General features: G+C 36.2%; 1 long non-coding RNA gene across 1 annotated transcript; it reads left to right on the top strand.

The window, feature by feature from the left end:
* Positions 1-67,892: 67,892 nt before the first annotated feature.
* LOC128930391 (uncharacterized) lies at positions 67,893-134,582 on the top strand. Its single transcript, XR_013530567.1, has 6 exons — positions 67,893-69,716; positions 71,138-71,261; positions 76,675-76,790; positions 79,513-79,581; positions 129,324-129,484; positions 130,028-134,582. It is a non-coding gene; the product is annotated as an uncharacterized LOC128930391 (long non-coding RNA).
* Positions 134,583-144,179: the final 9,597 nt, after the last annotated feature.

The raw sequence follows: 144,179 nt of genomic DNA, 5'->3' as shown, positions 1-144,179 counted from the left end.
CAAAATGAAATAATGCTCCAAAAAATTGTTAATAAATGGGGTTTTCCAATAGACTATATGCTATTTTTTAGGTTGATATACCAACATTGCTATATAATATTCCATTGTGTGGAATATTTAGTGTACCTAAAGCTTGATATTAGGCATTCAAGTTTCCAACTTTTTATTATTATAAGCAATTTCTCATTGTACGTCATCATCTTTGGGTACATATTTGATTATTTCCTTAAGATAAATCTCAGAACTGGGGTTGCTAGTTTCAGATATATAATATTAAATTGGCTTTCAGAAAAACAGTGCTATTTTATTATCCTCTATTAATTTTGTGAGTGACTTTCTCCCCACACCCTTGTACGAAAAATGCATTTTATGTATATTCACAGTTCTCTATATTTTCTAATTGGGTATACAACAATTGATACCCTTTGCTTTAACTTTTATTTTTATAATAATAAATCAAAATCCTGCTAACTATATTGTTTATCCTTTAGAAAATGACCCGATGTGTTTAGCTTTTTAGTAATCCATTTTGTTTCCTTTCAAGTACAAGCAAGAATAGATTGTAACTTTTTTTTTTTTTTAATTTTTTATTGGATTATAGGTTTTGGGGTACATGAGCAGAGCATGCAAGACAGTTGCGTAGGTACACACATGGCAGTGTGCTTTGCTTTTCTTCTCCCCTTCACCCACATTTGGCATTTCTCCCCAGGCTATCCCTCCCCACCTCCCTCTCCCACTGGCCCTCCCCTTTTCCCCCCAATAGACCCCAGTGTTTGTAACTTTTAAACTTATCATTTGCTTTGTAGTTGTTTAAAAGTCAATTTGTACAAAGAAGCTTAAAGATTTTATTAAATGAAAATCCACACAACTGCTACATCATGCTCAGAACCTCTTTCATATATAAATATTCAATGATAATTTATTCCTTTACCTTTTTACCTTTATTACTTTATTTTGATATATAAATATTTAGCCCATGTAAGCTATTGTAATCATATGTAACAGAGGGATGTGATTTTACTTTTATTTTTGAAATAGTTAATTTTTATAGCAATATATTTTTCATATTAATATATTGCACAAAATTTTATTATTCTATCTTTTCTAACAACTTGTTAGTTATGCATTCCATTTCTATTCTTTATTGGTTACTCCAGAGATTACAACGTGAGTCTGCTTAGGTTTATTAATTTATTTGTTTTTTGAGATGGAATCTCACTGTGTCACTCAGGTTGGAGTGCACTGGTGTGAACTTGGCTCACTGAAACCTTCATTTCCCAGGTTCAACTAATTCTCCTGCCTCAGCCTCCCAAGTAGCTGGGACTACAGGTGAGTGCCACTACACCTGGCTTATTTTTTATTTTTAGTAGTGATGGGGTTTCACCATGTTGGCCAGGCTGGTCTCGAACTCCTGACCTCTGGTGATCCACCTGCTTCAGCCTCCCCAAGTGCTGGGATTACAGGCGTGAGCCACCACTTAGGGGGTTTTATTGTGGTTTTTTTTTTTGGTTGTTGTTTTTGTTGCTTTTCATTTGGTCTCCGCAAATGTCTTGAGGTCTGCCATGTTCCTACCATGTCCTCTGTTGCTCTCTTGGTTTTCTGCAGCAGTCCTTTAGGGTCTGAAATCTAGATTCTCAGCCTCCTGCTCACACCCTATGGTTGCTGTAGGTTCATATTTGAATTTAAAAATTCTTATTCATAATTTCTGCTAAGATTACCTAACTTTTTCTAAAACATACCTTATGTGCATACCACCTATTAGGTTTTTCTTTTTTCCACATCATATACTTAGATATAGAGTGCACACATTTTCAATGAAATTCCAAATGAAGAATTCCAGAAAGGAGAAATACAATGCATTCATTTTATTTTGTTTTCTAGCATGAAATCTTGTATCAATTGTTAAATCTCATCTATTTTTTTAGAGGTGATAATCATCATAATTTATCTGAATTATACATATTCTCTTCACTAAGAATTTTATATATATTCTCTATACTAAGCCTGTGAGATTTCATCTGTTTTGAGGAGATATTTATTTCAAATTTTAATTAATAAAAGCTTATTACACATATTAAGCTTTCTAATACACATATTAAACTTTTTTGTGTGTGCCTGTCTTTGTACTACTTTAAAAATGTCTTATTTCATATAAAATCATTTTGGAAATGTAACACTTTTCTGTTTAATTGATTAGCTTGAGACTTTTTAAAAATGTGTAACTCTTTTAAGAAGCCCAAGACATCTTAAAAATGTGTAACTCTTTTGGGCTGCATAATCTGTCTCATTAATACCTACAAATATATCTGACATGGATGTGAAGCTTGAAGGAATCAATAAAGACACAGCAGGGAAAAAGCTTTTGCCAGAAAAGCTTTGATGGCTATTTTTTTTCAAGGTAGTACTTCTTTCTTGTCTGATGCTTCATTTTAAACAGGAAGATAGAAGTTTTCTCCTAGGCAATACTGTTTTTTAAATTTTAACCTCATTACTAATCAGGAAGTTGCTCTATAATTTTATTTTGAATCTTTTTGAAGAGAAATATGTTAGCCTCTGACTAGGTAAAGCAAAGCAAATACAGTAGTAAGATAAAGCAGGAAAAATGTAACAGGGAGTAAAGTATACTTTGCTTTTTTAATCACCCAAACATGAATTTAATTAAGAACAAAGCACAAATAAGGCAGAGTCCTATATTCATTTTACAAAATAATTTTAAAACTTATAAAAGATATTTATGAATATTTAAAATGTAGCTGAGGATAGAATAGAAATACTAATTTAAAAATTTAATAATTTAAACTTGAGTAAACTCTGATATGAGGGTGGTATTATGGTCCTTCCAACAGACTATATCAGATTATAATTCTCTCTCTCCACTATGGGTATAAGGTTAAAGAGACAGGAAGTAGGAACGAAATAAAGAATAAACTCTTCAATCTAAATTATACTTTTTGTCCTTTGGTGAAGCAAATCTAAATGGTAGTTATGAATGGGGAAAAAAAGATACTTAAGAAGTGGAGCAAGACGGCTGAGTAGAGGCCTCTACTGATCGTTTCTCTCACCTCGGAACACCAAATTTTAACAACTATATGCACACATAGAAAAAAACCTTGTCATGAGAACAAAAAATCCGGTGAGCAGTCACAGTACCTGATTTTAACTTCATGTTGCTAAAAGAGGCACTGAAGAGGGTCAGAAAAATAGTCTTGAATTATTGATTCTACTCCTTCCCTATTCCTGGGCAATGGCTCATGGAATGAAAAGAGAGTCTGTGCACTCGGAGTTGAGAGAGCACAGTGACTGGAGGTCTTAGCATTGGACTCACTGCTGCCCTGTCACAGTAAAGAGCAAAGCTATGCTTAGCTCAGCAACCACCCACCCATGGAGGAAACACCTGGACTGGTCCTTACTGAGAATTGCCCATCCCAGTGCTGGAACTTGAGGTTCTCGTCAGGACTCACTTCTGCAGGTTAAAGTGTTTTAGGGTCCTAGATAAACCTGAAAGGTAGTCAAGGACACAAGGACTGGAATTCCTAGGCAGGTCCTAGCTCTAGGAGGGCTTAAAGCCAGTGGACTAAGGTGGCATGTCACCTAGGGAGACACCGACTAGATGAGATAAGGAATAACAGGCAGCACTGTTCACAGCAGTGACAGTTACTTCTTCCTTCTGCTTTAGGAGAGGAGAGCAAAAAGTAAAGAGCACTTTGTCTTGCATCTTGGATACCAGCTCAGCCACAGTAGTATAGGGCACTGGACAGAGTTGCGAGGCCCCCATTCCAGGCCCCAGCTCCTGGATGACATTTCGAGATACACTCTGTGTCAGATGAGAACCTGCTGTCTTGAAGGGAAGGGCTCAGTCCTTCCAGGATTCATCACTTACTGACTAAAGAGTTCTTAGGTCCTGAAAAATCAACAGCAATACCCAGGTAGTAACCATGGGACTTGGGTAGGTCTGAGATAAGCTTGCTTCAGGTGATACCTAGAACATTCCTAGCTGTGGTGGCTACAGTGAAAGACTCTCTTCTGCTTGAGAAAAGCAGAGAGAGAGTGAAAGGGGCTTTATCTTGCACATTAGGTACCAGCTAGTTGGGGTAGGACACCAAGGAGGACTGAGGGTTCCTGAGTCAAGGTCTAGGTTCTTGCATAGGATTTCTGGACCTTTAATGGGCCAGAGGGGAGACAACTGCCCCGAAGGGTGAGTCCCAGGCCAGGCAGCATTCACCCCAAGCTAGCAGAAGAGCCCCTGGGCCTTAGTGAGCATTGGCAGTTGTCTGGCATAACTCCCTGTGTGCCACTATTGGTGGTATCCACTGAGAAAAGCTCCTCTGCCTATGGAAAGGAGAAAGAAGAGAGGAAAGAACTTGGATTTATGGGTTGAAGACCAGCTTAGCTTCAGTAGGTCTTCATCAGCAGCATGAAAATGAACTAATACAGTAAATTGGTACTGAGAGTGGGGTGTTGCTGAAAGGATACCTGAAAATGTGGAAGGTGACTTTCGTAGTAGGTAACAGGCAGAGATTGGAACAGTTTAGAGGACTTAGAAGAAAACAGGAAAATGTGAGAAAGTTGGAGCTTCTTAGAGATTTATTGAACAGCTTTGATCAAAGTGCTGATAGTGATATGAACAATAAGGTTCAGGCTGAGGTAATTTCAGATGGAGATGAAGAACTTTTTGGTAACTGGAGTAAAGATCAATCTTGTTATGTTTGGACAAAGATACTGGCAGCATTTTGCCCTGGCTCTAGAGATCTGTGCAACTTCGAGCTTGAGAGAGATGAGTTAGGGTATCTGGCAGAAGAAATTTCTAAGCAGCAAAGCATTCAAAATGTGACTTGGGTGCTGTTAAAAGCATTCAGGTTTAAAAGGGAAACAGAGCATAAAAATGTGCAGCCTGATGATGCAGTAGAAAAGAAAAACCTGTTTTTTGAGGAGAAATTTAGGTTGGCTGCAGAAATTTGCATAAGTAGCAAGGAACCTAATCCCCAAGACCATGGGTAAAATGTCTCTAGGCCATGTCATAGACCTTCACAGCAGTCCCTCCCATTACAGATCTGGAGGCCCAGGAGAAAAAGTGATTTTGTGGGCCAGGCCCTGGGTCCCCTTGCTGTGTGCAGCCTACGGACTTGCTGTCCTGTGTCCCAGATGCTATAGCTGTGGCTGAAAGGAGCCAATGTACAGATTGGGCTGTGGCTTCAGATGGCTGAAGCCCTAAGCCTTGCCAGCTTCCATGTGGTGTTGATCCTGCAGGTGCACAGAAGTCAAGAATTGAGGTTTGGGAACCTCCACCTAGATTTAAGAAGATATATGGGAATGCCTGGATGCCCAGCCAAAGTGTGCTGCAGGGGTGGGGCCCTCATGTAAAATCTCTGCTAGGGCAGTGCAGGAGGGAAATGTAAGGTCAAAGCCCCCACACAGAGACCCTACTGGGGCACTGCCTAGTGAAGCTGTGGGAAGAGGGCTACTATTCTTCAGACCACAGAATGGTAGATTCACTGACAACTTGCACTGTGTGCCTAGAAAAGCTTTTTGTTCGTTTGTTTATTTGTTTATGCAATAAGTGTTAAATTGTCACCAGTTTAAAATAATTGATTACAAGATAGAATTTGGAAGCCTCATGCTAATCTCAAATCAGAAAACATACAAAAAAATATAAAAATAACAAACAAAAAATTAAAGCATGCCACCACAGAAAATCACCTTCACTAAAAGGAAGATGGGAAGGAAGAAAAAAAGGAAGAGAAGACCACAAAACAACCAGGAAGTAAATAACAAAATGGCAACAGTTTTTACTTATCAATAGTAATATTAAATATAAATGAACAAATTTCTTTCTAATCAAAATGAACAAATTTCTCTCTAAGGAAAGGATAGAATGGCCAAATGAATGAAAAAAATAAGACCCAACAATCTTTTGTGCCTACAAGAAACACACTTCACCAATAAAGACAAGCATAGACTGAAAATATAGAGGTAGATAGAAAAAGATATTCCATGCAAATGGAAAACAAAACAGAGAAGGAACAGCTATACTTACACAAAATAGGTTTTAAGACAAAATAGAATTAAGACAAAGAAGTTCTTTACAATATTATAAAGTGGTAAATTCAGGAAGAGAAATAGTTCTAAATATATATGCATTCAACACTGGAGCACTGAGCTATATAAAGCAAATGTTATTACAGCTCAAAAGATAAATACACCCCAATACAATAATATCTAAATACTTTAATACCTCACTTAGTTTTAGACAGATCAGACAGAAAATCAACAAAGAAGCTTTAAACATTATCTGTACTACAGACCAAATGATATTAACAGAATGTTTTATCCAATGACCACAAAATACACGTTCTTCTTCTCAACACATGGATCATTCTCTAGGACAGATCATATGTTAGGAAACAAAACAAGTTTTAAAAATTTGAGAAAAATGGAAATTATATCCCGTGTCTTCCTTGACCACAATAGTATCAAACTGGACATCAGTAACACGAGGAATTCTGGAAACTATACAAACACATGGAAATTAAACAATATGCTCCTGAATGACCAGTGGATTGATAAATTTTTTTTAAAATTAAGAAATTTCATGAAACAAATGATAATGAAAAGATAACATATTAGTACCCATGACATACTGTGAAAGCAGTACTAAGAGGAAAGTTTACAGCTATATGTGCCTACATCAAAAAGGTACAAAAACCGGAAACAAAGGACCTAATAATTAACTTAAACCCTCCCAAAAAACAAGAGCAAACCAATCTCAAAATTAGTAGAAGAAAATGAATAATAAAGATCAGAGTAGAAATAAATGAATTTGAAATAAAACAATACAAAAGAATAATAAAACAAAAAATGAGTTTTCTGAAATGATAAACAGAATTGATTAATCTTTATCCAGACTAAGAAATAAAAAAGAAGACCCAAGTAAATAAAATCAGGGTTTAAAAAGGACCCATTACAATGGATGCCATAGAAATTCAAAGGATCAATAGTGGCTACTATAAGCTATATGACAATAACTTGGAAAATTTAAAGGAAATGGATAAATTCCTTGACATAAATGATTTAACAAGATTGTACTATGGAGATATGCAAAACATGATAGACCAATAACAAGTAAGGAGATTGAAGCCAAAATAAAATATTTCCCATTAGATAAAAACCTGTGACCCAATGGCTTCACTGCTGAAGTCTACCAAACATTTAAAGAATATTTAATGGGAATCCTACTCAAACTATACCAAAAAATAGAGGAGGAAGAAATACCTCTAAATTCATTCAACTAGGCCAGTATTACTCTGGTATCAAAACCAGAAGATACCGCAGTAAAAGAAAATTACAGGCCAATATCTCTAATAAACATACATACAAAAATCCTCAAGAAGTACAGGCAAATCAAATTCAACAATACATGAAAAAGATCATTCATCATGACTAAGTGGGATTTAGCCCAGGGAAGTACTGATGGTTTAACAGACACAAATGAATCAATGTGATACATCATATCAGTAGAATAAAGGACAAAACACATATGATTATTTCAATTGATGCTGAAAAATCATTTAATAAAATTGAACATCCCTTCATGATAATAACTTAATTTTTTTTCCATGAGGCTAATAAAGACATACTTGAAACTGGGTAACTTATAAAGACAAAGAGGATTAATGGACTCACAGTTCCATGTGGCTAGGGAGATCTCACAATCATGGCAAATGGTGAAAGGCAAATCTTACATTGCAGCAGGTAAGAGAGAATGAGAACCAAGAAAAAAAGGGGTTTCCCTTATAAAACCATCAGATCTTATGAGACTTATTCACACCACGAGAACAGTATGGGGAAAACTACCCATGATTCAATTATCTTTCACCAGATCCCTCCCACAACAAGTCAGAATTGTAGGAGGTACAATTCAATATAAGATTTGGGTGGGGACACAGCCAAACTATATCATTCCAGACTAGGCCTGTCCCAAATCTCATGTTCACATTTTAAAACAAATCATGCCTTCCCAGCAGTCCCCCAACTTGTCTTGAGACAAGACAAGTCCATTCCATCTATGAACCTGTAAAATCAAAAGCAAGTTAGTTATTTCCTAGATGCAATGGGGCTATAGGCTTTGGATAAATATGCCCATTCCAAAAATAGGCCAAAACAAAGGGGCTATAGGCCCCACACAAATCCGAAATCCAGCAGGGCAGTCAAATCTTAAAGCTCAAAAATGATGTCCTTTGAATCCATGTCTCCTATCCAGGTCACGGTGATGCAAGAGGTGGGCTCCCATGGCCTTGGGCAGCTCCACCTTTGTGTCATTCCAGGGTACAGCTCCCTTCTTGACTGCTTTTGTGGGCTGGCATTGACTGTGGCTTTTTCAGGGGCATAGTGCAAGCTGTCAGTGGATCTACCATTCTGAGATCTGGAGGATGGTGGCCATCTTATCACAGCTCCACTGGGCAGTACCCCAGTGGGGACTCTGTGTGGAAGCTTCAACCCCACATTTCCATTCCACACTTCCCTTGCAGAGGTTCTCCACGAAAGCCCTGCCTCTGCAGCAAACTTCTTCCTGGACATTCAGGCATTTCTACGCAGACCCTGAAACCCAGGTAGAATTTTTCCAACCCTCAATTCTTGACTTTCATGTACCTTCTGGCTCAACACCATCTGGAAAATGCCTAGGCTTCAGGCTTGCACCCTCTGAAGCTACAGCCCAATCTGTAACTTGGCCCCTTTTATTCCTGGCTAGTGAGCTGGGACACAGGGCACCAAGTTCCTAGGCTGCACACAGTAGGAGTCCCTGGGCCTGGCCCATGAAATCATTTTTTCCTCCTAGGCCTTTGGGCCTGTGTTGGGAGGGACCCATTACAGTGAAGGTCTCTGACATGCCCTGGAGACATTTTTTTCCAATGGCTTGGCAGTGAACATTTAGGTCCTCATTAGTTATGCAAATTTTTGCAGCCAACTTGAATGTCTTCTCAGAAAATGGAATTTTCTTTTCTATCACATTGTCAGGCTGTAAATTTTCTGAACTTTTATGCTGTGTTTCCCTTTTAAAACTGAATGCTTTTAACAGCACTCAAGTCACTTCTTGATTGCTTTGCTGCTTAGAAATTTCCTCTGCCAGATACCCTAAATAATCTCCCTAATTGCAAAAGTTCTGCAAATCTCTGGGGCAGGGACAAAATGCTGCCAGTCTTTTTGTTGAAACATAGCAAGAGTCTCCTTTATTCCAGTTGCCAAGAAGTGTCTCATCTCCATCTCAGATCAACTCATGCTGGATTTCATTGTCCATATCATTAGCAGCATTTTGATAAACGCCATTCAAAAAGTCTCGTGGAAGTTCCAAACTTTCCTACATTTTCTGTCTTCTTTTGAGCCCTCCAAACTCTTCTAACCTCTGCCTGTTACCCAGCTCCAAAGTCACTTCCACATTTTCATGTATCTTTACAGCAGTGCCTCACTGCTTTGGCAGCAATTTACTGTATTAGTTTGTTTTCATGCTGCTGTTAAAGACATACCCAAGACCGGGTAGTTTATAAAGAAAAGGAAGTTTAATGGACTCACAGTTCCATGTGGCTGAGGAGGTCTCATAATCATGGCAGAAGGCTAAAGGCAAAAGGCACGTCTTGCATCACAGCAGGGAAGAGAGAGAATGAGAACCAAGCAAAAGGGGAAGTCTCTTATAAAACCATCAGATCTCATAAGATTTATTCACCGCCATGAGAACAGTATGAGTGAAACTGCCTCCATGAGTTAATTATCTCCCAGATAATTAAGATACATGGGAATTGTGGGAGCTACAAATCAAGATGAGATTTGGGTGGGGACACAGCTAAAGAATATTAATAATGCTAAAAAAAACTTGATATAGAGGGAACATACCTCAACATAATAAAAACCATATATGACAGACCCACATCTAGTATCACAATGAATGGGGAAAAACTTAAATTCTTTCCTCTTATATCTGGAACTCTGCGAATGCCCACTTTCACCACTCTTATGCAAGATAGTACTGGCAGTCCTAGCTAGAGCAATCAGATGAAAGGATGAAATATAGGGCATCTGAATTGGAAAGAAAGATGTCAAATTATCCCATTTTGCAGATTATATGATCTTATACAAAAGATTTTTGGTTTTATAAAAAACCTAAACACACCATCAAGAAACTGTTAGAATTGATAAACAAATCTGGTAAAATTGTAAAATACAAAGTCAACATACAAAAATCAGTAGTATTTCTATATGCCAACAGCGAACAATCTGAAAAAGAAATCTAAAAGGTAATCCCATTTACAATAGCTGCAAATAAAATTAAATACCTAGGAATAAACTTAAAGAAATGAAAGATCTCTACAATAAAACTATAAAACATTGATGGATGAAATTGAAGGAGACACAAAAAATGGAACAACATTTTATGCTGATGAATTGGAAAAAAAATTGTTAAAATGTCCATACCACCCAAAGCAATCTACAGATTCAATGCAATCTCTATCAAGAAACAACATTCTTCACAGAAATAGAAAAAAAAATCCTAAAATTTATATATAACCACCAGAGATCCCAAATAGATAAAGCTATTCTGAGCAAAAAGAACAAAACTGGAGGAAACACATTACCTGACTTCAAATTATACTACAGAACTGTAGTAATCAAAACAGCATGGTACTGGCATAAAAGCAGGCAACTAGACCAATGAAATAGAGAACCCAGAAATATATCCTTATACCTGCAGTGAACTCATTTTTGACAAAGGTATTGAGAACATACACTGGGAAAAGACAGTCTTTTCAATAAACGGTTCTGGGAAAACTGGATACCCATATGCAGAAAAATGAGACTAGACCCTTATCTCTTGCCATATACAAAAGTCAAATGAAGATGGATTAAGTGTAAGACCTCTAACTATGAAACTACCATAAGAAGGCATTGGAGCAGATCTCCAGGACATCAGTTTAGCCAAAAAAATTTTGAGTAATACTCCACAAGCATGGATAACCAAAGCAAAACAGACAAATGGGATTTCAGTTATGAAGCTTCTGCACAGCAAAAGATACAATCAACAAGGTGAAGAGACAACCCACAGAACAAAAGAAAATGTTTGCAAACTACCCATCTGACAAGGATCAATAACCAAAACATATAAGGAACTCACAGAAATCTATGGGAAGATAATCTAATAATCTGATTTAAAAATTGTCAAAAGATATGAATAGACATTTCTTAAAAGAAGACATACAAATAACAAACAGGCATATGAAAAGGTGCCCAACAAGAATGATCACCAGAAAAATACAAATCAAAATGATAATGATATATTATATTGCTCCATTTTAAATAGCTTTTAGCCAAGGTGACAAGGATGTGAAGAAAAAGGAATCCTTATACACGGTTGGTGGGAATGAAAATCAGTACAACCACTATGGAGAACAGTTTGGAGTTTAAGTCTTTTTAGTCAAAAAAAACTAAAAATAGAGCTACCTTCTAGTATACCAATCCTACTGCTGGGTATATGCACAAAAGAAAGGAAATCAGTATATTGAAGAGAGATTTGCACTTCTGTGTTTGTTGCAGCACTGCTCACAATAGCCAAGATTTTGAAGACACCTACATGTCCATCAACAGATGAAAGGAAAAAGAAAACGTGATATTATATACTCAATAGAGTACTCTTCAGCTATGAAAAGAATCAGATTCTGTTATTTGCAACAACATGGATAGAACTGGAGGTCATTATATTAAGTGAAATAAGCCAAACAGAAAAGGACAAACTTTGCCTATTATCACGTATTTGTGGGAGCTAAAAAATAAAACATTGAACTCATGGAGATGGAGAGTAGAAGAATGGTTACCAGAGGCTGAGAAGGGCAGCAGGATGTGGGAGGAGGGGCGGGGGTAGAGGTTAATGGGTACAGAAAGTAGTTAGAATGAGTAAGTCCTAGTATTTGATAGCACAAGGTGACAGATGTCAATAATAATTCAATTACACATTTAAATACAACAAAGTATAATTGGATTGTAACACAAAAGATAAATGCTGGATACTCCATTATACATGATGTAATTATTGCACATTGCATGCCTGTATCAAAGTATTTTATGTATCCCATATATATGTACACCTACTATGTAACCACAAAAATAAAATAATTTAGGCTGGGTGTGGTGGCTCATGCCTATAATCCTAGCACTCTGGGAGGCTGAGGCTGGTGCTTTGCTATTCCTCAAGAAGATATAAAAGACATATAACTATATGTGTAACTACATCAAACTACTGTAGCTAGACATTAGAACTTTAGTAAAAAAAAAAGAGGAAATATAGAAAAAAGTAAATTTCTTCTAATATTTCCTGAAATGTAAATTTGTTCTTATATAGGCAAGAAAAAAGCAGTATACTCTAAGATGTTTATGGCCCCTTAAAGTAACATTTGGCCGCAGCATCACATTCATCCCAACCCGCCAGATGAGCTGGGACTATATGTGGCCCACGCAGGCTGTTCATGACCACATGCCAGTCCTAGAAGGACCTTTACTATTGTGGCCTTTGTGGAGGCTGTTAGGAGCCACGAAGGCATCACACGTACTGTTTCAGAATGCAGGAAGTCAACAGAGACTTACTATTGTGAAATTAGTGAAAGTACAACCTTTGAATTCCTCTTGACATTTGTATCAAGTTCCTTACAGTGCTGAGACTGTCTATATCTATAAATTTGTATGGGCAGCTGTAACTTGCCATTCAAATATTTAAAATATATGAACCATGCATCTCTATTGCTTTCATTTATTTATCTTTCCTCAGACTATAACTGCAGGGAATACAGGCAAAGGCTAACACAATACAGTAGGTGGTAATGAACCACTTAAAATAGTAAATTTGGAGGACACTATGCAAAGACTCCTGCAACTGAATATTTAGCAATATGTTCAACCATAAAATTCTAGGCAAATAGGCTGAATGTCCTAGGGAAATTAATAACTTCGTTATAGCATTTTTGTTGCCTGTAGTATGTATAGAAAGGCAGTTTTAAAGCGTTCTCCTAAAGCCAAAGTTTATTATATTATTGGTGTAAACTTCTATAATTATATTTGCCTGGGATTCTTACTCTGTTTTTGGTCATTTAAAATGAACATTATGGTGCTATAAAAACTTGTAACAGCTTAGACAATTGCAGTAACTTCAAAGAAAATCACACACAGTGGTAAATTTTACCCAATAGAAAAATTGTCTTCCAATACTTAATTGTACACAAAGCACAAATCAGGTAGAAAAAAGTATGAATTACTTCAGCTATTTGTTTTAACAGGACAAAAAAAAAATAACTTCACTGTAAGTCTTCTGTCTGTCAGAATGGCAAAAAGCCACTGCCTGGCTTCTGTAAAAGATCATTGCTCTCTCCATAAATGTCACAATTTTCATTCAAAACCCCTTTTAGCTATTAGTTTTTAAGCCAGAAAATAATAAGTTATCTCATACTATAGTCAAAACAAATTCTCTACTTAGGTGACACTGATTGGAGAAATCCACCAAGAAACAGCTGTGGTGGATTGCTTTATTCCCAGTGCTTGTATCATTGTGGCACAAAACACCTGGAGAGTGTTACAGACTGAAGAATTAGTAACATTTGCTTTATAGCCATTTTTAAGATAAAGTGATAACAAGACTGCTGCAGCAACAACAAAAGCTACGATTGCAGTTGATGCTACCACTGTGACATAGTGCACACCTTCTATCATAAGCTCAACATGGTAACTGGAAATATGACCCGTCCTAAACTTAATCCCGATGTTGGCCTATCAGTACATGCGTGTTCAAAGTCACCTCATTTTATTAGCATTAGTTTCCTTAAACAGAAAGACACAGTAATACCTGCCTTTATCACTATGTAAAATTATTTTGGGGATAAAACAAAGAAAAAGGAATACTGGGCTAGTCAATGCAGAATTAAAGACAAGTAGAGGAAATTCAATGTGAGTTCAAAGAATAAAAGAGGAGAGATGGCTCCCAACATCAGCAATCCAAGCTCTTCATTCCAGGTCTTCAACATTATCCTCAAACTTGGCTGTGTACCTTTCCTTTCTAATTTTAAAAAGAAAGACATCATGTAATATGCTTTACAGACACCCATGATTCATCATGATCAATTTTAATGATTGATGATGTTTGCTTTAGAATAATTCTATGAAAAATAAAACATTATAGGTAACATTTCAACTTTTCTGTATTCCTCCTCCAGTCAAATTTTCCTCTCTCCTTTACCAGAAGCAAAACTTTTTGGAAGTTGATTTTCATCATCATATTCTAGCTCCTTGTAGTCAAAGAAATTTTCAGGTATAAATGTGTATGTATATATTATACATATATATCCATGAACGATAGCACTACTTTTTCATTTCATAAATGCCCTTAAGCAAAAAATAAATGTTTTGCTCAATATTGTAATATGGATATCCACCTATGTTGATGCATATGGATTTGTTTTTCACATTTAAACTTTACATTTTTTCACCAGATAAATAAACTGCATTTTATTTATCCATTTCTGTGTTGCTGGATATTTAGATTATTTTTTAACAATATTATGATACAATTATGCACAAACTCTTGACAGTTTTCTAGGCTTCATACCTAGAAGTGAAATTGCTGAATAAGCTTTGGGCATTTTTCAAGTTTCATAGATGTAAAATTGCTCTAGAAAGGAGTTATACCAATATGCCTATCTACCCATAGCAAGTGCATTATATCTTAAATTCCATATTGTCTGGGGTATTCTGACACCATTTTTCTTTTGGGTGATCTTTAAGGGATCTAGCTTCAGAGGGATGTGGAAGAAAGAACCAGGTAAGATTTCCAATATTTTAGTTTTTCAGATTCTGTTCTTGGTGGAGAATTAATGTGGGATTCAGGTAGACAAGGGCAAGCCAGAGAGCTGGGCTCATATAGGGAAGTCGGGACCGATTTTTCTGTAGTTCTGTTCTTAGAGGATTACTCAGGAGACAGTAGACAGGACACAGGTAGTGGGTACAGGTGAAGAATAGTTCCCACTCACGAATAGGGAGAAACAGCCTTTGCTTGCCCACCTGGATCATCTGGTTCTGGTTGAGGTAATTTGTGTCTGAAGTGAGTTCTGTTTTTATAACCGTGTGTTGCCCAAGAATATGACACACAAGGTCACATGTAGCCAAATGGGAGATTCTGTTTTCACAGTTATACTCTTGTTCTTTGATTTCTGGGGAATTCCTGGTTTGTGAGAGACAAATATTAACCTTCACACCAATACATTTGGAATAATTCGTTATGAACTCATTGAAGAATAAACAGCAACAATGATGTTTTAAACACCCTGCTTACTATCTTTTCTAAAATTAATGAAACCTCTAGTTCAGTTAATTTAGGACATGCTGTGATTTACAAAATATTCATACCATTGCAGATACTTTTCTGTTTGCCTGGGATGAACATACTTTCCTGTTCCATTGTGTTGTATGAAAATCCTTTTTAATGTACTCCACTTCATGTCCACACTGTGTGCAACACAACCACAAATAATCCTTTTTATACTTTAACACTTGAAGTACTATGTGGGAATTTTGCATTTATGTGTGTATCTTCTTCATAACATTGCAAAAGAGGCAGGATGGAGGAGTAGGTAAGTGTGGAGACTGTGCTGGTCTGCTTGGAAATTCTGGCTCTACCACTTAGCATCTATCTGTGTAATCTGGGCAAGATCCTTTAACTTTGTGTAACTTGCTTTTTTCATCTATAAAATGTGTACAGTAATTCACCTATTACATAGCTTTATTGTGAGGATTAATTATTAAGTTACCTATGAAAGCATTTGGAAGAGTTCCTAAAAGGCTGACAGAGTCCAATACTGTTAGCTAGTCCTATGTTTATGTTCTTAAGGGCAAGGACAGTCTTCACTATGGATCCAGAAAACCTTGTACCAGATCTAGGAAGTAAATGGTTGCACAGAAATATGTGTTCAGTACAGTAAACACAGATGTACCTATTTTCTGAACAAGCATCTATATAGCATACATTTCATTCTAGTTGGCTTGTGTTCCATTTTCACATCAGCCTTAGCCATGCCTGTTAGCTACTCTTTGTTTTGACAGATTTTTAGCTTAAGTTGTCACCTTCATGCCGAGTCTGTCAGATAAGTTATAAAAAGAGGTGGAAAGCATAACTTTTAGCAGCACGGAGCATTCCATTGGCAGGGCATTTTGAAATGTTATGCTATGTTAGTTACAAGGATGAGAAACACATTTATTTATGGATTCCACTAGAAGGTATTGTCCTCCCTCAACATAATGTATAGATATGTTTGAAGAAGACGATTGTTTAAATAGCTCCACATAAATCGTGACAACCACAGGATATGAACAAAACAATTTTGCATTTTAAAAGTGTTTACTTCCAAATCAGACATCTTTTGATTACAAATAATTTATGTTAGAACATAATTCCAAAAGAAGCTTTTTTGTGTATACACAAAAGAAATATTTTACATTGAAAAACTTTATCTTTGCTTGTTCCCCAATTAATAGAGCACATGTTAATTGTTGGTTGTTAGTAAATGGAATTGCAAAGGTTCTTAGAAATAAGAACATTCTAGCCCTTTTCTCAGGCATTTGCTTTTCAATTAAAATGGGAATTTGTGTGAATAAATAAACTAAGCATCTGTGACCCTTCATCCGTCTGTTATAATGAAGTGGGAAAGTCATGTGCTTGTTGAATGTTGTAGCTTGTGTCCTACAGTCATGTTCTAAAGATAGCCTACTAAAACTTTGGTAGATTTTGATGTACTTAAGAAAGATAATCCAAAAACAACATTTAAAGTCAAAATTTACCAGTTGATTTTATGCTATGCACCAATTCCTGGATTCTGGAACTTACAGAAAACATGTTAACTAAAATGAGAGAAGACAAGGAAGAAGCTCATACAGATGAAGCATGTGAAAGCGATGGAAATTAGATTCACTGAAAACCAGGTGAAATACTTAGAATGGTGTATATTTAAATTTAGATATATACAATTTGTGCTCTCTTAAAGGTCTTATTCTAAGCTCATTAGAGATGAGTAATTCAGTATACAATACATTTAACCATAATTATAGCTCATGTCTTCCATCTACATACAAAAAACACTATAACATGACATGAAATTGAATCCGTATTTCTCCTTTTAAAAGACTTGAGAATTTGAAGACTGCTAAATGTTTGCAAAGTGGCTTCTGAACTATTTTTATTCATAGGCGACTTTCTTCTTCCTCTAATCGGGATCTCTTAGTACAGGTGGTGTTAGAACCCAGTTTAAGGAGAGTATTTTTAAATTGTTAGAAGATTCTGGTTTTAAATTAACTATATAATACTATAAGATGGTATTTAAGTTGTATCACTGCAGAAAACTTCACTAGAGATTTAGTTCATTGTATAAATTCATGTCAGCTCGAAAAGAATTTTTAAATTTAGCTTTATTGTTCTGGACAATCATCAGGGTAGTAATGAGTTGGGTATTATATTTAAGAAGATTCAGAGAAAACATACTTGAAATATAGATGAGATATTTTTCCATTAGACCCTATTATCACTAAAAGAAATTTGATGACAACATATTTAAAAGATTAAAAACAGAGTTGATATGTATCTGAAAGTGACTTTATTAATCATTTTAATTTTAAATATAATAAAACAAAATCTATTATTAATAAATTCACTTCAAACTAACTTAACTAAAGATATCCCATAAGTAGACACACTATGCAAGGGGTTCCATTATAAGTTTATTTTAAAATCATTGAAGATTTCTTTTCTAAAAACAAAGTTAATTTTTGAAGATTTCTGCTTTTATCTACTTTTGTGCTAATTGTTATTGCAATTTTATTTTTGTGCTACTCTCAGACTGACATCGAAAGATAATTGGATTCAGTTGAGTGTTAAAAAAATTTAACTTTCATGGAAAAGCATAATCTATTTTTAGAGATTATGTAGAAAGTTATGAATATTAGCTATATAAACATAAAAAGATTTTGGAAATCGTTAGCTGTTACATACAGATATAGCCACCAGTTTCTAATTTTTAATATGGGTATTAGCTTCTCCTGGAAGCCCGCTAAATAAAAGTTACCCTTTATTTGCAATATTGAGGAGAATTTGAAGGAAGTATTGTCCTTGGTAATACATATGTCTCTATATTGTCAAAACATTTGGACAAAAGAGTGAAAAATCTCAGTCCATTTTCTAGCGATTTTCTCTGTTGTGACAATCCTGATGACTCTATTTGGCTTATTGAGAGAAAGTTCCATATTCCTGTTCAACATTTTAATTCCCCAAAGAGCTCCAAGAAAAGATGCTGTGATTCTAACAGAGCCCTGGTGATATGGTTTGGCCCTGTGTCCTCGCCTAGATCCCACGTCAAATTGTAATCCTCAATGTTGGAGGAGGGACCTGGTGCGAGGTGATTGGATCACAGGGGGCTGATTTTCCTCCTGCTGCTCTGGTGATAATGACTGAGTTCTCATGAAAGCTGGTTATTTAAAAGTGTGTAGCACCTCCCTCTTCACTCTCTCTCCTGCTCCCAACATGTAAGTGCCTGTTTCTTTTTGGTTTTCTGCTAAGATTGTAAGTTCCCTGAGGCCTCCCCAACCATGCTTACTGTATAGCCTGTGGAACGGTAAGTCAAGTAAACCTCTTTTCTTCATAAATTTCCCAGTCTCAAGTAGTTCTTTTTCCACTATGAGAATGGACTAATAAATCTTGTTAGAAGTGGCTGGTCCTCTGGGGCAAGGCACGGTGGCTAACACCTGTAATCCCAGTACTTTGGGAGGCTGAGGTGGGCAGATCACCTGAGGTGGGTAGATCACCTGAGGTCAGGAGTTCCAGACCAGTCTGGCCAAATGGTAAAAACCCTGTCTCTACATTAGCTGGATGTGGGGGTGGGTGCCTATAATCCCTGCTACTCAGGGGACTGAGGCAGGAGAATCACTTGAACTTGCGGGGGTGGAGGTTGCAGTGAGCTGAGATTGTGCCATTGCACTCCAGCCTGAACAAAAGAGCGAAACTCCATCTCAAAAAAAAAAAAAAAGTGGATGGGGTTTAAGGAGGGCACAAACAATGCTGTTCAATGGAACACTGTGTTCTGCCTCTCCCACCCTGCCCACTCACTCATCCATGCAGACATTGCTCCTGGATTTGGGGAGAGCTTGGATGCTTTATCATCAAACACTTCCCCTGGTTATTTCACCCCTGCTAGAAGTATCATTTTTGAGTGAAGAGGGCCAGATATCAATGAAGCCAAACTCTGACTTTAAATTGTTTTCTCTCACGTGCACATTATTTTTGCTTGTGCCCAAGCCATTTGCCCCGGAGTAAATTGGAGTGCTCTGTGTGTCCTCTCTGCTCAACCCCATAGCGGTCTTTCTTCTCTGATATGTGGCACCAGGGGCAGTCCCAGAGAGAAATAGAAATAAGGGTCCTCCTCATTGGCTTCCCTCCCTAGAAACTTCCCTCCAAAGATGAGTTATTTTCTGACCTCTTGCTGAGGGAGTGGGCCAGTTTTCCTGATACCCGGGAACTGCTGCAGACAAAGACATGGGTCACCTGCACTCTCCAGCCAGGCAGCTGGCCATGGTGGCTCCAGTTGAGTTCCCCACCAGTAGCCACATCTGCTGGAAACCTCACAGCTCTGCTGCCTTTCAAGCTCCTTATGCTGCCTCAGGTGCAACTAGTAGAGCCCAAACAATGCGCTGGTCACTCTGGCTTCCTGTGGATGGAAGCTGCTCCCATGATGCCCGGCAGTATCTGAGAGTCTCAGAAACTCTTTTCTAGGCTTCTCATGCCATCCTCAGCATCATGCATCTGGTGTTGTGATCAAAAAGGCATTACTGTTATTCTTTTTCCCATTACACCAAAGTCTCCCTTTCATTATTAGCCTGACTTGGAGTAAATTTCTCACCAAAACATACATCTTTAAGCTGGTTCAGGGAGGAACTATTAGATTTATGGCATCTCAACATCTAAATCCTTTCACTGTATAACTGCATCTGCGCATATTGACCTTGTAATAAAGACATCCCCTCCTTCCTTTAAATGAAGACACATGCCCCCAAGGTCTTATGGTATGTATGCAAATGAGCCTTGAGTTAAAATTGTGGCCTTCAATGCTCCTTCCCTCAGAAAGCACCTTCTCCTTTCCTCTTCTCTCTTTTTCCCTCCACTCCCACTACCTTTCCTCTTGCTCCTCTCCTTTTTCCCCTTTCCAGTCCTTTTTCCCCCTTTCTGCTCTTCTACCGTCACCTTTCTTTCACAACCGCTGCTCCTTTTTTTATTATTAAAAAAGCAAAGTGTATAGGGACATTGATGAAGCATGAAGGCAATTTTATTTCTAGTAACTCTTTCAGAATGAATATCAAGAAATATCTTTCATATTTATTAATCATAAAAATACTTCAAAATATTAGTGATATGTAATATGTTTTAGCAGCACTGTTTTTATAGAAATAGGAGAAAGAATTTCTTTGAAGGAGTTCAGGTTCTAATGCAGGTGACGTGAACAAAGCAAAGGTCTTGAGTTACTAATTGAATGGTTCATTAGGTGGCTAAACCAGGTGGATTGTGTGTTTCACATTTCCTCCCCAGTGTCAGAAATTCAGCTTTCTGAAAACGGAAGCCAGATGTTCTAAGAACAACACATTTCTTTTTTTAACTCCATGAAATTGATTTAGGGGACATATTTGCTTTTCTGCAATTAAGCAGAGTGACTCAGATAAATTAAAAATGAAAATGAAAAATACCAACTCTCTTCACTGATGCTTCGCCTTCTTTCATGGTGGGTACACTTCTCCTATAAGCAGGTTCTTATACTAATAACACCTTAAGAATGTGGTCTAATAATATCCACTTGAATACAATCTATAATGGATAATGATGTAATAAATAAGCAATAACACATAATAGTAATAGGCTTTTAAAAGTAAAAGTTGAAAAAAGAAAACAAATACTTTCAATTACCAAGGCTTCCCAAACAAAAACTTACCACTTTGGAACATCGTCAATATTGTGTGACGCAGTGATTCATATGTAATTCTAAAGATTCTGTTGACTGTACTTATTTACTAGGCTTTTATAAGGAAAAGAAGAAAATAACTATTTATGTCAGCCAAATCTAGTCCTTTCAGTTTATTTATTTTTATATTTTATGCCTTACTAGACTTTATTATCCAAAGATTACATGCCCACTGCTCACAGCAGCTACAATCCATTAGCCTAATGGATTGGAATTATACGTTGTCTTAGGAATTGTCTATTGTGTGACAAAATCAAATGTAAGCCCTACTGTGAAAAGTCTTGACACTATTAAATGTGAAAAATACAATGTGTTCAAGAAGACGTTAACAAAAGAGATGCAAGGCATTGAGTTAACCAGCTAGGAAGTAACATGAAGTTTATGCCAAAATAGAAACTACTTGTGTTTTCTTGTTGCTGTTATTTAGTTTAGCAATTGTACACTGTCATTCACCACCCAACAGAGCTGGATGAATAGTGGGTACTAATTAGCTTTTCCCTTTTCCTACAAAATACTGACCACAGAATATTTACATATATACATCTATTCATACTCAAATTTCTGCCTCATGTAATACTTTTATTGATTCAACAAAAGCATTCTAGAGTCTACTCTGTAAAGCCAGCAGATGACTAAATAGAAAAACTCTTACCCTTTGTCACAGTTGCATAAGCTCTCAGCTCTTTTCCATTATAGGGTACTTTCACTACTTGAACAACATGTAGTTCTGGAAGTTTCCTGGTTGAGGATGGGTCTGCAAGGAGAATCTGGGCTTTGAAATTATCAAGTTCAGTTTTGACATAGATAGAAAAGCCAGGAAAGAGTGGTCCAGCTCTCCTTCCAGAGACACCCAGTGTTGATGGAAGAGCAAGTACCTAGTGAGATAAGCTACCAGTGGTACAGCTGGGCATGTGTTGGGGGATGCTTTTGTGCTGTCAAATCTGGGGAGAATGAGTTATCATTGTCACTACTGAAGAGGACAGTTGAAGCACTTTGACTCACCTCTTAAAACCCACAGAGGTGACACAGCTCAAAAATCTTTCGTGACATGTCCTGTCTCTTTGTCCTTTCTTTGTGCATTTCACTGATTTGTCAGAAGCACTTTCTCCTACAGAAATGTCTAAGTCGTTTACCCAGAAAATAAAGCAAATATTTGAATACAATATTCAGTTATATATAAGTTTAATTTTCAGACAATAAAAAAGATTAAAACTCAAAGTTTATGGGAAATGTTATTCTGAAATATACATCTTGAAAAACAGACAACAAAATAGAAAAAAAAATAGACACAAAGCCAACAAATGTCCAAAAGTTAAATATAAAACTTTACTTTTTAAGTGAAATAGTAACTCTTTCATCTAAGTATCCTATAAAAGAAAAGAGTTAACTCATACTAGCATTTTATCTTCTAAAAGAAAGCTTGTCATTTTTAATGTTGTATTAAATTCTCCAAGGATGAACAAGTAGTTCTTCTTGTCTTTATCTGTCTTTGTCTTTCTCTCTCACACACACAGACACATTCACTCATCTATACAAACAGAATTCATATATTTATTTATTCTGATTATAATTGTGTTTTCTATATACTTAGTATCATGTTAGATGCACGGAAGAATACACAGAAAATATAATTTTTTCTTGACCTCCAGCCTATACATTTATAAGACAGAAAATGCACTCATTTATTCATTGAACAAGCAATTTTTTTTATTTCTATAGCTTTTTGGGAACAGGTGGTGGTTGGTTACATGAGTAAGTTTTTTAGTGGTGACTTGTGCGATTTTGGTGCACCCATCACTCAAACAGTATATGCTGTACCTAATTTGTAGTCTTTTATCCCTCATTCCCCTGTCACCCTTTCCCCCAAGTGCCCAGTTCCATTGTATCATTCTTATGACTTTGCATACTGATAGCTTAGCTCCCACTTATGAGTGAGAACATACAATGTTTGGTTTTTCATCCCTGAGTTACTTCACTTAAAATAATTATCTCCAATTCCATCCAGGTCGCTATGAATGCCATTATTTAATTCCATTTTATAGCTGAGTAGTATTCCATGGTGTGTCTGTGTGTGTATATATATATGTTTTATATATATATGTTATATATATTATAATATGTTTTATATATATATAATAGATATATAATACAATATCTTTATTCAGTCATTGATTGATGGGCATTTGGCCTGGTTCCATGTTTTTGCAATTGCAAATTGTGTTGCTGTAAACATACATGTGCAAGTATCTTTTTTTGTTTAATGACTTATTTTCTTCTGGGGAGATACACAGAAGTGGGATTGCTGGATCAAATGGTAGTTCTACTTTTCGTTTCTTAAGGAATCTCCACACTGTTCTCCATAGTGGTTGTACCAGTTTGCATCCCCACCAGCAGTGTAAAAGTGTTCCCTTATTACATCTCTGCCAACATCTATTATTTTTTATTTTTTTTATTATGGCCATTCTTGCACAAGTAATGTGGCATTGCATTGTGGTTTTGATTTACATTTCCCATATCATTAGTGATGTTTATCATTTTTCATTCAACAAGAAATTTTTCATTCAACAAGTATTTTTTTTTCATTCAGCAAGCAATTATTGAGTGCTTATTTTATGCCAGTTATGCATGCATGCATTAGCTACATAGCAAATAAGTGACCTGCTAAAATATGATTGCCTGGGGCTGGGGAAATGGAGAAATATTAACTGGGGGAGAAGCTAAATGATCAAGAAGGAAGAGTAGGATTGTAAAGGACTAATAAATTGAAGAAGGTAGAGTGTAGGTACATGCCAGGTAAAAAATCAAATGATTTCAAATGGATGAAGTGTATTGTGGCACCCAAGTCCTGGTGTGAGGCAGGGAAAATAGCCAGACTTGGTGAAGGCGTGGAATATAATTAAAAGGTAGAGAAGAAAGAAGTGACTTTTGCAGCCAGTGCGTAGATAAAGGTTGAATTTGCATATATTGAGGGAGAAGGAAAAGCCAATTCTGGTGAGGTGAGTTTACAATTTGTGCACAGTCCTGGAAATGAGAAAGAAAATCGCATATTCTAAAGGCATTCACTTAAGGAGAGAGGGATAGATATGAATAAACTGAAGCATTTGAAATAGAACCTGAGATTAACATATTAAGAAATATTAAACATTACTCTTAAGGAAAGGTTTACAAACTATTGCTTCTGGGTATGGTTATTCAACTTTGCTTTCATTATGTAAATATTAAATTATGCTTCAAATAAATGTTTTGATGAAGGTCTTGTGCATTATTGTAACCTATACTAGAAAGAATGTTATATTCTATGTTTGCTAAAAGAACTACATATAGATATTTGGGCATGTAAATTTTGATAGGGTCTACATGGAAGCGTCCTTACTGGGAAGTGACATTTAGAGAGACTTTTCAAACAGTAGCAAATGCAAATCTCTAATTTATTCATATGTCTGTTTCTGCTCCAGTTTTGTTTCATAGCTCCATTTAAAAAATCTCTGTACCAAATTACTTGTGCTTGAAATATATAATCTATAATTTATGTTTAGAATAATAAATTACAGTTTAATATTTGTAATCAATTAGAGTAAATACCTTATACATTAATAGTTCCTCTATAGAAATATCTTAGCTATTCTTGAAATTTCATCTTCCATATCAGTTTTAATATTCAGATTGTTGATTTACTTGAAAAAACATAATTTGAGATTTTACCAAAATTTCTATTAAAATATATACAATTGTGGAGATAATCACATTTTTAAGAAAATATTTTTTCATGAAGAGAGTATATTTCTCTATGAATTTCATTTTTCTTCAATGTCTATCAAACTTTTATCATAATTAAAATATATATATTCTGTATTTTCATACTGTTATAATGGCATAATTTTAGCACTATCATACATATTTATTTCTCATGTATGAAAATAAAATTAATTTTATTTTCATAAAGAATAAAAAGATGCTAAATGATGAAGTCATCTTTCTAAGCCTTGTATTAATTCTAATAATTTGGCTATAAATCTGTAGAACTTTTGGATTTTCTTGTAACCAATCATCAGTATAACTATTTTTTCTTTTCAATCACATATGCTTGTTATTTTCTCTTTCACTCAACACTAGCAAATTTCCTATTCAGGATTGAATAGAGACAGTGATAATTAGGATCTGTATCATGCTCCTGAATTTAGCAAGGCATGCACCTAGCCTATTATCATTACTCATGAGATTTCTGTAGGATTTTGGTAGATTATCTAATATTAAGGGGTTTCCTTCTATTCTCTGTGTAAATTTCATGTGATTTTTCCAAATCTATTTCCTATTTGTCATTTTTTATGTTCAATTGGGACTGTTGTTTTATCAACTTATTGTGATCTGTTTTTATTTGTGAACTGTTTTTATTTCTGAAAGTTCTCCTATTTGTGAATTTGTTTGTTTTAATCTATCTGGTCTATTGACAGTATTTCTTCCTTGAGAATTTTTAAGTTTCATCTTTTAGCCTACTGGATATTTTACACATAGTCACAGCCTGTTGATGATATATTTCAAATATAATAGGTCTGAGGGCGTAGGTTTGTGATTTTATTTTTCCCTTCTCATTTTCTCATTATTGTGTTTTATTTCCTTCTATGTATATCTAAAATCATCTATATAAAAGACATATATATATATATATATGTGTGTGTGTGTGTGTGTGTGTGTGTATGTATTTAATTGAACTTAATCTAGAGCACTTTTGAGGGTCAAAATTGCTTCTTTCTTCCAAGGAGCATTTGAATTTGTGTTTGCCAAAGCTAGAGGCCTGCTGTTCTCTTGAGATCTGTCTAGTTCCTTTCAGTGTTCTTGGTTTAAGGCAGGTATCTTAGGCATAGCCTCCAAACATTTTCTGTATCTATGGTTTAGTTCCTTAGTCATAACTACCTACCTGGGGACCCTAGTCCCTTCTCTGTTTTTTTTGGGGGGGAGGGTCAAGTTTCTTGTTCTATTATCAGCCAAGTATTTTTTTTGTTATTGTTGTTGTTTTTAATGCCTTTGAAGATTTGTTATTTTCATTAAGTCCAAAAATATATTAAAAGCCATATTTGCTTTAATTATTCCAAAAGTACTAAGTTGCATTTAATTGGTACACAAGTGGCCAATTAGATCTCATAAATGTTTTGTAGAATACTTAGACTTATTGCATTTTATTCTAATACATGTAAAATGCATTAATTAGGAAATTCAATGCCAACTACCACCTTCCACTGAACAGAAATGACAAAATGCAAATATCTTTCCTAAAAGTAGCACAGTTAATTATTATTTCTATATCTGAAACTACATCATATTATAAAACAATTTGTTTTTGGGAATAGAATATGGCTTACTATATTTCTTTTCATTCTGCTCAAGTTTATTTTTTGTGCCACAAACTAACCCATTGAGTTTTATTTGGAAAATTTCTAATCTGTGCACTATTATTTATTCTGCATTTTATATCACAAGGCAAACTTTTAAATGGCCCATGAATCAAGGAAACCTAATCGATTAAAACTTCACTCATATTTATGAGTATGATTAGGCAATGAACATTCTATATACAAATCATTTTGCACTGCTTGGGTTCATTTAAGGCATCTCAGTGAGATTGATAAATACATATTGATATTTGATTATTGTAGCACTTTGCTAATACATTATCAGATAAGATATAAAAGTAAAAGATCATACAAAGAGAAGGGAATTTAATTTCACCAAGGAAACCTCCTAGTCTTAATTCACTGGGCATACCATGCAGCAGCTAAATTTTGAGCAATATTTCACAATGAGCAATGCTAAGAAAGTGGAGAAAGCATGCGGGGAAACAGAAAAATTATTTATAGATTTATACATGTTTCCTAATTTCTCTACCCAAAAGTATTCAAAGTGGCTAAATCTGAGCACAGAATAAACATAAATAACAAGAGACAGTGATATCAGCACCATGGATGTAATCAACAGGGAAGAACAAGATAGAAGAGACTCTGAACAAAGTATCTGCTTTCTCCTTTAGGCACTGTTCCTCATATCCAATTTGTAACTGCTCTGTCTTCCTGATAGGTTACTCTCTGTCACTGTACAAGCCTCTAAGGATTCATTCCACCAAATGATCTGTTTCCTTATAGTCCCCACTTGTCTTCTTACTGCTCTCAGCTCTGCCTCTAACTCTATCTTTTACCTGGTGACTGCCTATGGCTCTAAGACTATATTCACTTGACAAGACGCTGCTACTAGGACATTGCTTCAAAACCCCTTTTCATATCCTCATCAGTGAATTGTCCAGAATGCCAGTGACACAGGGATTATGACTACATAGTACACTTGACTGAAGGCTTAGTGATGACAGAGGACCTTTCAATATGGAAAGATGAAATTTGAAACTGAATGAAAACATAAAAACATGCAGCTTTGATAGTACAAGGGAAAGTACATACACACACATAATGCTTACTTGATTGATTCAATATGAATCCTCTCATTTTTCCAACTGTCTAGGGAAAATTTCCAAACTCCTTTTGAAAAACCCTCTTCATTACTGACAGGCAGTGATTTCACCTTCTTCCTTCCTGACATCATGACAATTCAAAAATAAAAATAACATTTGAGAAAGAAGAATGATTCAGTTGACAATGAAACTGTGGGGAACCTATAAATCTATTTAAACTAAATTTTGATCAGTCCTGAGCTACTTTGCCCGGGTAGGTATGCTTTGTCTTTCTACTGAAAATTTTCTAGTAAATAAATTTTAGAACACACACACACACACACACACACACACACACACACACACAGACACCCCTCTTAAGAAGCAATAATGTTAATAAGAGCCAATATGTTTAATTACAGATCAATAAAATATTTAGTTTTTGGTCAAATTTGACTTCAGATATTCCTAGTCTGAAGTTAATAGCATGTTCTCTTTTCTCTCTCTCTTTTTTTAAATCTCTAAGGGCACTCCATTCCAAATAAACTGGTCACCAGTTATATAATATTTCACCAAAACCAAAGAACTCTCTACTTGATCATCTTCGGCAGGAGTTTTATCTTAGTTCCCTGCATCAATGTATAGAAGTATAAAGCAGACACAATGTAAATTCTCCAATATGAACATAATCTACAGTTTGTAGAAAATATAGATTTTTAAAAATATAGATAAAATCCCTGGAATCTCTCATCCTCTGGGTGAACATATTGTGATTCCAGTTATATATGAATTACTGATAATACTTAAAAGTGCCTGTAATCTTGTGGAATTGAAACCAATATAAGTCATAATTTCCAATGAATTACTGTTGGGTTAGTGGGATGTGACAGGAAGTAGTTTGTTAACAACTCGTGATTCTTATTTCTTCATAGTTTTATCAAGTTCCAAGATAGCTTGAGTAATCACAATAGAAGGTGTTTGTGTAAGGCCTTGGATTTAATATTCTCCAGCCATTAACCACATTTTTATACCCTGCTTATTGCCAGGAGGTTTAATTCAGAATTAATACAAATCTTTAGTTCCTATAGGAAAAGTAAATTGAAATATACTTTCAATGGTTGGGATAGGTGAGGTATATCTGCTTGGGTATAAAGAACCACACATTCAAAAAGGTTATGACAACTAATGCCCCATTAGAAAGAAAATATATATTATATTTCATAGTGTCAGCTGTTTATATCCTTTCCCCGTGTGCTCTTCAAATCAAATTGTATCAGACATCCACAGATGAGTTAAACGTTTATGTGGTTTATTCCATAAGGCTGAACTAGATAGATTTTGTTTTTAAATGAAAATGTTCTGGAACATTCTGAATGACATTTGGGCCACTGGTGTGATCATGAGCATGGTTTTCTAATTAATTTTTCTGCCAGTAGACATAAACCAACCGAGAGTAATTTAGCCTTGGTCAACACAAATCAAAGAGAGAAAATTGGAAATTATCCAAACTATCTGAATTACTTTGCAGAACTAGAATTTAACCTTCAAAGATTTCTCTATTGTTTTGTCTACAGAGAACGTGAACTTGATGATTCAACACTAACAATTGAACTTGCTAGTGGTTAAAAAACAGCTGATAAACTCTTCAGTTATGTGATCAAGTAAATCAATATTTTAAATATTTAAAACCCATATTAGATATTTTTATCTTGATTTAACCAATGTTTTAAAATCCATGTAGATTCAATTTCCAGGCTCATTGCTGCTCCTCTTAGTATTATACTTGTTTGTAGTAGAGCCAGTGAAGATTTCTTTCTATAGCATCTTGCTCTGTTGCCCAGCTGGCGGGATAACAGCTTCCCGCAGCCTCAAGCTCCTGTGCTCAAAGTCGTCCTCCCACCTTACCTTCCTGAGTAGCCACGACTACAGGAGTAGTTTTTACGACAAGTTTACTATTATTATTATTATTTCTTGATAAAAAATGAGAGTTTTATTTCATGAAGACTTGCCACACACTGCTAGATTTATTTGCCCCTGCAAAATAAACTGACCCCAAGAGCACTTTAACGAATCCTGATGGGTGATCTCTGTCAGCTGCATGTTGAATTCAGTATATCTGTCACATATATTTTAGTAAGGAAATGCAAATACATTGAAATTGGTATAATATTTTCAAAAATATATCTAAGCTACATTGTTTGTATATTTTCAGGCCAGCAATGGAGCTCGATTTAATAGAAAAAAAAATTTTATGGCCCATTCTGATGTTTAGTTTATAGACTCTATATCTTATTTGCCAAAAGAATAAAAAATCTGCTTTATATAATCAACAAAAATAACAAGCATTTGCATGGTTGAGCAAACTGGGAGATGGTTAATTGTAATCTGCTTAACAGTTACAATTAAGAAATTATAAAACTAGTGAAATACTCATCTCAGAAAAACTGTTTGGATCATGAAACCTGCAAATGTGTATGCTCTTCCTTTAAAAGGTCAGAAATTCATCACATGAAGAGCAGACATAACAGTCAATGTGAATAATAGGGACAGTAAAAGCAAACAATAAAGTCAAAGTAAATTTTAATTTAAATATTAGAGATTAAATTGGTTTCTATTGAGAAGCAAATTATATATGTCTGACATAAATGTCAAACTAAACTTCACAGGTCAATAATTAATGTTTACATTTGTATAGTTGCAAAAATATTTTGTAAAACTTTATGAATCTCCATTCTTAATATTATAACATAGGCAGAGTGAAAATAGTCAAAGCTTCTTAAAGGCTTATTGAAAAATACTGAATTATATAAAAACAGAGTTTAAAATAAGCTAAAGGGCTTGCTTTCACCAATGATTATTTACTTCATGTCTCCATTCTTTATATTAATATAACATCTTAAGGTCATACATTTAGCAGATCTTACATTGTTCCTTACCTTATTTTTTTTTCTGGTAAAATTCCAAGCTTACAGTGTGTAATACAACCTTCCTTAACAAAGGAATGCATTTTCTTCATAAACCCGTGCAGAGGTTGATGCTAATCATAAAAGGAGACAATTGCTGCTCCTTTCAACTTTTAAAGTAGAAATAAAGGCAAATAATGGCAGTCACAAAACTATTGTGAGATAAGTATGGCAAATTTAAATAAAAGCAACTATAGCCTTTCATTTTACCCTTCTATTTCCCATGTTAAACATTTGGGTGTCAACAGTTGTGTATGATCAGAACTTTGAAATGACTTTGTTGCCCCCCCAAGTCTATATCACCCTGCCTAAAATTCAAGTGATTTTAAACTTTCATTTAGTATTAAGCATTTAGAATCTTCTTGAACCACTTTTTCTGTCCCTGTTACATAATTTATAAGTGATGGTCTCCCTAATGCGTGATTGGCTTGCGGGGAAATTGCTGTTTAATTTTAGTTTGATAATATAGACCCTAACTGCCAAGAAATCCGTTTTCTCTTAAGACCTTATCCTGCTTTTACTCAACAACTGAATATATTGAAGCACAGTGTAATTGTTTTAACACTGTATTTATAGCACAAAGAGAGTTACTGAGAGTCATCTGTATAGTCATCATTTAGGGATCTCAGTGGTTCTATGTTGTTTTCCATGTGGTCTATTGCAGATGAAAGGTAGGCAGTACACTACTCAGGCACTGTGTTAAGAGAGCCAGTACTTTTCCTACTATTTTGTGGGCTCCCCCTGGGGAAAGTCCACATGAGAGCTTGCACTCTGTCATCAAGGACAAAAATTAGGAATTAAAACATCTGATCCCTAAACAGCACCAGCTTCACTTCAAAAATGGTTCATAAATACTTAACCTCAGCAAAAGGAATTATCATTGTCTACATACTGTTGGTATTCTATATGTATTATTTATGTTGTACAAAATATATGATATGATTGGCATACTATAAGATTCACATATTAATGATGTATTATTTGATTACTTTGACTTAGGTGTATACTCATGAAACTATTACCACAATCAAGATAACAAACATATCTATAATACACATAAGTTTTCTTTTGCCCTTTCTAATCCCCACCTCTGGCCTTTATCCACTCTCCTCTTCCACAAGCAAGAACTGATCTACTTTGTGTCATAATAAATTACATTTTCTATAATTTTATGTGAATTAATGCATATAATATGCACTTTTAAAAATATAGCTTGTAGGCAGGATGCTGTGGCTCACACCTGTAATCCCAGCATTTTGTGAGGCCAAGGCGGGCGGATCATCTGAGGTCAGGAGTTTGAGACCAGCCTGACAAACATGAAGAAAGCATGTTTCTACTAAAAATACAAAAAATCAGTCAGGCGTGGTGGTGCATGCCTGTAACCCCAGCTACTTGGGAAGCTGAGGCAAGAGAATCTCTTGAACCCGGGAGGCAGAGGTTGCAGTGAGCCAAGATCTCTCCATTGCACTCCGGCCTGGGCAGCAAGCAGCAAGAGCAAAACTCCATCTCAAAAAAAAAAATACATATATATATGTATAAGTATATATATATAGAGAGAGAGCTTGTTTTCTCAGCAAAATTATATTTGCTTTATTTACGGTGTAGCATACATTAATAGTTTATTTTGTTTGTAAATAAACTTTACAAACTTTATTTTTATGTCTATAGATTTATCTATTCTGGACATTTGATAGGAATTGATTGATTCATACAATATATGGCCTTTTGTGAACTCATTTAGTTTTATTGCTAAGTAGTATTTCACTGTGTGAACAAACCACAGTTTGTGTATCCATTCAACTGCTGATGTACATTTGGGTTTATTCTGCTTCAGATAAAGATACTGTGAACATATGCTTTCCTTTCTATTGGGTAAATGCTGTTCAGTGAGATGGTAGGGTTATAGATTAAGTATACATTAATTGTTTTGAAAAAATTCCAAATTGTTTTCTAAAGTAGTTGTACAATTATACATTCGTATCGGCAGTGCATGAGAGTTCTAGTTATTCTATTTACTAATTAACACTTAGTATGGACATTCATTTTAATTTTAGCCATTCCAACATGTATATAGTAGCATTTGATTGCAGTTTTAATTTATATTTTTCTAATGACTAATAAAGCTGACCATCTTTTCATTCATTTACTTGCTATCTGATATATACCATCTATAGTGAAGTATTTATTTAATTTTTTTACCCTCATTAAAATTGAATTATCTCATTATTTATTTCAAAAATTGTTTAAATATTCTTCCTATAATTATCTAAGTACATTTACAACAAAGGCAGTTTGACGCCTTTCTGTTCTTTTGGATATTTGATTTCTAAAAGTGAACAACAAAGAGATCAAAATTTTATATGAAAGTTACAAACTATTTATTTTGCAACTTTAGTCATCCAGGAGCAAAATAGTTGGAGAAGATACTATTTGCTGTAGGAAAAGATCATGCTAAATAAATACCTGTCCTAATGGAGGTATCTGGGTTCACTGTATAACCGACTTCCCTTGTCATACATTGTTTGATAGTTTCCAGATCAATTCTGATCCTAAGCAGATGGCAGTTCTCTTATTCTCAATGTTTGCTTTACCTAGCTGTTTTGTCAATCCCAGAATATGCAGCAATTTCAGTGTATGTGAGATTGAGGTGTCTATGGCAAGTTACCCTGGGTGACCACAGACTCATTAAGTTACGATGTTCCTTTTATTTCCCTGACTCCATTATTTATTCTTCAGATTTGCTCTACATCCAACAGTCATAATTATTCTTTAAATAAAATGAAATCTTTTTTTTCCTCTATTTAAAACTCACCGACCATTGTGTGGTACGTATGTAGTCCCAGATATTTGAGGGACTGAGATTGGAAAAGTGCTTGAACCCACAGTTTGAGAAACAGCCTGGACAAAATAGTGAGACTCTATGTCAGAAAACAAAACACAGAAAGCTCGACCATAGTTTTTCTCTGAGTATAAGCGAAAAATCTACTGTATCTTCTGTTAAAGTGAACTAAATATGGCCTGAGAAGGACTCCATACTTCTATATTTGAGTCACTGTGGATGAACTGTAACTTAGCTTAATAGGCAGACGAGATTGAAAACCTATTTTAGGAGTATTTCCCTGTAACAATAGCTGAGCCTTGGCCAATCCCAGCAGCCATTCTTCAACCACTCATAAACTGCTGACTGTTCAAACTGTGTTCAAATAAAGCAAACGCCAACCTCTAACCAATCCAGCTGTTTCCGTACCTCACATTACTTTTTTTGTCTATAAATTTGTTCTGATCACGAGGCACCCCTGGAGTTTCTGTTAATCTGCTGTGGTTCAGGAGGTTGCCTGATTTGCAACGTTTCTTCTTTTTTACTCAGTTAAACTCCTTCAAATTTAATTTGTCTGAAGTTTTATTTTCACACTTAAGAGCCCTACCTCATTTGCATCACTGCTGTTCAACTTCCCTCCCCACCACTATTGCCAGCTTTCTGATGGCCTCTCTTACCATTCTCTTTCTTTTCTTCTTCTCCCACCACCCTGGGCTCCTTGTCCTTCTCAGACATAGCAAGCACACAACCCCCTCATGGGATTTGTACTTGTCAGTTCCTTGCTGAAAATATTTTCTCTCAGTTATTCACAGGGCTTCTCCCCTGTTTCCTTCAAGTTATGCTCAAAGAACTGTCTGCTCTATAAGAAAGTAGGTCCCCGGCCCTGCCATCATTACACTGTCCAACCTCTCTCTCTTATCCTCCCTTGTTTTCTTCCATTGCCCTAATTTATGACCACATGACATCTTTATATGATGTTTATTGTTTATTGTTGCTTCCACCTCTAACATCAGAGAACAGAAGCTTCATATCATCATGGGAATTGTTGTTTTCATATATTTATCCCTGCTCCTAGGAGAATGGTTGGTGCATAGTAGGTACTCAGTATTTTGACTGAGTACCAGGAGTACAGTGGTGTGATCTGGGCTCAGTGCAACGTCTACCTCTCAGGTTCAAGCGATTCTCTAGCCTCAGCCTCCTGAGTAGTTGGGATTACAGGTGTGTACCACCGTGTCTGGCTAATTTTTCTACTTTTAGTAGAGATGGGGTTTTGCCACATTGACCAGGCTGGTCTCCAACTCCTGACCGCAGGTGTTCCAATTTAATTCATCTGAAGTTTTCTTCTGAAGTTTTCTTCAGACAAATTAAATTGGAACACCTGAGGTCAGGAGTTCGAGGAGGGGGTTGTGTGCTTGCTATGTTTGAGAATGACAGGGAGCCCAGGGTTGTGGGAGAAGAAGAAAGGAAAGAGAATGGCAAGAGAGGTCATCAGGAAGTTGGCAGTAGTGGCAGGGAGGGAAGGTGACCAGCAATGGTGCAAATGAGGTAGGGCTTATAAGTGTGAAAACAAAACTTCAGGAGGGTACTCAGTCTTTTCACTGAGACCTCTCCTTTGTAACACTTTCCTTGCCAACATCTCAGTTGTGTACCTTTATTATAGCTTCCTTGAATGGCTCTGACATCACATTCAGCTCTTGCAAATTTTTCCTTACGTGAGCAGGCTGTTAGACTTAACTATGCTAAAGTCTTGACTGAAATAGACCTATGAGCCTGGACCACACTACTGTTGCCTACTTTATCACTCACTGCTTTGAAGATGGTGCACCACTACATAAAGAACAAATGGGGCTGGTGTGGTGGCTCATGCTTGTAATCCCAGCACTTTGGGAAGCTGAGGCAGCAGATCACCTGAGGTCAGGAGTTCGAGACCAACCTGGTCAATATGGCAAAACCTCATCTCTACCAAAAGTACAAAAATTAGCTGGGCATGATGGCACGCACCTATAATCCCAGCTACTTAGAAGGCTGAGGCAAGATCATTGCTTGAACCTGAGAGGTAGAGGTTGCAGTGAACCCAGATCACGCCACTGCACTCCAGCCTGGGTGACAAGAGCAAGACTCCATCTCCAAAAAAAAAAAGCAAAAAAACAAAAAAAGAACAAATGGATGTGGTAATATTTCACAAACATTATAAAACATTGTCTTTTTAGGTTTTCAAACTTTTAATGTATCATAACATCCACATTTTTTTTTTTTTTTTTGGTCACCGAAGACAATGGTAGTGTCTTAAAACAATAAGAAAATAAAAATATATTACTTAAAAGTAACAAAATGAAAACTAACATCAGTTTTCTTAAAAACAACAACAGAAGCCAGTGTTCTAAATTTACAATACTCATCAAAAGTAACTTATCATTGTACTTCTAGTTAACTATCATTTTTTTAGTGAGTGCGAAAAAATGGACAAAGACTCAGAATTGCCACTGAGAGACAAAGTGAAGGAACTGAAAGGTGATGTACTTCATTCAGAATGAGGGAGTAAAACATACGACACTAAAAAGAAAAAAAAGCCAGTCAACAATTGGATATTTCTAAGCAACCATGTCCTGCTTTCCATTTGACAAATATTACAATTTTGTTTATACATTGTCTTTATCTTCTTTTCATATTTTTTTTACTTCTGTTATATCTTTCATTGTTTAAAACATAACTAAAGTAAACATAATAAAAGAAAGGACAGAAAAAAGATGACCTAGTTGAAAGGAGGCATACTAGGCAGTTGAGTTCCACTATCCCTCTCTGCAACAACATGACGTTTTCCTAACAGTCTGTAGTTTAGGTTTAGCACTAAATGGTTTCTCAAACACCTGGAAGCAATGCTTTTAGATCAGAGTCTAGAGGTGAAAAGAGCTGGCTAGCACAAGATCACCATTTTGTCAGGGTATCCAAATGCTAAACCACAACAACTATAACAAAATCTTTTGCTATATAGTTATAGCATTATGCTATAATCTTTGCCATATCCAGTAAGCTAGAGTTGTGGGAATGAGTGTGTGTGTGTGTGTGTGTACTTATTGTTCAAGGTAAAAATAATATGTTTATATTTTGGAAATTATCTCATGATTACTAATGTTTTTGGTAACTTTAAAAGTAAACTTCCCAGTTAATTTCCCAGTAAAGTGGAAAGAATGTTATGTTCTGAATTCAAACAAATCTGGGTTCAAATTCTTCGATACCAAATCTCCTTTAAATTTACTTTCTTCACCCATAAAAAAGGGGTAGAAACTTCTAACACATAGAGATATTGGAAGATGTGATAATGTAGTACCTTTAAAGTGTCTGCTGTGTATTGGACACTGAATGACTATCAACTTCCTCTCTGCTCTGTGATCTTACTGAGGTACCTCACTGCAGCCCATAACTGAGTCTATAGAAGAATCATATCAAGTGGCATTTGGTGAGTTACAAATACAAATTTAGGACAACAATATTATAATTTCTAGTCTTAACTTTTTATATAAGTAATTATTTTCTCTTTTTATAAAATAGATACTATAATTACAAATAAAATGATGTTTTTTTAACGTTTTCTTATCTTTGTGTTTATGCTTATGCTGTGCTATGAAGAGTAGGATACATATATCTTGTTTATTTACTTGGAATTTAAACACTCAAAAATAAATGTAAAACTCTTGGATAATAAAACACAGGTAAAATACTACAGCAGTCCTTAAATAGTTTCCAAAGGAATTTCACACATTTTGTTTATTCTCTGCTGTCATTTTATTCAAGAAAGCTAAATTTCCTTACAAATGTTAAAGTCTTTCATCAACTGCCATAAGAACAATGTACTAAATATTTATGTTGCCAAGGGCTTCTTTTTAAAGCAAGCTGTAAATTGTTTCGTCCATTTATATTGTATTTTTTCCTCTGAAAATGATACTTTTGCTTCTCTTCAGCATTCATAATAAGTTAGATAATAATGGAAATAGTTTGACTCCAGTAATGGTGAAATGGAAACTGCAGACATTTCATGTCATGACTGCAGTGTAGGGTTAAAGAATGTTTGCGCATTTGATTAATTATCTTTTCCTACAACTAAATGTGTGTCTCAATTCTGAATATAGACCTTAGGCAATTATTAATCTTCAGTAGCAGAAAAACCTAAACCCAATCTTTTTATATTACCTCATTATTCCTGTTCATAAATGAAAATTTAATTTCTGCTATGCTGCTTAGTGCAGTCAACTGTTATATTATTAATTATAGAACTGCTGCTAATGCCTAGGAATGATATTTTAATAAGGTTTAATCTCTTTTCCACATTCTAGTGTCTTTCATAATTATGTCTCAGTTTTTCTCCTTGCTTTTATTTGCAAACAAACCCAGTAGTGCAAACTATAATTCTGAGTTGGCTGGTGTTTCTGAGACAGGCATATCACTCATAACCCAGGCTCTGTGAATTTGTTCAGAAAAACGGGGGCAAAGAAAGACAACTTAATTTTCAATACTAGTTGCAATATGAAACCACATCTTGCTTTAAGATTTAGTTTTTCCACAATTGCCAAGGGGTGTTTTATGCATGTGGCAATCATTCATGGAGGTTTTTTAGCTGGAAATGGTTTTGTGTGTATTACAAGAAACATAATTTTTATTTTCAGATATGCTTTAAGGCAGTTGGGAATTTTCCAGAAGGAAAGTGTGTAGATTTGTGGTCATGTAAGTACGGCAGAAAGAAGGTGAAAATTGAGCTTCATGTATATGCTACGTAATGATTGTTCAGCTAACGATGGAACAAACATGCAACAGTGGTCCCATCAGATTCTAATGGAGCTGAAAAATTCCTATCCCTTAGTGACAGGGTAACCATCATCATATCCTAGCACAAGGCATCACTCATGTGATAATGGTGATGCTGCTATTAACAAACCTACTGTGCTGCCAGTCATATAAAAATAGCACATGCAATTGTGCATCATACTTGACAGTGATATATGACTATGTTACTGATTTATGTATTAAATCTACATATTTTGTTCAATACATACAAATACACTATATATTTTATCATTATTTTAAAGTGTTTTTGGCCTTATTATTTAAAAAATGTTAACTGCAAAACAGCCTCAGGCAGGTCCTTCATGAAGTATTCCAGAAGTCTTGGTTATCACAGGAGATGACATTTCTGTGTAAGTTCCTTCCCCTGAAGGCATTTCAATGGGACAAAATGTGGAGGTGGAAGACAGTGATATTGGTGATCCTAACTCTGTATAAGCCTAGGCTAATGTCAGCTAATCTCCCGGTAAACCTCTGGTGTAAGTCTAATTAAACATTTCTGTCTTTGTTTTCAACAGAAAAATTTACAAAGTTAAAAAAATTATATATATATATATATATCAGATTAAAGCTTATAGAATAAACATACAAAGGAAGAAAATATTTTATACAGTTGTACAATGTATTCATGTTTAAATCTATATTAGCTATGGTTCTCTAGGAAAATAGGACTAATAGGAGAGTCTTATATATGAAGGGGAGTTTATTAAGATAATTGACTCACATGATCACAAATTGAGGTTCCACAATAGGCCATCTGCAAGCTGAGGAGCCAGGAAGCCAGTCTGAGTCCCAAAATCTCAAAAATAGGGAAGCTGACAGTACAGCCTTCATTCTGTGGCTGAAGGCCAAAGAGCCTCTGCAAACCCCTGGTGTAAATCCAAGAGTCCAAAAGCTGAAGAGCTTGGAGTCTAATGTTTGAGGGCAAGAAGCATCCAGCACAGGAGAAAGATGGAGGTCAGAAGACTCAGTCAATCTAGTCCTTCCACGTTCCTCTGCCTGCTTTTATCCTAGCTGTGCTGGCAGCCTATTAGATCGTGCCCACTCAGATTGTGGGTAGGTCTGCCTCTCCTAGTCCACTGACTCAAATGTTAATCTTCTTTAGCAACATCCTCACAGTCTCACCTGGGAACAATACTTTACATTCTTCAATCCAATCAGGTTGGCAGTATTAACCATCACATAAGCTAACTATTATTATACAAGAGCCAAAAAGTTAAAAATAACTAAAAGCTAGGATATGAACAGACACTTTAAAAAGAAGACATAAATGAAGCCAACAAACATATGAAAAAATGCTCATCATCACTGGTCATCAGAGAGATGCAAATCAAAACTACATTGAGATACCATCTCATGCCAGTTAGAATGGCGATCATTAAAAAATCTGGAGACAACAGACGCTGGAGAGGATATGGAGAAATAGGAACACTTTTACACTGCTGGTGGGAGTGTAAATTAGTTCAACCATTGTGGAAGACAGTGTGGCGATTCCTAAAGGACCTAGAAATAGAGGTTCCATTTGACCCAGCAATCCCATTACTGGGTATATATCCAAAGGACTATAAATCGTTTTACTATAAGGACACATGCACACGAATGTTCATTGCAGCACTGTTTACAATAGCAAAGACCTGGAACCAACCCAAATGCCCATCGATGATAGACTGGACAGGGAAAATGTGGCACATATACACCATGGAATATTATGCAGCCATCAAAAATGATGAGTTCGTGTCCTTTGTAGGGACATGGATGAACCTGGAGAACATCATTCTCAGCAAACTGACAGAAGAACAGAAAATGAAATACCTCATGTTCTCACACATAGGTGGGTGTTGAACAATGAGAACACATGGACACAGGGAGGGGAGAACTACACAGTAGGGTCTGTTGGGGGGAATAGGGGAGGGACAGCAGGGGGTGGGAAGTTGGGGAGAGATAGCATGGGGAGAAATGCCAGATATAGGTGAAGGGGAGGAAGGCAGCAAACCACACTGCCACGTGTGTACCTATGCAACTATCTTGCATATTCTTCACATGTACCCAAAAACCTAAAATGCAATAAAAAATAGTAATTAAAAGCTTATACAGTAAAAATGTTATAGGAAGGCAAAATTAGTTATTATTAAAGGAAGAAATATTAAGAAATAAATTTAGCTTAGCCTAAGTGTTCAGTGATTATAAAGTCTACCACAGGGTACATCACTGTCCTCAGCCTTTGCATTCACTCTCCACTCACTGATTCACTCACAGCAACTTTCAGTCCTCAAAGCTCCCTCCATGGTAAGTGATCTAAAAAATGGTGCACCATTTTTTACCTTTGACACTGTATTTTTACTGTACCTGTTCTATGTTTAGATATGGTTAGGTACAAAAATTACTACCATTGTTTTTTTTTTTTTGAGACAGAGTTTCCCTCTTGTAACCCAGGCTGGAGTGCAATGGTGTGATCTCGGCTCACCACAACCTCCACCTCCTGGATTCAGGCAATTCTCCTGCCTCAGTCTCCTGAGTAGCTGGGATTACAGGCATGCGCCACCATGCCCAGCTGATTTTTTGTATTTCTAGTAGAGATGGGGTTTCACCATGTTGACCAGGATGGTCTCGAAATGCCTCCAGTATTCAGTACACTAACATGCTGTGCAGGTTGGTGGACTAGGATCAATCGGCTATGCCATATAGTCATATATGTAGTAAGCTATACCATCTAGGTTTGTGGACGTACACTGTGATGTTTGCTTAATGAGGAAATACCCTAATGATGCATTTCTCAGAATCTATCCATGTCATTAAGCAATGCATGATTGTATTGCATTCCTATGCATTTGACAGCTTGTTTCTATCAAAGGAGTTGCCAACATCCTTAGGAGAGCTGTGCTGTTTTCTTCTGTTAAACAGAGGGACAGAGGTCTAAGTTGCTTTGATGAGTGTGTCTTCTTTATGATCCAGAATCCATACTATTTATTTCATTATCTTAGCTTCCCTTTATGGTGATCTCTCCATTTTTCTTTTGTTTCTAGCACATTTTAACCTCACTTTAGTATGATATATTTGTATGACTGCTGTGTTTATATCTTCAAGTCTTGAGTGATAACCTTAATAATAGTCTTAGTTTCAATGTGTTAGGAGGACCAGGTCATTTAGCACTTAAAAATTTTTTTTTATTGTTCATGAAACTGGTAAAACACAATAGGAAGTGAGAAGTCTAATCTATAGGTCAAATTCAAGAGGGAGACCGAGTGACAATGATCTGTTTTCCTTGTTCCTCAAGTATTTACTGAGTGTTCCATATGTTTTGGTTGTTGATAAGGAACTTGGAATTTGGCCAAATGGAAAAAAGCTTAAAAAGAAAAAAGCAATCATATTTGCAACATACTAAGTATAGTAGGAGAATAATGGAATGTATAGGACAATCAGAGATTGCTCTTGTGTTCAGGGGTTAAGGAGATTGTGTACGAAAGTGTGTAATTAAAATTTAGGTAACCTAGAGATGAAACTTTGGGAATCACCAAAATTTAAGAAGAAGAATGAAAAGGAACTCCTTAGAGAGATTGGAAGTGTACAGGAGTGGATGGAATCAAGACCCAAACAAAAAAAAAGTTACACACAGAGTAATGATTAATAACACACCCTGTTTTAGGGAAGGCAAGTTCTGTGAAAAAGGAGATACTTCACATGGGTCTGGCAACTTCTAAAACTGAATGCAGTGACTTTTTTTTGTGAGCTACCAGATTGTAAATCTTTTAGGTCTTGCAGATCACGTGGTCTCTGTTGCAACTACTCAACTCTGTCATTGTAGGGCATGAGCAGTCACAGAGAATACATAGATGAATGAGTGAGGCTGTGCACCAGTAAAACTTTTTATGCAAAAACAAGTGGTGGCTCCAATTTGGGCTGTGCTCCATAGTTGCCAACCATGTGAGAAAACTAAGGCAAGAGATTAAAGTTAGTTGTTTGGGACTTACAAGGCCAATAAGCGACCAAAGCAAAATGACACTTGCTCTAAGTCTCTTTTTACTATGCCATGCTGCCTCTACAGGAGTAAACTGCAAAGGCCAATTAGGACCAGAGTGATTTGGACTTAAGCCTCTCATTGATTAATGGATCCCACATATATTCAGTCTTCTCTTTATGAGCTTACTTGTTTTTATGCAAAGGCTTGCTTACATGAGTCTCACAGCTAGCTCTGACAACGATGGGAACAATAGTTTCTTACAGCATATATTGTAGGTCATCTATCCTCTAAAATATTGCCCCTCAAAAGGTGAGAAAGAATTTGACAGTCTTCCCCTAGACATTTCTTTTAAAAATGCAAATACTTCTGTAAAGCAAAGTAGGTTAGCATTAATAATTAATTTGAATTAATACCAGATGTTTTAAAAATGATGCTGGAAACTTTTGTGATAAGGGGACAATAAAAGAAGCAAAAATTAAGACAATAGAGAAAAACATCTTTAATTTGTTATATATCTTTGAAATCCTTAGAAAGTAAAAGTAAATATCTCAACCATTAAATATATATGCCAACATGTAATTTTTATACTATAATCTTTCAAATTATGTTAACATTTGCTACCAATAAAAAAGAAACCAGAGGTGTTCTAAAAGTTGCATTATTTTCAGATATTTAAAATGCTGAAAATAAGATTTCTGAAATATAAGTTGAATATGATGGGTTACATGTGGGTCTTTTATATATATATGTTATATCTATCTTCATTCCAATTTTAATATGACCTACTTCAACAACGTTAGCTAAAATCACATTTTCCTTGTGTAATAAAAGTTCCCATTTTATCAAAAATAAGTCATAATGAAAGTTTAATAAATTCATTTATGGTTGTATTTAATATAGATTCGTTAGTATAAGAATTAATAAATGACTGACTGAATGAATTATTTAATCATCATCTTCAGCAGTTCTTACGGTGCAATTTTATTTTTCTATGAAAATCAAATCCAGAGACAAATAATTGTATTTCCTATTTGGGGAAAAAGTAATGAGCTGCTGGTCAGGGGAGACACTTTGGCAATGATGATGGAACATTACAGATCAGCAGGGATCCTCAGGCGCGTTTCACCACATAGCATCTTCTGGATTGAAAGCAGCAGGAGAATCCTATTCCACATCATTTTCCAAATCATTTCTCTTCTTGAGTAGAATGACTATAAACTGTGAAGGAAAATTGAAGTCACAGCAGACTTTTGAAAAGAGGAGAGTATGACATGAACATGCACAGAAATAAATGGGCCAAAGCCAATTTTAAAATAATGAAAGTATCTCTTAAAGTTTATTAAAAATATATGTACTATTTATAGTGGTGTTTTTAATTACTTAGAAGTTTAGGCTCATTATTTTAGGCTTAATATTTTAAGCTTTATCAATGATACATCTTTGTATCTTTTCTAGTACAGGAGGAAAGCATGTCATAATTTTAGAAAAAAAATAGAGAAAACTGCCTGCTGGATTTTAACAAAGATTTTTTTGGTGATTCATTTCTTATTTCACATATAAAAATATTCTGATTCCTCAGAGGGTTAAACAAATCAGTGTGGTCTACTTGCCACTGAGTCATTTTCATCAGAAACCTGAGCTATTTTTTATATAAGATACAAAAATAAATATTTTATTTGAATGCACATGGTTTGCAGGTGTCTGCCCTTCTTTCCACTCTATTGTCCTCTGACTGAAAAGGGATAAAAAGGTGGAACTGGCTTAAGGCATTAACAAAGTCTTAAAGGCTGGAAGCAAAAGTGATGAGAAAGAATATGCTGGATAAGCAAACCTGAATCACATTGTTCAGAACAAACCCCTGTACCCCAAGCCTGTTTTCAATGTGTACTATATTGTATGCATGGGGATGAATAAAATCTATAATAGAAGAAGGAGAAATCATATTTTGCACAAATTAGTTAAAATCATTGAGGAGTCTACACTGTTATTTTAGGGTCTGATCTAAAATATTACTGAGGCATTAATACGGAAAACAAATTCTTCAAAGTGGAAGAAACAGTATGCTGCTTCTTTACTTCCAATGAATACCTGGATTACTGCCACATATAGTTTAATCTTTCTTAAAAGTGGTAAAAAAAATCAAGTATCAAAAATTTTTGTGAGATTATCAATCTTATCTGCTTTTCTTAATGCCAGTGTTTAATCAGATTAGATCAAGTCTTCCCAAATTCTATTTATTGCCATCTAATTGGCTGGCAATACATTAATAAATGTGAAGTGCTTAGAACTGAGTCTGGCCTGTAGTAAGAACTCAATAAATGTAAACAACAAACATATTTTCATTATTATGATTACTTCTCAGTCAAGTCTCTGCATGAAGAGTCTGTGTATCTAAGGACTGAAGAAGCAATGTGAAGTCTGTTTCATCCTGCCTCCTTCAGAGATAAAACTGAAGTCCCCTTACACAAGTAACCTTCACAAAAATTCAAAGGTAGTACCATTCTACTTTTACTAGAAAATAAGCAAATAGCAATTAGAAGAAAATATGAAACAGTTACATGTGAGAAAAGTTCATTATAAGTTAATTAAAAACCTGAAGATGTTGCCACAATGTATTTTGCATGATTTAAGATGAAGCCTTTAAAAGAGGGAAAATGTCTGATAACTTGTCTTATCAACTGCTATACATAATCCCGTTATTTCAGGCATGTTAATTGCATGGTTAACGGCAATTAGGTGTTCATGAGCCGTAGCTGTTGTCGCTGATTCTTTCTCAACAAAGCAACTTTCATTCAGTGTCAAGGAAAATACTGCAAATCAGCTCTGTTGTGTGAACCAAGTAAATATGAGAATAAATAAGTAGAAAATAATTCATGAACACATGAAAGCCTCTATTTAAAGAATAAAATTTCTCACATTGGCTGGTTATGACACATTGAATAGTTGTAAATATCTGTAATGACATAAATAATCAATATGGCACTTTTCGTAAGTGTTGTCAGTGTAAATGGATATGTCAGATGTTGTAAACAGTCACTAGGAAATTAATTAAACAGTATTATATTCATTTGTCATTGCCAATAACATTTTCATGTGTAATCGAAGCCAAGCTTTCTTGCTAATTCCTGCCTTAGGTATATTGTTTATTGGAACAAATGTGGTTGAGTTTCACATCAACATGTGAGCTTTATTTTTTACTCTTAAGAAGGAAGTAGATTTAGTTGACATTTTCATAAAACATTTTTAAGTCAAAACATAAATTCTTACCGGAAATAATTGATATGTTTTTCTTCCCCCAACCTGTCAAATAAGAACCTTTTGGTGGCTTGGTTAATTATGTATCTATATTTTTGCCTTTGAAATCTTAGTTCAAAACACATTTTATGTAAGTAGCTCTATCGATTGACTTTATATGTTCACTATTTTTCTACTGGTAATTATGGGCAAAATTAAATGCCACAATACAAACCAGGAAATTTGTATTGAAAAACAATCTAATGATGGACAATTTAGTTATGGTTTTGCCTTTTAACTCCTGTATCTTTTCAAAACACATATAAACTCAAATGTTCTCTAAAGAGTGAGGTTGTTGAACATGAACAGCTCATCAGATAATCCTGACCATTTCAAAATCACCTCAGGTAAAGTTCCTTAAGTAAATCAGTGGGTAAATTGAGAAGAAAAAACCACAATTAACTTGGAGAAGAAAAATGTAAAAGATAGAAAATAATTGTTATAGCTGAGAATTTTTAAAGTTCTCATCTAGAAAATACACTTAAATTATTTGTTTTGTTATAGAGGAAAAGCGAAACTAAAAGAAGAGAAAAATTTTTATTTCTTTTAAAATATGAGTCTAGATTTTTGTTCTTACTGTAAAAACAATGCATACCAAATGCAGGAAAAATACTGAAAAGCACAATACTCATGTTTTACAATCTTAATACCCAGAAATAAAAATAGTGATATTTGCAAATTTTCTATTTCTATCAGCCATTTTTTAATGACCCATCATCTATATATATTCTCTCTATTGGTAACATCTAATAGCTGTCAATATAACAAGTAGCAATTACAGTTACAAAATTGCTTTTTGCAAGGAATCTTAAGTTGCCTAATTACATTTGGATGACCATACATTAGGGTGATACTGAGGTGATTCTTGTGTAGATAGTGGTTGAACAAAATAATATCTAAGACTCTTTTTTAAGTACTAAGATTCCATGTACTAAGGATGCACGTGGAACCACAATGAAACCTTCCTAAGATGGAGAAAAATAAGCATATAAAAAAGTGTGAACAGGTTCTTGACAATATTAGGTATCTCTTTCTTTGTGGCTTCTTTTAACATGTTGGTTGGTTATCAGCTCAAAATTCAAAGCAGATGTCATCTCCCTACTCCTCTAATGTCATTTTCTCAGTCCGTTTTCTGTTGTCTGTAACATAATACTTGAAACTGGATAATTTATTTTGTTTTTTCCATTTGAAAATTATGTTTATTGATTTATTTTTATGTGCATAGGTTTTTGGGGAATAGGTGGTGTTTGATTGCATGAGTAGGTCCTTTAGTGGTGATTTCTGAGATTTTGTTACACCCATCCAAGCAGTGTACACTGTACCCAATGTGTAATCTTTTGTTTATTGCATTTTAGGTTTGGGGGTACATGTGTGGAACATGCAAGACATTTGCATAGGTACACACATGGCAGTGTGATTTGCTGCCTTCCTCCCCCTCACCCACATTTGGCATTTCTCCCCAGGCTATCCCGCCCCAGCTCCCCCCCCCGCACTGTCCCTCCCCTCTTTCCCCCAATAGACCCCAGTGTTTGCTACTCCCTTTCCTGTGTCCATGTGTTCTCATTTTTCAGCACCCATCTATGAGTGAGAATATGCGGTATTTCATTTTCTGTTCTTGTGTCAGTTTGCTGAGAATGATGTTCTCCAGATTCATCCATGTCCCTACAAATGACACAAACTTATCATTTTTAATTGCTGCATAATATTCCATGGTGTATATGTGCCATATTTTCCCAATCCAGTTTATCATCAATGGGCATTTGGGTTGGCTCCAGGTCTTTGCTATTGTAAACAGTGTTGCAATGAACATTCATGTTCATGTGTCCTTATAGTAGAACGATTTATAGTCCTTTGGATATATACCCAGTAATGGGCTTGCTGGGTCAAATGGAATTTCTATTTCTAAGGCCTTGAAGAATCGCCACACTGTCTTCCACAATGGCTGAACTAGTTTACACTCCTACCAACAGTGTAAAAGTGTTCCTATTTCTCTACATCCTCTCCAGCATCTGTTGTCTCCAGATTTTTTAATGATCGCCATTCTAACTGGCATGAGATGGTATCTCAATGTGGTTTTGATTTGCATCTCTCTGATGACCAGTGACGATGAGCATTTTTTCATATGTTTGTTGGCCTCATATATGTCTTCTTTTGTAAAGTGTCTGTTCATATACTTTGCCCATTTTTGAATGGGCTTGTTTGTTTTTTTCCTCTAAATCTGTTTGAGTTCTTTGAAAATTCTGGATATCAGCCCTTTGTCAGATGGGTAAACTGAAAAAATTTTTTCCCATTTTGTTGGCTGGTGATTCACTCTAGTCACTGTTTCTTTTGCCGTGTAGAAGCTGTGGAGTTTGATTAGGTCCCATTTATCTATTTTGGCTTTTGTTGCCAATGCTTTTGGTGTTTTGTTCATGAAGTCCTTGCCTACTCCTATTTCCTGAATGGTTTTGCCTAGATTTCCTTCTAGGGTTTTTATGGTGCCAGGTCTTATGTTTAAATCTTTAATCCATCTGGAGTTAATTTTAGTGTAAGGTGTCAGGAAGGGGTCCGGTGTCTGCTTTCTGCACATGGCTAGCCAGTTTTCCCAACAGCGTTTATTAAACAGGGAATCCTTTCCCCATTGCTTGTTTTTGTCAGGTTTATCAAAGATTGTATGGTTGTAGATATTTTGTGTTGCCTCCGATGCCTCTGTTTTGTTTCATTAGTCTATATCTCTGTTTTGGTACCAGTACCATGCTGTTTTGATTACTGTACCCTTGTAATATAGTTTGAAATCCGGTAGTGTGATGCCCCCTGCTGTGTTCTTTTTGCTTAGAATTGACTTGGCTATGCAGGTTCTCTTTTGGTTCCATATGAAGTTCCTGGTGGTTTTTTCCAGTTCTGTGAAGAAAGTCAATGGTAGCTTGATGGGGATAGCATTGATTCTGTAAATTACTTTGGGCAGTATAGCCATTTTTATTATATTAATTCTTCCTAACTATGAACATGGAATTCTTCTCCATCTGTTTGTGTCCTCTCTTATTTCATTGAGCAGTGGTTTGTAGTTCTCCTTGAAGAGGTCCCTTACGTTCCTTGTGAGTTGTATTCCTAGGTATTTTATTGTTTTTGTAGCAATTGTGAATGGCAGTTCGTTCTTGATTTGGCTTTCTTTAAGTCTATTATTGGTGTATAGAAATGCTTGTAATTTTTGCACATTGATTTTATATCCTGAGACTTTGCTGAAGTTGCTTATCAGTTTCAGGAGTTTTTGGTGATGGGGTCTTCTAGGTATACTATCATGTCATCTGCAAATAGTGACAGTTTGGCTTCCACCTTTCCTATTTGAATACCCTTTATTTCTTTTTCTTGCCTGATTGCTCTGACTAGAACTTCCAGTACTATATTGAATAGGAGTGGTGAAAGAGGGCATCCTTGTCTAGTGCCGGATTTCAAAGGGAATGCTTCCAGTTTTTGCCCATTCAGTATGATATTGGCTGTTGGTTTGTCATAAATAGCTTTTATTACTTTGAAATACGTTCCATTGATACCGAGTTTATTGAGGGTTTTTAGCATAAAGGGCTGTTGAATTTTGTCAAATGCCTTCTCTGCATCAATTGAGATAATCATGTGGTTTTTGTTTTTGGTTCTGTTTATGTGGTGAATTACATTTATAGACTTGCGTATGTTGAACCAGTCTTGCATCCCCGGGATGAGTCCTACCTGATCATGATGGATAAGTTTTTTGATTTGCTGTTGCAATTGGCTTGCCAGTATTTTATTGAAGATTTTTGCATCTATGTTCATCATGGATATTGGCCTGAAGTTTTCTTTTCTTGTTGGGTCTCTGCCGGGTTTTGGTAACAGGATGATGTTGGTCTCATAAAATGATTTGAGAAGGATTCCCTCTTTTTGGATTATTTGGAATAGTTTCAGAAGAAATGGTAACAGTTCCTCTTTGTGTGTCTGGTAGAATTTGATTGTGAACCCATCCGGACCTGGGCTTTTTTTGTGTGGTAGGCTCTTAATTGCTGCCTCAACTTCAGACCTTGTTATTGGTCTATTTATAGTTTCGGCTCCTCCTGGTTTAGGCTTTGGAGGACACAGGTGTCCAGGAATTTATCCATTTCTTCCAGGTTTACTAGTTTATGTGCATAGAGTTTTTTGTAATATTCTCTGATGATGGTTTGAATTTCTGTGGAGTCTGTGGTGATTTCCCCTTTATCGTTTTTCATTGCATCTATTTGGTTGTTCTCTCTTTTCTTTTTTATCAGTCTGGCTAGTGGTCTGTCTATTTTGTTGATCTTTTCAAAAAACCAGCTCTTGAATTTACTGATTTTTTGAAGGGTTTTTTGTGTCTCTATCTCCTTCAGTTCTGCTCTGATTTTAGTTATTTCTTGTCTTCTGCTAGGTTTTGAGTTTTTTTGATCTTGCTCCTCTAGCTCTTTCAATTTTGACAATAGGGTGTCAATTTTAGATTTCTCCACTCTTCTCATATGGGCACTTATTGCTGTATATTTTCCTCTAGAGACTGCTCTAAATGTGTCCAAGAGATTCTGGTATGTTGTGTCTTCGTTCTCATTGGTTTCAAAGAACTTCTTTATTTCTGCCTTCATTTCATTGTTTATCCAGTCAACATTCAAGAGCCAGTTGTTCACTTTCCATGAAGCTGTGCGATTCTGGGTTGATTTCTGAATTCTGAGTTCTAACTTGATGGCACTATGGTCTGAGAGACTGTTTGTTATGATTGTTTTGCATTTGCTGAGGAGTGCTTTACTTCCAATTATGTGGTCAATTTTAGAGTAGGTGTGATGTGGTGCTGAGAAGGATGTATATTCTGTGGTTTGGGGTGGAGAGTTCTGTAAATGTCTATCTGGTTTGCTTGCTCCAGTTCTGAGTTCAAACCCTGGATATCCTTGTTGATTTTCTGTCTGGTTGATCTGTCTAATATTGACAGTGGAGTGTTAAAGTCTCCCACTATTATTGTGTGGGAGTCTAAGTCTCTTTGTAGGTCATTAAGAACTTGCTTTATATATCTGGGTGCTCCTGTATGTGGTCCATATATATTTAGGATCGTTAGCTCTTCTTGTTGTATCGATCCTTTTACCATTATGTAATTACCTTCTTTGTCTCTTTTGATCTTTGTTGCTTTAAAGTCAATTTTATCAGAGATGAGAATTGCAACTCCCACTTTTTTTTGCTCTCCATTTGCTTGGTAAATCTTCCTCCATCCCTTTATTTTGAGCCTTTGTGTATCCTTGCTTGTGAGATGGGTTTCCTGTATACAGCACACGGATGGGTTTTGATTTTTTATCCAATTTGCCAGTCTGTGTCTTTTGATTGGTGTACTTAGCCCATTTACATTTAGGATTAATATTGTTATGTGTGAATTTGATACTGCCATTTTGATGCTAGCTGACTGTTTTGCCCATTAGTTGATGAAGTTTCTTCATTTTTTTGATGCTCTTTAGCATTTAGTGTATTTTTGGAATGGCTGGTACTGGTTGTTCCTTTCTATGTGTAGTGCCTCTTTCAGGAGCTCTTGTAAAGCAGGCCTTATGGTGACAAAATCTCTGAGTACTTGCTTGTTCACAAAGGATTTTATTTTACCTTCACATATGAAGCTCAGTTTGGCTGGATATGTAATTCTGGGTTGAAAGTTCTTTTCTTTAAGGATGTTGAATATTGGCCCCCACTCTCTTCTTGCTCTTAAAGTTTCTGCCAGGAGATCTGCTGTGAGTCTGATGGGCTTCTCTTTGTGGGTGACCCGACCTTTCTCTCTGGCTGCCCTTAGTATTTTCTCCTTCATTTCAATTCTGGTGAATCTGACGATTATGTGTCTTGGGGTTGCTCTTCTTGTGGAGTACCTTTGTGGTCTCTATATTTCCTGGATTGAATGTTGTTTGTTGGCCTGCCTTGCTAGGTTGGGGAATTTTTCCTGGATAATATTCTGAAGAGTATTTTCCAGCTTGAAATTGTTCTCTTCGTCCCCTTCTGGTATACCCATCAAATGTAGGTTAGGTCTCTTCACATAGTCCCACATTTCTTGGAGACTTTGTTCATTCCTTTTTGTGTGTTTTTTTTTTTTTTTTTTTTACTGTAATCTTGGTTTCTCGTTTTACTTCATTGAGTTGTCTTTCTTGTGCTTGGTCATTTTGGCTGTTGAAACTTGTGCATGCTTTGCGAAGTTCTCGTGTTGTGTTTTTCAGCTCTTTCAATTCATTCATATTCCTCTCTAAGTTATCCATTCTTGTTATTATTTCCTCGAATCTTTTTTCAAATCTTTTTTCAAGGTTCTTAGTTTCTTTGCATTAATTTAGAACATGTTCTTTTAGCTCACAAAAGTTTCTCATTACCCACCTTCTGAAGTCTGATTTTGTCATTTTGTCACAGTCATTCTCCATCCAGCTTTGTTCCCTTGCTGGTGAGGAGTTTTGGTCCTTTGTAGGAGGCGAGGTGTTCTGGTTTTCTTCCCATCTTTGTGGATTTATCCACCTGTTGTCTGAGTAGTTACTGACTTTTCGATTGGGTCTCTGAGTGGACACACAGATTGTTGATGATGAGGTATTTCTGTTACTTGGTTTTCCTTCTACCAGTCTAGCCCCTCTGCTATTTGACTGCTGAGGTCCACTCCAGGCCCTGCTTGTCTGGAGTACACCTGCAGCAGCTGCAGTACAGTGAGGGATGCTACCAGTTTCTTCTTCTGCTATCTTTGTCCCAGAATGACACCCACCTAATGTCAGTCTGATTAGTCCTTTTTGAGGTGACTCTGGATATACAGGGGTCAGGGAGCTGCTTGAGGGGATGGTCTGTACTTTATAGGAGCTCAAGTGCTGAGTTGTGAGCTCCATTGTTCATTCAGGGCTGTTAGGCAGGTGCATTTAAGTCTGCTGCAGCAGAACTCTTAAAACCCCTTTTTTTCCTTAGATGCTCTGTTGGGGGTTGGGGCTTTCTTTTTGAGTGTTCGTTGCACTATCCTGCCCAGCTAGGAGGCAGTCTAGTCCCTATTTGCCTGCTGAGGCTCCGCTCTGCTGATGTGGTGTCTGCCCTGTTGCTGCAGGCTCTGCCCTGCTGCCACCAGGTCTGCCCTGCAGCGGAGTCTCTCTGTTATGGCAGGTTGCCTTGGCATCTGCAGGCTGTGTCATCAATGGGAGTGTACCTCAGTAGGGGCGGATTGCCTCAGTAATGGCGAACACCCCTTCCCCACCAAGCTGCACCATCCTGGGTTCAGCTGTGCCTGCAGTGAAACTCTCCACCCAGAGCATTTCAAATTGCCGTTTTGTTTGTCCCTGTGGGGGTGAAACCCACCGAGTCTGCTTGCCTGGCTCCCTGCCTCAGAGCACCTTTCTTTTTTTCTTTTGAGTTGAACGGATGGTTCTCTCCCAGGTGTTCAGTCGCCCACTGTTAGAGCACCGGGATCTGTGTGATTTCCCATGCAGCAAGCCACTGCGCTGGCTCAAACCCCACTTCCCAGGAATCTCCTTGTCTGGCTCACTGTCCAAGTCCCGTTTAATCAGATGGATATGCTAGTCTGCCCTCCCAAATCTCAGATTGCCAGTTTAGCAGGGCACCCAGGCCAGTGTGTTTTGTGTGGATTGTTGCGGAGTGCCACTGCGCTGTGGCACCGGCCGAAGCGGCCAACAGCTGAAACAGCTGCGCTTGCATCCGATGTCTTTCCTACACATGGGAATTTCCCCATTCTGTGGGCAACAAAGATCCATCTGGAAATGCGGCTTTGACTCACCCTCTGAGCGTTCACTGAGAGCTGCAATCCTGAGTTGTTCTTACTGCACCATCTTGAATCCCAATGTGTAATCTTTAATCCCTCACCCCCTCCCACCCTTTCCCTCGAGTCCCCAAAGTCCATTGTATCATTCTTATGCCTTTGTAGCCTCGTAGCTTAGTTCACACTTATGAGTAAGAACATACAATGTTCAGTTTTCCATTCCTGAGATAATTCATTTAAAATAATGATCTCCAGTTCCATCCAGGTTGCTGTGAATGTGAATGCCATTATTTCACTTCTTTATATATATAAAGAAGTATATGTGTGTATATATATATATGTGTGTGTGTGTGTGTGTGTGTGTGTATATGTATATGTATGTGTGTATATATATACACACACACATATAGGTATATATGGTCTCCAGTTCCACCCAGGTTGCTGTAAATGTGAATGTTATTATTTCATTTGTTTTCATATATAGGAACATGCATATATATATTTGTACATATATATATATATATATATATATATATATATATACATGAAATCTATCTATCTACCATCTGTCTATCTCACAAATCTTTATACACTAGTTGATTGATGGGCATTTGGGCTGCCCATTTACATTTTTCTTTCTTATTTATTTATTTATTATACTTTTATGTTCTGGGGTACGTGTGCAGATTGTGCAGGTTTGTTATATAGGTATACATGTGCCATGGTGGTGGTTTGCTGCATCCATCGCCCCGTCATCTATGTTAGGTATTTCTCCTAATGCTATCCCTCCCCAATCCCTCCACCCCCTGCTATTGTTCCCCTAGCCACCCCCTATGCCAGGCCCCAGTGTGTGATGTTCCCCTCCCTATGTCCATGTGTTCTTATTGCTCAACACCCACTTATGAGTGAGAACATGTGGTGTTTGGTTTTATGTTCTTGTGTCAGTTTGCTGAGAATGATGGTTGCCAGTTTCATCCGTGTCCCTGCAAAGGACATGAACTCATCTTTTTTTTATTGCTGCATAGTATTCCATTGTGGAAGACAATGTGGTGATTCCTCAAGGATCTAGAAATATTAATACCATTTGACTCACCAATCCCCTTACTGAGTATAGACCCAAAGGATTATAAATCATTTTATTATAAAGATGCATGCATATGTGTGTTTATTGAGGCATTATTCACAATAGCAAAGACATGGAACCAACCCAAATGCCCGTCAATGATAGACTGGATAAAGAAAATGTGGCACATATACACAATCTACATTTTTCAAATAGCGAATTGTGTTTCTATAAGTATGCATGTTCAAGTATCTTTTCTGTGTAATGACTTTATTTCCTTTCAGTAGATACCCAGTAATAGGATTGCTCGATCAAATGATAGCTATACTTTTAGTTCTTTAAGAAATCTCAACACTGTTTTCCATAGTGGTTGTACAAGTTACATTCCTACCAGCAGTGTAGAAGTGTTCTCTTTTCACTGAATCCATGCCAGCACATATTATTATTTTACTTTTTTATAATGACCATTTTCATGGGAGTAAAGTGGTATTGCATTGTGGTTTTGATTTGTATTTCCCTGATTATAAGTGATGTTGAGCATTTTATCGTGTTTGTTGGCCATTGGTATATCTTATTTTAGAACTATCTATTCATGTCCTTAGCCCACATTTTGTTGAGATTGTTGGTTTCTTTCTTGCTAATTTGTGTGAGTTCTTCGTAGATTCTGGATATTAGTCCTTTGCTGGATATATAGATTGCAAAGATTTTTCCCACTGTGTGGGTTGTTTGTTCACTCTGCCAATTGTTTCCAAAAAGCAAAAGCTTTTTACTTTAATTAAGACCAACCTATTTATCTGTGTTTATTCTACATTTGCTTTTGGGTCTTGATCATGACGTTATTTTTAAAAAGTATTAATTTCTTACAGTTATGGACGCTGAGAAGTCCAAGGTCAAGTTGCTGCATTTGGTGAGGGCCTTCTCACTGGTTAGCATTCTGCAGAGTCCTGAAGTGGTGCAGGGTATCACATGGCAAGAGGGTAGAGCATGTTAACATGCTAGCTCAGGTCTCTTTTTCTTCTTATAAAGCCACCAGTTTCCCCTCAATGATAACCATTACTTCATTAACTCATGGATTTTTAAAAATTAATGAATAAATTAATCCACTGGTAAGGGGAGAGACTTGATGATCCCATTACCTATTAAAGGCTCCGTCTTTTAATACTGCCACATTAGGTATTAAGTTTCCAATACCTGGAATTCAGAGGACATATTCAAATCATAGCACTCATGGTCTCAGGACATACCTCCATAATTAATGCTATAAAAGTGCAGCTTGTTTACCTCACAGTCCAGTGGTCAAGACACCTTCTCAGGTTTTATTCCTCCAAGGAGTGACTCAATGATCAATGCCCCTCCATCTTGGGATTCTATTGTCCTGAAGCCTTTAGCTTCCAGACACAGAAAATGAAGAAAATAAGATAGGGGAGGATCACAGGAGACCTTTCAAAAGTTGGGCCTGGAAATCATGTTCTTCACTTTTTACCCATAGTCTTTGGATAACTTACTTAATTACATAGCCCCAAGATAATACCAAGAGAAACCTGAAAAAGAAATTTTGCCATGAGTTTAAGAAATGGAAATTGAGAGTATTTAAATCTAATTATATAAGCATATTCAAAATATACTCAAAAGTTTAAATATATTTATTTATTTAATCAATATTTGTTAAACATATTTTATGTCAAGGCTTATTGCTGTATGTAAAGTATTGATGAAGCTCAGCCTCTATACTTAATATTCACATTAAATTGATTTATCTCTAGGCTCAACTGTCTTTTGAATGTTGTTCATCCTTTTGTTTTAGAGCTATGATTACTTAGGGTAGTCAATAAATAATTTTATGTATAATTTTAATTTTTACATAAAAACACCATAAAGCCTTAGAAATAAACACACACACACACACACACACACACACACACACACACAGTCTCTGATCTTTAGAATTCACAGTATAGTATGTGAAGCAAACATCTAAGCAGATGCTGACAATGGATTGAGGTAAGTGAAAAAGTAGAGATAGGCACAGGGTTGTAAAGAGCCCAGAGAAAACAGAGGAGTCCTAAGGGTAGAAGGAATTCACGAGGGCGTAGAGTGGTGAGCTAAGTGAGACAGGAGCTGGAGGTAGACAGGATGGAGAGAAGGGGATAATTGCTCTGTCCTGCAAATAAGGTCAAACCTGTATTATACGTGGTTAAGGTACTCTTTAGGGTCAAAGCTTCTCTTATTAAAAAGGATAGAAAATGGCTTACTAGATGTGAGATAATTGGAAAGCAGTTCTGGTAGAAATGAGTTGGGTGAAGCGGTCTGGGATCTTTAATTGAGGTAATGGTTGGCTCCAGATTACTGGCCACCTTTGATGAAAGAGAGTGGAATAAAACCAGATAGATGAAGACAGATAGTAAGAAACAAGTTATTCTGCAAATGCCCTGTGTTCTCTGTGTGATATATGCTGTCAATGAATTAATAGAAACCCCTGCCTGGTCTTTTAAGTATATTTGCCGCATTTCAAGTATACAGCATAATTCCCTAGATAATTTTCCAAGTCACTGTGACAATGCCCATAAAACATCGATGTGATGAATGGAAGTTGCTAGGCTGTTCATCACCCAACTAACTTTTGTACACAGATCATATTTCCCAATCTTGGACAAGATATTTCTTAAGGCTTTTAGTTGTCAAATTAACTCTGCATAATAACAGTAAATGAGTCATCCTTGGATGAGGACTATTCCATATGAAGAAATGTCAATTTTTACTTTGCTGTTGCCAAGACACAGAGGAGTCTCGGGTCCTAGAGAAGTTAAGAGATAGAGAAGAGCTGCCATATGTGATGGGTAGTGGTTGTCCGAGGGAAGAGAGGCTGAGAGGCTGAATATGGAACTCTGTGATGGATATAGCTGGGAATTAAGGAATATGTGATACTTAGTGATATATTTTTCTGTGTTTAGTCAATCTGGGCTGATCCAACAAAATACCATAGACTGGGTGGCTTGAACAATAAACATTTATTTCTTACAGTTATGGAGGCCATAAATCAAGACATCAGCAGGTGTGGTGTCTGTGAGGGTGCACTGCTTGCTTCACAGATTACTGTCTTCTCATTGTGTCCTCACATGGGGAAAGGGCAAGGCAACCCTTTGGAGCCTCTTTTAGAAGCTACTAGTCCCATTCACCCTTATGACCTAATCATCTCCCAAAGGCCTCATATCCAAATACTATCACATTGGAGATTAGGTGATTTTTTTTCTTTTTTCTTTTATTTATTTATTTTTTTTGAGATGGAGTCTTGCTCGTTGCCAGGCGGGAGTGCAATGGCATGATCTTGGGTAACTGCAATCTCCATCTCCCAGGTTTAAGCTGTTCCCCTGCCTCAGCCTCCCAAGTAGCTGGGACTAAAGGTGCACCACAACCACCCCTGGCTAATTTTTTGTATTTTAGTAGAGACAGAGTTTACCATGTTGGCCAGGATAGTCTCCATCTCCTGACCTCTTGATCCGCCAGGCTTGGCCTCCCAAAGTGCTGGTATTGCTTTGGTGAGCCACCACGCCCCACCAGCAATTAGGTTTTAACATATGAATTTTGGAGGTATACAGATAGTCAGTCAGTCTAAAGCAATCTTCAATAACATCAGTTAACCACAGAGTTCTTGTATTAGTGCCAGTTGCCAAATGAGCAAGTCCTTAGGAAAAAAATATCTGTAGAAAAAGCAGATATAAATTCTGTTTATTCAAATTAGAGTATAGCTTATTAATTTGTATCATTTTTCTATAGCTTTTGCTTCAAACTTGTACAAATTAAAGTTGACTTATAGTGATCACTCTAATGAAAGAATGAAAATTATACAATGTAAATAATTATTCCTTTTGCCATCTACAATCTGTATTTTATGATACAGTGGCCAATAATGTTGGCTTGAGAAGAGTCTACTTTTGTATGTTTCAATATTAGCCTGTTAGATTATCTTCTGAGGTAAATGACATGCAATTTAATTATTTTTCTCACTCATTTGTGATCTATAAGATTTTTAATGGTGAAGTGAAATTTTTTAATAAAGTTTGTAAATCTCTTAAGATTTGTAAGTAAATAAAAATGAGATTTAAAACATATTTCTAGAAAAATGAGGAAGAACTTAAATCTTGATGAATTAAGTTTCCACTTTAGAGTTACACACTATGTGGCAGTAATCTAGTAACCTGGACACAGGTGATAACTTGGTTTAGGTGGGAGAATTTGAGACAAATGTAGGATGTAAAATATGAAGGAAATGGGTATGAATGGTGATGGATAAGTCCCAAGTTTTTGACTCAGACATCTAGATAGGTGGTGTGGTGAATTCCTGTGATAAGAAATAAAGGATGAGAAGATGCTCAATTATATTTTTAAAGGCTTGTGGTCTCTTTTTCTGAAGCAAGACATAAAAAAGCTAAATTCTAATCTAGCAAAGGTCAATCTTTTTAAAAAGTAATATAAAATATATCATATATTTAATTTAATTTTGTTGACAAGAGCAAGATGTGGAGTTAGTCTGAATATTTTCTTCCTGGGTTCTGTATGTGTGTGCATTTATATACGTAAATAAAGAGCTATGATAAGATGGTTCTTCCTTCTAGAACTGGCTTAAAAGGTATCTATATAAAGATGTGCATTTATATACATAAGAAGATGGCTCTTCTTTCTATAACTGGCTTAAAAGGTATCAGTTTTTACTTGTTTCATTTTACATCTTTCACTATCAATACCCAAGATTTCTTATGTCAAGGTAGAAGTCTGATGAGTGAACAAACTAGTATTTTTAGGACAGTGAAGTGGAATCAAAATTTTTGGTGGAAAGCTAATGGACTGACTAGTTTAGAAAACACACAATATTGCTGGTGTCATGCTTTCAGGAAGCTGCTATATAAGAGCCCCTGCCATCCTCCTCCACATCAGAACTAATTTAAATTCATAATGCCACCTGCTACCACTGCTTTTCTTTCTATGAATTGTAATGAATAGATAGACCATTTATCAGAGCTTGATAACTCCTAGCAGAGAGTTTGTTGCTAAATTTTTGGGTGTTATGTTTTGTAATTGAGAGTTTGTCTGGAGGTTCTAGCAGGGAGCACTGCTACTCCCATACCCTTGACCGAAGACGGATCCTCCTGTGTCAGGGATAGTCATCCTCTTTGACAGAGCTCGCAGCTTTGGGAGGGACACACAAGGAGAGGTGAGGGAGGAAGGGGACACCAGCTTAGCCAGCCAGATCAGCCGAACCAACTCTGGCGATCAATGGGGTGAGAGATGTACCAGCCAGATCGCCCTCACATCCATATTTTTTATTATTGAAGAAGAAGACAACTTCTATAGTCATACAATCTGAAGAATGGTGTATATACGTATATATTTATATGTGGTATATACTTATCAATGTAAGCATGTATAGAAAACATATTCATTACGTGAGGACCTGAGAGCTAAATTCTACAGTAGAGAAACATACATTTTAGTTCTCCCTTAACACTCCTTATGTCAAGCATGGAGTGAGACAAGAAATTACTCTCTATCATACCATTCAAGATTTCAAAAAGTCACTGTACAACTCTTGCTTCTGAAGTTCAATGACAAAATATAAACACATTACAGTTGAGTTAGAACAATTAGAATGAAAGCAATTGAATTTTCACATTTAGATTTTGCTGTGGAATGAAACATAGTGTTATAAAATATAAAGGAATTCCAGGTAAATAGTGCTGATGAGATTACTCTAGCTGATTAGTATATATAAAATGGTGTCGTATGATTTTGTTGTCATTTAGCATTGATATAAAATATTTTTCCATATGTTTTCAAGTGAACAATGTGATGAGATGACAATTCTTTAATTAACTTAGGACATGACTGCTTCATCTATCTAATGCTTGCTCTAACGTCTACGTTAATGTAGTTGCTTGTATGCAAAAGCTTGTTAACCTGGCATTTTTCAGATATGTTGACAGGAGGAAATTAAAAATAAATTTTCTAAAGGTTAGTTAATTACAGATAATACATTTTATTATGCAAATATGGAAATGATTTAATTTTTCAATAAGTCATACTGAGGCTGTAAATTAAAGCTCACATTTTATTTACGCTGGTAAATTGCCAATCAAACTGAAAGTTATCCAATTATAAGAAATTTTAAGTTTCTAAGTGTTTTTAATCTCTTTCCTTGGAAGGAATCTAGGGATATAACTTGATCTTTTGAGGTGCCCTTTAAGGCTGTGAGTACATTGTATTTCTATCCTGAAATTTAGCATGTTAGAGAAATCTGGGGGGTTTTACTAAAACATTCAGCCCTCAAAGTTTGTTTACTTTATCTAAAATATGGTTCAATATAATTAGTTTTATTTTATCTTACGGTGTAGGTGACAGAAGACAAATGTAGCTATGGGATATATATTAAGCATGTGCTGGGACCATTTATTATAACTGCCTTTCTTTTCCTCCTTCCAGCTAGAATGATGTTAGGTTTATCATTTTTCTTTTGTTTCTTTCTTTCCTCTTTCTTTTCTTTCACATCTATCTTCTCTCTCTCCTCTAACAGTTCCAAAGGGGAATAAAATGACATTATAAAACACAACAACTCATATAGAGAATTTTAGACCCAAAGTTTACAAGGATGAAAAGAATAGCAATTATACAGAAAATGTAATATCACATAATTATTATGACTCAGTATTAAATTTAAATAGGAACTTTCTTGGAGACTCACAGACACACTATACATACATTCACATGCACACAAGAAACTATGATGATGTATAGAATTCTTACTCTTTCAAAAATCCCTTTCAGGTCCAATAACTTATTCCCCTCCTATCAGAGAGCCTGACCTTCCCCTGGACTTGAAATAATATTTATCTAATAATACCCTCACTGCCTTTAGGGCTCAGCTCAGTCAATTGTGTATCTTTGTTATATGTTCTTTTTCACATTTCATTAATGGCACTTTTATAGTTTGTAAAAAATGCACTTATTTTGTAATATTTCTTACCCCACCAAGTTGTAAGCTTGAAGGAGATAAAACTGATTTTACTTCATAGTTCATTTTTTATCCCTAGCACCTCTCACACTGTTAGGTACATCATAGATTCTCAATTAGTATTTATTTAATGAGTGAAATGTAAATGAATATATGATGCATTTCCTTCTAAGTTGGAGGTGGGAAAAACACATGTATGCAAAGTTATTCATAACAGCTGATTTGAGGAGCCATCCTTTTTCTTATAACCGTTTCTTATAAACTGTGCTGAAAGCTAAAAATGCACTAAAATAAAAATAAAATTTAATAAGGGGCTTCTTTCAAGAACCAAAACAGCCTTTCAGTGATCAAACTTAACAAAACTTGGATTACAGAGAACAATGAGTGGTCATCTCAATCAGTGTATTTAATATCAATGGTCCAAAGCACAGTTAGATACTGTAGAGATAGATTTATTATTTTTATTTGCAAAGGGAAAACTCAGGTATGATTACAAGCAATTTTGCATATCCCCATCTAGTTATCAATCCTGTGTAACCCAAATATCTATAATGTTAGATACATCCAATGAACTGATGGGATAATTAGATGAAGAGTTTCTTATGAAAAATCTTACCTGAAAATAACTCAAAATAATTCATGGGGCGAGGCATGGTGGCTTATACCTGTAATTCCAGCACTTTGGGAGGCCAAGGTGGGTGGATCACCTGAGGTCAGAAGTTTAAGACCAGCCTATCCACCATGGCGAAACCCCATCTCAACTGAAAATACAAAAATCAGCATGGCATGGTGATGCATGCCTGTAATCTCAGCTACTCAAGAGGCCGAGGAAGAAGAATCACTTGAACCCAGGTGGCAGAGTCTGCAGTGAGTTGAGATTGCACCACTGTATACCAGCCTGGGCAACAGAGTAAGACCTCATCTCAAAAAAAAGCAAAAATAAAAAATTTTTCATGGAGAAGTAGCTACTATTATTTTGAAGTGGTTATAGTAAACTTATCCAGTTTATTCTAATATTTATGGTACTTTTATAGAAGCACAAACTGAATTTTCTTTAGGCCAACAAAACTTAAGCACTGGGCAACAAATTATAGGGAATATTTTTCTACCTTTTGGCCTGGCTTGGTTCCTCTAACTCGGATGGATTCCATAATGTTATCTCTTAGATATCTATTTCCATGTTGTTATTACTGTTTCTCAGTTAGTTCTTATGGGTAGAATTGGGAACAGTTCTCATAATTGGGGAAGGAATATGGCTGGCACCATGCTTTTGTTGTTGGGAGGAAGAAGTTCATTTAAAAAGCATTAGCTTTTGACAGCCTTCTCCCTCTCACTATTTCTTTCTCCCTTATTTTCTTTTTATTAAATTTTTAAAATTTTTTAAATTTTTTATTGCGTTTTAGGTTTTGGGGTACATGTGCAGAACATGAAAGATAGCTGTATAGGTACACACGTGGCAGTGTGTTTTGCTGCCTTCTGCCCCTTCACCCACATTTGGCATTTCTCCCCATGCTATCCCTTCCCAGCTCCCCGCCCCCTGCTGTCCCTCCCCTATTCCCCTCAATAGACCCCAGTGTGTGGTACTCCCTTCCCTGTGTCCATGTGTTCTCATTGTTCATCACCCGCCTATGAGTGAGAATATGCGGTGTTTTATTTTCTGTTCTTGTGTCCAGAATTTACAAAGAACTCCCTTATTTTCATTCATCTTCTTTATGTCCTTTCTGTTGCAGTCACCCTTCAGATACAAGATGGATTTCCACCCAAAATTTGGTTCTGATGTTAAAACTGACAAAATCGCACACACCTAGAGGGTTTATTTATTACTCAGATAATGAAGATTTATGTGGCTATCATGGGTGCGCTTCTCAAATAGCTCTGAAAATAGCTTAAGTAAGAAGGAAAAGCAGGTTGACTTAGGGTTTTTATATGGCGAACAAGTGTGAGGCAGAGTTGAGTGCTTCCTGATGTGGGCAAGGGCATGCACAGTTTGAATCCCTTGCTGGCACCAAGAAGGAGGCACCCAGGCTTTCTTATCAATTTTCTGAGAGGCAGACCAGAAGAGGAAGAACAGGCAATTATAAAAAAATGGAGTCAGACTCTCTTCTATCCTTTAATTTCCCTCCGTGCCTCCATGTCAGCCTCTCTCCTTTCTTCTCTTCCTCCCTCCCTTTCTTCTTTTCTTGTACATGCGTTGTCCTTTCTCTTTTTTCTGTCATAATTTTTTCCATTCTTATTCCCATTAAGAATTGTTCTTTATCTCTTAGAAAATCCAGTGAATTGGTGAAGAAAGCACAGCCTTTCTGAGAGTGCCATACGGAAGTTAACTTTTCCAAGGCAGCAAATTCAGTATCATATGCTATTGTGATTTTCAGAGATTGGCTTCAGTAGGATTTTTATTTTAATTTTTGAGCATCTTCAATAGACACTCAAAGGATATGCCATGTACATAAAGAAATGAAGTTGATTTACTGACTAGAACACACTGCTATCATCTGTTTCTGAATAATTGAATCCGATGACAAATTATAATCGTAATGAATAAAATATCACAACTAGAACATTTTTTGATACATTAAAGGCAACATTTTTTCAGTGTTTTGTGTTTCACCACATTCTAAAACAGATGTATCATAAAAATCAGAAGAGGATAAGAGGATGTAATATCAAAGGATCTAGTTGTCAAAATTCAAGTGACTGTACAAGCTGGTCACAAATATTACAGCTTTTTCAAAGTCTAGGTTTTTCTTAGGGATTAGAAACTGAGGGCTCTTTCTTCATCTCATAACTTTAATTATGAGTTTGTAGAGAAAATGAAAATTGTAATTTATACATTTAAAAGATAGCTTTACATTTGTTTGTTCATAAAATTCACTTTTGTTCCCACGATGTAGAATTTAACATTTAATAAAACAATTAACTAGGTAACAAGGCTACAATTTCAAGTTTATGACTGATTCTTCAGTCAGTCATTTTGTTATAAGGACTGAAGGTGAAAAGATTTTGCATTTTCCTTTTGCACCTGGAGATGATGATGTCGTTTCCTATTTTCTGTGCTATTAACAGCTCTTGCATCTCCATACTGCTCTTGTCTTTCTTTTTCAATATTCCTCTCTATATGATATTTATGCTAAGAAAACTCTCAGCCCTTTGATTAGCTTTTTATTGCTTTCAGCATACTTAAATTACATGATCACAAAACCTTATATTTGCTTTCTTTTATGTGTCAGTCATTAACCTATGCATAATCCCATACACTTCTTTCATTACTATTATTTTTCTAATATATTCAGATGATGTTAAAAACATATTTTGCTGCTATTGTATTGAAGTCACCTCCTAGTTATTTTAGGATAAAGATGAAAACTGGAGATAATTAGTGTGTTTATTGAGTCACAGGGATTATATTTGGTATTTTTAATGTTATCTTATGACCTTTTAAAGAGCAACCTCAAGATTGTTTTTTATATTTGATAAAACTATTCCTCAAAATGGTTAAGTTATTTGAAAAAGTGATATAACTAATAAGTGCTGGGGTATAAAATTTTTAAATAATGTTTATTAGGTTTGAGATATTTTTGTTAATTTATTTTTAAATCAAATTTTATTTAGATCCTGGCTTTGCCTCAATATGCTTGTATTAGTCTGTTTTCATGCCACTGATAAAGGCATACCTGTGATTGGGTAATTTATATTAAAAAAAAGGGGTTTAATGAATTCACAATTCCATATGGCTGTGGAGGCCTCACAATCATGGTTGAAGGTGAAAGGCATATCTCACAGGGCGGCTGACAAGAGAGGAGATCTTGTGCAAGGAAACTCCTGTTTTTAAAACCATCAGATCTCATGACACTTCTTCAATACCACAAAAACAATAAGGGAAAGATCTGCTCTCGTGATTCAATTACCTCCCACTGGTTCCCTTATACAACACATAGGAAATACAGGAGTTACAATTCAAGATAAGATTTGGTGGGAACACAGCCAAACCATATCAACACTCTGTCTCTTTCCATTATATTTTGTGATCACTCCAGGAGTTAAAATATGTGCTCTTAATATATCACAGTCTACTAAGATTTAATATTATGAAACTTTACATGAAATAGTATTATGCTTACCTTTACTTCATCTTTTATACCGTATTTGTCATATATATTACATCTACTTACATTATTAAACATAGAAAATAAGTTTGTTGTTTTAGACAGATGTGTTTTTTTAATGTAAATCAGATAAAAATTAGAAGTATATTTACTGTTTCCAGTGATCTTCATTTGTTCTGGCAGTTCTAAGGTTCCATCTGGTGTTACTGTCCTTCAGCTTGAAGAACTGTCTTTCTTATAGCGCAGGTCCAACGACAACACGTTCTCTGCTTTTGCTTATCTGTAAATACAGTAATTTTTCTTGAATATTTGAAATTTAATTTCCTGGGTACAAAATTGTAACTTGTCAGTTTTGCTTCAGAACTGTAAAGATCTCAATCCATTGTCCTCTTGACTCCATTATTGCCAATAAGTCATTGTTTTCATTATATTGTTTCCTAGTAAATAATGTATCATTCATTCTTTTTAGGACACTTTAAACATTTGTCCTTACATTTAGAGTTCAATTCAAATATAAAGTGACAATGTGTGTGCTCATGTATGCTGTGTTTATATTTACCACACTTGGGGATTTATTGAGTTTCTTTATTCACTGCCTTTGGAAAATATTAGATTATTATTTTTTCAAATCATTTTGCTGCTTTATTCTCTGTAGCCTTCCCTTTGGAACTTCAATTACTTCTATACTAAGCCATGAGATATTGTTTATAAATCACTGTTTGGATTTTAAAAATCATTTTCTTTCAGCCAAGCATGGTGGCTCATGCCTGTAATCCCAGTACTTTGGGAGGCTGAGGTGGGCGGATCACGAGGTCAAGAGATCTAGACCATCCTGGCCAACATGGTGAAACCCTGTTTCTACGAAAGAAATACAAAAATTAGCTGGTCATGGTGGTGCGAGCCTGTAGTCCCAGCTACTCGGGAGGCTGAGGCAGGAGAATTGCTTGAACCCAGAAGGCAGAGATTGCAGTGAGCCGAGATTGCGCCACTGCACTTCAGCCTGGCACCTGGCAACAGAGCAAGACTTTGTCTCAAAAAGAAAAAAAATTATTTTCTGTCTGTTCTTAAGGTCAGATAATTTCTATATATCTACAACTAATAAACCATTTATTGTCATCTCTAATTTGCTGCTAAGACAATGAAGTAAATTTTTTATTTTAGATATTTTACCTTTTGTTCTAGAATTTTTATTTAATTCTGCTGAGATTTCTCACATCCTCATTTATTATTATCATTTTTCTCTTAAGTCCTGGAACTTAAATTTATAATATCTCTATGCTAAATATAATTCTAGGTGATAGCATAATAGGTTTCTATTAACTATTTTTTTCTGAACTATAGGTAACATTTCCTTGTTTTTTTCTACATTTACTAATTTTTATTTTATACTAAACATTGAGATGAAATGTTGTAGAAATTTTGAATTCTGCTTTCTTTCAGTAAAGAGCTGAAGAATTTGTAGTTGTTGTTGCAGACAGTTAACTTAGCTGGACTCATCTTATGAAACATACATTCTTTCAGGTGAGCAGAAGCTAAAATTTCCTTTAGTCTTCTACTCTTCCAGATGGTACCTTTAATTCAGCTCTGTGGTACGCCCTCAGACATGGATACTTCAGGGAGTAGCGAAACATTTTCAGAAAACTAAAAGCCTTAAATTCTGCCTACTGATTCTTCAGAAAAAAAAAATACTGCCATTTTTTGCTTTAGTTCTGTTTGTTCTACTTCGTACATTTTGGGTAATGGCCTCAGACAAAAATCTGTATAAAAATAAATTTTACTAGTACTGTTCCATACTTTCAGGGTTCAATTTCTTTCTAATTTCTAGTGGCTTTGGGCCATCATACATTAGTTTAGCTGATGGTTCATTGGATGCAAGCTACCCTGCCATACTTGGAAGAACCCCACCCTTTATTGGCATTTATTTACCTATTTAGAATATTTATGTCTATAAAGTGTCATAGATTTCAGGTAAAATTTTACCAATTTATTGTCAAGGCCCTTTTATTGGTAGTTTATAACCTTTTAAAAACAGCTATGACACTGTATTTAGACTTCCACATAATTTCACCCACAATGACTTTGTTAATGACAAGGATACTTTTGTCAATCTATCTCAGTATACACTACAGGAAGACAAACTATATATCAAAAAAGATATTATCCCCCAAAGAGGTATTAATATCAAATTCAATTACTTTCAATTGATTTTAGTTTTAGAATATTTAGATTTATAGAAAAAAATGAGATGATGGTATAGAGTTTCCAAACAATCACGCTCAGTTTCCTCTATTATTAACATCTTTCACCATTACGGTACATTATTATCACACAGTTTCCAGCCTGTCAGTGTGGCATGAAGAATGCATCAGAAAGTATTCCCTCTGCTTGTAGTTTCTGGAAAAAGATTGTGTAATATTAGTATCTTTTTTTCTTTAAATATTTGGTGAACTTCATCAGTAAAATGCTCTGTGTCTGGCATTTTCTTCTTTAGAATTGTATTGATTATTGATTCAATTTCTTTGATAGATGTAAGTGATGGCAGTGGTGGGCTGTCCTGAATGGCTCCTGCTGTCATGCTAGCTGCAGCAATGGGTGGAGGGGGGCGAGGGAGCGGGGGACATGGGTGGTGGCAGTGGAAGTGGCTGCAAGAGCAACAGTGTCAGTGGTGGGGCCCCTTTGCCCCCCCACATCCCCTGTGCCCTGTGTCCCCAAGGTAGCTGACTGCTGCCTGCCACCCTTTCACAGCCAGGCAGGACCCACTCCCAGACCTAAAATCTCCACTGCTCTGGACCTGGTCTCACGTCACTGCTTTCACCTGCTGACAGTGTTGGGAGGGCGTGGGGAAGGTGGACAGTTCCTGAAGCCCAACCCTGGGAGCCCTCTGGAGCCTGTCACCCTAGAGTCCACATGATGGGGCTGGGAAAGTCTCCTGCTGGAGGGAGAGCAGGGTGGTAAGGCATGGAGGAGGGGGAAAAGAAGGGTCCAGTGGGGACCTGGAGCTCTTGCCCCTGGCTGCAATGAGGTGCAACTGGGACTGTACACTCTATGGAGATGGATGGAGCTGGAAATAAGTGGAATCCCTACTCCTTCTCAGTTGGTAGGGAAGGAGCTCCCCATGGGGCAACTGCATCCACTGTGCTGCAGCTATGAATCCAGGCACCGCTGTGGTCTCAGGATGGGTAGGCCGCCTTCCTCTACCCCACATGATTGGAAGTGCCTGCTCCCGCTGCCTGGCTTCTCCATGCTCTCAGTGCCTGCTGTGATCCTGGATAAAAGTTGGGGCTGAGCCCAGGCACTGTTGCAACTCGGTTGTGTTCTCATACCTGGGGTAGTGCTGACACACCAGCCCACTCCCACCTCAGCCCTCTCCAGACGTTTGGTGCAGATAAGCATTGGAGGAAGATGAAGGGGATGCTGAGGACATCCCGGCAATGGCCTGCAGGAGCCCCTTGGCATGTAATAGCCTAGATGCCATGACCAGTAGCAGGAGGCAAACAGGTTCCTGGGCAAAAGGGAGCTGGTTCCTGGTGAAGACCCACCTTCAAACTGTGGAGGATCTGCAGCCTAGGTCCTGACCATTGGTCCCATAGTGGTGCTTTTATCTGGGTCTACTCATGGCTGCCCATGGACCAGTCAGCATGCACTTAACCTCTGCTGAGAGCTGAAGAGACCACAGTATGACCTGACTGCCTGCAGAGAGGAGCTATCCTCTCTGCTGAAAGCTGAACACTCAGGGATGACCTGCCTGCAGAGGGAGGTTTCACACTCCAGGACCTCCTGTCTGCTAGGAGCTGAACACTTCAGAACATCCTGACTATGGAAGGAGCTACCCACTGTGGGTCTCCTCTGAGCTGTCCTATTATTCAATAAAGCTCCACTTCATCTTGCTTACCCTCCACTTGGCTGCGTACTTCATTCTTCCTGGTCTCAGGACAAGAACTCGGGACTTGCCAAATGGTGAAGCCAAAAGAGCTGTAACCCAAACAGGGCTGAATGTCTTACTCGCCACATTGTGGATGAAGAGAAAGAGAAAAGGGCTGCAGCCCTTTGGGGACCCCAGACCTGGGACTTCCCCAAGCCCAGCTCTCCAAAGAGGGAGACCTGTGGTTCCTGGAATTTCCAAGCTTTCAGGTGCCACTGCATTCCCCGGTGCCAACTGGGGAAGCTACTTGTGGTACACCTGGTCCAGCCAGGGCCTCACAGAGAACTGGCACCCATGCTGGAACTGGCCCACCCATGGTAGCAGCCAGCATGTCTGTGCACAGCAGCAGGACCCCACACTGGCTCACACCCCCCCACCTACTGCTCCTCACTTGACTCGCCCTTATCAAGCATGGAATCCCGGCTGATAACATGAGCCAAGCACAGCCTGCCAAGCTGAGTGGGTGGAGTGAACCCAATGGGCCCCAGCAAAACTTGGGCTAAGGCACCCCTGGGCACAGAGTTTTCTGGCCAGAAAAGTAACACCCAAAAGCGTAAGTCTCTTCATATCCTAAAACATAAGTCTATTCAGATTATCGATTCATTCTTGTAAGAGTTTGGGTGGATTGTGTCTTTCAAGGACTCGGTCTATTTTATCTAAGTTACTGAATTTGTGGGCAGGTTTCTATTGTATTTTTTATTATCCTTTTGGTGTCCTTGGAATCCCTAGTGATGATTCTTATTTTATTTATGGTATGAGTAATCTGTATCTTCTCTCTTCATTCTTGGTTAGCCTAGAAGGATGTTTACTGTTTTATTGTGAAACCTGCATTTGGTTTCATTGGTTATTGTTTTCAGTATCATTGATTTTTGGCTCTAATTTTAAAATTCATTTTCTTCTGCTTGTTTTAGGCGTAGCATGCTCCACTTGGCCTTACTTCTTAAGGTAGAAGCTTAGAATATTGAGTTTAGATGTTTTTCTTTTCTAATATGTGCATTTAATGTTATAAATGTTCCTCAGAGGAAATCTTTAAATTTATCCCACACATTTGAGAAGTTTCACTTCCATTTTCATTTAGTTCAGAATAATTTATCTTTGGATTTCATTAACCTGTGTGCTATTTAACGGTATGCTTTTAATCTCCAAATGAATTTCTATATCACAGCGATCTTTCTGTTGTTCTTTTAGTTTGATTTCATTATTGTTTGAGAACTTACCTTGCATCATGTTCACTCTTTTGCATTTGTAATGCTGTATTTTTGCCCAGAATATGGTTTGTTAATGATGTTTCAAGTGAACCTGAGAAGAATGTATATTCTGATGTTGTTGAATAGAATGCTCTATAAATGCCAATTAAATCAAGCCACATAAAGTATATCCTTCCTGATTTTCTGCCTTTCTAATCTGCAGATTTGAAAGAGGAATGCTCTATTACAGCTTGACAGATGTAATAAATTCTAGTGTTCTCTAGCACTATAGGAAGACTATAGTTAACAATAATATATTAAACAGTTTCAAATAGCTAGAAGGAGTCTATTGAATGTTCCCCACACAGAGAAATACCACATGTTTGAGACAATGGATATGCTAATTACCATGATATGCTCATTGTACATCAGAGGTATCAAAATATTGCTATGTACCCTATAAATATCAATAATTACTATGTCTCAATTTGAGAAAAAAAAGGAATGCTGATATTTTATACTACAGTAGTAGATTTTTCTATTTCCTTTTTGAATTCTATCTATCTATCTTTATTTATTATTTATTTATTTACTTATTTATTTAGAGATGGAGTCTCACTCTGTCACCCAGACTGGAGTGCAGTGGTGCAATCTCAGCTCACTTCAACCTCCACCTCATGGGTTCAAGGGATTCTCCTGCCTCAGTCTTCCAAGTAGCTGGGATTACAGGCATGCATCAGTACACCAAGCTAATTTCTGTATTTTGTAATTTTTGTATTTTTACTAGAGATGAAGTTTCACCACATTGGCCAGGCTGGTTTCAAATTCCTGACCTCAAGTGATCCACCCACTTTAGCCTCCCAAAAGTTCTAGGATCTTTTACCTCCCATATTTGGAAGATGTGTTGTAAGGTATGTACATTTTAACAATTACTACATCTCCTTTAATAATGTGCTCCTTTATCATTATGTAATTTCAATATTATTATGTAACTCATGAGAATTTTTTCTTGAAGTCTGCTTTCTCTGAAATCAATATAGCTATTCCCAGCTTTCTTTTCATTCGTGTTAGCAAAGTATATTGCTCCCCATTTTTTACTTTTTTCTTTCCATTATCAAATCAGTTGCACATTTTTTTACTTATAACATATCTGTTTTTATATTAAAAGTAAGTTTAATATAGACAAAATACAGTTGGATATTAATTTTTAAAATCCACTCAATCTCTTTTAATTGGTGTGCTTAGATCATTTGTAGTTAAAGATATGACTTGATTACTGATTTGGTTGGATATTCTTCTTTGCGTCTTCTCTGGTTTTAATGTAACATTTTATATGATTCCACGTTCTCTCCTCTCATATCATCTATACTTCTTTAAACATTTTTTTCTTGTGTTTGGTTTGCTCTTGTTTTGTGATTGCCCTACTTTGCAATTTACATTTCCAACTAATGGAAGTTACCTTCAAATGACACTATTGTTCTTCATGCTTACTACAGGTACCTCATTACAGAATAGACTCAATTTCTTTCTCCCATCCTTATAACACTGGTGTTATTTATGTAATTTATACATATGTCATAATCACCCAATGTATTTTTAGAATTATTACTTTAACAAACAATTGTCTTATAGATCATTTTAGAGTAAGAGAAATAAAAAATATATTTCAACTGTATTTGTTCCTGGTATTCCCCTTTCTTTATGTAGATCCAAATTTTTGATCCATGTATTTGTTTCTATATCATTTTTATTAAGCTTCTGTTAATAAATTATATAAAGCAGTCATATTGGTAGTATGTTTTTAAACTTTTTGTTGTTTGAGAAACTGTATCTTCCTTACCCTGCAAGAATAGTTTCACTTGGATATAGCATCCCAGGCTGGTTATTTTTTTCTTTCAAACCTTCAAATACTTCACTCTGCTACTCCTTGCTTGCATAGATTTTTTGCTTGTTTATTTGTTTTTATGAGAAGCCTATTGTAATTATTATTCTGGTTCTTCTATAGGTAAGTTCCCCTACCCTATATGCCATCATTCAACATTTTCTCTTTGTCTTTTGTCTTTGGTTTTCTGTAGTTTGAATATATTCCTAGGGATGTACATATTTTGGTATTTGTTTGCTTAGTGTTCTCTGAGCTTTCTGAATATGGGATTTGGTGTCTACAACTAATTTAAAAACGGCCTCTGTCATTGTTATTTCAAATCGTCTCGTAAGATTCTTCATTTTTCAGAAGCTCCAAGTGAGTTTCAATGTTGCTAGTCCTTTGAGGTACATACCAACACTTCTCATTTTACAAAAGAAATAAAGTTTCAGAGATTCAGCTACAACTTATTCTAAATCATGTTTTTAAAAATATGCTATTCAAAGATATAAAGTATAAATCAACTAATATTAATTATCTCCAGCATTAGCGCCATTACTTAGAGTTGGTGTGGCAGAAGGGACCCTCTCTATTATTACATCTGTTTTCCTGGCTTGTTTGAAAAATAATTTAAGTGCTTTTTAAGTTTTGGATTTGGTATACAATATTTTAACACACAGTTCCACTCAAAATATGAAACAGATAATGAGCAATGTTTCAAGAGGTATGAAGACTGGTGCTATAAAGTTGTTGGGCTGAATGTGGTGGCTCATGCCTGTAATCCTAGCACTTTGAGAGGCTGAGGCAGGGGGATCACGAGGTCAAGAGTTCAAGACCAGCCTGACCAACATGGTGAAATCCCATCTCTAGTAAGAATAGAAAAATTAGCTGAGTGTGGTGGTGCGTGCCTGTAATTCTACTAGGAATTGCAGGTTGAGGCAGGCGAATCACGAAAGTTGCAGTGAGCTGAGATGGTGCCACTGCACTCCAGCCTGAGCAACAGAGCAAGACTCAGTCTCAAAAAAAAAAAAAAAAAAAGCTGTTATACACAGTCATAACCCTTCCTATAACCTGTCATTAGCCTAATACTATTTCTCATGATGGTCAATCACATTTGTCTACATAAAAGAAGGGTGAGAAAAGGGAAATGTATATAGGGCTAAAATATTCAAAGTATTCATTACAGGTAAAGCAAGTAAGATAACAGCTGTTCTTGACAAAAAAATACAGATATGATATATTCTTTTCAGAATTTGTGTAAAAGAAGAATCATGTAAATATTCAAAAGGAAATAAAGCCTGAAGGAATCCTCAACTACATGAGTAACAACGCATTTTAAGCATGAAGGAGCAGTTATAAAATAATAATCTATCTGCCTCCAATCTATCATTATATTTTTCATCATAACTTCCATAAAAGTGAAAAAAGTAGATTAGGTTTTGTGGACTTTGACATATGAGGTAATATAAGTGTAATAAAAGAATCATATGAACCCATGTTTCTGGCTTATTGCTCATAAAATCGGCATCAAATGGTCATCAATAACTGATGAACAGATATAGATGTTCTTTGTTTACTGTACCTCTTCAGTGCTGGTAGTAGATTTATATTTGAAGTTATTGCTCCCAATCTCCCTCAAACCTAAGGATTTGTGCTATTAGACACTGGTTGTTTAATTTAATAGTGGTTTTCAAGCTGTTGCTTCAAAACATAAGAACTGTCTAATTTACCTGGGCTCAAGGTAATTTGTAATCTGCAGTACCTCTTTCAAAATAGTAAAAGAGACTAAAAAGATGCTATGCTATGGCTGACATTAATTTTAGTTAGGAAGTGTATACACAGTAGTGACTGCACAAAGAACAAAGGTAGATTTTATATGATACTAATGGGATTCATTTAGACACTTATTCAAATTTTTCATTCTAATGTTTTTCAATAGTTTTTTATCCATAGGTCTTTTGTTTGTTCTGTTTCATTGGAATGTCTGATTTCTCATAGTTTATTGTAGACCTTTCTATACTTCAGATATACAAGTGTGTATGTGTGTCATATCTAATTATATATTTATATAAATGTATACATAATCATACATGATAAAATGTCATAATTGCATTTCTCTTTCAGAAAAATAAATATTCCTAGTAAGTTTTTTCTGGTTATATTCATGAATCGAATCTTATTTAAATGCCAATGTGTTAGAGTCCCAGCATCCCACTCATATATATTTTATATTTATAACTCACTTGTGTTCATGACGATTGAGAAGTAGCAAGTGCTTATTTGATACTAGTGTGCATGAGTTTTGCTAGCTGCCTTACATATTCATGCTTGTCCCGCCTTCACTGCAGCTTCATGGGGCAGCTTCCCCTACTCTTTTCACTTGAGTGATGACAAACTACATAACACAGGGCTAATATCTAGTATCAGAAAATACTGAGATTGGATTCGAGACAGTCTATCTCTCATTAAGTAAAATAATAGATGTAAAATTAAATTTATACCATTGATATCAAGAACTTTTTCACAAATGTTATTTTTTTCTCTGAACTGCTCTCAATTTCTCCCTATTCTTATTTTACATTCCTAAAATATTCAATTTTTAAAATTTCATGTAAGTGTAGAGAATACAAAGAAAAATACTTAGTAGCACGCTTAAAATTCATATGTTACATAGCTTCAGTCTTAATATTAACACTATCAATGGTAAAATCACAAATTTTATTTTTGTATTCTTTGTAACATTACAAAAACAACTTCAATATTTTGTATTATGTGTTTGGTATTATCTTACATTGTTTTGGCTTTTGTTTTTAGCTATGCCAACTTATGAGCATTAAGATTTTTTAATTAGCAAATTACTTCTTGATAGAATGGCTGAAAAATTTTCATTGACTATGCTATTAAATATTTTGTCATGCTTCTGACAGCAGAAATATCATAAACCTAAAAATAGCTCAAGTTTTTTTCACATGTTAAAATAAGAATAAAAATGAAGGGTATAAAGCAAACTTTTTAGTTACAATAAACGTCAAACTATGGCTTTTGGTTACTCTTGATTCTTATGACAGGAAAGAAACTGAGAAGGCCATATAATAAACTCAATTATAACTGTCTGCTTAATATTATAACTCATGATTATCAGATAAAATGCATGGAGTAAAATGGCCACTTAATAGTTGCATAATGGCAGTTAGCTACAGTATGCAAAATGAAATGTCTTTTATAAAGCTTCAGGGTCTTCTTAAATAGATGCATTAAACTAATAAGTGTTGGCACAATAGAATTATCTACTTAGCAGATTTCTGGTGTGTTTTCTTAGCTAACTCTAACACATTTAAACCATTAGACTTAGAGTTTTCTAAGAGTTAATAGCTTGCATTATTATCTGAATTATTTAAATATTTTTCTTATTTAGTATAGACTTTCCAGTATAAATCTGTCAAAATAGTTTATGCCTTGAAGCAAGAACTACTGTTTGTTTGATCCTTGAAATCTTATTCAAAGATTAAAAACTGTATAATTTGCATTTCAAGTGATCAGATAGCCATTAAACTATCCAGGTAAAATATTTGAATAAGGAATTACTGATTAAACAGAAATGTTTGAATCAAAAATGGAAGAGAAAATGATTGTCAGTCCTCATGATTTTATTTTAAATTTTATTTTAAAACTTTTATTAAGAAAACGTTTTGAAAGATGTTTCAGTGAATGGTAACTGAAATTTCCTTTGCACCACACCCTGAAAATGAGATGCATCTATTATTTCTAGAAAATACTAAAGGACAATATTACAGTTTTCTTTTCCTAAAGTAAGTCATAATGAATGAAAAGTGATCTCCACTTATCTTTAACAGCTAGTCCAGTCCTTTTGTCTGGCTTATAGGGTGTCTGAGGTTTAGATGCTATGTTACTCTTCTCAGGCTACAATAACAAAATAGCATAGTCTGGGAGATTTAAACAACAGACATGTATTTTCCCATTGTTCTGGAAGCTTGAAAGTCAAGCTCGAGGACTGGCAGCCTTGGTTTCTGATGAGGTCTTTGTTTCTGGCTTGCAGATGACCACCTTCTTACTGTGTCCTCAAAGAATAGAGAAAGAAAAAAATCTCTTTTGTCCTCTCCTTGTATGACTGCCAATCCTATTGGAAGCCCCTGGACCTTTATGCCTTTCTTAACCCTTATTTTTTTTTCTAATTGCTCATTACATGACTTGAAATAGTTTACAAGTCACTATTGTGATATGATATGATTTGGATCTGTGTGTCCACCCATATCTCATGGTGAGATGCAATCCCCAGTGCTGGAGGTGGGGCAGGTAGGAGGTGATTGAATCATGGGTGCAGTTTCTAATGAATGAATGCTTTAGCACCATCCTCCTTGATATTGTCTTGACAATAGAGTGGGTTCTTGTGAGATCTAGTTAAGTGTGTGGCACCTCCCCTCTCTCTGTTCCTCCTGCTCCAGCCACATAAGATGGACCTGCTTCCCCTTTGCCTTCCACCATGATTGTAAATTTCCTGAGACCTCCCCAGATGCTGAGCAGATGGCCAATATCATGCTTCCTTTAAGCTTGCAAAACCGTGAGTCAATAAATCGCTTTCCTTTATAGAGTACCCAGTCTAAGGTATTTCTTTATAGCAGTGGCACAACGAACTGATATACTGGCTTTTTCTCCAATTTGCAGCCATCTTGAATATTCTATCTAGGATTTCATGGATGATTTTTCCATGCCCACATATTCTTTTCTCTAGCAGGCCATAACCAAGCTAAATTTCATATGTGTGTTCAGGAATATGAAAGTCTCAAGACAAGAAACAATGTTTATGGTTTGTGGTATAGTGACTTACATAGTTAGCACTTATAAAATTTTTATTATGTTAATGGACTCCTCTTAACAAAATTCTTCACATTGCTCTTTATTCTGCCACTATGATGCTTCAAATTTTATAGTAGCTGTATTCACGCAGTTGAGTCTTTAAACCAGAGGGCTTAAACAATTTGTATAAATTAAGTATAGTGCCTAGAACCAAAGCTAGTATTTCAAACACAGCTTTTAACTCTTGAACAAAGCTATCAAACAAAGAGTTTTTAACTCTCTTCTTGCAGATCTTCTGAGGAGTTTATGGGGGAAGGAGATCAAGTTCAATGACATGGCCAATGACTCAGTCAATCATGTGTATGATTAATTACATAGTGAAACCTCAATAAAAACTCAACACCTAACTTGGAGAGTTTCTGTGATTGCCAGAGCTCTGTGGATCACTACATTTTAATGTGCCATGAGGGTGTCACTTTCTGGTTTCACAAGAAGAGGATAACTGGAAGCTTAGGGTCTGAGACTCAGCCAGACTTAGCACCTTGAGCTTTTTCTCTGACAGGTTTTGATTTTGCATCCTCCATCCTATAATGAAACTGTAATCATAAATATAGCACTTTTCTGAGTTCCATGAGCCATTCAAGTGAATTTTCAAACCTGAGAGGAACCCTCATATTTGTAGCCAGTTGGTTAGAAGTGAGGATGTCCCTGAGATCACTGAGCATGCAGCTGGTGTCTGAAGTCAGGTGGTCTCATGGAGGACCTGTGAAATTTCGACTAATTCTAGGTAGTTAGTGTTAGAGGGAATTGCACTGATATTTCCTTGCTGCTAAATACTGAGCAATCTCTGTAATGATCTCAGCCCTTTTTGGACCTACCAACATGTGTAGAATGCTTATGGCCCCAGTCCATAGTATTCAAGTAATTTTGAGTTTCCTGAAAACCACAGGGAGCCTGGACCATTGCCTGAGGCTCATATGGCCATCTGCCATAGCTTCTGGCATGCCATCATTTTGTCTTACTGAAAGTAGCTGTATGCACTACTGGCTAGTAACTACCTGAATTTTCAGAGTGGATTTTGTGATGTGCCACAGATACTCCTTTTTAGGACTGAAACATGTAGGCTCTCAGCTTTTCAGAATGTCACTGGCTTAATGCCCTCAAATGACAGTCTTTTCTGAAAAATGCCCCATGTTGAAGACAGCCGCTTTACCCAAGTGACAGCCTGCATTCAATGATGATAGATGCAGGAATATAAAATCCCAGTTCTCTCATTACAATGCAGGCAGGGCTGAAGGCCCATCACAGCTTCAGAGCTCCTGGTAGGTTTGGCCTTTGTTTGGACCACATCACTGTTTAGCTTTTCTTTCTGTCCAGTCATTCTCATTTTATTATTTTAAAGTTTTCAAGGACTCTGTAGAATTCTTTCGTGGTAATCTTTTCAGATTTTGCTTCCCAGGGACCCCAGAGTGCAGTAGCTGGCACCATGACTAGCCAGAGAAAGAAGATATAGAACTCAGAAGCTTAATTACCTGCTAGCTCACCATTCGGCCTCCATAACTTGTGTCAGTTGAACAAAAATGAACCTTGTACAAGATAGCACTGTTAAATGATTTGGCGTATTATTGAAAGGAATGCAGCAGTAAGTACAGTTTATCTCTATGATGAGTAATCTGAGGTAACAACTGACATAAAGCATACAGAAAGCAAGCGGCTGTTGCTAAGTGCAATTGAGGCTTTGAAGAAAGATAGCCAAACTACTTAAGCAGTGATTAGAAATTAAATTTAAAAGCCAGAGTGCTTCCATCAGCATAGCAAGTCCTAAATACAGCCAGAGAGCAGATAAAGCTGAAGACCAAGTAAAGAACTTAATGATTAAACATGAGAGCTTCAAAGAAAGCTCAACGAAGGACCAAGGCAGTTCTCCTATGTGAAGTCAAGGCACTGATTAAGAAATGCAAACTTAGTCATGTAATGAAGACATCTGGGTTGATACACTAGGACAACCTTGATTTACAGACTTCCCCTAGACCATCTGTTCATGCAGAAGAAGCACACTCTTCCCCAGTAAAGGCTGACATACACCCTTCCTTAAAAACAGTGTACAGGTCTCCCCCTGTAGGAACACATGTGTCTTACCTGCACTAATCTCCTTTCCTAGATAGTAGACCAATTACTTGGACGACACAACTTAGCTGGAGAAAGTGTTTGGTCAGATAAGGGATGAAAGGGACTATAGTACAAAGAGCTTCAGAAGTCTTACTTTCCCTGGGGAGAGAAATGAACCTCATCCTTCAAGGAAGGACATGAGAGAAAATGGAAATGCATGGTACAAAAATATCATTCATAATACATACATTGAAATGAATAAATGAATGACTCAGCTCATATCACCCCCTGCCTCAAGAATGTTCTATGTCCTATCAAGGCAGAAGTACATTTTGTTCGTGCATGCTAATGACCTGTTTTCATGTTTTGTGTTTTAGGAATTATTCCATTGCTGTTACTCCTCATAGACATGTCTCCTCTTCTCCTGGAGGAAATTCTGAAGAAGAGTGAGTGCATTGGATTTATCTTTGAACACATATGAGATAGCTAACACAGTGTCTGGCTTTGAAATGAAGCACTGGAACCTCCATGGTTGCTTGTAATTGTAAGGCCATTCTGACTGAAGGCAGACAAAAGTTGAGTCAATGATGATCCCTAAAAGATGAAGGCTCATCAACTCACATTTTATCCACATACTTTATATGTTTTTGTATTAATGAGTAAATAGGTGGATAAAGATAATTCATATTTACTTAATATTTTAATTAAATTCAGTTGAGATGATGGGAAGCCTCTCTCTCAAAGTTATCCATCCGGTTAGATGGACTGGTACAGCAAACATCTGGATATGTTTGAATCTGAGTTCACATTATTATATTAAAATGGTAATACTAAGTGAACTGTTCTTCTTTAGCCTTCAGTCAGATAATCTTTGAGGATCCAAGAGATCTTCCTTGGGTTGCCAAAATACATCAAATTTGAGAAATTTGAGAATCACTAGGGATTACCATTCAATTTTGATTACACCCAGCTATAATGGTGGAAAGCTGCCAAAATCCAACCCCAGAGAACCAGGTCATTACCTCTAACAAACTCATGTGGTCAAGCTGTCAATTTGAGGCTTAGAGTAAGCTCTCAAAAAGAGCTGATAGCAGTGCCTCTAAGAAAGTTGCAGCCAACTAGCTTAAAGGCATTTAAAGATATTTTACTGGCATCTAACTCTGTAAATGCAACAATACAACTACATTGCAGTGGCCCAGGATAGTGGTGAACCTTCATGATGCTCTGCTCCAAGTGACAGATGCAAGTCCTTGGAAGCTGTGCTAAAAGGGAATTATAACAAAACTGGCTGCATGATGAGAAAAAAACACAGCCATGTGGCAGGACATTCATGAGAAATATGGATTCAGCTGGTGGTGTTTACACATTAGAAAATGTATTTTATGCTAAATCCTATCTGTGATGTTCCAATGAGAACATGTGGCATCCAGTAATCCACTATCAAAGCTGATCTTCCTACTTGCATAAAGAGTGATATGAAAGAAAGAGGGATTAGAGACTCTGTTTTTATTTCATTCTTCTGAATGTTATCTTGGGAGGATTAAGAATGACTGATGCTGATACACTGAAACAACCAGTTTAGACCAAGTAATTCTTGAGAGAGAGAATTGACAGATATATCTGGCTGTGCACCTGAATACAATATGAATTTAATCATTCAGGAAAGAGGACAGCTATGTGAAGTCTGTATGTAGTAAATGTCACATGTGAAATGTCAGTTGGCATATTCATGAGTATATTTCCTACTTGTAAATAAAATTAAAAGAACTGGAAACATACTGTTACAAACTGAATACTTATGCCCTCTACAAAATGTGTAAATTTGAATTCTAACTTCAAGGTAAGGGTAATAGGAGGTAGGATCTTTGGGAAGTGTTGAGGTCATGAAAGCAGAGCCTTCTTGGATTGGATTGCTGACCTTATAAAAAGACCTCAGGAGATCCCCTGCCCTTTCTCACCATACGAGGGCATGCTGTCAAGATGCTGTCAATCAGTACGCAGACCCTCAGCAGACACTGAATCTGCTGGCACCTTGATCTTGAATTTTCTTGTCTCCAGAACTGAGAAATAGGTTTCTGTTATTCGTAATTCACTCTGATTATGGTATTTTGTTAAAGCATTCTGGATGGACTAAGACGTATACACTGCAGCATAGTCTCTTAGAAGGTGTTCACACATTTTTGCAAAACAAAAGACACATTAAAATTTCCACTCAGGGTGCTGCCACAGTGAGTTTAGTACTAAAACTTTGCTTTTGGAAGCAACAGATTCACTGCAGTGGGAGTCTTCGCACAGAGGGAAACCCAACGCTAGCTCCGTACTTGAGAAAAATGAATAGCGCCCAAACTCTTACACCCTCAGACCCCAGCAAAGTAGCTGGTAAATGTAGGTATTCATTCCTGAATGATTGTTTTTTTCTTTCAACTTCTATTTTAGGTTCAGAGGTTACATGTGAAGGCTTGTTACATAAGTAAATTGTGTGTTGTTGAGGTTTGGTGTATGAATGATCCCTTTATCCAGGTTGTGGGCATAGTTAATGGTTGGTAGCTTTTCGACTTGTCCCCACCTCCCACTCTCCCCCCTCAAATAGTTACCAGTGTCAACTATTCCCATCTTTGTGTTCGTGTGTATTCAGTGTTTAATTAGTACTTGTAGATGATAACATGTGGTATTTGGTTGTCTGTTCCTGTGTTAGTTTTCTTAGAACAATGGCTTACAGCTGCATCTATGTTGCTGCAAAAGACAAGATTTCCTTCCTTTTTATTGTAGGATTTCATGGACAACATTTTCTTTATCCAGTCAACGGTTTATGGGCCTCTAGGTTGATTCTCTGTCTTTGCTATTGTGAATAGTTCTGCAGTGAACACACAACTGCATGCCTTTTGGTAAAAAAATTTAATTTCCTTTGGGTATATACTCAGTAGTGAGATTGCTGGGCTGAATGGCAGTTCTGTTTTCAATTCTTTATGAAATCTCCAAATTTCTTTCCATAGTGACGGAACTAATTTACACTCCCACCAGCAGTGTATAAGTGATTCCTTTTCACTACAACCCAGCTGTTGTTTTTTGACTTTTTAATATAGCCATGCTGAGCCATTCTGACTGGTGTGGGATCGTATCACACTGTGGTTTTGATTTGCGTTTCTCTAATTATTAGTGATGATGACCATATTTTCATATGTTTGTTGGCTGCATGCATGTCTTCTTTTGAGAAATATCTGTTTATATGCTTTGCCCATTTTTATTGGGGTTATTTGCCCTTTTGTTTGTTGAATTGTTAAAGGTTTTTATAGATTCTAGACATTAGAACTTTTTCTGTTGCATAGTTTGTGAACATTTTTTTTCCATTCTGTAGGTTGGCTGTTTACTCTGTTGATAGTTTCTTTTGCTGTGCAGAAGCTCTTTAGTTTAATTAGGTTGCACTTGTCAATGTTTGTTTTTGTTGCAATTATATTCGTGGACTTAATCATAAATTCTTTGCCAAGGCTGATGTCCAGAATGGTATTTCAGAGCTTTTCTTCTAGGGTTTTTGTAGTTTTAGATTTCCCACTGAAGTCTTTAATCCATCTTGAGTTAACGTTTTAATGTTTGTATATGGTGAAATGAAAGGGTCCAGTTTCAATCTTCTGCATATGGCTAGTCAGTTATCCCAGCCCTATTTAGGAAGTCCTTTCCCTAAACAGCGAGTTCTTTCCGCATTGCTTATTGTTGTTGACTTTGTTGATGATCAGGTAGTTGTAGGTACGCAACTTTATTTCTGGGCTCTTTATCCTGTTCCATTCAAATATGTGTCTGTTTTTGTATCAGTATCATGCTGCTTTACATGAATGTTTATTGAATTGAATTTCATATCATCATGATAGGTTGAGTAATTACAAATTGCAAACAGTCCCAGAAAATTAAAAAATTATTAATGTGTGGGTGTCATAAATATTATTGATTGCTTGAAGAAAGTTACTTTATACATTAAATCTTCAGTTTTATTTCTAAATAAAAACTGAAGTAAATACATTTACTTTTATTTAACTATCCACTTGCAAAATGAGTTTTCTTAAATCAAATGCCTGTACTTTTATCTCATAATAGTAAGTAATTAGCAGCAAACCCACTTTGATGTGACATCAATTTTGTGTTGATATATTCTGTCAATAAGCCATTATTATATAACTCAAACATTCTACTTAGTAATACATTATCCATTACATCAGTACATTGGCTGGATCACTTTGAACCAGGAAAAAAATAATCTCACTTGAAGAATTAGTAGATTGCTTTTCATCAGGTAATGACAATTAGAGAATCTATCATGGTTCATTTGTTATCTTGTTAGAATGCCAAGAATTAAATTTAATGGTCAATCAATGCAACTAATTAGGCATATGTTGATATATATTCCTTATTATCTTCAACATATTTTTATTTTCTCATTTTATCATTATACTTGCATAGTATACCTGAGCAAACAAATGCATATAAAATAGGTATATAGGTAGATGACCAATCTATGGATCAGATATTTGTCATTATAAAGATGTTAAATCAAACAACCTGAAAAAATCTTTCGTTGATAAGACAAACAAGACTTCAAGCTGAGTTGAAGTAATCACCTTCAAATTGTACCACCTCACTCTGCCTGTCATCACAAGCTTGCAAAACATCATACTTAAAACATTTATTAAAGTCAATTGAATCTTATTATCTTCCTCCTCCAGTTTCAAAAGAAATGATTAAACAAAAATTTCCTACCTGTTTAAGAAGATTTTTTGTCTGAGATGTAGTAAAAATAATTGGTACTTGCTTTTTGTTCTGTTTTAATCAAAAGGTAGGGTTTAAACACCATCTGGAATGGCATTTTTCCTTTAATTTATTTCTATAATCAGATTTGAGTACTCAAATTTATTTATAAGAATTTTTAAAATAATAAATTTTATGGTTATTTGATATTGTTTGGATGTTCATCTCCTTCAGATGTCATGTTAAAATGTGCCCTTCAGTGTTGGTGGTAGGGACTGGTGGGAAGTATTTGATCATGGGGCCAGTACCTCATGACTTATCATCCTCTGGTGCTAAGTCATAAGCAAGCTGTTGCTTAGTTCACATAAGATCTGGTTGTTTAAGAGACCATGGCACCTCCTCCACCCTTGCTTCCTCTTACTATATGATACACTGGCTCTCTGTTGCCTTCTGCCATGATTGTAGCTTCCTGAGGCATCACTAGGAGCCGATACTCACACCATGCTTCTTGTACAGCCTGAAGAATAGTAAGCCAAAATAACCCTCTTTTCTTTAGAAATTATTCAGCCTTAGGTAATCTTTTAGAGCACCACTTGCAGACTAACATAGAAAATTGGTACCAAGGAATGGGATATTGCTATAAACATAGCTGAAAATGTGGAATCAGCTTTGGAACTGGATAATATGCAGAAGCTGGAAGAGCTTGGAGGGCTCGGAAGACAGGAAGTTGAGGGAAAGTTTGGAACTTCTTAGAGACTGGTTAAATGTTTGGGACCAAAATGCTGATAGAGATATGGACAGTGAATGCTAGGCTGATGAGATCTCAGATGGAAATAAAGAGTTTATTCAGAAGTAGAGTTAAGGTCACTCTTGCTACTCTCTAGCTAAGAAGTTAGAGGAATAATGTTCATTCCATACGGCTTTGTGGAAGGTAGAACGTAAAAGTGATGACCTTATGGAATAAATTTCTAGGCAGCAAATCATTCAAGACATGGTTCTAACAGCCTATGATCAGATACAGGAACAAAGGAATACTTTAAAATTGGAACTTATATTTAAAAGGAAAGAAGAGTGTAAAAGTTTGGAAAATTTGCATTTTAGCTATGTAGCAGAGGAAGAAAAAGCTTTTTTTTTTTCAGGAGGGAAATGCAAGTGGGTTTATGAGCAACCACTTGCTAGAGAGATTTGCATGACTAAATGAGAGCCAAGTGCTAATATGCAAGACAATGAGCAAAAGGCCTTGAAGGCATTTCAGGGATCTTTGATTTTTTTTTTTTCTGTTTTCTATTTATTTATTTACTTAATTTATTTTTTGGTGCCATGACTCAAATGAGGCTGTTTTCTTACAGAGCCTTTCGATGGTCTAACTGTCCATTATTCTTTTTTTTTTTTTTTTTTATTTCTCAGGGTTGTTTATTGTTAATTCTTTTTTTTTTTTTTTAATTGGATTTTAGGTTTTGGGGTACATGAGCAGAGCATGCAAGACAGTTGCGTAGGTACACACATGGCAGTGTGCTTTGCTTTTCTTCTCCCCTTCACCCACATTTGGCATTTCTCCCCAGGCTATCCCTCCCCACCTCCCCCTCCCACTGGCCCTCCCCTTTCCCCCCCAATAGACCCCAGTGTTTAGTACTCCCCTTTCTGTGTCCATGTGTTCTCATTTTTCATCACCCACCTATGAGTGAGAATGTGCAGTGTTTCATTTTCTGTTCTTGTGTCAGTTTGCTGAGGATGACGTTCTCCAGATTCATCCATGTCCCTACAAACGACACAAACTCATCGTTTCTGATTGCTGCATAATATTCCATGGTGTATATGTGCCACATTTTTCCAATCCAGTCTATTATCAATGGGCATTTGGGTTGATTCCAGGTCTTTGCTATTGTAAACAGTGCTGCAATGAACATTCGTGTACATGTGTCCTTATAGTAGAACGATTTATAGTCTTTTGGATATATACCCAGTAATGGGATTGCTGGGTCAAATGGAATTTCTATTTCTAAGGCCTTGAGGAATCGCCACACTGTCTTCCACAATGGTTGAAATAATTTACACTCCCACCAACAGTGTAAAAGTGTTCCTTTTTCTCCACATCCTCTCCAGCATCTATTGTCTCCAGATTTTTTAATGATCGCCATTCTAACTGGCGTGAGATGGTATCTCAATGTGGTTTTGATTTGCATCTCTCTGATGACCAGTGACGATGAGCATTTTTTCATATGACTGTTGGCCTCATATATGTCTTCTTTCGTAAAGTGTCTGTTCATATCCTTTGCCCACTTTTGAATGGGCTTGTTTGTTTTTTTCCTGTAAATCCGTTTGAGTTCTTTGTAAATTCTGGATATCAGCCCCTTGTACGATGGGTAAACTGCAAAAATTTTTTCCCATTCTGTTGGTTGCGGATCCACTCTAGTGACTGTTTCTTTTGCCGTGCAGAAGCTGTGGAGTTTGATTAGGTCCCATTTGTCTATTTTGGCTTTGAACTACAAACCACTGCTCAGCGAAATCAGAGAGGACACAAACAGATGGAGAAACATTCCATGTTCATGGTTAGGAAGAATTAATATCGTGAAAATGGCTATACTGCCCAAAGTAATTTACAGAATCAACGTTATCCCCATCAAGCTACCATTGACTTTCTTCACAGAACTGGAAAAAACCACCATGAACTTCATATGGAACCAAAAGAGAGCCCGCATAGCCAAGTCAATTCTAAGCAAAAAGAACACAGCGGGGGGCATCACACTACCGGATTTCAAACTATACTACAAGGCTACAGTAATCAAAACAGCATGGTACTGGTACCAAAACAGAGATATAGACCAATGGAACAAAACAGAGGCACCGGAGGCAACACAACATACATACAACTATACAATCTTTGATAAACCTGACAAAAACAAGCAATGGGGCAAGGATTCCATGTTTAACAAATGGTGTTGGGAAAACTGGCTAGCCATGTGCAGAAAGCAGAAACTGGACCCCTTCCTGACACCTTACACTAAAATTAACTCCAGATGGATTAAAGACTTAAACATAAGACCTGGCACCATAAAAACCCTAGAAGGAAATCTAGGCAAAACTATCCAGGACATAGGAGTAGGCAAGGACTTCATGAACAAAACACCAAAAGCATTGGCAACAAAAGCCAAAATAGACAAATGGGACCTAATGAAACTCCACAGCTTCTGCACGGCAAAAGAAACAGTCACTAGAGTGGATCGGCAACCAACAGAATGGGAAAAAATTTTCGCAGTCTACCCATCTGACAAAGGGCTGATATCCAGAATTTACAAAGAATTCAAACGGATTTACAGGAAAAAAACAAACAAGCCCATTCAAAAGTGGGCAAAGGATATGAACAGATACTTTACGAAAGAAGACATATATGAGGCCAACAATCATAGGAAAAAAGGCTCATCGTCACTGGTCATCAGAGAGATGCAAATCAAAACCACATTGAGATACCATCTCACGCCAGTTAGAATGGCGATCATTAAAAAATCTGGAGACAACAGATGCTGGAGAGGATGTGGAGAAAAAGGAACACTTTTACACTGTTGGTGGGAGTGTAAATTATTTCAACCATTGTGGAAGACAGTGTGGCGATTCCTCAAGGCCTTAGAAATAGAAATTCCATTTGACCCAGCAATCCCATTACTGGGTATATATCCAAAAGACTATAAATCGTTCTACTATAAGGACACATGTACACGAATGTTCATTGCAGCACTGTTTACAATAGCAAAGACCTGGAATCAACCCAAATGCCCATTGATAATAGACTGGATTGGAAAAATGTGGCACATATACACCATGGAATATTATGCAGCAATCAGAAATGATGAGTTTGTGTCGTTTGTAGGGACATGGATGAATCTGGAGAACGTCATCCTCAGCAAACTGACACAAGAACAGAAAATGAAACACCGCATATTCTCACTCATAGGTGGGTGATGAAAAATGAGAACACATGGACACAGAAAGGGGAGTACTAAACACTGGGGTCTATTGGGGGGAAAAGGGGAGGGCCAGTGGGAGGGGGAGGTGGGGAGGGATAGCCTGGGGAGAAATGCCAAATGTGGGTGAAGGGGAGAAGAAAAGCAAAGCACACTGCCATGCGTGTACCTACGCAACTGTCTTGCATGCTCTGCTCATGTACCCCAAAACCTATAATCCAATAAAAAATTAAAAAAAAAAAATTTCTAAGCAGCAAATCATTCAAGACATGGTTCTAACAGCCTATGATCAGATACAGGAACAAAGGAATAATTTTAAATTGGAACTTATATTTAAAAGGAAAGAAGAGTGTAAAAGTTTGGAAAATTTGCATTTTAGCTATGTAGCAGAGGAAGAAAAAGCTTTTTTTTTTTCAGGAGGGAAATGCAAGTGGGTTTATGAGCAACCACTTGCTAGAGAGATTTGCATGACTAAATGAGAGCCAAGTGCTAATATGCAAGACAATGAGCAAAAGGCCTTGAAGGCATTTCAGGGATCTTTGATTAAAGTCCCTCTCCTCACAAGCCCAGAGGCTCAGCAGGAAAAAGTGATTTCCAGGGCTTGCTACTCTATGCAGCCTCAGGATACTGCTTCTCAGATCCTGGCTACTTTAGCTCTAACCACAGCCGTGGCCCAAAGGGCCCCAAATACAAGTCAGGCCATGGCTCTAGAGGGTGCAAACTATAAACCCTGGTGGCTTCCACATGATGTGTGAAGCCTTCAGGCACACAGAATGCAAGAGTAAAGGAAGCTTGGCAGCTTCCACCTAGATTCCAGAAGATGTATGAGAAGGCCTGGGTGCCCAGCCACAGGGGCAGAGCCTTTGCAAAGAACCTCCACTAGGACAATGCTGAAGAGGAATATGGGGTTGGAACACTGCTATGAGAGTGGGGCTGCTGCCCTGCAGACATGGAAAGGGTAGAGGCACGAGCAGTTTGCATCTTGAGCCTAGAAACTCCACAGGCACTCAACTCCAACACTTGAGAGCAGCCATAGGGGTCCCCAAATTCATATGTTGAAATCTAATACCTCATGTGGTGATATGAAGCAGTGGGGCCTCCTTTGGAGATGTGATTAGTACCTCAGGGAGCTTATTCACCCTTTTACCATGTGAAGACATAAAAAGTGACATTTATGAGGAATAAATGCTCATCAGACATTTAGTCTGCTGGTGCCTCAATCTTGAACTTCCTAGTCTCCTAATATATGAACAATAAATATCAGCTGTTTATACATTACCCAGTGTAAGGTATTTTGTTATAGCAGCCTTAGTGGACTAAGATATCAAAGAAATAAATTTGTACTTGAAATGTATCTCTCTGTACTGCTGAGTTGAAGAAAAAATTAGGAAAAAAAGATAAAAGAATAGAAAAAATGTAATGAAGTTTAATATATTCATTCTTACTTTTCTTCTTTCTGTGATATTTTTGCAAATTTTTCAGCTTTTTGGAGCTTAATGGTTATTTTGCATTCAAATACATTTTTTAAAATAGGGATTTACTACAGAAAAACACCCCTAGGGCAAAATAAGGACTAAACATTGAAACTTTGGAAAATCATGGAAATATTGAGGTACTGTATTAGGAAAACGGAGTCTACAAGAAGTGTGGTTTCAAAGGCAGGTATTTCCCAGTGCCTTGCCTCCATCCACGCTCCATCCAGAAACCTAGAGTTCTTTGTCTGACTTTCCCAGTGCAGAAAAGGTGGAAAATCCAGGTGTGCTCCTTTGTTCAAAAAGCCTGGTAAAGCTCTGGGAGAAGTGGCCTCGTTGTGGACGGAGCAGCCAATCCAGAATCGAAGTCAAAGATCAGTCACTCCAGTGGAAGTTTGAAAGAACTCCTGTCATTGAACAAGAACATGAATGGGGCGGGAATAACTCCAAGGTTAAAAGCCCACTGCCCCTTATCTATACGGATTCCTCCCTTGGAAACCACAGCGGCAGCATGGTAGCTCTCTCTCCTCTCTCTTTCTCTCTCTCTGCCTAATAAATTGCTCTTTGCAAAACTCTTTGGGTCCACAACATTTATTCAAACAGTAAGCTCACCGAGCCTCCAAGGCCCGGTCCCTCATTCTTGGGACAAGAGAGGTCAAGAACCTGGGCACATCAGGGAAAACATCTGATGGGAGCACTGGAAGCATCTTTGGGACGCCCCTGCAGCTCTGCTCCTATCCCCCAGTTACATTTTTGGCGAGCACGGGGAGGGAGCTGAGCCTTTGCACCCCGCTCTGGCTGCAATATTACATGCATACAACAGACCAAAAAGTCATAGCATATGCTACCTCTTTATCCCTCCCAATTTACACAAGCACAAGAAACAAAAAGGTTTTGGAGTCATCTAAGTAGGATGTACAATTCACGCTCATTTCATAAATGTTACATGTCTGAAAATTTTATCTTGACTAAACTGGTGTGTTTCATTTTCATTGAAAACAAAATTATAATGTCAGAATATAACTGCTGTGTAGCATTTCTTTGGTATAGAAATTTGTGGTTAAAAAGTTTGTTAGACAGATTTAAACGAAGGAGGCTATAAAAATGCACTAATTGTTTTTCATGAGCTGACATGGATAAAAGTCTGACTAGTACTGACCTCCCTCAAGTAACACAACTATTTAGTCATAAATATTAAATTAGGTAATAAAATTGATTTTATAGTACTTCTACATTTTTAATAACACCTAATTTAAATATTGCTATCTAATGAAGTTGACATTTTAGATCTCCTTGTTTATATTCTTTGCATTCAAAATTAGTTTTTAAGACCATGTTGATGTGCAGAATGTCTTCAGATGTCTTGTCATACTCTAGTTTCCCTAAATATGGTGTGTTATGTATATATTATACATATGTACTTATGTATATATTGTAATGCATTTACTATTATACATATGCATTTATGTATATTACATCATACACATGCATTTACATAATACATAAATATATATGTATAATATGTAAATACATATTGTACATATGTATTTATGTTACAGTATACATATGTATTTATGTATATATTATACTTATGTATTTGCATATACATTCAACAAATATGTATTTATGTATGTGTTATATACATATGCAATTATGTATATTTTGCTAGTTAATATTTAAATTAAAGCTTTAACTTTATTCTTCTTAGGCTTTTAAATAGAATGACATATATTAAACTACTGAGCATAATGAACCCATCAGGGTAAAAATCTTCAGTTATTCTAGTTGTTTTTTTTCACTAGTCATTTGTAATGATCAGGGAAATGATAATTATTATTATTTCACTTAACAAGAACAGAATTCACATGGACATTGCTTTTGCTGCTCTTGTGTTTTCCACCACACTGTAATTAGCATCTCCCACACCAGGAATGCTGAGGGAGGAAAGAGGTACTTTTATTTTTCTTTGTGGAACAAAGAGGCCGAAGTTGTCAGAAATTCTGTTTTCTCCTTATCCCTTTATTCTATCATGGAAAAAGTACAAATATGGGAGGAATTATCAATAGAGACTCTTTCACCTCTTGTAATTTCTTTTTTTTGACCAATAGGCAAAACAAAACAACAACAAAAAAGGTTAACCAACAGGCAGGGATTTGATGGAGAATATTCTTGTAAAAATTGAACTTCTAGAGACAAATTTTCAGAGCATCTGTGTTTAAGTGTTTGTTTTGGGTGAGACAGAGGCTAAGAGAAAATAGGTGGGCAGACGTGGAATGTGGTAGGTTAATGACCATTGCTTTGTACAATGAGAAAAGCAGTTTAGGCATCTCAGCCAGTCTTAGACAGAGACTATTTTGTGAGGAATCAAAAAAGGCTGAAATCGGAACCTGAATCTAAGAAATTAGATTTCCCCAGAGGCCGTTCTCAGGCCGCTTGTCCCTATATTCAGAGTATTTGTTTCCAGTTAGCACTCTATATTAGTTTACCAATAATAGGACTGGCATAACAAAATATCACAGACTGGATCCTTAAACAACAGAAATCGATTTCTCACTGTTCTAGTGCCCGAAGTGCCCGAAGGAACAGGGGGTGGGAAAATTTGGTTTCTCCTGAGTTCTCTCTCGTTGGCTTGCAGAGGATCCTGTTCTTACTGTGTCCTCACAGGGCCTTTCTCTGTGACCAGCATCACCAGTCATATTGGATTAGGTCTGCCCCCTTATGGCCTCGTGTAACCTTAATTACTGCCTTGAAGACCCTATTTCTGAATCTAGTCACATGGATGGTTAAGGATTCAGCATAAAAATTTTGGGGGAAACAGAGATGCCATACAATACAATATGCAGGGTGGCTTCAGCAACAGAAGTGTATTTCTCATAGTTCTGGAGGCTGGAAGTCTGAGATCAAGGTGGCAGGATTCTGCTCCTCTCAGGCCTCTTTCTTTGGGTTGTCCATGGTCCCTTTTTGCTTCTTCCTTCCATGGTCACCCCTTTGCACACATGCATATTACTAGTGTCTCTTTTTGTAAGTCCTATTCTCCTGATATAAGGACAACAGTCAGTTTGGATTATGCTCACCCTAACGGCTTCATTTAACTTATTTGCCACCCTAAATGTCCTATTTTCAAATACAGTCGTCCTGAGGCTCCTTGAGTTAGGAATTCAACATGGGAATTTTGGAGACCCATAATTCAGTCCATAATGACTATTGTATAATATACTTTTAAGTAAGTATTAAGTAAATATTGTCCAAAGATGAATGTGACATGATGTGCTTTCTAAGACATATAGACTTATTTTCTAAACTAATCTATTAGTTTAGAAGGGGTACGAAGTTCAAAAGTCTTTCAGCTTGTGTAAATATTATTAAAATATTTGCATAGACACCAAGTCAAATGATACTAAGTTAAGTGGATATTCAGATAAAAATATTGGTCAACCCCTAACTAATTCTATAAATAATTTCCCAAGCTTTATCATAGACTTAAGCATAAATTATAAGGCCATATTTTGTAAAAGAAAATATAGAAGAATATTTGTAACTAGAGGTATAGGCAGATCATTTTTCAGACATGATACAAAAAGAAGTAATTATGATGGAAAAAATGGTCAATTAGGTAAGATTAACATTTATAATTTCTACTCATGAAGGAAATAAATTGGTAGTTTACAATTGCCTACTGTTAGAATATATCTGATGTTGGATACACACATATAAACATGCACACACACATGCCTATGTCACTATGGGACAGTGATCTATAATCAATAACGCTAAAATGTAATAGCCTAAATCTGGAAACAAACCAAATGCCTATCAACAGGAGAACAGAAAAATGCATTGTGGTAAACCCACATAATAAGCAGCACTCAGCAATAAAGGGAATTCATCACTGAAATACACAGCAGAATGGAGGCATCTTACAGACACTACAAAGAGCAAATAAGCCAGGCAATCAAAGGGATGAACTAACAGACAGTCACAGAAGTCAGAAAGTGGCTGCCACTGGAGAGAAAATTGCCTGGAAGGAAACAGAAAAGAACTTTCTGTGGTGACAGAAATGTGCTAAATCTTATTTTATTTGATTGTTACACAGGTCATGGTCATATGTAAACGTCAAATATACTGAACATTTAAAATCCAATGCATTTTGTTAAAATAAAATTTTTTTAAAAGAAGAAATAAAAATATCCAAAAACATTTCGGTGATGGTGAAAAGGCTTAGCATCTCTTTTACCACTATTGGATACTGTTGCATTTACATTTTAGGAGGGACAGGCCTGGAATCAATCATTTATCATTGTATGCAATATTCAATAGTTAATTGCACAAGACAAGGCAAACTGAAAAGGTGATGAGGAATGGGAGGCTCTGATAAGGGAATTTTATTTATTTATTTTCCTGATAGCAAGAAAATTAAGTAGCCCTCATATATGCAATACCTAGACATACTGTGCATACACACAGATACACAGTATATGCAGATATTCTTAGAATTGTCTTAGAAGTAATGTAAACCATTTTACTATTATTTTGCCAAAGGATCAATCTGTGGAATATGTACATTTTTATACCTGTGCTCTAGGCTAACCAATGAAAGATATAGTATGAATCTGTGTCATATATAATAGTCTCTGATGACTTGTGAATTTCATGCAGTTTATACTTTAATCACTAGTCTTGGTAGTAGAGAAGTGACTGACTCTGTTACATAGTCCCCTTGACACATGTAAGGGTTATAAAAGAGGGAACTAATATATCAGCTCTATTCGGAGCCAATTTTCCTCTTCTGAGAATCATATTCTCAGTGATAAAGAGATAATGCCTCTTTTACAATCGCTTTAATATATAGATTCCTAGCAAGATGCTTTAGTTACATGATTAAGGATTTGAATATGATGTTGGAGAGAAATAGTACATCTTTTGGTGCAGACTTCAGAGAGAATGATGGACATATTCAATCAGGTATTTGAACTGGTGTAAATATTGTGCTTTTATTTCCACTTCATATGGGATTATTTACAATTGAGTGACTCTAAGCTGCTGCTGGGAAACTTAGATTAGAATGATTGAATGGATGGATAAGTTAAAGATATTAAGCCATAGAATGGAATATTTGGTAATTTCACATGTCATGTTATCTTACGGAAAACTAAACATGAAAAAATGTACAGGAAAAACTAAATTATAGAAAAAAGTTAAAAACTTTGACAAAATTGACAATGGATGGATAAGTTAAAGATATTAAGCCATAGAATGGAATATTTGGTAATTTCACATGTCATGTTATCTTACGGAAAACTAAACATGAAAAAATGTACAGGAAAAACTAAATTATAGAAAAAAGTTAAAAACTTTGACAAAATTGACAATAAAAATAATGTGTAGCATTTACATAGTGTTAATTCTACATGGCAGAAGATACAGTTCTAAATAAGTTTACATATGCATCAACTCACTGAATACAACATTTTAAGTACTAACCTTCACTTACGAGAGATCTAAGGCACAAAGGGGTGAATTTGTTTCCCTTAGGTGACACAGATAAAAGAGCCAGATCTGGGACTTAAACTCAAGTTGTTTGGCTTCAAGTTTTGTCCTCTGTACTGTATGATTCCAAACACTCCACTCTGCCATGCACACACGTGCACTCACACACACACGTACACACACACACTCCTACCTATAAAGTTACAACACACAGTTTGAGAAAGGAAAAGGTGACAATCACATGCTAATGAAAACATGTTCTCTTTCACCTAAAAGACAATTATTGTTTTGACAATGTGTGAACAAAATAACTTTCATCATCTCTGGAGATCTTTTCTCTCCTTTTTTCTATGGTTGCTTGTGATATTACTTATTTTCTTTTTCATACAACCAGACACAGCACCATTTCCCAAGCAGAATATTCCACTGTAACATTATGCCACAAATGGATGGCTGAAAAAAAGAAATGATGCACCTTTAGACCTTTTGCCATGAAGTGATCTTGAGTATTATTTTTCTGATAGTTTATTGCTAACTTCTTTAGGATTATGACAAAATTATATTTCTTTGTGGAGCCACTAATTATCAAAATGCTCTTTGCCAGAAATTTGCCAAATTATCTTTTAGCTCCAAACATACCATTCTCGGCTCTGGCAAATAATTCTGGAATCATGGCTGTGTAAACAATTTCCAGGATGCTTTTATGGATGGTTCTTTTGGGGATTCTTTTGGCGGTACTACTGGGAAATTAGAAACCAAAATAAGTGGAGAACTCATAAGTTCCTCATCTCTAGTTGTAACTCTGTTTTTTGTTTGTGGGCAATGTCTCCTGAGACTGTGCCTCTTCCAGTCCTTCAAATTCTTAGGCACTGGCTCTATCCCTGGTCCCAGTCCCTATAAATAACATTTCCTCCCCATGCTCTCCTAGCTCCAGAGATGCTAGCTATGATCTGATGTTTCTCATCTTTGAGTTACTTTACTTTTTCTTTTTATGCCTCCAGGCTTCTAGCATCTATTTCACAAATATCCTGTATTAAATCAATTGTTTTTGAAATATCCAGCGTGGTTTCTATATATTTTGACTGGATCTTGATCCAATGCCTCCTATATAATCACACAATAAATTCCTATCAATGAGAGTGGATTCCAGAGACAGTAATAGAGACAACAATAACATTATGTATAATTTTATTATCTGACTTTATATTTTAGAAGGTTATTTAGAAATTAACTAATTTATTGATCTATGTACCAACGATGCTGTAAATAGTTTTCTTGAATAAAGTCAGTTATTCCTCACAGTGCTTCTTAGAGGTAAATGCTGCAATTATGCACATTTTTCAGAGAAAGGCAGAGAGATTAAAAAAAACTGCTGGTAGATATTAGAATAAAAAAAGGTAGAACAGCAGAGTTTATCTGTATAGGGAAGCAAAGAATTGAAAAAAGCCTCTTGAAAAAAATGATAGTGAAATAATTTCTTTTCAAGACGGGCAATATTAAAGCATTATATGCAGATAGCATTAATCTGGTAGAATGGGAAAATTAATGGTATAGAAAATATAAGGGTTACTTGCAGTATTGACTTGAGTAGGAGAGAAGATATTCTATACAATAGATGTAGAAAGGGTGTTTCCTTAGATAGGAATGTTATTTGTAGACAAAATATATGGACCAAATATAAATACATTGATGAAGTAGAAGCAATAGTATTTGGAAATTCATTTATGATTGCCTCTGTTTCCCCAGTAGATAAAAAACATGGCTAATAGTCGATGATGGGGCTGAGAAAAGGAGATTGGGATGATTAGAAAAAGAGAGATGGTACAATTTGGTCACTTAAAATTAAATGACTTGCCAAATAATTTTATTTCCGCTGAACTGTAGTTTTACCTGGTGATTAAAAGAGAGGGAGAAAAGTCCAAGGGAACAGAGAGTAAAATGCAAGAGTGTATAATGAATCACATCATCCTGACTGAGTAATACAAAGATGGTACTGGGTATTGAAAAGGTATAGGACTATAGAATTGACAGTTCTGATGAAATGGAGGAATTGTTGGGATCTGGGAGGAGTGAGGAGCTGGTGCTGGGAGACTGGGATGCTTGAAGTTATGGAGGGTGTGCAGTAGTAGTCATGACAAGATACAGAAAGGAACATACAGAAAAAGTAGCTGAGGAAGAGTAAAGAATGGCCCAGATCTCTGCCCTTAAATATAAATCAGGATATAAGGTGAGATAAAAGTTGTGCACATGTCAATTATTTTATAAATCAGAATGTGGTCAATGCTGTATGGCATGTATTAAGAAAAAGGTTTGATCAGAAGGGAAAGAAACCACTCTTGGCTGGTTAACCAAGAAGAAAGTGGGATTTCAGCTCTGCCGTAAAGGATGGGTAGTATTTGTAAACATGGTGCTGGAGGAGAAACTGTGTTCTGTGTAGAAGAAATGCTACAAATAATGATTCATTGAGAGCTAGTGTCAGAAGGCCTTTCATGCCAAGGGTAGGGAATTTGGATTGAAGTGATAGGCAAGAGAGTATTAGTTTAGGATTTTAATAAGGAATATCTTATTATTTACGATCTAAAAGGAAAAATGAACCCCAAGTATTGGGAAAGGTGAATTAGATGAAGAATGTTTGGTAAAAGGTTAGTTTGCATATGAGTCTATAATAGCCTAGGTAAATATAATAAGGTCCTACATGGTAGAAGGAAAGTATGTAGATTATTAATTATTACAAATGATCACAAACTGGTATACAAACTTTATTTTAATCAATCAAGTGACTTCAGCTCCCTTGATCTTGGCTGGGATCACTCACATATCTTGTGACCTTGATTGATGCTAATCTGGGATGGCCTTCACTGCAATAACTAGGGCAACTTGATGGGGAGTCACAAACCTCACATCCTCTCACAGGCTAGACTTGGCACTTCTCATGCCAGTGGCACAAGGACAAGAGCAAAGCAAGTCCCATCACCAGCCTGAGTCAGAGACCTCAAAACCACAAGAAGAAAACACATGATACAGGGAAGGATAAAGAATTTGGACCATTTTTGTAACGTATTTACCACAGAATGGAAAGAGGAGGACAGGTTTAAATGATATTTGAAATGCACATGTGCATGTATATGCCTATTTGCATGTGTATATGTGTGTGTGTAATTAATTAGCAACTGATTGCCTATGGACATAAAGAAAAATTTAAGACAGTTAAAATTTCAAATATTTGTCTGTGGAATGATGACAATACCATCACAGAGACAAAAAGTCATGGGGCCATGGGGAGAAGTTGGTTTGATAGAATAATGATAAGTTTAGTTTTGAGCCATTGAATTTGAGATAAGCCAGATGCTCAACAGAGAGATGGAAATTCTGAACAAGAATTTGCACATATATATAATATATATGTTTTATGTATGTAATATTATATGTCACATACATATGCACACTATTTCCAATAAAGTACCCAGAGAGATATAATTTTGAAGATGGAATGAAACATCTGTCATAATGAAAGATGCACAGCTATTGGTCAATAAATTTATTCAATTAGATGAATATAATTAGCAAAACCTTGAGGCTGAATTAAAGAATACTGAAGTCAGAAAGAAACAACCTATGCATTGAGATGAATGCAAAGACAACAAACAAAAATGACTCCTATTAGGAATTTCTATAGTGGCGGGATGATGCAGAGTCATGAAGAGGTTAGAATGAGCTAGAAAGAGGAGACCTAGTATTGAGGAGAGATGGGGAGATCTGAAGGTACACATGTCAAAGAACTGAGGAGAAATTCTGAAAGTACGTTGCCGATTTTGGTGTTTCTCCCTCATTTGCACCATGTTTGAAGTAAATTTGCCAGTTAATCACCAGGGGCTGCACAATTCTGGGAACAGAAATACCTAAGAGAACTGAAAGGGAAGAGACATTGAAATGGACAGGTCAATACAGAAATAAAATGTCGAACTTTCTTCAGAATTTTAAGGTCATGTCTGCTTTAAAAAAAATCAATGAATAAAGTTTGGAACATTACATGTGTTTCTACAATTTCTGTTAAGACAAAGCTCATGAATGGAGTGGAAATGTTAGTCTTTCTTGAAGAGGAAAACACACATTTTTTAATGATGTATTAAATAAATCTTTGAAATGTTTTCTGAAGGAAGCTTGATTGTAGACTGGGGGATGGGAGAAGGAGAGACATTGAAAGAAAATCTTTATCACTTAAGAGAGGCAGGAGGATTGAATTATTCTTTTAGTGACTTTATAATTTTTATTATTTTAGTGCTTCAAAATATGGCTTGGTACCCATAATGATATTTAGACTCAACAAGACAGAAAATTAATAAGCATATCCAGGACTTGAACTCAGATCCAGAACAAGTAAACTCAATAAATATTTATAGAGCTCTCCATTTTAAATACACAAAATATACATTGTCCACTTTAAATACACAAAATATTGATCAGCCATTATTAATACCCATTTTTAGAATGAAGTAATATTCCTGTTCTCTCTCCCTATTTTTCTTCCTCTTTCTTCCTCTCCTTCTCTCCTTTTTTTCTAAGAAAATAAAAAACGAGATCTCCAGAGCCACAAAAAATAATAATAATAATCCATCCCAAATTTATTCCTCTACCTCTCATTTTATCGTTCAGTTTAAATATCAACATCATTTTTCTCAAGGAAATGTTACCTGCTCATCTTCTCTCATATAATTCTGATAGAACTATATAGTTTTTCTGTAATCTCACTCTATGGAAATTGCTTGTCTCACAATCTAGGTCTCTCAACTAAACTCAACTCCTGTAGAGTAATGAGACTTCCAAATTGCTCACTATGTATTGACATCCTAGCATAGTGCCTTCCCCGAGTACATTTGCTAAACATACCTTGTAGAAGATTTTCATGTGTATGTACACTAATGCAATAATACAAAAAAAATACGGCTTGGTTATTACACAAATAGGTGATTGGGAGACACTTGTTAATATCTATGTTCATAATATCTCAGAAAATACACCCTGGACATTCTAATGCTCCTCCCCTAGATGTGCTCTCAACTTGAGGTTATAGGAAACAAGTAAATCTAATATCATGCATAGTTGCCTTTAGGAAGTGAGAATCTTGCCCAAACCCACTCCTTTAAGTATCTACTAACAGGGCTAATGGTTCCTGGAGAAAGAAGGAGTCATCTTGTTAACATAAATACCAACCTTAGGCCTTTTTCTGCTCACTCTGTTTCCAGGAGAGGCTGATGTCAAGAGGGCTGACTTTCTGGTCTTGCATGTAGGCAGATGAATGCTGTGCATTTAAGCCTTCAGAGTTTCATACTGTGCTCTGCTACTCACTTCCTCTGAAATAAGCTTCCGACTCAAGTTGTACACAACTGTTTTCCTCAAGTATCGCCACAACATTTTTCTTTCTCTCCAATGGACTATAAATAAAGCTGTTTGTGTTCACAGAAATTAGCTCAGAGTTTCTCAGTGAATGGACGGTTTGGCTTCACTGTGGCTGATATTTCACAATACATTTATAAACGCCTGTTGATCAGGGTGAAAACGCTCTCTGCAGTCAGCTAACTCTTGTATCTACAAATTACCAATGAAGATGAAATTCTGTGACTTTCAGTGAACAGGGGCCAAGCCTATATTTATTTTTGAAAGAAAAAAAATCACAGGCATAAAGTTTTTTTAAATGTAGTGTTGTTTCTTATTCATATTGATTTTTCACCTAAAATTACTGTAGGGTGTGCATTTTTTAAATGAAGAGCAAAACAACAAAACAAATGAAGCCGGTCTTTTACACTTAGCATAATACATCAAAGCTTTGCTTTTCTGACCTCTTCTTTACCTTTGGCCTTTTCCACTTCAGCCTCATTATTGTTGCTGTCTTTGTGAGTTTGTCTAGATAAAGCTTTATGAATGCCTGTGGACAAGTGTGAGCAATAAAATAAAGAAAGCTGATAAACACACATAGAATCTTTAGTAAATCCGGCCATCACGTCTTTATTATTTCTATGATTTTTCACAAATAGTCTTTTGCTATTGTTTTCTTTTACATAAAAAACTTCATAGAATTTATTTAAAATGTTTAATCATAATAAAGATATGTATTAAAACCCAGACTATCAACTTAAACATTTGTAGGATTTCTCATGAACAGATAAATTATGGAGAAAAATAAGTCAAAAGGAAGCTAACCAGAAAAATATATGCTGTCAAAGATTGGGTAGTCAGGCTTCAATCCAAAAATAGCAATGTCTAAATATAAAGTGCTTTATTATTGGATTTACACCTTCAACTAGATTCACTTTGTATATCTTCATAAATTAGAGAGACGGTTTTGTTGGCAGACAATTCTCTTGTGATCTCTCACATTTCTACAAGTCTAGTTTTCTGAACAAAGCCATTATCAGCCAATTTTCTCTAGATTTTCTATTCAAGATGCTTGTATAAGCAAGTAGCCTTAAAAGATAGAGATGTTCTCCTCCCTGGAGTAGATTTAAATTCCAGGGTAATAAAGGTAATGTCTCTCTCTGGAGAGGAGGTTGGGCCAATTTGCAGGGAGTATCTATATAAGATCATGGACTTCCTAATATTAGTGCTCTATAATTCATCCCACTGTGAGTAGGAAACTCCTGACCCTCATCATGTTGCCCTGTGGGAATTGGGGCTCAGCAAACAAGGGCAAAATGTTACTCTGAATCCTGCTATAACTGTGTGTAACAAACCAACCCGGAAACCTCACATCTTTCTGCCAGTATCTATGAAAATGTGACAGGATGTCTTGTTAGACTGCAAATAGGATAAAATCTGAGACACTGTTCCTGATGTGACAAGTTTATTTAAACTTTAAGAAATGCCTTAACAGCTTTCTTCAACTGGGTTATATTCTCTCATTGCTTTTAGAAAGAAATTTGTTATTTTAGCTTAAGATTACTTTTCTCATTATGCAAGTAATATTTACCCGTAGTAGAAAATTAGAGAAACTCTAAAATATAAAGAAGTCATTAAAGATACCTATAATTTTACTAGACAAAATTATTAACAATATTTTAAATATATTCTTAGATGTGTCCCGCCCTGTGGGCATACACACAACCACATGCAAACGGACACATTCACATACAGATACGGAAATTTATAATTTGGGACCACAGTGCATAGATTGTTATTTGGTAGTCCAGTTGAGCCCCATGTATGTCATCTTACTTACAATTCCCTATATGGTGTGATACGCTTTCTTTATTGGGTTGTAAAAGACTTCAACTTGGTTTTAATTTATTTTTCTTATTATCTCCAGTGTCTGTTATTCATCCTCCCAGTTTCCACAAATTATATTTAAGCTAATACTCATTGAATACACTCACTGCCCATAATCTACTAAGAGCTTTATGTATGTTTTTTCAAAAATTATCTGAAAAACTTTAAGGAGGTATATTTTACACTTTTTTTTCTAGTTGTCAGCTTTTCATACCATATTTAGAAAGATTATATACCCTGGGATAAAACATTTATTTTATTGCCTTATACATTTAACTCCAATTTATCTAGTGAGGTAGTGACTTAGTATTTCTAATAATTATGATATTTAACATTTATTAATACTACAGTCAAGTGCTTTTCTAAGTAGAATGTATTTGTGATACTGTTAAACTCTCTCAATGTCTTCAGCTGGTTATTTTCCTTTTAAAGATGAGCTAACTGAAACAGAATATGTTTCAGTGATTTTCCAAAAGTCACTGAGCTACTAGGTTACAAAGCTAGAACTCACATTGTACCGACAATGATGTTAGAACCTTCTCTGAACTGTACTTTTCTGTCTACAAGAGTCAACCAAGTGTCATGCAACTGTTTGCTGAATCATCTTTCACTTTCTCCCTAATTAAAATGTTTTGTGATGATATGTTTAATTCAGACATGGACTGGACTTGAGTCTCTTTCTGGGCCTTCTGTTCTGTTACAGAACAGGTAGTAGCACAAATCTAGCTACTGCGTTGTGCCTTACAAAAGAGCTTCTGTGTGGGAACAGCTAGCACAAACCAATACACACTCTTCCACTAAAGTTCTTGTAATAAATGCTTCTAAGGGTCATCTATGTGCTATATATAAAGAATTTTACAGTTTATTTAGAAGATAGCAGTATTTGTAGGGAATGAATTGTTATGGGAGGAAAGGTATCAGGCTACTATAGACATTCTCCAGTGTGTGATGTTGGAACACTGGAATTAATTGTGGAGAGAGACTGTTTTATAGTCCATCCCAATGTCAGGGTTGATGGCAGACTCTCCTTCTGGATTTGCATCCAAGGAAACCAATTAAACTAAAGACCAAATCTACAGAGAAGGAGGAGAATAAATTCCATTCACAGGGGATGATGGAGTGTCTTCCAAGATGGGGTAACTTATAAAGGAAAGAGGGTTAATTGACTCACAGTTCTCCATGGCTTGGGAGGCCTTAGGAAACTTGTAGTCATGGTGGAAGGTGAAGGGGAAGCAAGCACCTTCTTAATAAGATGTCAGGAGAGAGCACATGCATGCATGACATAGAGAAAAAGAGGGAGAGAGAGAGAGGAAGTGCCACACTTTTAAGCCATCAGCTCTTGTAAGAACTCACTCACATTATAAGAAAAGCATGGGAAACCACCCCCATGATCCTATCAGCTCCCATCAGCTCCCTCCCTCAATACATGGGAATTACAATTCGAGATGAGATTTGGGAGGGGACACAGAGACAAATCATATTATTCTACCAGTGGCTCCTCCCTAATCTTATTTCCTTCTCACATTTCAAAACACAATCATGCCTTCCCAACAGGTCCCCAAATTAACTAATTCCAGGATTAACCCAAAAGTCCAAGTTCAAAGTCTCATCTGAGGCAAGGCAAGTCCCTTCTGCCTATGAGCCTATAAAATCAAAGGCAAGTTGGTAAGTTACAAGGACTCCCAAGATTGAGTGGGCACAGACATTGGGTAAATGCTTTCATTCCAAATGGGAGAAATTGGCCAAAACAAAGGGCTACCAGCCCCATGCATGTCTGAAACCCAACACGGCAGTCATGAAATCTTAAAGCTCCAAAATGATTTTCCTTCACTCCATGTCTCACATCTGGGGCATGCCGATGTAAGAAGTGGGATCCCAAGGCTTTGAGCAGCTCCACCCCTTTTGCTCTGCAGGGTACAAGCCACCGCAGCTGCTTTCACAGGCTGGCATTGAGTGCCTGCGGCTTTTTCAGGCACACAGTACAAGTTGTCAGTGGATCTACCATTCTCATTTCAAATTGTAGTCCCCACATGTCAAGAGAAGGACCTGGTGGGAGGTAATTGGATCATCATGACATTCTTCCCCAGGCTATTTTCATGATAGTGAGGAAGTTCTTTCAAGATCTCATGGTTTTAAATGTGGCAGTTTCCCCTGCACTCCCTCTTTCTCCTGCTGCCATGTAAGACATGCCTTGTTTCTCCTTTGCCTTCTGCCGTGATTGATTGTAAGTTCCCAGAGGCCTCCCCAGCCAGGTGGAACTGTTATTCAATTAAATCTCTTTTCTTTATAAAATACTCAGTCTCAGATATTCCCTATACCAGTGTGAAATGGACTAATACAATAGTTATTAGAAATTATTCTTGACAATTGCTAAAAGAATAGATTTCAAGAAAAACACATAAAAATATGATGTGTGTTTTAATGTTTATGTTAATCAGCTCTATTTAGCCATTTCACACTGTACATATATCTCAGAACATCATGTCGTGGGCTGAACATGGTGGCTTACGCCTGTAATCCCAACACTTTGGGAAGCTGAGGCAGGCAGATCACCTAAGGCTGGAAGTTCAAGACCAGCCTGGCCAACATGGTGAAACCCTGTTTCTAATAAAAATACAAAAATTAGATGGGTGTGGTGGCACTTGCGTGTAATCCCAGCTACTCGGGAGGCTGAGGCATGAGAATCACTTGAACCTGGGAGGCAGAAGCTGCAGTGAGCTGAGATCGTGCCACTGCACTCTGGTTGTGTGATAGAGTGTGACTCTGTCTCAAAACAAATAAAGAATAAATAAATTGGATTTTTAAAATTTAATAATGATTGTTATATAGGTTTAATTTTTTTAAAGTATGTTCTTAAATTTTCTATCATTTAATCTTCCCAACAATCTTTTTAAGTTAATTTAAATGATATCCCTTTTCACAAGTGAAGACACTGACTCAGCATAATAGTAGGAATTAAGGTCACACAGAGTTGGGTTGGACTTGACTCTTAAGAATCTAAATCCAGTGAGTCTTAAGTCAGTCCTTAAGTTATTTCACTTACAAATTTTCAACTACCCTTTTACAAACTTTGAACATACGTATCTCTGAGTTTTAACATATTCTCTGAATTGAGAAGAACAATACATTGCATCTCAATTGACTTTTTGCCCCTTCTCTAAATGATTTTTTTTACCTCACCCCTTGGAATCATCCTGGATAAATCTAAAATTCTGAGAATAGACTGCTCATAGCAGGAATATAATACAATAATAATTCTTGATCCTGAATGTTATAAAAGTCTCAAACACAATAAAACTAAACTGAAAAATTCCTTAGCTTTCCCTATTTCAAAAACAGTTTTACAATTTATCCGGTAGTTTAAGCCAAGAATCTTAGAGACAGGAGAAGGTAGTGTTTACCTAAGGGATACAGAGAAGATATTTAGGGTATTGGAAATATTCTGTGTGGTACACTAGTAGTGGTAAATGACACTTGTGTTTGTAAAAACCCAGAGTACTCACTATAAGAAGTAAACCTCCCATATACAAAAAATTTTAAAAAATAAATGAGAATATTAGGAGATACCAGAATATCTTTATTGAATATGTGACATAATTTCACTGAATAGATAGACTATTTTCACTGAAAAATGTAGGTGGTAAAGGTGTAAATGTTGTTTTGACAGAAGACTGTAAGATAAAAGACAAAAGGAACTGTCCTTAAGTATTAACTGTATTTAGTTATTAACCTGTACCACGGTGAGAAACAACTTTACCAACCAGCAAGTTGGAAAGGGAGTGTACAGATTAGCAATGGGGGAGGCTAGAATAAACTGAGTGCTGGATTAGAGTCAGAGATGTCCACATGAGTTCATGTTTAGCTTTAATATAGATGCAGATGGACAGATACATAAACAATTATAGATGAGTATGAACATGTGGGTTAGTATACGTATATAAATGCATGCCCCTGCACACACACACACATGTATATACATTTTTCCTTAATTCTGTTCATTGAGAAGGCCCAAAAGGAATAATATCCCAATAGCAGTGAGCACAGCAGTGCCTAGATCTTGATTTTGAATTTCATTCTATAATAAATGCACTAAAAACTAGGATTCCTTGCAGAAATAGCTGATTTTAGATGTGCCGCAGGAATATCCAAGATGAATGTGGTGCATGTTTTAGAGGCAAAAATAAGAGTTCTCAACAAACAAAAGTATTGATCTTGTCATGGAGACCCAGGAGCCAATGTGAGAGATCTCCCAAATGCCAAAACTGGAACTATATGAGCAACAAAGTAGGAGTAGATTCTACCCCAAAGTATAAAGTCAGTATTCACGAGTCCACAGTTATGTACATGAATGATTGAATAACATATGGAGAAGAGATCCTTCTTTACGGAAGGATTCCAAATATTTTAGATAGATATCCTTAAGGAGAGAGGGTTTAAATTACCATCCCCTTTCTGCACTTACTGACTTGTCTGTGAAGGGTAGAATATGGAAGGGATTTGGGGAGGTAAACTTACAATGAAAAAAATCAGGCTAACTACTTTGGCAGATGATTGAGGTCAACATAATCAATAATAAGTCATTATTTATACTCGATATGATATGGTAAGAATGCCTCTTTAATCTCTGTGATTGTCTTCCCAGAAAACCCATAATTGCAGTCTAACCCTAAGAAACCAGGTTATCAGACAAACCCAAATTGAACATCCTGCAAAATACCTGACCAATACTCCTCAAAACTGTCAAGGTCATCAAAAACAAAGAAAGTTAAAGACATTGTTATACATATGATAAGGTGAAGGAGACATGACAACCAAACATAATGTGGTATTTCAGGATGACATCCTGGAACAGAAAAGGTATATGAGGTGAAAAAATTAGCAAAATTCAGATAAACTGTGGTGTTTAATAGTATTGTACAGATGTTGGTTCCTTAGCTGTGACAAATGTACCATAGTTATGTTAAGATGTTAACAACTGGAGAAATTGGATAAGGAGTACACTGAAAATCTTGGTAAAATTTTGCAACTTTTTGTGAATCTAACACTATTATATAATTTTTTTAAAAGGATTAATCAATTTAAAATAGGAGCTTGTATTCTATTTGGAAATTCTCTTTCTCTTTCCTAAATCAGTAGACCAGCAAAGGTTCTTGGCTTTAGCCTCAAAGTATATAAAAATGTTTTCACTCCCTTTTCTGTACTATCACTCTTGTCAAAGTCATTGTCAGCTTCTGTCTGGCATATTTCAGTAACCTCCTAACTAGTTTTTTTGCTCTTATTCCTTGACAATGCATAGTATCAGGAATATTTTTGAAATATGAATTTTTATGCCACGACTATAATTTTAAACTTTTAAATATATTCCATTGCTATTATAATAAAATTTAAATACTTTACTAATTTAGGCAAATTTATTTGAACAAATAAATTTGGACATTTCAGTGACTTAACGCAGTTGATGTTAATTTTTTTTCTCATGTAAAATCCCAAACAGCTTTCCCAGTAAGCAGCTGGCTCTCTTTCAAATAGCGAATGAGGAGTAACCCAAGCTCCTTTCATTTTACTACTCCATCCTCTTCAAAAGGCCACTTCTAAGTCAAACCTAGGCAAAGTTCATGGATGATTATGTGCAGATTTTTGTTGTTTAGGCCAATGTGGCATGAAATACGTATACTTATATTTTACTGGTTATGCTCCGGCTCATGATCATAATCACAAAGAAGGCTGGAAAGATATAGTCCAATAGTGGACTAAAGCATAGGAGGTACTGAGTAAGTAATCAGCTTTAAAGATAGTTTCTCCTTAACTTGCCCTGGTCACTTGTGATGGTTACTGTTGCCTGTCAATTTGATTGGATTGAAGGATGCAAAGTATCTTTCTTTGGTGTGTCTGTGAGGGTGTTGCCAAAGGAGATTAACATTTGAGTCAGTGGACCAGGAAAGGCAGACCCACCCTTATTCTGGGTGGGCACTGTCTAATCAGGGGTCAGCATGAATGAATGTAGTCAGAAGAATGTGGAAATACTAGACTGGCCAAATCTTCTGACCTCCGTCTTTCTCTCATGCTGGCTGCTTCCTGCCCTCGAACATCAGATTCCAAGTTCTTCAGCTTTTGGACTCTTGGACTACACCAGTGATTTGCCAGGGACTCTTTAACCTTTGGCCACTGACTGAGGCTGTACTATAAACTTCCCTACTTTTGAGGCCTTGGGAGTCAAACTGGCTTCCTGGCTCCTCAGCTTGCAGATGGCCTATTGTGGGACTTCAACTTGGGATAGTGTGAGTCAATTCTCCTAATGAACTCCCCTTCATACATACATCTATCCTATTAGTTCTATCCCTCTAGAGAACCCTGACTAATACACCTCCATTTCCCTGCATTCATGGGACCCAGGTATTCAAGATCATTATGCTCCTAACCATTGCTTTGCTTAATGAATATTCCAATTCCATACACCTCCTTAGATCTTTATATTAGCCATTCTCTGCATCTACATTTTTAGATATTTTATAAAGTTCACATGTCAGATTAAATGTAACCTTCGCAGTGAGACCTTACCTAATCTTAATTTCATTATGCAAGCAATACATTTCTACGATACATATTCTTGCTTGTTACTGAAGATAAATTAATTTTAGTACTAGTTCTGTTATTATGAATATTGTGGTTGCATATTCAGTGATATATAGTTAGGCTTTGTGTCCCTACCCAAATCTCATCTTGAACTGTAATCCCCATAATCCTCGTGTGTTAAAGGAGAGACCTGGTGGGGTAATTGAATAATGGGAGTGGTTTTCCCCATGCGGTTCTCTTGATAGTGAGTGAGTTCTCATGAGATCTGATGGTTTTATAAGGAGCTCTTTCCCTTTTATTCTGTACTTCTTCCTGGAGCATGGTGAAGAAGGCAATTTGTTTTCCCTTGCCTTTTGCCATGATTATCAGTTTTCTGAGGCCTCCCCAGCCATGCTGAACTGTGAGTCAATTAAACCTCTTTCCTTTATAAATTACCCAGTCTTGGGCAGTTGTTTATAGCAGTATAAAAACAGACTAATATATCCAATAACTATTCACTGTTATATAATTTACTAGAAAATTGTTAACAACTATTATTGATTAACCCAAATATAGTTAGTTAAAAATGCTATAATCATTCAGCAAAACCTAAAGTGTATTTTGGGCTCATTAGTTGGAACCAACGTTGGCCAGAATTATTTGACCTATTAAGATTAACCTAACTAATCCCCAAGTCTCTATTCTAGCAAAGGCTTTCATGCATTTCCAGTGCTTATCATAATCATCTTATTAATTTTTAAATTTTATTTATTTATTTATTTTCTGAGACAGGACTTTATCTCCCAGGCTGAAGTGATATAATCATAGTTGATCCTCCCACCTCAGCCTCCAAAGTAGCTGGGACTACAGAAGCGTATCACCATGCTAGGCTATTTTTAAAAAATTTTTAGTAGAGATGTGGTCTCACTATGTTTCTCAGGCTGGTCTGAAATTCCTAAATTCACACAAACCTCTCACTTTGTATCTAACTGATATGTACCCAACATATCACTTAAAAGTGGTGTGAAATGAAAGAAGCAGAATGTTAGCTCATGCCTGTAATTCCAACATTACACCAACATGCTGGGATTACAGGCATGAGCTAGCACACCCCACCAAGTTTTTCTTAAAACCTATTTATTGTTTGCCCCTCTACAAAGCTCAGCATTGAACTTTCTTGTTACAGTGCTCTTATTACAATGCTTCTTATGTCAATGACATAAGAAGGCCTGGCATGTAATGAAAAATTATTTAAATGAATGAATAAATATGTAGAAAGAATTGATATTCATTTCACTGAAAAAATAGAAGGGAAATCTAAATCTTTGTGGAGAAATGAAAGAAAGGAAGCATAAGAAATGATAAAAGAGTGTTTAAAAATTTACATAATGAGTGAAAGATCAACTGGGTACAGAATGTGGCATTTCAGATTCCTTCTCCAGGTGTCTATTAAATCATAGACTTTGTTTCAGAATTGTGCAGCAGGTTCAATTAGTAGTCAAGCATTTCCATATGGAACATGATGTGATTTCTCAAAAGACATGTCTAAACAGCTTCTTCAAGGATATACCAATCCTTGCTCAACTATTTCTCTACTCCTTTTATTTTTGCTAGGCTGAAAGACTATCCATTTAAATGAAGGAACAAACGTGAACTATAAATATAAGTCATGCTATTTGTAACCTCCAAATGTAGTTTTGCCATTCTGTTTCTTTCATTTTGTACCACTTTTAACCGATATGTATCAGTTAGATACATATCAGTAAGAATGCTAATAAATAGCAAATCTTTGTTGGCTGAAATTTTGGAATAAAGTATAATAATTTGAATCCTTAGTATTTTATTCACTGAGATAAAATTTTGATGTGTTATGAATAATTCATTGAAGTGTAATTTTTCAGAAAATGGCATTTATTAACATACCTACAAATAAAAATACATTAGTCTTTGTTTAGCAGTAATATACACATGAAGCTTCCCATTGTTATTTAGCAATTTGGCATTTCTGGAAAAACAATAATGAAACTTCATATAATAAGCTATGACAGATAAAACTAGCTTTAAGGAATACTCATAAACAAGTCAAATTGCATTAGAAAAATAATCTTGAATGTCTTTTCAAGGTCGAGCTAATAGCTTCTTCTTTCATTACAGTGAAATTTTGCTCTAATGAAATAATGTGAATAGTCCCAATAATTTGCCCAGTCTCTTAGGCCTTATTTAACTGAGTTGAAAACTCATTGTAATGGGATTTTCTCTTTGCACTTCTTGAATCGGCTCCTTCCTGAATTGGCTTCTCTTTCAGTTCATATATGTTAGAAATATATTTTTTGAGATGGGAAGGATTATGTGGACTATAGAGAGAAGGTTTTGTGTAGTGTAAACCTAATTCAATTTTATATCTCAAAAGCTTAGGCAGTATTTCATTTCTAAATCTTTTAGTACATTGGATTTAGGTAATGAAAATTTGTGTTAGAAAAGGAGAGAAACATTTGTGGTGTGACAAGAGTAAAAAAAAACAAAAAACCCTGCAGTGTTTTGCAAAAGATACACTTGGCTTAGAAAATGCAGAAAAATAATAAAGTGTATGCTGAAAACCATATCTCCACATCAGCTAAGTTGCCACACAGAGGAATTTATAAGCCTCACTCTATCCATGCTGTAGAAAAACTGGGTTCTTACTGTAGAGCATGGATGTGTGACAGAAAGAAATCTCTACATCTTTGCAAGAAAACAAATCAGTGTTGTGAAAAATGCGAGTGAGCCCTTTGTAGAGTGAATGCCTCACAAAATTATGCAGAACGCTTTAGTGCTTTGTAAGATGCGGTTTCCTACAACAGGCTTGTGTTTAAATTATGGCTCATGCCACTTTGTGTCTTTGTGTCCTGGGACAAATTATTTAAAATTCAGATCTTCAACTTTATCAATTGAAACACTAGGATAATTAAACCCAACTTAAAGACACTATTCATATTAAATTAAATGTGATGGTAAATGCACTGAGTAAGCTATGCTGCAAAATGATAAAAAGTGGTGATCTCTAAGGTCACATGGAGTGGAAATCTCCTAGGAGATCTATAAATGAATTCAGCTTATTTATTTAGAAATTTCAATTTGTAGAATATACATTCAATATTGTATATCAATATACCTTTATTATAAAAGTCAGCATATTTCTAGCGTACTTATATTTGCTTGTTATAGAAGTGAAGTTGGTTTTAATACTAATTCTGTTGACTATAAAATACTGTAGTTGCATATCCAAGCACTAGTGACTGTTTTAGTATTTATTTGAAAAATATTAGCAGTTATCATTTATTGATCCTAATATAGTTACATAAAGATAATATAAACATTAAATAAAACCTAAAGTATATCTTGTGCCTATTAATTGGTATCAAAGTCATTCAAAACCATCTGACATATCAACATTAATGTAAATTATTCTGTGTGGCTTATTGGTCTAGAATGAGTAAAACTAAAAATGTCTCCAGACAAAAGCCACACTACAAGACAGCACATGTGATTTTATCTATGTTTTGAATATGCATCTTTGATATACCACTGTACAGGCAGTTGGGATTTGGTTTGTCCTTTGTTAATTTCATCAGCCATTACAAAGAATGAATAGTTGGCTCAGGAGGACAATTGGCTCAGGAAATTTAAAAGTAAACCTCAAATGATCAAGCGCTAAACAAATGCTGGTAGGATTTGAGGATGCGTTCTATTGTTTCAACACCAGAAACCCTACAGAACTTTGTTGTCATCTGAGAGGTATCACAGAGATGCATAGTCTTCTGTTAGAAAAGATGACATTTGGTCCACAGATAAAAAGACAAAGAATCTGGAAGAAGAGAATCAAAAGAAGGAAATCATTTTTAAAAAATGGGCTAACAGAGAAATTGATTTTACACATTAATATATTAATGTAGCTATTAGTTCATTCATTAATCTATTAATTTTATTACAACCTCACTCAAGCAATTTTATATATTTTTTCTTCCACTTTTAAAATTTTGGTTTGAGCATCAATGAAGATATTTTTCTTTCATTTTGAAGCAATATTGACTGGAATACCTGAGGATAGTTTTAGCACATTAAACACTCTCTTGAAAACAAATAAAAAATTCTAGAATCTAAAGTGATTCAAATGCCATTTAAAAAAAATTTGGCTGGTGCATCATTGCTCTGTAGCATGACCTGATTCAAAATTCAACTAATTAACCAGCAAATGAAGTGGTAATAAATATATTATTTTTGTTCTAACTCTAACTTTGTAATTACTTACGTATAACATGTGTTACTCTGGTCATAGTGGTATCTATAAAAAGTTTCAACTCCATCTAAGTTAATAAGTACATGAGGAAGGAAATGCTTACAAAATTATTATAATTAAGTTTCTTTAAATGGCCACACTTTGAGAACACAAGGAATGAGTAGTTAGTTCCCTAAGGAGATAAGTGAGCTACTGTAAGGCAAAAAGTGTGCTTTCCTGCTTAGATCACTTCAACTTCTTTGGAAGTTGGAGTTAACTCTTTTGGAGTTAAGTCACCTTGAGATTTCCCATACGACCTGAATGAAGCAATTACTAAACCATGCTGACAAATGAGGGAAAAAAATATAAAATTTTTTCAAAAGAAAGTTGGTCTATCTGCCACATGCTTTAGAGAAAAATACAAAGTAGAGTACTCTGCGTTTTTGCAAATGCTTATTATTTTTATGCTTCAAGAAGGCATGAAAAATTTCACTCTGTTTTAAAGACTTCTTAAAAAAAGACATTAAATGCATAACACGTTAGAAGATGCTTAGAAAAGAGGACAGTCAGAAGATGAAATCTGAGATAGTTACGTATATGTATCTTTATTATCCTTCATTGCTTTTTAGTTCTCTTAATATAGGGATTGGAACTTGTTGAGGAATATACTAATTTCCCAGGAGAGGTATAACCATAAGGGTGGGAATACTAGATTTAGTTACAAAAAGATGAAGTTCATGGCTACAAATTTAATAAAGATATTTCATAAAAACCATCAGCATTTACTTGTTGTCAAAATATGAGTTAGTATTTCAACATAGGCAACACTGAACAGCCTTCTTGTACCTTTCTGAACTCCTCAATTTTCTTTTTAATTCTTACTTGTGCCTCTGGACTTTCAGTGCTTCATACTCACCAAACTGTAAAATTAAATAAAAATTTCCTCTATCCAATCCAATTTTTTCATTTTCTTTTTTCTAATTCCAATAGTGTTACTTGTACACATTGGCATTTATTTAGTTACTTTTGGCAATTCCAACTAAAGTGTAATAAATAGTGAAGGCTATAGATTCTTCATCCCTCTTTGTACCTTTCCAATAGTTCTCACTTGTGGACCTGATGATATGTCAGTCTTTGTTGTTTGCTTTCCTTGGCAGCAAGATTGGGTTGAGGCCTAGGCTTGTCAGATAAAATGTTGTATCACTGTGAAAAAAATGATTGCCTAGAAATTGGGCACAAGGATCCAGTTAGGCCAATTAAAATCTTCCTTTGCCCTTTTCTGCTTAAATCGTGGCTAATACAATCTATCTTTCTTTTAGATCACTAGATAGAAGGATAGAATTTGGAGATTTATGGATGCCATCTTTGTTTCTTTTAAAATTATGGTTAAGAACTTAAAATGAGACCTGCTCTCAACAAAATTTTAAGAGTACAATACAGTATTGTTAACCACAGACACAATGTTATACAGCAAATTTGAAGAACTCAATCATCTCACATAACTGAAACTTTATACCCATTGAATAGCAGTTCCCCATTTGTCCCTATCCTCTCCCTGGCAACCACCATTCTATTCTCTATTTCTATGTGTTTTACTATTTTAGATACCATATTGAATTGGAATCATGCAGTATTTGTCTTCCTGTGACTGACTCATTTCACTTAGTATCAATGTTGTTGTGTATTGCCAAATTTCTTCCTTTTTTAAGGTTTAATAATATTCCATTGTGTGTATATACCACATTTCTTTATCCACTTATCCTTTGATGGACATTTAGGTTGTTTCCACATCTTGGCTACTATAAATGGAACGAACATGGGATTGCAAGTATCTCTTTGATATCCTGATTACAATTCTTCTGGATAAATACCCAGTAATGAGATTGATGGGTCATATGGTAATTCAATTCAAACGTATTTTTTGGGAAACTCCATCCTGTTTTCATAGTAACATTTCACATTTCTACCAAGAATGTATAAAGATTCCAATTTATCCATATCTTCATTAACCCTTATTGTCTTGTGGGTTTTTTTTTAATAATGATGTCATTCTGATAGGTGTGAGGTGATATATATCATTGCAGTTTTGATTTGCATTTCACTGATAGTTTGTGACATTAACAACTTTCCACATATCTGTTGGCCTTTTTATATCTTCTTTGGAGAGATATCTATCATGTCCTTCCCTCATTTTTTAACTGAGTTATTTGATTTTTTGCTATAAAATTGAATAATTTTTTTAATTAAAATTTTTTTTATTATATATATTTTTAATATATATTTTATTGCACTTTAGGTTCTGGGGTACATGTGCAAAACATGTTGGATAGTTGCATAGGTACATACATGGCAATGTGGTTTGCTGCCTCCATCCCCCATCACTTAAATCTGATATTTCTCCCCCTGTTACTCCTCCCCAACCTCCGTACCCCCTGCTTTGGATATACCACTTTTCATGTGTATGGCTTGCAAATGTTTTCTCCCTATCCACAGGTTGTCTCTTCACTCTGCTAATTGTTTTCTTTGCTGTGGAGGAATGTTTTAGTTTGACGTAGTTTCATTTTTTCTTTTTTGCTTTTGTTACCTATGCTTTTGGTGTCATATTCAAGAAATCATTGCCAAGACCAATGTTATGAAGTTTTTCCTTATGCTTTAATTTTGGGAGTTCTACAGTTTCCGTTGTTATGTTTAGGTCTTTAGTCCATTTTGAGTTGATTTTGTGTGTGGAGTAAGATAAGGGTCTAATTGCATTCTTTTGCATGTAGATATCTAGTTATTCCAAAACTATTTGTTGAGGAGACTGTATTTTCTCTATTGGGTATTCTTGGCAATCCTGTCAATAATCAATTAATCTTTAAAAATGCATTGGTTTTTCTATTCTATTTTACTTAAATGTATATCTATCTTTATGCCAGCACAATGCTGTTTTAATTATCATAGTTTTGTAACACATTTTGAAATTTGGAGGTATGATGCTTCCATCTTTCTTATACTTTTTCAAGATCATTTTGGCTGCTTCAGGTCTTTTCTCATTCCAGATACATTTAGAATTGATTTCTCCATATCTGTAAAAAAATGACATTGGGATTTTGATGAGAATTTTATTGAATCTGTAGATTCCTTTGTGTAGTATGAACATTTAAACAGTATTAATTCTTCTAATCCATAAACACAAGATGTCTTTCAATTTATTTGTCTTCTTTAATTTCTTTCATCAATGTTTAGTTTCCAGTGTATATCTTTTATGTTCCTAGATAAGTTAATTCATTTTTTCTTTTTGATTCCATTGTAAAGACATTAAAAAAATTTTGTTTTGGGTAGTTCATGTTTACTGTACACAAATGTAACTGACTATTTTATACACTGATTTTGTATTCTGCAATTTTACTGAATTTGCTTATTAGTTCTAACAGGGTTTTTAGCGGGAATTCTTTATGGTTTTCTACATATAAAGTCCTGTCATCTGCAAACAGAGATAATTTTCCTTGTTTCTTCCTGATTTGGATGTCAGTTATTTCTTTTTCTTGCCTAATTGCTCCAACCAGGACTTCCTGTACTATGTTGAATGAAAGTGGCGAGACTGAGCATCCTTATCTTGCTCTTGATCTTACAGGAAAAGCTTTAGGTTTTTTAACACTGAGTATGATGTTAGCTATGGGTTTGTCAGATTTGGGCCTTGATGAAGTTAAGTATGTTCCTTCCGTATCTGATTAGGTTTTTACCATGAGTGATTGTTGAATTTTGTCCAGTTCTTTTTCTGCATCTATTGACTAAAGGATATGATTTTTATCCTTTAGTCTGTTAATGTAGTAAATCACATTATTGATTTGTGTGTATTGATCCGTCCTTGCATCCCAGAGATAGATATCACTTGACCATTGTGTATAATCCTTTCAATGTGCTATTAAACTAAGTTTGCTAGTATTTTGTGAGGGTTTGTGCCTCTAATTCATCAGGCATATTTGCCTGTAGCTTTCTTTTCTTGAAGTGTCTTTGTTTGACTTTAGAATTAAAGTAATGCTGGCCTCTAAAATAAGTCTGTAAATGTTTTCTGTTGATTTTTTTTGAAGAGATTGAGAATAATTGACATTAATTCTTCAAGTGCTTTGTAGATATCTACATTGAAGCCGTCTCTTTCTGGGCTTTACTTTGTTGAGAGGTTGTAATGCTATAGTTATAGATCTTTTCAGATATTCTGTTTTTTTCATGGTTCGGTTTTGATAAGTTGCATATTTATAGGGGTTATCTGTTTCTTCTTGGTTATCTGGTTTGTTGGTGTATAATTATTCATTAAATCTTTCCTGACCCTTTGTATTTATTTGGCATCATTTATAATGCTTCCTCTTTTATTTCTGATCTTATTTATCTGAGCATTCTCTCTTTTTTCTTAGTCTAGTTAATGGTTTGGCAATTTCTGGATCTTTTTTAAAAATATAATCCTTAGTTTCACTATATTTTCTATGTTTTTAAATCTCTATCTCACTTATTGCTGCTCTAATATTTATTATTTAGTTTCTTCTGCTAACTTTGAGCTTAGTTTGCTCTATTTCTAGTTTGTCGAGATGTAAAGTAAGGTTGTTTATTGAGATTTTTATTCTGTAGTATTGTATACATTTATTGCTATAAAATTTTCTCTCAGTACTGCTTTTGTTGTGGACCCTAAGTTTCGTTATGTTGTGTTTATATTTTTGTTCATCTGAAAATAGTTTCTAACAGCACTTTTGATTTTCTTTTAACCATCGGTTACTCAAAAGTATATTTTTAAATTTTCACGTTTGTGACTTTTCCTACTTTTCTTCTGCTATCTATTTCTAGTTTTATTCTATTGTGGTCAGAAAAGATACTTAGTGAGACTTAAATTTTCTTAAATTTATGAAGGCTTGTTTTGTATCCTATCATTTGATGTATCCTGGAAAGTTTTCCATGTGCACGTCAGAAGAGTGTATGTTCTGTTGCTGTTGGGTGGAATGTTCTCTGTATGTCTGTTAGTTTCCTTTGGTTTATAGCAGCAGTCCCTGACAGCTTTCCCATGTGAGGGGAGGATGGCGGGTGGTTTCCAATTCTCATGAGAAGTACACAACCTAGATCCCTCCCACGTGCAGTTCACAATAGGGTTCATTCTCTATGAGAATCTAATGCCACTACTGATCTGTCAGGAGGCAGAGCTCGAGCTGTAATGATCCCTGACCCACAGCTCACCTCCTGCAGTGCAGCCCCAGTTCCTAACAAGACATGGACCAGTACTGGTCTGTAGCCCAGGGGTTGGGGATCCTTGGTCTATGGTATTGCTCAAGTCTGTTATTTCCTTATAGACTTTATTTCTGTACTTTCTAACCCTTATATATACATATATATACATACACAAAGGAAAATAGTAGACAACGAAAAGAGAACTATAAAAGAACTGTAAGACAGACAGAAAATAATAAAAAAATGGAAATAGTAATTCCTTCCCTATCAATCATTACTTTAAATGAAGTAGATTAAAATCTCCAATAAAAAGACATAGAGAAGCTGAATAGAATTTTTTTTTTAAAGGAACAACTGTATGCTGTCTGCAGAAGACTTTCTTCAGCTTAGAGGAACACATAGGCTGAAAGTGAAGGTATGGGAAAAGATGTTTCATGCAAATGGTAACCAAAAGAGAGAAGAGGTAGCTACCCTTTTATCAGATGAAACAGATGTTAAATCAAAAACTGTCACGGGAAACAAATAAGTACATTATGTAATGATTAGTGGAGTATTGAAGTGTCCAACTAATATTTTATTACTGCCTATTTCTTTCTTCAGGTCTTTCAAAGTTTGCTCTAGATATTTAGGCACTCTGATGTTAGGTGCATATGTATTTTTAATTGTTATAGTTTCTAGAGTGGTTGACCCTCTAACCATTACATAATGTACTTGTTTCCTGTGACAGTTTTTGATATAACATCTGTTTCATCTGATAAAAGGGTAGCTACCTCTTCTCTCTTTTGGTTACCATTTGCATGAAACATCTTTTCCCATACCTTCACTTTCAGCCTATGTGTTCCTCCAAGCTGAAGGAAGTCTTCTGCAGACAGCATACAGTTGGTCCTTTAAAAAAAAAATTCTATTCAGCATCTCTATGTCTTTTTGTTGGAGATTTTAATCTACTTCATTTAAAGTAATGATTGATAGGGAAGGAATTACTATTTCCATTTTTTTATTATTTTCTGTCTGTCTTACAGTTCTTTTATAGTTCTCTTTTCGTTGTCTACTATTTTCCTTTGTGTGTGTATATATATATTAGTCATAATAATTTGTTATATGGTTTAAATCACACTAAAACAAAGTTGAAAGATGAGTATTGGAAGTATAAGTTGATATATCCAAACTAACTTTTAAATAAGTTTTGAAGCACAAAGTGTTTATAAGTTGATGTTTGTGTAGGTAAATGTCATTTAAGCACTCCATAAAACAATAGACAACATTTTTCTTTTAGTCACTGACATAAAGTGGCAGGTGCAAGCATATATGGTTGTTGTTACTCTGTCCCCTGTGGTTTTTTCTATACTTCTTGATGACACTACAAAATGGACAATCTTAAAGATAATCAGGGTCTTCAGCGATAGTCTTTATCCGATGCAGGATAGTAATGTTCACTAGGCTTAATCATGTTGAGATAATCCTCCATTGGCCCTTTGTATATCTATTTGTATGAAGCAATTTTGGACAAAATACATCTACCTGAAACATTTTTTTTAATACAAAAATGTGTCTATTAGATACAAGTGGATGCAAACCTACCCTTCTTTCTTGGTTGATTCATTTTTATCCTTTAGATTCCACTTTGAATTTTACTTTAAATACAGGTTAGAAAAGCATCCTTTATGTGTTTCCTAATATGACATTTAGTATAATAAAATTTAATTCAATATTTTTATTATTTATATCCATTATTAAGACTGAAAGTTCTTTGAAAGCCCAGAGCATCTCTACTTGATTCATGCAATATTCCTGGGTGCCTACTACATAATATGATAGGTGCTGGGGATACCAGAATGAATAAAATTCTATTTCCCTGTACTATTAGGAAAATCTATAGGTAGATGTAATAATGGGATGAGACCTAATTATGGATTTGGGTCCAGGAAATGTAACACGTTCCTGTCATTTAAGGTGACATTTAAAGATAAAAAAAATTAGCCACATGAACAGTGTGGTGAAGGGTATCCCAGGCAAAACATACACACATTAGTAAGCTCAATTGGGAGAGAACTTGGTGAACACCAGAAATAGAAAGATGAAAGTTTGACTAGACCATGGTGATCGAGGAAGGCGCTGGATGTCAAGTGAGCCTGGAGCTGTGGTAGAAGTGAAATTACCAAGTCCTGTAAAGAAACTGTCATGAGTTACTTTTAAAATCTCTGAATTTTTAAAATACATTTTTAGTATGAAATCTTGAGTTAATTTATTTTTAAGCTTTACAGATGTCAACACCTCCTATAAATGCAGAAGTTTCTTCCACCTTGATGCCAGCATTCCAAAACAATTTAATTACTGATGATATATGCATGTTATAGAGTTTAGTAATATATAGATTTTTTTTAATAAAAAAGTAAGAATAATAAGTTAATACATCTAAATATATACTATTTTAAATTTAGTTCATGTTGAAAATGATCACTTCAAAAAGAACGGTCTGCTATTCTTTTCATAAAATAGAAGTACTTGACAATAATTTTCAGCCTCATAGACCTGATTAATCTTAATGGAGTGATGAGTCTCACATAAGAGACAAAGGTCTTAACTGTTACGCTGATATTGCTCAGGTGAATAAAACAATTCTTTTCTCACTTGTCTCTCGTCATAGGAATGTCAATTTTCCAAACAAAAACTATTGTACATCCCAGTAGGAAGAGCTGAAGGTCAACATGTCACTGAGGTTTGCAGCAAAAGCCATGGGCTTTTTGGTTAGCGGAGTAGTTACTGACTGAAATAAAGAAGGAAGAATTTTTTCCTTTTAGTTTTTGGTAGCAGCAAATTCACTATTGTTCTCTTTACTAGAGATAGTGCAATCATGTCTATTTGTCTCACACAATTGTTTATCCCATCTGTCAGACTCTACGATTTTCCTTTTTGAAGCAAGCAAGTCCAGTCCTCCCAATAGGGTTTCACAGTGAGTTACTCAGGTTCTACTGAATAATGTCTATGAGGTAAGAATACTGGTTCTGTTTTGTTTCTTTCTCCTCCACTGCTCAAAATACTGGTACAAATGTGAAGCTAAGATCCCTCAAGCTTCCTCAAGTCATACCTTCTAGAATACCAAATGCCTATTTTTGAACATACTTGCTTCCAAATGGGCAGTGTAACATCAGTTTCTGTAGCTCCAATTAATATCTTTTCTCAGGAAGGGAGAATAACATCTCCACAGAAATTTAAAGGTGACTCTCCAACCATAGACAAAATAAATAAATAAAATAAAATAAATAAAAAATAAAAACTCTACCAGGAAGGCAAAGCAATCTCCCAGAGAGGTCAAATACCTTTGCTACTCAGAGAAAGCATATCATGGATGCTCAGAGGTGATTAAAAGCTATTTAAAATGGGATTCTTTTCCAAGATTCTGGAAATTTCCTTTCAAGAGATGTTTTAATGAGTTATTCATCTGTTTGGATTCCACTGGGCATTTCATACTGGGCTTTACACATCTTCTTGATGAAGGTCTGTTCCTGACCACCTCAATCAAATCCCAGGGTGACCTTAATAAGGATTCTCCTTAAGCAGAAGATCCAACTTTCTCCCAAAGAATCACCATTTAATTTCAGTCTGTCCCCATAAGGAGTGGAACACATTTGCACAAATACCATGTTAGGAGAGTGAGCACTTTTTTTGGTTTCACATAATCAAATCTCTCTTTTTAATTATCTTCTTTCACATCAGTACCCCAGGCTGAAGCCACTCATGTCCCTTTTACTTCTAAAATGACAAGGCTGCCTAGTCTACCCATTCACTGGAGAAAAAAGTGTTCTGTTAGGTAGGAAAGAGATTGAAGGTTTACTTTTATTTCAATGGGATACTATATCTTAGGCAGTCTTCATTTTCTTCTTTTTTTCTGGTTGAAGCATTGCAGGGTAAATGTATGACTATGAATAAATACTTGAAGCTGTTCCATTTGTAGAAGTGTATTTTTCAATGAGAAAGTAAAAGCCAAATTCTTTAATTTCGTTCGACAATCACATCCTCACCTAAAAGTGTGTGTGTATTTTTCTACTTTTTTTTTTTCGCTGCCTGAAGATGAGAAGCAAGAGATGAGATACATAGATGAGAGGATCATCAATGAGCAAGGTCAACAAGATCAGAAAAAAATGTACAGAATATGATGAGCATAATCCTATCAGAAGTGTGAAAGGAAGTGGTAATAATGAGGGTATTCATTTTCTCACTAGCTCCTAGACTTTTCTACCTCAATTTGAGCTAGAACTTTTGGCTCACTATATGCAAATCCTTACTCATATTATATTTTCGTATTATATATTTTCTCTTTCTCCTCTCTTCAGTCTTGCAATCTGACTTGCCCTTTACTTTGTATTTCTTCCCTGTTTTCCCAGACTAATAGCATCAGCATCTGCTTACCATCTCAGTGAGAAATCACAAAATCGTCTGCAATTCTTCCATGTTCCACATCTTGGAGTGTCATTCATAACCATGACATTCACTACTCTAGCGAGTCAGATATATCCATCTCTTCCACTCCATTGGCTCTGCCCAATTTTCTATTTAGATGCTCATAAACTCTTCACTGTGCTATAACATAGTTTCTGGCCGCCAGCATCTCCTCAATCTGCCACTGCCGTGAGAGTTATTTTCCAAGACTGTAGCTATACCCAATCAAGCCACTGAGTTAACAAACTAACTGTTCCCTGAATTTTATAGCATAAAAACTTTAATTTACTTTCTGATATGTATAAAAGACTATTCAAATCCCTGTGAGGCTGACAATTTATAGTTCTCATTTCTCCAAGTCATACTCCTTTGAATCTTGCAATGTAGTGCCCATTTTTATGTGTCACTATTTGTGAGCTGCTTTTACTGTTTAATTTCTCTTGGTTAATATCATATGTATTCCTGTCTCCAAAATGGCATCTGTCCCATATTTGCTACCATTTCTCTTGAATTTAAAGAAACATATAAAGCACTTTCTATGCTGATGCTTTTCCACAAATAGGAAAACATTCTTCTGTCCATGAGGTGTTCACACCCTGATACCAATCTTTTCTAGCAACTTTTTTAAATAGGTGAACTATCAGATTTTTAAAAACACCATACTTTTTTAAAATCTTACATTTATCAATATGAAAACTCTAAATGATTTTCCCTTTAAAAAATTCTTTATATTTCAAGTTCTCCCTTGTAGTCTACTTAAATTTTATACATGTATTTAAATGTAAGTCTCTGTGAGGATCTTCATGGTTCTTTTTAGACTTGTGAACCTTTTATGAATTTTTGAAAATTTTATTATAAAGCAACATCATATCTCTGAAAAGACCATGACTGTTTCTGGACATCAAATACATATTCTAAGGAGTCAGGCAACAGCTTTCTAATAGGCTTTCTAAGTTGTTTCTATTATGATCATTGTTCAACATTCTTGACTTAGTTTTAACCTATTTTCTCTTAAAATGATTATCCTTAGTTCTTACAAATATTCTATTTGTCATTTGGACTATATTTTCTGTATTCCACCGTGGTGCTTTGAAGAATCTAATGATCTTCCTTCTTAACTAACACTGCAGGGTATATCACTTGATCGACATGTAATTGCAATGCTTATATCCTGAATCCCTCATTCCAGGCTTCTGGCTTTAGCACATTTTTGCTCATTGTTGTGGTAGAATAGAATATTTCTCATATTCTGTTTGTGTTTCTAAGGCACTCAACATATTGTCTACCATGAGAAAATAGCATATCTTCTTTTAATCCACTCCTATCTACTCCTGTCCCTTTTCATTTGAAATGTTTCAGTGTCTACAGTGGCATCTTTTTATTTTACACAAATAGCAATTCATTATTCTGTGTTATAGTTTTGCAATTATACAGATTGTTATGGGCTAAACTGTCACCTCAAAATTCATATGTTGAAGCCATAATCCCCCAGTACCTAAAAGTGTGCCAGTATTTAGAGGCAGGGCCTTTAAAAAGATAATTGTGTTAAAATGAGGTTATTAGGGAGGACCCTTAACAAATCTGACTGGTGTTCTCCCATGAATAGGAGATTTGGACACACACAGAGACATCAGAAGTGTGTGTGCACAGAGGAATGACCATGAGAAGTGGTAGCAAGGGCACAGCCATACACAAACCAAGGAGAGGGACTCAGCAGAAACCAACCTTGATCTCTGACTTCCAGCCTCTAAAACTACACATTCCTGTTGGTTACGCCACCCAGTCTGTGATATTTTGTCATGGCAGCCTGAGCAAACTAATACATAGATTAAGAAATTGCCTGTAAAAACACATGACACAATAATTAAATGTATATACAACAAACTAATTACATGTAAACATTTTATGATATATCAGAAGGAAAGAGAGGAAATGCTAAACCTGGCTATGTTTTCTGTGAGCCACTGGGCTGTTGCTGTTGGTGCTTCTATTGAAACTATGTTATTCAAATAAATTCTGAATTAATTATCTTTAAAACCTTAGTCAACGGCAGGGATACATGGAAAATACAAACTTGACTTCCCAGGAAAGATTGCAAGCATCCTTCTGTTAGTTAAGTTTATTGAAAAAAAAAAATGGTTTAAAGAAAAAGGTTATTGGAAAGGAAAATTAGTATCTCCTCTGCAGATTGTTTTTATTCATGTGAAGGAACACGGTAGTCAGGGCGAACAGACCTGATCTTGAATGTCAACTATGCCATATTCTCTTTGGAAGATGCTGGAAAACAGCTTGGCCTTGCTGCCTGGATCATAATAAACAGAAGTATCTTTTCTTTGTACATAAAAAAAAACCTGCTTAATACTTCACAGGCTTTTGTTAAGATTACATGTATATACTATAACCTATAGAGTATTTAGCACATGCAAGCAATCAGTATGCTTGCTGACAGACAGTTCATCGTCTTCAGGAAACTGAATATGTGCATTGAGAGAAGTCCCTGGTGGGCGTCCTTAGAAAGATTTCGAGGCAGCTTAAAGGTAGGGGGAAGTTGTCTCCAAATACATAGTTAGATGACTTAATTTTAAAAAGTAAAAATTTACAATACAAGTTCAAAACTCTGTACATCAGACAATGCATAATTAGCCGTGGATTTGCTAAACTTAAGATCCATTGTGCCACTTGTTCTTTTTGACACATTTATCTACTCAGTTGTCTTTCATTAGACAATAGAAACTCCCTCTTTGTCCTATTACCTTGCACTTTTCTCAAATTTCAATAAGGAAGACTACTTTAATCTTAGGAAATTGATAGCTCTACAACTGAGAAAGCCAACATTTAATTGGGCTGTGTGTATCAGGGGATATGTTTATCTTACAGAAATAAGAAAAGTTATCAAGCTTAGTTACAGAAATAAAGTTAATTAATAAATTTAAGAGATACTTTGCTAATTATTGATTTTAAAAAGAGAAAGAAATAGACCAAGTGAAGAGAAAAAAGAAAGAGAAAGAGGGAAGGGGGATTGGACACAAGCAGAATTATGGAAATTTTATCATTCTTGGACCACTGAAGTAACATGAATAAAGAACACAAGGAAAATTGAATTAGTAAAGCCCAGGTGCCACCTAAGGCTGGAGTTGTGCCAGTGCCATTCCTGGTACCACCACCAACACCCTCTACATAAAACGATAACAGTTAGATGAGAAAAACAAATGCAAATAGAATAAACAGCAGTTAAAGAAGATGATATAAGTGGTCTAATGGTCACCCTTTTGTAAGAAGGTCCTGAGGAGGGGTCTAGAAGGGGTCTCTGCCATAAATAAAAGTGAGTTTATGAAAGAAAACAAAACCTTCTTTAGATATAGAAAGATTGCCATGTGCTTGAGAGCGCTTCTAGTTAAAAGCTCAAGCCTCATGCTCCTCCCAGTTAGTTGCAGTGAAGTCAGTGTAATCAATCAGTCATGTCCTATGTACTCGTGGTCTCTTTCATCTTTCAGGATTACAGGCTGGGAGGAATGTTCGAGTACAAAATGGCAGAATCTCATCCTGCTAAGCATCTGCATAAGGAGATTTGGACCATTCACAGCAATCACAGCTCTCTTTGGTCCAGCCTGATTTCTGCCTTTGCTCTTGCCCAGGAAATCAGTTTTCATCCACAACCAGAGAAAGGCAATAGAGAAGGAAGATCCCCATAATAATTTGCATTGCGTATGTTTAGAGAATGACTTTATTAAAACATAATTGTAGAAAGCGTTATAGTGTTGTAAAAGGGAGAATGAATATGTATATGCATTTTCAGATCAACTTTATTGCCTTATGATTATGAAATCGCATGATGACTGCCCTGCTTACAGAAGTAGTAATTGATGCTATTTAGATATAGATATGCCAATTTAGGAACTAAGTTTCCTGTGTTGACTGAGAAATTAACATGGAATTCTGGTTTTTCTAGAGTGTGTTTAATATACAATTAAAGCATAATACCTCTGGCTAGTGTGAAATAGAGTGAACTGTTAGGGAACACAAGTCAGGGACTGTCATGTGACGCCCTCAGAAACAGATGGAAGATCCTCTGCAAGCCTGGTAACCTATAAAACCTTAGATACTTGGCTCTTTTGGAGACATCTTATTAAGTTGTTTGGTTACGTTTCAGAAAATTCCAATTCCAATGCCCTTTGTCCAGCACTGACCACTAATTTATAGTAAGAAAACTCATCTTGGTAAGGCGCAGTGGCTCACGCCTGTAATCCTAGCACTTTGGGAGGCCAGGGTGAGCAGATCACGAGGTTAAGAGATTGAGATTATCCTGGCCAACAGAGTGAAACCCTGTCTCCACTAAAAATACAAAAATTAGCTGGGCTCAGTGACATGTCCTTGTAGTTCTAGCTACCCAGGAGGCTGAGGCAGGAGAATAGCTTGAACCTGGGAGGTGGAGGTTGCAGTGAGCCAGGATCGTGCCACTGCACTCCAGCCTGGTGACAAAGAAAGACTTCGTCTCAAAAGAAAAAGAAAACTCATATTATTTTATTGAAAGCCTGAATAAACAGATGGGCACAAGGAAGTAGACTGTAAATAATTTAGCAAAAGTTAGGTGGCAGATTTCCCTTGGTGGTACATAGAAACTTTTCCAGTTACACATTATATTGTGCCCACACATGGCTGCTGCTCTTACTGTGTCTTCAAGTATGCAAAATAATTATGAAAAACAGCAGCCTCACAAAAGCCGCACTTACAAAGACACGCCTTAGAACTACCTTTCATTTATACTTTTGCCTTGCTGCTGTTTGGAGTTCCCTGGCTAAGAGAGCTTCGAAAATCTGTTTGGGATTCCTACCATTTCTTCAAATTCCTTAGAAGAAAAATTGTATTCTGGGCTATATGATTAATGTCATAAATATTTCTCGAAGTGGCTACTATTCAGAAAGCTTAAACCTAGTGTAGGTATATGAAAGTTAAGAATTGCGAAATGGAGATATTTAAATGAACTCACCTAAGTCCTGGTAAACACTTTGAGTTTTAGTTTTTGTATTTTTTACTTTGTAGGATGGCTGTAAAGTAAGATGAGACTAAAAATACATCTCCAAAATAGGATAGATTTCCAAGAAAAAAAAAGTTGCTCAGCTGATGTTCAATCCTGTAAGATTTTCATGTTTATCTAAGCTTTTGCATATGCCTCTGTTTTGGTAACTATGCTTCACATGCAGAGACGGAAAACATTTCAGGACTTAATGGTTTGTATCGTTTCTATCTTTTTCTTTCTTTTCTTTTTTTTTTTTTTGCTTGAAAAAAGTGCTAGCCAAGATCAGTCATGTTTCTCTAAAGCTAAAGACAGAAGGAAGTGTGTAAACAATTGGCAGAACAAACAGGAGAGTTGCTTATTTTAGTCCATCATTGACGTCGACCCAAATCATTACAGCCTCTTGCCACCTGTGTCTGTCATTGTCTCCTCCCCCCACCTCCTCCTTCTTTGGTTCCATTGTTGGAGGGGCTACTCAAGGGTTTCAGGAAATTGATCACACTGGACTGTTTTTAACATGTCTGTGCCCTGCGAGCCCTTTCAAACTATTAGTCTCTTTGCAAGTGTTCAATGATGTAGTACATTTTGCCAAGATAGTAAACTCTCCATTTTCTTTGCTTCCTGTTTCTGATCTACATTAACCCAGTCTTTAAAGGTTTTATTTCCAATGGCTGATGAGGATATAGTCAGAAGATGGCACTGTTGACTTATTAAAAAGTCAGCAACTGCTTTAAAGAAAAAAACCGTCTTCCATGTTAGAAAAACACAGTATTATTAGAAACTGGAAGTGAGACTACATATATAATGAAACCCAATTTTGAATATTACAAGAGAAAATATAAATTAAAAATTAGAGAAAGTAAACTAAGCAGTGAAAAAGTCTCACTGACTCCAATTTTCAGGAGCAGCCTGTTTCATATGGAATTCAGTTCTAGTTACATGTAACACAGGGATAAGACAAGGTACTTGGAGTTTGGTTCAACTCTACTCTCACGAACCGTAAGGCATTAGACACGTTACTTAACCTCTCTCTGAGTCTACATGTTCTTATTGTAAAATAGAAATTTTGTTATTATAGTAGGTATTATACCATAGCCTACCTTTCCTTTGAGAAATTTATTTATTTATTTGTTTATTTGTTTTGTTGCCCAGGCTGGAGTGCAATGGCACCATCTTGGCTCACTGCAACCTTTGCCTCCTGGATGCAAGTGATTTTCCTGCCTCAGCCTCCGAGTAGCTGGGATTACAGGCATGTGCCACCAAGCCTGGCTAGTTTTGTATTTTTAGTAGAGATGGAGTTTCTCCATATTGGTTAGGCTGGTCTTGAACTCCTGACCTTAAGTGATCCACCAGCCTTGGCCTCCCAAAGTGCTGGGATTACAGGTGTGAGCCACCGAGCCTGGCCCTCTTTTGAGAAATTTAAATGGGAAAGTAACATATGGTAGAATATTTTGCCCCTGTTGGTTTCCTAAAATTTAAGGCAAAGACACATTATTTGTGCTCAGTCTACTCTAATTAAACATGAATGTTTTACATTAAGATACATAGAAATGAAAGGCTTACTCATCTTGTAAGATTTTACTTTGTCATAATATTAATTTTAAGCAACAGAAGTTATTTAGACATCATTAAATATATATATGTTCATTCTCATAACCCCTATGTATGTGGTGGAGCTATTTAGCAAGGTCTATTTTCTCTTTAGGGACACACAGCCAGCCTTCATTTCTTGATCTTCTTTGTATTTGGGTTTGGACATATGACTAAATTGCAGAGAATGGAATATGCATGAAATCAATGCATGTCATTTCTGCATCAATTCTTGTAGGAAGAAGGTATGCTTCCTGTCCCAAAAGATCTGTGTTTCTTCGTACTCGCTAGATACAAGTGACAGATAGACTCTAAAAGGTACAGAGCCATCAAATGGAAAGAATCTGGGTTAATGAATCTCCACATAAAGGAATTCATTTATTGCCTAGTAACTACTAGGTAAGTGGAAAATCAGTTTCTCTTTTTTCTATTAGTTTTTATCACCCCAAATTTTATGTCTGTAAAAAACAGTGAGCTAGCAATCACAGCATACCACATGATTTACTACCACTCTTTAGAATAGTCTGGGCTAAAATAGGAACACCAAGTAACAAGTGACTTTTGATAGAAGGGCCAGGATGCTCTGCTCATTCAGCTCATCAGCAATTCTATATAGTATATGCTCAGTTTTCATTCATCTATTTTTAATTAAAAATACCACATAGTAGCGTATTGAGCTTTAATAGTTGAGTACAATCTCACAGATACCTGGGCTTCACCTCATTATGTTTCTGCTCGATTTCCTCCATTAATCTGTATAATGGAGGAAAGATATTTAAAATTAAAATTGATGACATCCACTTAAACTTTCCAAAGAGTGGGGAATGAGGGGCATAATATTTACTTCCTATTTATTGCTTCTTTTTCTTCTCTCAGAGTCTAAAGTATAGCAAGAAAGGAGAATTACTAATGCCTATTACAGTATTTTTTTTTTTACCATAGAAGAAGAGGGCCCAGAGAGGTGGCATGTTGAGTGGAACACAATATTCAGTCTTTAAAGGTACAGACACTTTTAATAAAGCTTAACAGATGTATGCAAATGTTTTTGGTGTAGTTTACAGTGAGGGTCCCATGCGGATTCTTTTCCATTTTCTGCTCCTCTCTTCCTGCTCTGTGCCTCAGGAGAATGTTTCATGTAGGTGCTGTCTTTCTGGCTTCCCCAGTTAGACTTGGTTAATAGAAGGTACTTGCAGAAAGTGGATGATCGAAGGGGAGAGACGGTAGGGTATTTCTTCTCTTGCTCACTCCCTCTTCTGCACAGGATTTTGGAAAGCCCTGATATGTTCTCTAGCACCTAGATCTGATGCCATGAGTTCCTTCCTTGCCCTTTCAGTCTGAGGGAGGAAATGGCTTCCTTGCTTTGCCAGTCTCTGAGTGTTGCTGCCTCCATTTTTGCTACCTCTAAATAGTCAAAATAGTTGACCAGCAAATGGGCACCATAGCATAGCCAAGTTGCCTTATAAATGTAACTATAATATATACCCTGAGAATCTTGGGTTTAGAAATGAAGAGCCATTTCCACAAATGAAGCAAAGAAGAGCACACCAGCAAAAATATTTCCGTAACCTACAGATAATTTTCTCTAATAATACCATCTACATAAGATGGGGGTAAAGGAATAATAAGGTCAGGAAATAAGCAGACCTTCTGTTAGAGATAGATCTTTTAAATAGAAATTCTTTAGTTGAGGTAACACAACATCTTTTCTCTTAGGTATTATGGTATCTAAAAATGAGTGCTATTCCATTAGGAATAACTGAAGAAAATAGAGATCTATATTGAAGGCAAACACTGATGGGTTTAAAGTATTCTGAGAGTGAGACCCTCTGCCTTCTGGCAGTTAGCGGAGGTTGTATCTGTTAGAGGCAACTGAGTTTGTCATCAGTTAAAAGAAACAAGGAAACAAGAATGTGATGTATAAGGCAAGGCAAATGTTCCAGTATCACTTTTCAAAAGTGTACAACCTAACAATACAAAAGACTGTGGTTTTGAGTTTTGCAGAGAAAATGGGCAATTTAAACAACTTCAAGAGAGCACATTCTACAGTTTGTGGGTTTATGAAACGAAACTCGGTTACTAACTTTATGCTGGTGGGGGCTTGAAATTTTTGGTGTTAGGTTTTCTAAAAGACCTTGACCTTTATGAGAGATCTAATAATATTTTAAGCCTTTAAAATGTTAGTATGTTTGAGAAAAAGAACTATGCAGTTTGTATAGTTATAAACAGGAGATTGAAATGTTGTTAATAGATGAAAACTCAAATTCAATTTTAGATAGATTGTAAGAACAGTAGAAGCTCTTCATAGCAGCAATAGGAAGCTATGTGAGATGGCAAACATTGTAGTATTACGTAGAGTTGAGTAGATAAGACGGCCAGGGAAATCAGTACAGGCATCATGGACAAACTTGATGGGATTAGGCTAGATGATGTAAAGGTCTTATCTTTTAGGATGTTATGATTTTAAAATTTATATTTCACTAACTGAAAAATATTTTGTCTTAAAATTTGCTTGTACCTCCAGTGCCTGCTTGGACCCAATCACATATATACCACTTCCATTTGATGAGAGTGGTGCGGTGCTATGCACACTCAACGTTATGGCTTGGTAAGGCAGATAGCAGTTCATGATGGGCTCGCGTCACATGGTAAATGGGGAGCCTACAGTTAAGGATTCAGTTTCTACTAAGACCCAGTACCGTGCGAAAAGCTGTTTCTCAAAGGGAAGTACTTATCTGCAGAGGATGGTAGGGTATTGCTCCAGAATCCAAGAGCTTGTACTGCAATGTGCATACAGCGGCCTGGCAAAAGTTCCAAATAGGATATCTGACTGTCACTGACACTTAGCTTTGATGGGTCACACAGCCCAAGCTACAGAGTAGGGCAGTCTAGACCTGTTGCAGAGACTTCTCTTGATTGGAGCCCCACTCAAAATTAGCTTGGGTCACTTGGTATATGGGCCAGAATAGCACACCCAAATGAGGAATACGTTACTTCTAAAATTCAAAGAGGTTCACAGGGCATTCTACCTCTTTTTTAGTTGCAGAAAGAGCCATATGCAACAATTTATCCTTCATCTTACAAGAGATATTTTGGGATGTCTACTTCCTCATACCTCTACAAACTTAATTGATGTAGAAGGACTTCAAATTTTTGTTGAATTCATTTTCCACTCTCTGGCACATAAATGTCTTGCCAATGTCTAAAGTAGTTGCTACTTTTCGCTCACTAGATTCAATCAGCATAATGTTATCAGTGTAAAGACCAGTTTGACCACTTCTAATAAAGAAAGGTGATCTGGGTTCCTATGAAGTGAATTATGCAGAGGTCTGGAGAATGGGTACATCTTAAGGTAGGATATTGAAGTTGTATTACTGGCCTTACCTACTAACACCGAACTGCCCCTGGTAGTCTCTATTGACAGGGATGAAGAAAAGTGCATTTTCTAGATCAGTCATTGTATACCCAGATACTAGGGGATGTATTAATTTACCAAAGCAAAGAAGCAACATCGGATACAGCAGCTGCAACTGGAGTCATCGCTTCGTTAAACTTACCATAATTCACTCTCAGTCTCTAATATCTGTCTTCTGTACGGACTAGCTGGGTGGGTTGCGTGGGGATGTGTGGGAATCACTAACCCTCCATCTTTAAATCTTTGATGGGTGGCATTAATCTTGGCAATCCCTCCAGGACCACTGTATTGGTTTTGCTTCACTGTTTTTCTCTATAGAGGCAGATCTACTGGCTTCCACTTGACTTTTCTCAACATAACAGTCCTCATTTCACAGAGGAGTGAACCAATGTGGAGATTCCTCCAGCAGACAGCCTTTAGATTTGAACTATAGCATTGCCTGTACCCTGTGTCTACTGTCCACCAGCCCAGCCAACTCCCTAATTATGTAAGCCCATTTCTTAAATCGAATCTCTGTATATGCATGTATGTATCTTATGTCCTGTGTTTCTCCAGACAAATACAAAATACAGATTTTGTATTAAAGTTCTTCATAAATGGAATGCTAAATATTGACTGTTATAAGTCCTTCCCCCAATGCATATGTTCAAGTCCCAGCTCCGAGTACCTCAGAATGTGAGTTTATTTGAGGACAAAGTCTTCAAAGTGGTGGTTAAATTAAAAGGAAGCTCTTAGGGCAGGACACTAATGTCATATTACTGATGTCTTAACAACAAGAAAACGAGACACCAGGGGTTCACACACACAGAGGAAAGCCATGTGAGGACACAAAATGAAGATGATATGGTACAAGCCAAGAAGAGGGTTCACAGGAAAAAAACAACTATTGACAGCTTGACCTTGGATTTCTTGGTTTTCTCCCCAAACAGAGAGAAAACATATTTTTATTTTTGAAGTCACCCAGGCTGTAGTACTTTGTTATGGCAGTCCTAACAAACGAACACACAAGGCATTGTTGGATTTGTTTTTCTGGTAACACTACCGATGCTGATCTTGTCATTTCACTTCTAGGAAGTGCAGAAAAATTTCCCCAGCTTGGACAACAACTACACCGTTAGTTTTTCCCTAGGGTTCAAAATTCCATGATTTAAACTCAGAAGCATTTTACATTCTGCTCAGTTTAAACCAAGTATTTCTCTAAGTTTTCACAAGAACAGTAAGGTGAAAACCATAGCCTCATTTCCTAAATAGCTATACTATCAGCCAGGAAGCTCTGCAGGACATCACCTGATGCTTGTGCATAGAATATTCCTCACCTCCTTGGTGAAACAGTGAGCCACACGTCTTCTGACAAGTTTATTTTTAAGGTGACTTTTGTTATTTTGAAGTAGCATTGTGCAAATGTAAAGTGCAATAGCAGAGGATGCACTGCTGAAATATTCTGAAATTTCAAAATACTTCTTTTTTTCATCCAAAGCTCTGAACCATTTAAAGCAAGGAATAGTGCTGAAACGTATTTGTTAGTTCGTTGTGTGTTGTGAGGGAGTGGCTAAGAGAAAAAAAAAAATAAAGTGTAAATTTTACATGGATCCCCAAGTTGCATGATTGTTGTCAACATTTAAATACTGATAATTATATTAGATTTTCATTCACTCGGTACTTCAAAAGCCAGTAGCAGTATTATTAATAATAATAACAGCAGCTTTGAGTTGCTTACTGTCTGAAATACATTCTTCTACCCACATTCTATTTGCTAGTTCATGCCATTTTCACAACTGATGAGAAAGGTACTATTATTTTTTCCTACTTTACAAGTGAGAAAATTTAAGCACAGTGATTGTACCTCATAGGCCTAAGTTCAAAATCAAGAATAGAGGATATGTCAAACCTTCCATTGATCCAGGACAGTCTATTACGATTTCTTCAGTGCACTAATAATATGATGTATTGCCTTATCATGGAAACAGTAAGAATTTCTGAAAATAATAGAAGCATCTTCATATTTCATTGCCTCCTGAATTAACTTTTCTCTGTGAGAAATTGTGAACTTTCTAAGTATATAGATCTAGATTTATCTCTTTCTATATTTGTATATGCAGACATTTGTATATGTATATTCATGTCATTTGAATAAAAAACTCAGTTTTTAAAGGTTTTTATATTTGTTTAACTAGTAAACTTAAATTTGAATTTTAAAAAAATTTTTCAAGGCTGGGCATGGTGGCTCATGCCTGTAACCCCACCACTTTGGGAGGCTAAGGCAGGTGAAATACGAGGTCAGGAGTTCAAGACCAGCCTTGCCAAGATGTTGAAAACCTGTCTCTACTAAAAATACAAAAACTAGCCAGGCGTGGTGGAAGGAGCCTGTAATCCCAGCTACTAGGGAGGCTGAGGCAGGAGAATTGCTTGAACCCAGGAGGTGTAAGTTCCAGCACCGAGATTGCGACACTGCACTCCAGCCTGGGTGACAGAAAGAGACTCTGTCTCAAAAAAAATCATATTTTTTCTTTGCCTCTCACTAAATAATGCATGTCCTAGCATTACTCACCTTAAATTTAACAAAATTTTATATGTTAACTTGTAGTTACAGGCATCTTGGAGGACAAGTGCCCTGTTTGACCTCGGACTTAGGGTTTTGTATGTTTGCCTACTTCTGGCGTCTTGCATCTCTTTTCCGTGATTCTTTCCTCGGGGTGGGCTGCGCTCATGTGCAGTTGCCTGCTAGCGCTTGGGAGGTGGAGGTGAGCATGCTCAGTGCGCTTACTGGAGTTGTACACATGCTCAGTTGAGGAATTCTTCCCCTTACCTGCAGTATGACTCTGGAAGGTTATACTCCACCATTTTTCCTCTTAATGTGCATCTTAAGCCCATTCGCCCAGCTTCTGAGATCTTATCAGGAAGCTGTTGATCACCAGTTTTAGGTGTTTCCTATTTTTAGGCACACTGCCTTTTCTAGGTGCTGGCTGCAACTTATTGTTATTTTCGACAGGCAGTGTGACAGCTGCCTGACCACCACCTGACGGTTGCCTGATTTTCTTGGTGGGTGTAGGGACACTTTCCTGCCCTGTTAGTGTCTGACTGGCTACTCTCTGTAAGGTTACATTACTGTAAATTCATAGACTAGCCAAAGAAAATAAAAGGTACCTTGCTATAACATCAAAATTATTAATTTGCTTTTTAAAAATTGTGTTTATTTATTATTGATATTCAATATTTGTTCATCTATATCAGGTACTTGGGATATTTTGTTACATGCACAGAATGTGTAATTATCGAATTAGGGTATTCGGGTTATACATTATCTCATTTATTTATGATTTCCATATATTGGGAACCTTTTAATTCCTCTCTTCTAGCTATTTAGAAATATAAAATATGTTGTTGTTAACTAATAGTCACCCTACCCTGCTACCAAATATCAGATTTTATTCCTTCTAACTGTATGTGGTGCCTGTTAAACAATAGTTTTTCATCCCACCCACCCGCACTCACATACTCTTTCCAGCCTCTGGCATCTATCATTATATTTCCTACTTCCATGAAATAACTGTTTTTACTTCCACATATGAGTGAGATCATGTGACATTTGTCTTTCTGTGCATCTAGGCAGCATGCTTGGGTAATAGTCTGCAGTAAGCCAGGCAGGAGGGTGTGTTCTTGGGCCTGTGGGAAGTGGATGTGGCATTGGTGATGGCAGTGGCAGTGATGAGACAACCCTCCGGTTCCCAAGCAGTTCACATTAGTGTTAGCAATGGTGGTGACCGGCTTGGAGGGCCTGTCCTCAGGCCCACAGGTGGTGCATACAGGTGGGTGCCACATGTGACGGTAGCAGTAGGTTGGGGGGTCCTGACCTCAGGCCTCTGGTTATATGTTCAGGTGTAAAGGTGGTAGATTGGACTGGGTATTGGTGGGGTTGGAGCCAAGCCTGGTGGACCTGTCATCCAACCTTCTGATGATGTGTGCAGGTGCTGAATGTGGTAGGCCAGGATGGGGTGATCTCTGGCCCTGTGGAATGCTTGGGTAGGGGCAGCAGTGGCTATTCTTTGGCTTTGCTACTGGGGAGGGAGGGGTAGCTTTCAGTGGCAGCCCCTGTAGTCAGGAGAATGGAGAGTGCTCAGATAGTTCAGGCTTTGTCCCTGGTGGTGGCAGCCTGTAGTGGCTGACGGTAGAGGAGTCCATTCTTGGGGTGTGTAAAAGTGCACAGAGACCCTACTGTTGGGGGTACTAAGGTAACTACCAATGGCTTATACTTATGACTTAGTGACAGCAGAAGTCAACAGCAGGGGAGGCTGTGGGCAGGGGAGGCTTTTTTCATGAAGATATGGGGCTCTCTGATCAGGGGCCAGGGTCATTATAAGTGGCTCATGCCTTGGCCCCAGCAGCAGCAGTGATCAGTGGCAGTGGCTATGTGTGAGATATGTCAATGGGGCTCCAGGATATGGAAATTTAGTAGATTTTGGGTCCCAGAGCATGATACAATCTGCTAGGGCCTGAGGCCTCAAAATGTCACTGTGCTGTTGCTGCTTAGGACTGGAAGGTGTATGGGACTCAGCATGAACTCCCTCTCTGGAGCGACATCATCACAATCTCCGGGCAGCTCTGTATCATAGTCTCAGGGCCCACTAGAGTCAAGGGGTTATGACTACAGGAGTCTGTGGTGGAAATGTGGGCCACCAGGGTCTCTCACTTACCTTTTCCCCACTGAGGAACCTCTGCAGGTTTCCAGCCAATCCTGGCCAAGGAGGATGCCTCGTTTCCCTCCCTTTCCTTTCTTTAGGAGTTTCCTGTTCTCTCTTAGATGATCTATTTGAAGTGTGATCATCTACTATCTACATCAGTTGTTTTTGGAGGAGGTGAGTACTACCTGCCTGTAGTCAGCAACCTGAAACCCCTTCTCAGTTTGGTTTAAAAAGTGAATTATTTTAACATAATTTTTAAATGAGAAAAAAATGTATTTGTTAACATTTACTTTTCCAGTGCACTGCAATTCTTGGTGTTTTCATCTGGTATTATTTCTTTTTATCCTCAACAACTTTTATTTTAAACTTTTTTTCAACTAGTTTCTATATAACTTTTTAAATAACGTTATTGGTGACAAATACTCTCATGAATTTATTGTTTAGAAATCTTTTTCTGGGTTTTGCTTTTTAAGGCTATTTTTGTTGGGTATGGAATTCTAGGTTGATATCTCTTCCTCTCCAGAACTTTAAATATGTGGTTACCATTTTTTTTTTTTTTTCGAGACAGAGTTTCACTCGTGTTACCCAGGCTGGAGTGCAATGGTGCGATCTCGGCTCACTGCAACCTCCGCCTCCTGGGTTTAAGCAATTCTCCTGCCTCAGCCTCCTGAGTAGCTGGGACTACAGACGTGCACCACCATGCCCAGCTATTTTTTTTTTTTTTTTTGTATTTTTAGTAGAGACAGGGTTTCACCATGTTGACCAGGATGGTCTTGATCTCTTGACCTCATGACCCACCCACCTCAGTCTCCCAAAGTGCTGGGATTATAGGTGTGTGAGCCACCGCGCCCAGCCATGGTTACCAATTTTAGTTTTTTTACTTCCACTGTATTTGATAGAAAGTTGTGAAAGAATTTTCATGATTTTCCCCTGTGTGTGATCTGGATTCTTTGGCTTCTTTCAGTATCTCTCCCTCAATCATTACTTTTTAGCACGTTGATGGTCATTTAGCTGGAGATAGATTTGTTTGTGTTTATGTTCCCTAGAGCCTATTGTGATTCTTTGAAAAATGTTGGCTGCTATTTCTTAGCTGTTTTTCTCTCTCTCTCTTTTCTTAATGTGGCATGCAGGTGGAATGCCACTCACACACTCCAGCAATTATTTTTCAGTGTTTTCTTCTTTGTTTCTATTGAATGTTTTTGACAACCCTGTTTTCAAAGCAATTTCAAGTTTAATTTTACAATGTCTCATCTGTTGCCAAGTCTACCCAATACATTTTCCATTTTCGGTTAGGTATTTTTGTTAACACTAGAACTTCCTTCCATTTGGTTGATTTTTAATGGTTTCCATCCCTTTAATGAGATTCCCTATTTATCTCTAGTCATTATTTATTGGGCATATTGTCCAGGTCTATTGCATGTCTAGATAACCTTTATTACATTTTAGGTTTTCAGAATGCTCTAATATTATCTCCATTTTATTGTCTTTCCTAATAAACTAATCAGTTTTGTTCTTGCAGGCATTTAATTTACTTGAGGATCAGTATGCTAATTTAAACTTTGGCATTAAGCTATGTCAATCAGTTCCAGAATTGCCTTTACTTTAAACTCTAGAATATCTCTGTCTATAGTGTGATGTTCTTGGGATTTTACTTAATGTCCAGAATGTAGAAGAAGGTCTTACCTTTCTGGCTGGTTTGCACACAGATTTAAAAAAAATCTCTTCATTAGTTCTGGCAATTATTTAGCTCACAGTTCCAGATAGATGTTCTTTTTCATTAGTGTTTATTTTTTGCCTGGTTTCATGGAGTCCTGCCCTGTGCATCTCCACTTATAAACCAGCCAAAGACTAACCAGAACTGCAAATAAATTTCTCTACAGACTTCTGGAGCTCTTTTTCTCCATGTTTTCTTTAATATCAAGTTTCAAAAGTTAGGTCTCCTCATCAGGCCCAGACTTCCATATCTGTCTCCACAGATCAGCAAGATACCTGTGCTGCCACTCTTTGGACCACATCCACATACAATCGTTCATCAAGCTATTTGATTTTTAATGAGGAGGTGATTGGTGACCTTTAAAATATAGTTTCAGAAGTGTCAGAAATATCCTATTTCAGATTGATAGTTTTGAATGGGATGAGAAAATAACTGTAGTTATTAAAACTCTCACTACATATTATTACAACTGACTTCCAAAATGTAACAGAGATGGATAATATTAAATTCTTCTAGAATAAACAGAATAAACTGTTTGTCAACCACAGAGTTGGTGCTGATAGTCATGGCACCAGAAATAACAATAGGACATAGCACCATCAACACTTAATGAAGGTAATGAAAACTGCGGGGTTATTTTATTCTGAGTATTTTGTTGAAGTGAAGGTTTATATATTTTACACAAATTTTTGCACACATTATAACTATTTCTATCTGTGAGAATCTGTCTCTGATTTTTCATCCTATAGCTTATGAATGAGATAATCTAAGAATATATTATTATTCACATAGTATGGAATTTCCCCCCTAAATGAAGGGTGAGTTAGTACTTTGCTGATCTCCATAAGTAAAATTGTTAAACAACATAGTTATATAAATGAAGAAAACAGCTGTTTAGCTCTATTTTAGAAAAAGTACAGGAAATATAAGTGATTAGAGAGTTATTATTTACTAGCATTATGTGTTATAGTATCGATAATAGAAAATTTAACAAAACTAAAACAACTAGACTATAGTATTCTTCTATCTGTTATCATTGTTATCCAAAAGAAGCGAGAGGGAGTTCCTGCAAGACAGTTCATGATCCAAACATTTCTGGCTCTCTATAATTTTGTGTATCTTTTTCAATCTAAATAAAATCTACCATGCAGGTAAAATCAAACTGAGGAAAGAAAATATAACAGACAATTAGCTTTAGATAGAAAACTTACAGTCTGAAGTAGTACTTTATAATGGTGAGAGCCACAAAGCAAGAGAATGAATCATTGCTCAAATAGTTTTCTTGCTGCCATGACGTACCCTGGCACATATTCAATGACTCACTGATGTCTGTGGAGGTGGTGGAGAGGTTTGTACACACCCTGCTCTACTGCTGAATCATCACTTAAGTAATATGATAAAGTAAATTTATCTTTCTTACCGTAAGTGGATTAGCTTTGGTAAAAAATACTTTATGCTTCACAATCTTAGATTGTTGTGGCCAGACACATTTCTGGTATACTAATCTCTGACCTTCTCTGTAAAATGGCTATGTGCTGATTATAGTTATTATTCTACATAATAGCTGGTATTGATTGCACACTGGAAGCCTGTTGATTCTCAGTTTAATCCACTATTGATAATAATTAATGACTTGCTTGCCTTTGCTTAGAAAAAAGAATGCTGATAATTGCAGAAACAAGGAGAAACCTAACAAATTTTATAATTTAAAAAATAGAAGCCTGGATTTTCAGTGTTCTTAACAAGAAAAATAGATGTATTTCTTGTAGAAAATAAACGTGATAGTAAATACACAAGAAAGTTAGTAAATCAGACTTTGTTTCCTTTTCTTCTCTTTGTACTTCATTTCCCTGAAGTTGGAAGTTAGATTTTGTATAACCAACGAGTATGTATGTATTAGTTGGTTAACGTAGCAGAAATGTGTTTTTACATTCTGCTATAGCAAAGCATCAAAGGAATAACTGTGAGACAGGAATAATCTAGGGTGCTCACAGGATAATAGAAAATTCTAAGCAGGGGTTTTGCATGACTAGCAAAAAGAAAACCGCTGAAACAGCTGCATAAGCTAGATGCTAAGATGCAGGCCAAGCTGGCTAACGCTGACTGGACCCAACATGGTGCTGGATTTGACCTAGGTTTCCCTTAGAACCTTACGGTATGTTCATTAACTTACTAAATAACAGACACACCAGCACCATAACAAATTCCAGGCACATTCGTATTTGGTTTAAAAATGGCTGGCATCACAGTTCTGAGAAATGTCTCCTGTTTCCAGAAATCTTTATGAAAATCTTCATGAGTATTCCACCCTTTGCTTAAAGAAACTCATAAAAATAGAAGTGCGGACCCCACTGGGCTCTGCTCACTTTCTTGAACATGCCTGCCCTCCTCTTTCTTGAGTGCGTACTTCGACTTTGCAATAAATTGTCATACTTTCGCTGTTTTCTCACTTGTTCCTTCAATTCCTTATCCCAAGTTGTCAAGATCCTTGACACTGGCTGGGATGGAAGTCCCATCAGTGTTTGGGAACCTCCCCTAGCTCATGAGTATCAACTCTTCTAGTATAGATTTTTCCAACAAGAAACTATATGAGAAGATATGCAGGAAACTTACCAATTCAAGAGGCGAGTCTAGCATTCAATCAGTTTTTAGTTCTCAAAGAGAAGCCACTATTACAGCTCTTCTAAGTTTTTGCTCTTTAACTTTTCAAACTTTATAAAAAGAATGCATATGCCAAGGTAATAAACGTTAGCAACTCAGGAAGAGTTATGATATCTACATAAAATAATTTTTAAGTCACCTAATATTATAGAAATATATTTTGTTCTTTCATAAAGTGGATGGTTAGGAAAATGTGTTAATGAGTAGAAAAGATTTAATAAAGTCTTATATTTTACCTTTTAATAAAAACTACAGTTGCCATTGAATATATAAATATATACAGTTAAAGATGGAATTTTAATGGGTTCCCATACCAATTGCAAATGTTAGGCATAATCATTTTTCATTCTAGGCATTTCAATGATATTGTACCTAGCATTGATGTAGGTGTAACATAAAAAAAAAATGTTAAAAAACAAACATTGTTCTTCAACTCAGGTATTCCTTCAAGGCATTTTCCTTCAAATTCCCCAAATCAAAGATTTTATATGCTCTTGATTTAAAAAATGATTGTAATAATATTTCTGTTTAGTGAGTTGTGCTTTAATTTTGGTATTTTTATTCAGTTCTTAAATTTGAAACAAGCAGTTTATTTTCTTTTTTAAAACTGTTCTTCCTATTGAGTTTTTAGAGGCGATGGGGAGCTCAAACCTTGATAAAAGCCTGATGAACATACATTAGTGAATCATAAATCATGGGAATTAGAATCCTTCAAGAAAATGGCAGTGTAGCAATCTGGATAATTTTTGAGAAACATAATTTTGAGACTAATCAAGCACCCTGCTTTGCCCGTACTGGCTATTTAATAAACATACATAATCAGTGAGGAGATTTTAAAATAATAGTAATTACGTTTTTTTAGGGAAACAAAAATGTTAAGAAATATTGCACTTGATTATTTAATTGAAAGAAAATACAAATGGGTCCCCGTGCAAATCTGTGATATTGTGATATAATAAATAATATATATTTAGTCCTCATTACCAGGTTCATAGCATAGAGCTCCTGGAACACATATTATTTCGTGAGTGATTGGAATGATAGAAGTATCTTCTGTTATAATATTTGTTCTTTGTCCTTGGTTTCTGATAGAATACTTCTAAGACACTTGGAATTTTCTGAGTGATAAGATAGCCTTTGGTATGCTAATGAATGACTCTTAGAAACCAGGGCTTCTGGGTACCTGCAGGATATTCACTAGTCGCCAAAGAGGCTTAGAATGTGAGGGTTGGAATTTTCAGTCCCTCCCCTGGACCTCCAGGGAGGAAACATGGAGCTGAAGATTGATTTTAATCACTGGTGGTCAATAATGTTATTAATCATGCCTACATAATGGAACCTTCATGTAAATTTCCAAAAAATGGGGTTTGGAAGACTTCTGTGTTGGCCAGGAAATCCAAGTGCTGCAAGGGTGGCCTACTCCAACACCATGGAGGCAGAAACTTCTGTGCTAGGGATCTTTCCAGACCTCATTCTATGTACCTCTTCATCTGATTGTTAATTTGTATCATTTGTAATAAATTGGTAACATTTTTTATCCTTTATAATAAACTAGTAATGGTAAGTAAACTTTTATAGCTATGGTTTATCATGTTGGCTGTTTTTTTAAAATTATCACACCTGAAGAGGAGGTCATGGGAACCTTCAATTTACAGCCGGTCAGCCAAAAGAATGGGCGTCTCAGAATTTTGGATTGGCAGCTGAAGTGGGGGTGGGGGGGCAGTCTTGTGGACTGAGCCTTTAGCCTGTGGGGTCTGCACTTACTTCAGGTAGCTAGTGTCAGAATTGAATTGAATAACAGATCACTCAGATGATGTGTAGAGTGTCAGAGAATTAGTTGGTGTAGGAAAATCTCCTATACACTTGATGTCAGAAGTGTTGTGGAATAGAAACATATTAGAACCAAACCACAGAAATGTGAAGAAATTGAAAAGAGCTGAAGTGAACCATTTTGACCCATTTTTTAGAATGAAAGAATGAAAACAAACAAATAGAGTTATAAGAGATTGAAGCAAACAAATTCTGAAGAAAACAGAGAGAAACTGCCTGGAGAATAAGTATTCTGTGTTTAAAAAAGAGAGAGATGGGTGCATATCGTGGTTTTTATTTTACTATAAATCATCCTGAATGCCAAATCAGTTTTATAAATGTTACATGTATTGTAAACCTAATAAATAAACAGACAGAGGCTCTCTAAAACAAAATCATATTTATTCAAAAATAAGGCATTGTAATGGGAATATAAGTATCACAGTAAATGATACGCATATTCAGGGAGGAAAAAAGACTTTTTTTAAATGAGGATGATTACATCATCATTTTGAGATGATTATTCTTGACTCTAAGAATTAATAACAAGGTGCCAGTCTGAGGGCGGACAAGCAGTGGCTGAGCAGGTGTCCTCATAGACATCTTTTTGAGGGAAGGTTGCGATGGCCTTTGTGCAAGCTTGTCTTCGCAGACCTTTTGTGGTAGTTTTTGTTATCAGACATTTATGCCAAAGAGCACTTCTCTTTTTGGCCTTCCCTGGCTCTGTCTTTTTTTTTTTTTTAACAGAAATAATTTTTGATTTTGACAACTTTTACAACATGTATTCATTTATTTAATGAATTATTCAGTAATTGATTC

Source organism: Callithrix jacchus, chromosome 21 (assembly GCF_049354715.1).
Source record: "Callithrix jacchus isolate 240 chromosome 21, calJac240_pri, whole genome shotgun sequence".
NCBI lineage: Eukaryota > Metazoa > Chordata > Mammalia > Primates > Cebidae > Callithrix > Callithrix jacchus.
The sequence above is the reverse complement of the archived record's forward strand: the minus strand, read 5'-3'. Positions and strand labels throughout refer to the sequence as shown.